General features: G+C 41.9%; 1 long non-coding RNA gene across 18 annotated transcripts; it reads left to right on the top strand.

Annotated features, from left to right (window-relative positions):
* Positions 1-24,984: 24,984 nt before the first annotated feature.
* Positions 24,985-85,213, top strand: LOC121677036. Of its 18 annotated transcripts, none has more exons than XR_006020704.1 (12): positions 24,985-25,083; positions 25,195-25,362; positions 29,301-29,405; positions 41,513-41,669; positions 45,147-45,293; positions 59,748-59,890; positions 62,035-62,179; positions 65,436-65,582; positions 70,863-71,039; positions 74,488-74,634; positions 75,303-75,457; positions 75,589-76,171. It is a non-coding gene; the product is annotated as an uncharacterized LOC121677036 (long non-coding RNA). The 18 variants fall into 18 exon arrangements; XR_006020703.1 differs by having other exon boundaries at positions 24,987-25,088; XR_006020696.1 differs by adding an exon at positions 53,266-53,400 and having other exon boundaries at positions 24,992-25,362.
* The last annotated feature ends 30,223 nt before the right edge of the window (positions 85,214-115,436 follow it).

Genomic DNA, 115,436 nt, shown 5'->3' with positions numbered 1-115,436 from the left:
GTGAACACCAGGAACATTATGTCTCCACAGTTTCGTGCTGGGATTCCACAACTGGACTTTCATGTAGATTCTGGGGATTGCAAAGCAATCTCCTTACTAACTGAGCTATGCCCTCAAACCCTACGATGGAGTTTTTAATTGGGATACAAGATAAATCAGTTAGAAATGTGGTTTTAAAAAAGTAGATGTACTTTTTTTAAAAAGTGGGTGTATTCTGAAAACATTGACTTAGACCGTGAGTGTTAAGTGTTTCCCAAATCAGTTAGGTCTCCAATAGACCAAGGTATTATTCCACCAAAACCCAACTTGGTGTGCCAAAGAGTTCAAAACTTACAGCTAACGGAGGAGGGATTACTTACAGGAGAAAAACAGCAACACCACAGAAAAGTCTGACTGCAGCGTGGGAGAAGGATGCCTTCTCTGTAGCTGGATAGATGGAAGTGCCTGCCCTGTCAGTCGACCTTCCACACCCTCGGTACTCTGGTGTCTCCAGGGGCTACAGAACCACATGTAACTGCAACAGAATCACACACAGCTGAAAAGGAGATGCCTCAATCTCAGGTGAGAGTCTAATGACATCCACCCCAAGCCTTGTATAAAGAAACATCAGCAGGCACAAGAGCATGATGTTAAGTTGGGAGGAATTGGGGAAGGGGGAAATATGTTTAAAAAAATGAAAAATTTAAAAATTAAGAAAATTAAAAGTAAAAGATATTTGTTGAGGCAGGGCTGAGGAGATGGCTCTTCCAGAGGACCTGACCAGTTCCTAGACCCCAAATGGTGGCTCACAACCCATACACATAAAGTTAAAATAAACAAAATGTGAAATAATAAATAGAGATAGCAGTTAGTCTGGATAGTGCTCTTAGCCAGAGGACCTGAGTTCAGGTTGCAGGACCTACTAACAGAAATCTGTAACTGTAAGGCCACCCTGGGCTATTTAGCCCATGTTACATGGCACAACACAAACACACACATATGGAATCTACATAGTCTGTACATTTATATATTTATTTCACCATTATATTGATTCCATATCATATATATTATTGCCATCCACATAGTACACGAGAAATGAAAGGCCCAGAGAGGCTGAATAAGTAGCTCCCAAGTCACAGAGCAACTAAGATGTTACCCATGATTAAGTCATGCCTCCTAGTCATGCTGATCATTGTGAGGTCAGGAGACACCCTGGGCCCTCAGTATGTAACCATGTGAAGGAGACAGTAGATACAGGAAACTGAGAAAGACCCAAGATGGCACATTCACGGCTCATTTCCTAGACTCTGGCCACTGCTTGCTCTCCACTCTATGATTTGGAAAAGGATCAGAAAGTCAAGGCAGGGGATCCCAGGTGGGCCAGATACTGCCTCTCAGACTTTGGTCACTGGAAGGGGTGTATGAAAGAGAGAGAGATGAGTGTGTGAGGGGAAAGAGTGAGAACGCTGGTTTGTCTGCCTCCCTAATTTCCTGCAGTGGACCAGTACAAAGTCTACCTGTGCTTGGAAATGTTGGCCCAGCCTGAAAAGAACAGAAAAGCTTCTCACCAGGATCTCTGTCGACATCTAGTGGTCGAAGATTGGATGACACCTAACAGGGAATGTGCCTGTGGGGCCCAGCAGTGAGGACAGCAAGGACCATGAGCAGAAGGGGAAAAGAGCCAGGGCTGTGAGAAGGAGACAGCCAGTCACTGTGAGGAGCTGCTCTGATGCGTCTCCTGGCAATGGTTGTCACGTTATCCACAGTGGGCGCTATGATGCATGAATCTGATGTCACAAAGCTCCTGAAATCCGGAGATGGAGCCATGAATTCATGTGTTCCCGGTAGAGACCAAATCTCCACACATCTATCCGTGGTCTTGTGAACATAGGAACCACAGGCAGGGCCTTAGCCTTGTGCTCCTTGCTTTCTATTCTGGAGGGCTTCCTGGCGTGAGATGGACACCCCTGGGAGTCAGAGAACCTGACAGGACCTGCTCTGTTGGGACCATCACCTTTCCTTGGCCAGAAGGGACTGGCTGTACACCCTGCCGCTCTTCCCTCTGTTCAGCATCCTGGGCCCCTTCTCAGGCCTGACTAACCCCTCATTCTTGCCGTCCTGGTTTAAGGTCTGAGGATTCTGCCTCCTGCCCGGGCTGAAGCAGTCCATCTACTATTGGAGTCTACTTCAGTGCCCTTTCCGACCACGGCCAGACCAACCCGTTCTGTCCCCATGGTCCCAGGTAGGCTGAGTTGCCCATTGTGCCTTAAACAGCTTTTTGTTGGTCAGGCCTGAAACATTAGCAAGAAAGAAACTTCCAGATGGCTAGACTCACCCTGACTGGTGTAGAGTCTCATCATCTTCTCTTTCAACTCAGCATGATTCTGGGAAGCCTGGGATGGCTGTTGCTGGCTGCGTTTTTCTCTGAGGGGCGGTACACTGCCCCAAATGAGCTGAGGAATATCCATGATCAGAGCCAGTTATCCTGACACCATCCTGTCTCCATTGTGCCGAAGGAGAAAGACTAGAAAAGACCTAGGACTTGGAATATGATGGCAGTTGTCAATAAAGCTATTAGGCATAAGGTGAGCTCTAGGAGGGACCAAAACACCACAAAAGACAGGCCGTAGAACAATGGCTAGGCAGCCTAAGGTCCTGAGATGGCTTAAAGCTAACGGTTCAAGAGAGAAGGAAAATGGCAGTGGGAGATTCTGGATGGGCCAGCTCAGGACCGTCCAAACAGGATGTGAGCAACAATGGGGGATGGCAGTCCATATTAGCTGGATCAGATTAAAACAGCATCAAGATTTCTTCTGCAGGTTGGCTAGTAAACCAGCTTAGCTTGGTCTTTTCTTTCTTTCTTTCTTTCTTTCTTTCTTTCTTTCTTTCTTTCTCTTTCTTTCTTGCTTCCTTCCTTCCTTTCTTGATTTTTCTTTCTTTCTTCCTTCTTTCTTTTCTTGAGTTTCTTTGTATAGCCCTGGATATTCTTGAACTTTCTCTATATACAGGACTGGCCTCAAACTCAGAGATTCATCTGTCTCTGCCCCAAGAGTGCTGGGATAAAGACGTGCACCACCATGCCTCACAAACTTCATCTGTTTCTTAAACTTCTTTACATATTCTTGCATCTTATACACTTACAAATTTATAACAGAGTGAATTCTAGGTAAGCTGGGCTTTTGAGAAAAGCACACCATTTTCCTACAAGTATCCATCCTAGGGGGAGCACAAAGAAGAGATGGACAGTGAGAAGAGATATTTAGGCCCTGTGCTCACTAGAATCTAGGTTGCTACATCTCGACTTGCCCAGTTTGCTTTGCCTCCGTGATTGCTCTGCTTACACTCTTGACTACTTGTTCAACTACTGCATCCTACCTGGATTCTTCTCTTTCAAGAACAAGAAGGATCATATGAAGAATGGAATGAAAGAAAGACAGAAGAAAGGAAGGAAGGAAGGAAGGAAGGAAGGAAGAAAGGAAGGCAGGCAGGAAGGAAGAAAGGAAGGAAGGAAGGAAGGAAGGAAGGAAGGAAGGATGGAAGGGAAGAAGGAAACTGCTGCTAAGGTCAAGACCAGAGAAAAACAGAGATCCTCTCCACATAATAAGAAAAACCAGTGAGGTAACTGGATTTAGGGGACAGGAGGCAGGAATTAGGTTGGGTAGTATCACCTGATTTCTTACCACTGGTACCTGAACCTCCTTTAAGGCTAATCAAATTAGCCTTTGGGCCTAAGATCCAGAATTCACTCATTCTATGGCTCCCTCCCTCTGTGTGTGTCTGTGGGGGGGGGTAGGTTGGTTGTGAGATTGTAGTGGTGTGTGTGGTATGTAAGCTCCTAGTATGCTTTCGTGGGGTATCCAGGGAGGAGAACCTCCACACCAGGTATCATATGTATGTGGCGGGGTGAGTGTGCGAGTGAGCTTGCGTGTTTGCATCATGCACACGTGCAGGCATCTGTACACATTGTTGTGGGTGCCTAAGGACAGCTTTGGGTGTGTTTTCTGAGGTGCTGTCCAATTTTTTTCTGAGACAGAGTCTTTCATTGGCCTGAAGCTCACACAATGGGGTAAGCTGTCTGAGCGGTGAACACCAGGAACATTATGTCTCCACAGTTTCGTGCTGGGATTCCACAACTGGACTTTCATGTAGATTCTGGGGATTGCAAAGCAATCACCTTGCTAACTGAGCTATCCCCTCAAATCCTACGATGGAGTTTTTAATTGGGATACAAGATAAATCAGTTAGAAATGTGGTTTTAAATAAGTGGATGTACTTTTTTAAAAAAAGTGGGTGTATTCTGAAAACATTGATTTAGACCCTTAGTGTTAAGTGTTTCCCAAATCAGTTAGGTCTCCAACAGACCAAGGTATTATTCCACCAAAACCCAACTTGGTGTGCCAAAGAGTTCAAAACTTACAGCTAACGGATGAGGGATTACTGACAGGAGCAAAGCAGCAACACCACAGAAAAGTCTGACTGCAGCGTGGGAGAAGGATGCCTTCTCTGTAGCTGGATAGATGGAAGTGCCTGCCCTGTCAGTCGACCTTCCACACCCTCGGTACTCTGGTGTCTCCAGGGGCTACAGAACCACATGTAACTGCAACAGAATCACACACAGCTGAAAAGGAGATGCCTCAATCTCAGGTGAGAGTTTAATGACATCCACCCCAAGCCTTGTATAAAGAAACATCAGCAGGCACAAGAGCATGATGTTAAGTTGGGAGGAATTGGGGAAGGGGGAAATATGTTTAAAAAATGAAAAATTTTAAAATTAAGAAAATTAAAAGTACAAGATTTATGTTGAGGCGGGGCTGAGGAGATGGCTCTTCCAGAGGATCCCTAGACCGACAAATGGTGGCTCACAACCCATACACATAAAGTTAAAATAAACAAAACCTGAAATAATAAATAGAGATAACAGTTGGTCTTGAGAGTGCTCTGAGCCAGAGGACCTGAGTTCACTTTGCAGGACCTACTAAAAGTCATCTATAACTGTGAGGCCACCCTGGGCTATTTAGCCCATGTTTATTTAGCCCATGTTACATACCAACACACCACACACACACAAAGACACGTATGTTCTCCACATAGTCTTTACATTTATATATTTATTTCACCATTATAGTGATTCCATATCATATGTATTATTGCCATCCACATTGTACACAAGAAATGAAAGGCCCAGAGAGGCTGAATAAGTAGCTCCCAAGTCACAGAGCAACTAAGATGTTACCCATGATTAAGTCATGCCTCCTAGTCATCCTGATCATTGTGAGGTCAGGAGACACCCTGGGCCCTCAGTATGTAACCATGTGAAGGAGACAGTAGATACAGGAAACTGAGAAAGACCCAAGATGGCACATTCACGGCTCATTTCCTAGACTCTGGCCACTTCTTGCTCTCCACTCTATGATTTGGAAAAGGATCAGAAAGTCAAGGCAGGGGATCCCAGGTGGGCCAGATACTGCCTCTCAGACTTTGGTCACTGGAAGGGGTGTATGAAAGAGAGAGAGATGAGTGTGTGAGGGGAAAGAGTGAGAACGCTGGTTTGTCTGCCTCCCTAATTTCCTGCAGTGGACCAGTACAAAGTCTACCTGTGCTTGGAAATGTTGGCCCAGCCTGAAAAGAACAGAAAAGCTTCTCACCAGGATCTCTGCCGACATCTAGTGGTCGAAGATTGGATGACACCTAACAGGGAATGTGCCTGTGGGGCCCAGCAGTGAGGACAGCAAGGACCATGAGCAGAAGGGGAGAAGAGCCAGGACTGTGAGAAGTAGACAGCCAGTCACTGTGAGGAGCTGCTCTGATGCGTCTCCTGGCAATGGTTGTCACGTTATCCACAGTGAGCGCTATGATGCATGAATCTGATGTCACAAAGCTCCTGAAATCCGGAGATGGAGCCATGAATTCATGTGTTCCCGGTAGAGACCAAATCTCCACACATCTATCCGTGGTCTTGTGAAGATAGGAACCACAGGCAGGGCCTTAGCCTTGTGCTCCTTGCTTTCTATTCTGGAGGGCTTCCTGGCGTGAGATGGACACCCCTGGGAGTCAGAGAATCTGACAGGACCTGCTCCGTTGGGACCATATCCTTTCCTTGGCCACAAGGGACTGGCTGTACACCCTGTAGCTCTCCCCTCTGTTCAGCATCCTGGGCCCCTTCTCAGGCCTGACTAACCCCTCATTCTTGCCATCCAGGTTTAAGGTCTGAGGATTCTGCCTCCTGCCCGGGCTGAAGCCGTCCATCTACTATTGGAGTCTACTTCAGTGCCCTTTCCGACCACGGCCAGACCAACCCGTTCTGTCCCCACGGTCCCAGATAGGCTGAGTTGCCCATTGTGCCTTAAACAGCTTTTTGTTGGTCAGGCCTGAAATATTAGTAAGAAAGATACTTCCAGATTGCTAGACTCACCCTGACTGGTGTACAGTCTCATTATCTTCTCTTTCCACTCAGCATGATTCTGGGAAACCTGGGCAGACTGTTGCTGGCTGCGGTTTTCTCTCAGGGGTGGTGCACTGCCCCAAATGAGCTAAGGAATATCCATGATCTGAGCCAGATATCCCGACACCATCCTGTCTCCATTGTGCCGAAGGAGAAAGACTAGAAAAGACCTAGGACTTGGAATATGATGGCAGTTGTCAATGAAGCTATTAGGCATAAGGTGAGCTCTGGGTTGGGACCAACATACCACAAAAGACAGGCCATAGAATGGGTAGGCTACCTAAGGTCCTAAAGTGCCATAAATATAATTTGGTGGCCTACCTAGGCTCAAGAGAGAAGGAGAATGGCAGTGGGAGACTCTGGATGGGCCAGCTCAGGACCTTCCAAACAGGATGTGACCAACAATGGGGGATGGTGGTCCATATTAGCTGGATCAGATTAAAACAGCCTCAAGACTTCCTCTGCAGGGTTGCATACAGAGTGTTCTAAACCTTTCCCCTAGTAAACTTTCAACTTAGCTTTTTCCTTCCTTCCTCCCTTCCTTCCTTCCTTCCTTCTCTTTCTTTCTTTCTCTTTCTTTATTTCTTTTTCTTCCTTCCTTCCTTTACTTCCTCTTTCCTTCCTTCCTTCTTGTTTATCTGACTTTCTCTGTGACGTCCTGGCTGTCCTGGAACTTTCTCTAAAAGCCAGACCGGACAAGACCTCAGAGATTCACCTGTCTCTGACTCCAGAGTACTGGGATTAAAGGCTTGCACCACCATGCCTGGCAAACTTCATCTGTTTCTTAAATTTCTTTACATATTCTTGCATCTTATACACTTATGTATTCATAACAGTGAATTCAAGGTAAGCTGGGCTTCTGAGAAAAGCACCCCGTTTTCCTACAAGTATCCATCCTAGGGGGAGCACAAAGGAGAGATGGACAGTGAGAAGAGATATTTAGGCCCCGTGCTCACGAGAATCAAGGCTGCTACATCTCGACTTGCCCAGTTTGCTTTGCCTCCTTGATTGATCTGCTTACACTCTTGACTACTTGATCAAGTACTGCATCCTATCTGGATTCTTCCCTTTTGAGAACAAGAAGGGTCTAATGAAGAAAGGAATGAAAGAAAGACAGAAAGGAAGGAAGGAAGGAAGGAAGGGACAAAGGAAACTGCTGCTAAGGTCAAGACCAGAGAAAAACAGAGATCCTCTCCACATAATAAGAAAAACCAGTGAGGTAACTGGATTTAGGGGACAGGAGGCAGGAATTAGGTTGGGTAGTATCACCTGATTTCTTACCACTGGTACCTGAACCTCCTTTAAGGCTAATCAAATTAGCCTTTGGGCATAAGGTCCAGAATTCACTCATTCTATGGCTCCCTCCCTCTGTGTGTGTGGGGCGGGGGGGTAGGTTGGTTGTGAGATTGTAGTGGTGTGTGTGGTATGTAAGCTCCTAGTATGCTTTCGTGGGGTATCCAGGGAGGAGAACCTCCACACCAGGTGATCAAATGTATGTGGGGGGGGTGAGTGTGCGAGTGAGCTTGTGTGTTTGCATCATGCACACGTGCAGGCATCTGTACACATTGTTGTGGGTGCCTAAGGACAGCTTTGGGTGTGTTTTCTGAGGTGCTGTCCAATTTTTTTCTGAGACAGAGTCTTTCATTGGCCTGAAGCTCACACAATGGGGTAAGCTGTCTGAGCGGTGAACACCAGGAACATTATGTCTCCACAGTTTCGTGCTGGGATTCCACAACTGGACTTTCATGTAGATTCTGGGGATTGCAAAGCAATCACCTTGCTAACTGAGCTATCCCCTCAAATCCTACGATGGAGTTTTTAATTGGGATACAAGATAAATCAGTTAGAAATGTGGTTTTAAATAAGTGGATGTACTTTTTTAAAAAAAAGTGGGTGTATTCTGAAAACATTGATTTAGACCCTTAGTGTTAAGTGTTTCCCAAATCAGTTAGGTCTCCAACAGACCAAGGTATTATTCCACCAAAACCCAACTTGGTGTGCCAAAGAGTTCAAAACTTACAGCTAACGGAGGAGGGATTACTGACAGGAGCAAAGCAGCAACACCACAGAAAAGTCTGACTGCAGCGTGGGAGAAGGATGCCTTCTCTGTAGCTGGATAGATGGAAGTGCTTGCCCCGTCAGTCGACCTTCCACACCCTCGGTACTCTGGTGTCTCCAGGGGCTACAGAACCACATGTAACTGCGACAGAATCACACACAGCTGAAAAGGAGATGCATCAAGGAGAGGCTGGAATCTCAGGTGAGTCTAATGACACCCGCCCCAAGCCCAATGCCCTTATATAAAGAAACTTCAGCACCGGTTGGTGTTAGGGTGTATAACAAGGAAGGTGAGTAAGCCATGGAAAGCAAGCCAGTAAGCAGCATTCCTTCCATGGCCTCTGTATACTGGTGTACTTGTATTTAAATGAATAAAGCTTGCCTGAAGATCAGCGGACAAAAGCAGCCACACTTGTCAGGTATACAGAACAGGGAAGTGGTGGCACACCTTTAATCCTAGGACGCAGGAGAGAGAGGCACGCAAATCTCTGTGAATTCAAGACTACCTTGGGCTACACAAGATTGATGCAGAAACAGATCAGGTTGCGGTGGTTCACACCGTTAATCTCAGTGTTTTGGAGTCACACAGTTTGAATCCCAGCACTAAGGTGGTGGAGACAAGAGCAGTATGATGGGCAGAAAGAGGAATGTAAAGGGGAAGAGACAGGAACTCACGGGAGTGTGGAGTCTGAGGATTCGTGGAGACAGGATCGAGCCCTTTCGGTCTGAAGACTTGGTAGAGCGAAAAGGTCTCTCTAGTGGTTGCCTGCTTTGCTTTTCTGATCTTCAGCTTGAACCCCAGTAACTGTCTCTGGGTTTGTATTATTCTGCTATACCTCTGCTTTGATTCCTGCTTCGAGATTCCTTCCTGAGTTCCTTTCACGATGGACTACAACTGCAAACTTAAACTTTTTCAACTTGCTTTTGAGCATAGTGATTACAATTTAAAACTAAGACAGCATATTCCCAAGTGGGGGATAAACAAGACACCCTTAAAGCACACATTTGAGACATCCATACCCTTCAGCGTGACACATACCCTGCATTCAGGGTCCCTAACCACCATAAGGCCACTTGCTTTGAAGAAAAATTTTTTAATTTTAGAGATGTATATTTTAGAGATAAGTTGCAAAAATAGTACAGAATATTCCCAAATGTCCTGCACCTGGTTGATGCTTTTATTACTACTTTGAGTGGATGTGTCACAATTGTTGACCCAATCAAGGCATTGCTAATTACTAAATCCATGCTTTATTCAGGTTTCCTTACCTTTTACCATTGTCCATTACAAAATCCCATCAAGGAGCCTAATTCATACATCAGTGGTTCCCATTGCTTTCCAGTAAGGCTATGTATGTATATGTGTGTGTGTGTGTGTGTGTGTGTGTGTGTGTGTGTGTGTGTGTGTGTGCGTGCGCACGCGTGTGTGTGTGTGTTTGTGTGTGTGTCTGTGTGTGTGAGTGTGGTTTGTGCTGGGGAAGCATTTATTATACTTCTAGGGTATAATGACACGTTAGTGTGTCGCATCCTTCCCTCCTGTCTTTATCTCAATGGAGTCAACGTTGGGAAGAGCATGTACTCATTAGAGCATGGTGAGGCTTCCATAGGAAGTTCTTTTCTGAAGTAGATCACCTCCATCAAGGTGGCAGACAACATCAAGTTTTTTGTGTTGTATATTGTTCATTTTATAAAAGCTCCCTCCAGAAATGGAAGCCTCACAGACATGGTGGCTGTCCTAGTTTTATTGTCGCCCTGACACAGTGTCAACTGAGAGGGAAGCCTCTACATCAGATTAAGAGGTTTGTAGTGTGAAGCGGCGGGGCTGTTCCCGCCACCCGGCAGCCGGCTAGCTTTACAGCGGGCTGTGTCCCGCCACCCGGCTAGCTTTACCCAAAATAATTACACGGAAACTGTATTCTTTTAAACACTGCCTGGCCCATAGTTTCAGCCTCTTATTGGTTAATTCTCACATCTTCCTTTAACCCATATTTAGTAATCTGGGTAGCACCACGAGGTGTGGCTTACCAGGAGAGATCTTAACCTGCGTCCATCTCGGAGAGGAGCAGCATGGAGACTCACCACGCGACTGCCTGAAGCGTCTCCCCAACTCTACTTCCTTGTTCCCACAATTCTGTTCTGTCTACTCCACCTACCTAATTTTCTGTTCTTAAAGGGCCAAGGCAGTTTTCTTTATTAATTAACCAATGAAAGAAACATAGACAGATAACTCTCCTCCATCAGAGGTTGGTCTTTGGACACATGTGTGTGTGGTTTCCTTGATTATTAACTCATATAAGAGGTCCCGGTCTGCTGTAGGCAATACTGTTCCTAGGCAGACGGCTCTGGTTTACTTAAATTACCAGCGAAGCATGATCCTTTGAGCAAGCCAGAGAAGGGAGGAGCAAACAGCGCTCTGCCTTCCAGGCTTCCTTCCTCCAGGTTCTTGCCTTGAGTTCCTGCCCTGATTTCCCCATTGAGGAACTGTGACTTGGAAGCCTGGGCCAAATAAACCCTTATTCTCTAAGCTGCTTTTGTGCCAGAGTGTTTTATAGCAGTGCCAGAAACTGCTACTGTGGCACACACTTCTGGCAGGCATAGGCAAGGGAAAGCACATTCCAGACTAGTCTGGGCTACATAATCAAAAACTAAAACCCAAACCATAGTGAGAACCACAAAATGAAAGTGTAAATCCACCCTTTGCAATACATGTCACTGACCAACAGAATTCTGCTGTGTCATGGTATGCCAATGCCTGTCTCTGATGTTCATTTTCTCCTCTCAAAGCCACCGAAGTCCTCCTGTCTCTTGGGTTTTCTCTAATACTAGTGCAGGTATGAGAAGAATTGATCTACCATGACTTCCTTTAACGGGACCATGGAATTGATTTGTCGTGTGTGTGGATAGAGTGAGACAGGAGGAAAGCCTCATTTGTATACATGGATAGCAGGAAATCCCAAGACCACATATTGAAAACATGGCCAATCCCCTCCATACACTTGAGGTGCTAGCATATCACGCATTGCATGTTTTATTCAAAAAGCTATGACTTTCTCAGTAGTGACTTGGAGACTTGAATAGAGCAACTTCCTCTAAAAGGTAGTGGCTGAAGAAAGGTTACCTCAGTCTGTTATCCATGGAAAACATTCTTCATGCCTGAAGGTGACATAAATATTTTCAGAAAGAAAGAGAAGTGGGAGTCCTGGGAACAAGCAGAAATGCACAAATATAAGCAATCCGAAATTCTTCAGGTTGAAGAAAAAGACCAGAAATAACAACATCCTTTGCTGCAAATAAAGACCATCAGAAGGCTTGAATGTCATCTTAATGCCAAGTTCCCTGTTTCCACTTTTTTCCTTTAAAATACGTACAGGGCCTGGCAAGATGGCCCAGTGCCTACAGATGCTTGTGCCGAGTTTGCCTCCCTGGGTACAGAGAAAAGAGAGAAGTGACTCCTAAAAGTTCCCCGCTTCCTCCACGTGTACATTGTGACACACATGCATAAACACATGCACACAAAAAGTAAAATATATGTGAATGCTTAAAAGCAAATGATGATATTTTACGTATGTTTAACACATATGCACATGGATTCACTCTAGCATATTGTAGAATAAAGAGCACTAGAAAATGGCAAGTGAATTTCTATTGTTAAAATATTTTACTTTTGAAATATGATCTCACCCTGTAACCCCTACTGGCCTGAACCTCACTATGTGGCCCTGGCAGGTCTCAAGCTCATGGCAATCCCTTTGCTTCCACTTCTTGAGTCCTGGAATTACAGGTGTGAAGCATCACACCTACCATCAGGATTTACTTTCTGGATAAAGTGGTCAAAAAGCAATGCTGTATAGACTATAAAATAGTAAGAACATATAATATATAATCATTAAGACATATCAGAAAGGCTGATGAGAAATTATAGAGTTCTAAAAGCTACAACATCAAAAATAAGAATCAGGGATACAAAATATGAGGGGATAAGAATGCAAATGATAGAGTAGAACGGAACAACGGATGCATTGGCTGTTAATGGATCAAACACTACAGATAAAGGATAAACATTTTCTGAACAGATACATAAGCAAGAACCATACCTTATCTGTAAGATAGGGAGTTTAAGAAGTGTGTTTGAGGGCTGGGAGGATGGCTCAGCAGTTAGCATCACTGACTGCTCTTCCAGAGGACACGGGTTCAATTCCCAGCACCCACATGGCAGCTCGCAGCTGGCTGTCACTACAGTACCAGGAGACCCGGCACCCTCACACAGGCCTATATCATGCAGGCCAAACACTACCACACGTAAAATAAAAATAAGTAATTCTCTCTAAAGTAGAAGATAAAGGACTGGTAACAGTTGTTAACAGTTTTTAAAAAGGAAGTGTGTTAGAAAGCAAAGTCTAGAGGTGCCCAGCCTCAATCCCGGCTACTTTGGAGCCTGAAGCAGGAGCATCAAAATTTCAAGATTAGCCTGAGCTATAGAATGAATTCGAGGGCATCCTGGCAATTTAGTGAGATCATCTCTCAAAAGAAGAAGGAGAAACAGGAGCAGCAGGAAGTAGTGGTGAAGTAAAAAGAGAGTCTGGATATAGCTCAGAGATAGAGCACTTGCTTAGCGTATAGAAGGTCCTAGATTCCAATGACCAGTACTAAAAATAAGTGCACTTCGAAAAAGATTTTATTTTTATTTTATGTTTAATTGTGTGTGAATATATGTGTGTGATACACATGAGTACAGTGCCTTGCATGGCAGAAGAGGGCTATGGATCTCTAGGAACTTAAGCTATAGATGGCTTTGAGCCACTTCACATTTTTACCGTGAAGTAATCTTAGGTTCTCTGATAGAGCAGAACCTCTTAACCCTTGTGTGCTTTTTCATATGGTTGAACAGTAGCCCATCCTATAGATAGACTATATTGAATGTGTATTCTCATCCGTTGATGGACATTGCCGTTGTTTCTACCTTTTTATTATTGTGATTCATGTTGCTATCAACATTTGTATGCAGTTTTAGTGTAATTACGTTTTCATTTCTCAGAGGTAGATACCTAGCAATCAAATGGGTCATGAGATCACAAAATCTTTAAATGGCTGAGGAACTGACAAGTTGTTTCTAAAGTCAGTGTTGTGTTCTATTCCCCCTGGTACATGAAGTTTCCAATTTAATCACTTCTTTATAGGGTTACTAATGTTGTAAAGAGACACCATGACCATGGCAACTCTTATAAGGAAAGCATTTCCCTGGGGTGGCTGCTTACAGTTTCGGAGATTTATTCCATTGTCATCATGATGAGGAGCATGGTGGTGTGCAGGCAGCTGTGATGTTGGCTACATCTTGACCAGAAGGAGGCAGGAAGTTGACTGACAGTCACACTGAGGGACTCTTGAGCACAAGAGACCTCAAAACCCGCCCCCACAGTGGCACAGTTCCTCCAACAAGGCCACAACTTCTAATAGTGCCACCCGTTTGGGGGCCCCTTGATGATGGAAGTCACAGAATAACCCCACACCAGTTCAGAATTATGAATAATAAAAGGGTTATTTATTTAAGGGGAAACTTACAGATCACTGTCCTAGATAATAGTCCTCTACACAAACAGGAACAGAGTCTAGCAGCCAGAAGCGGAAGCCAGTGGCAGCAAGACAGTGGCCACATGCCTTACAACTGCTTTTAGAGTATCAGAGATCATGCCCAAGTGGATTGGTATCTTAAAGGCTATTGGCTGAAGGAGTAGAATGTGCTCCCACAACATCCATTTTATTTCAAGTCACGACAATATGTCTTTTCTAAGTATAGTCACCTTAATGGGTAGGAAGTAGCATCTCACTGAGGCTGGTGCTTTTCTAATGCCTAATGGTGTCATGTGCTTGCTGGCCATATTTATATATTCTTTGCAGAACTGTTTCTTTGAAATATTTTCCCTTAAAAATATTGTGAGATAGGATTTCACTATTTAGTTCTGGCTGGCCTGGAACTCAGTATGTAGACCAGGCCGGTCTTGAACTCACAGAGATCTGCCTGTTTGTGCCTTGATAGGGTTGGGATTAAAAGCATGGAGTGTCCATAAACAGATACATTCATTAATGGAATCAAATTGAAGAACAATACATAAATCCAAACATCTATGGATACCTGATTTAATAAAAATGCCATAAATACACACTGGAAAGAAGACAGTATCTTCAACAAATGGTGCGGGTCAAATGGGATAGCTACATGTAGAATTCAAATAGATACATATTTGTCACCTTGCACAAAACTCAACTATAAATGGATCAAAGATATTAACATAAAATTAAATACACTGAGCCCAATTGGCACAGAAGAAAACTTTCTGAACAGAACACTGATAGCTCAGGCACTAGGATCAACAATTAGTAAATGGGACTTCACAAAACTGCAAAGCTTCTGTAAGGCAAATAACTGTCAATAGGTCAAAATGACAGCCTGTCTAATGGGAAAATATTTTTGCCTACTATTGCAGTAGGTGGGGTACCGGGAATATTGGCGTCAGACAGCCCTGGCAGTTCGGTGGATGAATAAACCAAACTATGTCTCTTACTATAACCAAGGGTGTCCAAATTCCTTTCTCACTGATAAGTTCTGTGACCAAGTCTGCAACATCTTGTCCTGTGGGTTTGATGCTGGTGACTGTGGACAAGATCATTTTTATGAACTGTATAAAGAAACTCTTTTCCCAAACCAGAGGCACTATGTCACCCTCAAAGATGATTCTTTTAGCTTTCCAATAATAGCCAGGGGAGGAGTTGAAGGCACCTACGGCGACAATCCAATAATCCGACAGGGATCCATTGCAAACAAGTGGCGATCCATACACCTCATACAGCACAGTGGGATGAATGCAACTGTGGTCCACTTTAATCTCACACTCCAAAACTCCAATGATGAGGAGTTCAAAATCCAGATAACAGTGGAGGTGGACAAAAGGGAGGTGCCAGAACTGAATGCTGCAACCCAGAAACCCTATGAAAATCTGGTTAGCCCAGTGACACCTCTTCCTCAGGCTGGCCTCGAACTCATGGAGATCTGCCTGACACCAACTCCATAACCAATAGAGGACTAATATCCAAAATATATAAAGAAGTCAAGAAACTAGATATCAAGAAAACAAATATCACAATTAAAAAATGGGTATAGATATAAGCAGAGACTTCCCTTTAGAGGAAACTCAGATGGCTAAGGAACACTTAAAGAAATGTTTAACATTCTTAGCCATCAGGGAAATGCAAACCAAAACTACTTTGAGGTTTCATCTTACACCTGTCAGAATGGCCATGATCAATAAAACAAGTGACAGCTCATGCTGCTGAGGATGTGGAGTAAGAGGAACACTCCTCTGTTACTGGTGGGAGTGCAAACTTGTGCAGCCACTGTGGAAATCAATGTAGTGGTCCCTTAGGAAGCTGGGAATCCATCTACTTCAAGACCCAGTTATACCACTCTTGGGCATATACCCAAAGGCTTCATCCCACCACAGAGCCACTTGCTCAACCGTAATATCCAGAAATGGGGGACAACCGGGATGTCCCTCAACAGAAGAAGGGATGAAGAAAATGTGGTACATTGACACAATGGAGTATTACTCAGCTGCTAAGAAAATGACATCATGAAATTTTCAGGAAAATGGATGGAACTAGAAAAAATTCAACCCGAGTGAGGTAACCCAGACCCAGAAAAACAAATATGGTGTGTGTTCGCTTATATGTGGATATTAGCCATAAGTCAATGATAATCAAGCTACAATCCATAGAATCACAAAAGGTGGGTGTAGAGAAAAAGACTAAAGGGAACAGATAGATCTCATTAGAAAAGAAATTGAACAATATATATGGATAGAAAGAAAAGCTGGAATGGGGGGACCGAGTGAGGAGTGGGAAGAGAGGGGATTTTGGGAAGGAATATGAGGAGAACAGGTAAAATTAAGGGGCATTCATTTCAGGGGTAGTATGGAAAAGATAATACAGTAGAAACTAAAATATATACATATATGAAGGCAATTTAAATGAAATTTGACATAGTCACCAAATGAAGCTTCCAGTATCAGGATTGGGTTATCCAATTGAGTTGTTGGCCAAGGGGTCCCATGAGAAATGCCAAACAACTCAGGCTATTGCCAAGATTGTAGGTTTCTCTCTGCAAACTGAGAGCAAAGCCCCATTGATGAAGATAACACCCACACCATTCAATAAACGTGTCTATCTGGTGCCTACATAAAGCCTTCACCCCCATGTTCCAGCGTCTTCGATACAGTATGGTATTCTGCATGCTATCAGAAGAGAAACGTAACCATCGAGTGAGCTACAAACCGTTCATCTACAGTGGTCTGCTCCCTGCAAGATATACTAGGGCAGTGGTGGCACAGAGCTTGTGGGAGTAACCAAACAAGAACTGATTTGACATAAGGTTCATTCCATGAGATGGAACCCATACTCACACTGCGTGGGTGAACAAAAAGCTGAGATTAGAAAGCCAAGAGACCTAGGGCAAAATCAAATACTTCTGATCTTGAAGAAGAAAAGAACATAGTGATGACACCTAATGATATTCTGCTATACTCATCACCAGAGAAGCTTCCTCCTGCAACAGATGAGAACGAACAGGTTCACTTTCTGCTTTCAGGACACATGTGGTCCATTGTGCTCTGTTTTCTTCCTCTCCATCCTCAAGACGTCTTCCTCTCCTCTAAAGTTCCCCTTTCTATTTTCATGCCCTACATATGTATGTGAATATGCTCACGCATATAGGCACATTTAACTCTAAAATGTATACATGAGAAAAATGAGATATTTTGTTTATCTTAATATTTAGATATTTGTAGATATGTCTGTGTGTACATCACATGTGTGTGGGTGCCCTAGGAAGGCAGAAAAGAATTTTGGGTCTACCGGGGCTGATGTTACAGATACTTGTGAGTGGCCTAATGTGGGTGTTAGACACTGAACTCTAATCCTCTGAAAGAACAGTAAGTGGTCTTAACTGCTGAGCCATCTCTCCGGTCTCCTTTGCTCATTAAATACATTTATCATCATCATCACCATCATCACCATCATCATCATCATCATCATCATCATCATCATTATTGGTGGTGGTGGTGGTGTGTGTGTGTGTATGTGGTATGTGCCATGACCCATGTGTAAAAGTCAGAGGGCAGACAACTTTTTAGGCGTTGTTTCTTTCCTTCCACTGTGTTTGGAAGTAAGTTCTCCCTTGAAGTTTATCATACTGAGTTCACCAAACTAATTGAGCCACTACATTTATCCGCTTATAAAAGACCTAGAAAGAAAAACATTGTGTGTTCTAGAAAGACAAACATTGTGTGTTCTCTCTCCTGTGCAGTTCCTAGGTGAAATTTTCACATGTGGGTGTATAATCTAAAGTAACTGCAGAAACCAAGAAAGCAAAAAGGGATCACAGTGGAGAGATCAGTAAAGAGGGGAATAGCAGGGTGCAAGTGATTTGAAGGAGAAAATGGGGAAATGAGGGGCTTTAATTAAGGAACAAGAAAAGAGATAAATATAAAAGTAGAGAGGAGAGTAAACAGCAGTAGGTATGTCTGGAAAAGGCATAATGGGTCATAATATTAACTATCTACTTATAATTACATCTAATATATATATAAGCATGTATATAGTACATATATATGTGTATATATGTATAATTTAAGTGGAAATTTCACATCTGTGATGACAAGTATCCCCCTAAGAAATATAGATTATCTAACAAAACCCCAACACTAGACATAAGAAGACCCCTTTTGAATTGTTGGTCAGGGTCGTACAAGAGACTCCCAAAACATTACAGGCTATTGCTCTTGCCTTTGGTTACTGCCCAAAGGTGGAAGATAAGTCCTTATCGCTAAATACAGTACGCACTTCAGATACAGAGCCTAGAAGCCTCTGAATTGGTCCTGACCTGAAAGTTTCCTCCATGTGTACTAGCTTTAATGTTATCAGAAAGCACCATGAAAGTATCTAAAGGAGGAACACAATCAACAGTCCTACTAGCAATGAAGTCTACTGATCACACCAATGACCAGCAGGGCACAATAACCCTAAGGGTAAAATAGTGGCACACATACCATGGTGGTAGCCAACAGCTCTTTAATTGAACTTAAGACCTATTCAAAAAGAGGGAAATCATGCTTGGTACTGGAACCTAGCCAACTACTCAGGGCTAGTGGTTCTGGATCTGGGAGGAGAACCTACAAGTACCACTTTACTAAACCAGATATCAATTTATATATACATATATATGCTGGGATAATTGTATTTTAATGGCTGCAGAAAAAACTTTTTGGCAAATAATTACATAATATAAAGTCTAGTCTTCTTAGGCACATTTAGTGACATTAAAGCGACTTTTCAAAATAAAAGATCAAAGAAAGGGAAAACTTTCAAAAAGGAAATTCTCATATGCAAATTATGACATTTGAAATTCATGTCCCCAAATCCCTGCACAAAGACAACATACACACAGAGAGAGACAGGGACACAGAGAGAACGCATATAAACAAGTGGTAGAACACCATAGATTGAAATATCAGCTGAGTTAATATGATAAGGAGTAACTTAAGAAGTAACTTCTGTCTTATAATTACCCAGCTTATCATTTGTTTTCTCCATGTGTATATTATCCTCAGGAATTGGTCAACAAGTGGATTGTAGACGGTAGAAGAAATAAGCTTCAGGGTGGGCATGGTGGTGCAGATCTTGGGACGAGGGAGCCTAAGCCATCCGGTCTTGAGTTGAAGGGTAGCCTGGGCTACAAAGAGAGAACCTGAATTTAAAAAAAAAAAGTTATAAAATTAAAACAAGCCAATGAATATTTATTCTGTTAGAAAGTATTCATTTTGCAATGCTAGATAAATAAACAATGGCAGAAAACACGACCATTAGAACTGGGATGTAACTGAAGAAAATAAATAATGATAAATAATGATGTGTTTATGTGTGAGTGAAGGCGCTTCGGGCATCTTGTAAGCAAACAGGAGTTTATTGACGTGCAGGTGGTGATACGCATTTGGTTAAACAATGTCGGTTCTCATGAGTAGCTGTACATCTTGTTTACAACATTTGAACACAAGTACCCATTAAGCTGCCAATAGGAGCTCCCCCGGGACAGGCTGATTTTAGATAAAGTGCTTCCATATGGCTTTTACAGACTTGTGTATGCAACAAGAATTTTCATAATGCTTATACATGTGATTCAATAACAAATCGAGAACAAATCTGTGCAGAAGTAATTATTGTGCTGTCCACATGCAAGAGGCATAAGTATATATGCACATATATTTTAAATTTTTAAAGATTTTTTTCATTTTACATACCAACCACAGTTCCCTTCCCTCCTCTCCTGCTGCTCCGTCTCCCCCACCTTTCCCTCACCCAACCCCCCATCCACTCTTCAGAAAGGGTGAGGTCTCTCGTGGGGAGTCAACAATGTCTGGGATACCAAGTTGAGGCAGGACTAAGCCCCTCCTGCCTGTATCTAAGCTGAGCAAGGCATCCCTCCATAGGGAATGGTCTTTAAAAAGCCAGTTCATGCACCAGGGATAGATCCTGGTCCCACTGCCAGTGGCCTCACAGACTGCCCAAGCCACACAACTGTCACCCACATTCAGAAGGGCCTAGTTCGGTTCTGTGCAGGATTCCCCAGCACAGGGGATGTAATGTCATGGTCCTTCTTTAATAAATGGGTGTTGTATGGTGACTCACAACCATCTGTAATGAGGTCTGGTGCCCTCTTCTGGCCTGCAGACATATACACAGACAGAATATTGTATACATAATAAATAAATAAATAAAATAAAATAAAAATAAATAAATGGATTGAAATTTCACATCGGGGCTGACAAGTATCCCCCTAAGAAATATAGATTATATATCTATCTATCTCTATCTATCTCTATCTATCTATCTATCTATCTATCTATCTATCTATCTATCTATCTATCTATATCTTTCTGTCAGAGAATGTGTGTGTGTGGTGGGGGAGAAGCCTTATTCACTGTTGGTGGGCTTGTGAACTGGTGGAGACACTGTAGAATCAGAGAAGAGTTTTCTTCACAAACCAAAGATGTAACATGAACAATAAACACCCAGAGACAGATATTGGGGTTCAACCTGAAGATCAGAAAGTAAGTAAAGCAGCCAGCCGCTGACGTTCATCTCTACCTCAGACGGAAAATGGGCGAGATCCTGTCTCCACGAATCTCGAAGACTCCACTCCCCACACTCTGCACTCCACTGAGTTCCTGTCTCTTCCCTTTATCTTCCTCTCTCCGCCCAGTCATATCGTTCCTGTCTCCACATCCCTAGTGCTGGGATTAGAGGCGTGGGATCCCAAGTTCTGGGATCACCTTTGTGTGAGATATGTTTCTCTTTTAGACTGGATCAATCTTGTGTAGTGCAGGGTGGCTTGAACTAAGAGATCGGTCTGCCTCTGTCTCCGGAGTCCTGGGTTTAAAGGTGTGTGCCACTACTCCCTGGCCTGTTCGGCTGACAATATGGCTGCTTTGCTTTTTTGATCTTCAGGTTGAAGCCATTGGCTTGTCTCTGGATTTTTATTCTTCATGTTACAGAAGATAGTACTATAAGAACCAGCTACACCATTCCTGAACATATACCCAAAGGACTCTAAATTCTACTACAGAGATACCCTACTACAACCACATTTTCTGTTTCTCTATTAAAATAGCAAAGAAATGAAATCAGTCTAGATTGCCATCAACATATGACTGGATAGTAAAATTATTTTAAAAATTAGTGCATATGTATAAATAAGGAATAAAAATGATATTTGAAAAATCTTTGTCTTTCATATGGTTCATAAGCCATTATTAATTTTTGGCTTTATGCTTCCCCCAAATTTGACATGTGCTGTAAGTGTTGTTTTAATTTTTTTAGATAATTAAAATCTTTCCAGATTAGAATAAAGAAATGGCAGAACATCTGTTTCACTATTACTCCCTTGCAAAAGCACAGAAGCCATCACGGAAAGGTTGGTGGAAAGACTGTAAGAGCCAGAGGTCCAGGAACTGAAGAGACTGCACAGGACAGGACCACTGTACTCGCAAGCTCACAGATGAAGCAATCCAACATCCCCGCATGGAGCAGGCAGGAGCTCACTAGTCTCTGCTCCTAGCTAAGTTAGCTTTTGACAGTTGATGACTTTTGAAGGAGGGAGGGTAAGTGGCTCCTGGTAGGTCAGTCATGTTCCCATGGATAGCCCCATTCCCAAGAGTATATAGACAGCACAAATTGGAATTGATTAATTGTTTGCCAGGTGGATCTGGGACAAATTAGGGGCTTAAGTGGGGGAATGAAAACACCAGAACCCAGCTATCCTATAGCAGCAATACCTGACCATTCCAACACAGCTGAAACACAAGAACACAACCCAAACAGTAACTTTAGGGAGATGACAGAGGTCCTTAAGAAAGAAATAAAAAAATCCCTTAAAGAAATGGAGGAAAAGACAGACAAAAAATTGAAATAAATCAATAAGTCTCTTAAAGAATGCCAAGAAAACCAAGAAAAAAACAATCAACTGACAGAAACAAATAAACTGTTCAAGACCTGAAAATGGAAATGAAAGCAATAAAAAAACTAAAGGAATTCTGGAAATGGAAAACCTGGGAAAGCAAACAGTAACTACAGAAGCAAGCATCACCAACAGAATAAAAGAGATAGAAAAGAGAATCTCGGGTGTTGAAGATACTACAGAGTTAATAAAACCATCAGTCAAAGAAAATGTTAAATCTAAACAATTCTTAGCATAAAACATCCAGGAAATCTGGGACACTATAGAAAGACCAAACCTGAGAATAATAGGAATAGAAGGAGAAGAATCCCAGCTCAAAGGCCCAGAAAGTATATTCAAAAAAAATCATAGACCCTGGCTGCAGTAAGGCCACACAGACATGGCCCTTGGCAACAACCCAAGCATGGATGATACCATGGCCCCAAATGACAGTGCTGACCCCTCAGATTGACTTGGCCCCAATGGTGGCACAGCCCTTGGACACCAACATGGTCACAGTTTGTGGCCTAGTCCCTGGGCATCTGTGTGGACTTTGCTGGCAACATGGGCTAGGGGCATCAACACAGACCCTAGCTGTGGTTGGACCATGGACCCAGACGTGGTCCTTGGCAGCAGTTCAGGCCGGGATGTCACCATGGTCCCAGGTGTCAGGGCAGACTATTCAGATTGCCATGGCCGCTGTGGCAGCAGGCCCTTGGATACTAACATGTCCCCAGATCACTGCACAGGCCTCTGCATAGCCCTCAGTGGCAACAGGAGCCACAGACATCAACACAGGTCCCCTCAGCTGCCTCAGGGCCTTGGACCAAGACCTGGTCCCCAGCAATAGAATAGCCCAGGCTCAGAGAGCACCTTGGATTCAGGTGGCTACCAGGCTACCATTTACGTCAGTTTGTTCACCACCCTCACCTCCAGATCTGCCTCTCTTCCCAGCCCATGAACTGCTTGGTCTCTCTCTCCCTTCTACTTCCCCACTCTGTACCCGCTCACCATAGACCTCCCAGTACCAGGGCTCCTAGTGGAGTCACTGGTAGTGCTTGATTGTGTCCTGCCCATCCCAGCCACAAGGCATGGCACAGAGCTGTTGCTTTTCTTCTCCCACATGCCAAGGCATAGAAACCACCGATGGTGCTTGGTATGATGGTGCCTGACCTCCCAGCGCCGGATGCTTGTGGTTGATTTTAACCCACCCAGACCTCAGTCTAGTGGGGTGAGGCATCTCTGTCCTCCTCCGGCTCAGGCCTTAAAAGTGGCTGGATTTTAATTCTTACATATGTGTGTATATTATGTGTGTTTGTAAGGAGATACAGTTCATGAAACTAAGTAGGGCATCACGAAAGGTAAAAAAGAGGTCTTAAAGTTGGTGTGTAGCTAGAGAGGGGAACCAAAGGAAGGGAGGAGAGGAGGGTAAGAAAGTAGGTGTGACTGGAATGAAGAAGAGGGTTGAACTGACGAAGAATGGGGCACAGAAGGAAGGAGGAACAGGTTTGGGGGAGGCAAGTAGAAGAAGAGGATCAACAAAAACTAAGTCTTAAACAATAGCAACAACAAAAGCAGCTTTTGCCAGGGTTTCATTTTATGATGGGGAAGGACTCAGTTATCTTTAAGGGTCTGGCCACTGTGATTATTTTCCGAATTCTTAGCAGATACCATGCTAAAACAACCAGATAAAAAACATACTCTGCAGGGTGGTGGTGGCGCACAGTGAGGTCGTGGGCAGTGATATGAAGCCGTGAGAAAGAAGTGCCTCTGGGAAAGCAAGCACAAGGCTAAGGTTTTCACATCCGGTATTTGTCCATATTTGAATATGTGTATCACCCCAAACGACACTCTGCAAGAAGACTTCCTTTTTCTTCTAGTTTTAATGAATCAAATAATTATCAAAACCTTGCTCTCGATACAGAGCCTGTTGTATTATATGTGCTCCTAGTCTACTAGACACATAATGTGGAGTTGTGCGGTTTTCTCCCAATATACAGGTTTGATCCTCTGGCTAGGGATTGTGGGAAGGGGACCAGTGAAGAAACACTGGTCATGCTTCCTGGAGTGACTGCTCTCCAACCCCTTAGCTGGAACCATTTTCTTTTCCCACGAGACTCGGGTCCCTGGAGTTTATCCCAGATGAAACTGAATGAAACTTATGCCCTGGCAATGCTGATGCATGCACGGGCAGGCCGTCTATGGCGGTTCTGTTGAACTTGTCCCTGTTGGGTTTCATGGTCTAAGTTGATGAGGACGACTAACCAGGTCTCTTCCTCAAGAGGGCACCAGATTTCATTACAGATGGTTTGTGGGTCACCATGTGATTGTTGGGAATTGAACTCGGGACCCTTGGGCAAGCAGGCAGTGATCTTAACTGCTGAGCCATCTCGCCAGCCCAGAAACTCCAAGACAATTTGGTTCCATGAGAAAATGCTGAGTGAATCCCAGGGTGGTGCGGTGGGGATGGAGGTGAGTGTGTGAGTGGGTGGGGTTGGGATGGGTGGGAGAGTCGTAAAGACTGGGCAGGTGCAAACTGAATTCTTGAGCTAGGCCTCTGTTTGATTTTAAAGGAAAACCATGAGGAAGCAGATTTTCTCAAACTTGGCAAGGACAACGCCGGCAGTTTCTGGTGTTTTTGGCTTCTTGGTCACGCTTCACCCCCACACTGGATGGGAGGGAGAAGAACTCGTGGAGGAGATAGGGTCTTTTAGATGGAGTTTTGAGTGCGACTCCGCCACCGTGAGGACTTTTCTGGAAAATTTCTCAAACCTTTCCCCAACAGAGCAATCCCCACAGGGCAAATAGTATCTTCGGTTCTCAAGACCTCCCTCTGGGCGGATAGCAACTTCGGTTCTCAAGACCTCCCTCTGGGGTCCACGTGTGGTGAGCTGGCCTATGGGAAAAGCGCAGGTAGGGGAGGTGCTGGGAAGCAGCGGGAGGCTCTCGGAGAGTAGGCGGGACTAGGGAGGCCACCTGCGGACCTACTCCCCTTCTAGTTGTTCGACTTTCCGCCTTTTCCCCTTGGACCTCCGAGGAGACCAACACGTGGCATCTCCGAGGTGTAGGGTAGTTTTAGTAGCAGAATCTGACTGCAGAGAACAGGACAATACCCGGTGGCTGGGGACACAACTTTATGTCAGCTAAAGTCTCAGGTGCATCCATTTTGTTTCAGAGACTTGGAAAAAGGAGTGGAAGAAGGCGAAGAGAAATCAGGACGTGGAGGAATCCGACCACGCCAAACTTACTGAGACCACAGAGGAGACCAGAGGACCGAAGACGAGCAGCCAGAAGGTCATCTGCTAGAAGTAACTTACCTTCGCTTTTTCAAACATGTTATATGGTAGGTCGTAATTTGGAAACATGATTGTTTCTAGGAAATACAAAAGCAGGAGATTTTTTTAAAGCATCAGTATTCTAAAGATTACTAATATTTTAAAAGCAGTAAAGCTACAAATGAGGAAATCTAATGATTTAATGCTCTAAGTACAAGGGAATGTGTTCATTTTTTTTTTTAAAGTATATTCCACACGGAGAGCGAAGCAATGAGAATGTGTGGCAAGGCCGATTTGGTTGTTTTTGTGATTTTAAGGTACCGTTTGTTTTACTGTAATTTCTCAAAATCGAATACTTTGCCAGGAGCAGGTAAACTTTTCACCATTTTTTGAGGTAGAAAGGGCTTCCGGGGTAAAATACAAGTCCTCAGAAGTCTACAGTGATTTCTTGGGCAGAGAATGTGTGGCAAGGCCGTTTTGGTTGTTTTTGTGATTAAGGTACCGTTTGTTTTACTGTAATTTCTCAAAATTGAATACTTTGCCAGGAGCAGGTAAACTTTTTACCACTTTTTGAGGTAGAAAGGGCTTCCGGGGTAAAATACAAGCCCTCAGAAGTCTACAGTGATTTGTTGGGCAGAGAATGTGTGGCAATGCCGTTTTGGTTGTTTTTGTGATTAAGGTACCGTTTGTTTTACTGTAATTTCTCAAAATTGAATACTTTGCCAGGAGCAGGTAAACTTTTACCATTTTTTGAGGTAGAAAGGGCTTCCGGGGTAAAATACAAGCCCTCAGAAGTCTACAGTGATTTGTTGGGCAGCGAATGATTTAGCATCGAGCACTTTGCGGCAAAGCTATACCCGACATGCGTCCGGGTATGTTTAAGGAGAAGCGAGCACCGAGTCATTGTTATATGCAACCATTTCCTTGTAGACATTGTTTAAAGGTTTATACTTTCAATCCTGCTCGGAGTTAAGCCGGAATGATTGTGCTATTCAACTTGAACATCTCAGCCAGTGTTGGGTAATCCTATCTATATGGTATTTACACGTCTATACTATACAAAGACATACCTGAAAGATTACTGCCACGTACGAAGGCTGCGAATTGCATCTGCTGGCCAGTTTTCTTAGAATATACACGTGTGACTGAATTTCGGAAATACCTGTTTTGTTTTTAAAAAGAAACCTGCTTTTAAGATACAAATAACTGCTGAGCTCTGTATAGTGACTACGTTCTAAACTGATAGCTTTTTTCTGCCTTTACTAAAATATTAACACATGAAAAGTGGGTGGGTATATTAAGGTATACAACATGTTTATATATTACATGTATTCTGAAATGATGAGCCCAATCAAGCTGAATGCCATGAGTTACTGATTTCCATGTGTGGTGAGAATGTTTGAAATCTTCTGTGTTGGGAATTTTCAAGAGAAATGCCGATTCCAACCATTAGTTGTTAAATTCTGTTTGGTTTACAGTGTTTAAAGACATTTTTTGAGATGAAGATTTGGCTAGAGTTCCTACGTTTCTTAAGCTTTATTGTGTAGTACCTGTTTTATTATCGCATGGCAGGTTAGGTAAGGAAGGCTTCTCTAAGAAATTCCAAATTCTTTGAATGGTAATATTACAGTTATTTTATATGCTATGTAGATTTTTTAATATTAAAGGAGAAATTAATATTCTTTAATGAACAAGATCAATGAAGAAACACTTTGGAAATCTTTTATTTATCTAAAATCCAGGCCTTTCAAATAATTCAGGTTATTTTATTTTTACTCTACCCAGAAATCAGAAATACAGGTTTGAAATTTAAAATGTGAATGTGTGTCAGTCCAATTTTGTGATGAATTGGTTGCAGTTCATCGACCTTACCTGTGCTGAAAAAAAAATGGGTAAACTTGAAAAAAATCAGGGTTTAGATACTGCTTCCATTCCTGATCAAGACAGGGCAACTTTCTAAATTCTTTGCAAACACTGGATCTTATGAGAAAAGACTGTAAGGCTGACTCCTAAGCCTTAATGAATGCACAATAAAGTCATAGGAAGCATTAATGGTTCATGTGTGAAGGAAATGTGTTTGTGCTCCAACATCGAATGAACCTATGAGATAAACTCATGTCCCTTTGGCAGGAATGATAAAGTCACTCCAGGAGAGACAATACTATGGAGTTGGGCTGTGCAGTTCCTTTGCCCCTCCATTTAGACTTGCAGCCACGTTGCCTCCTACTGAACACAAAAGGCCAAAGACCTTTGGTGAGAAAATGGAGGACTCCTTAGGAATCTGATCCCGAGACCTACTAAGTCACCTGAAATGGTGCCGAAATGTGCACTTCTCTGGGAGCTAAATTCCAGAGTCCTCTTTTGGAATTCATGAAAACAAAGTACAGTTAATGAAACTAGGTGCTAGAGGCCTGCGTGATGTCCCCCATGGGAGCAAATGGATCTTTCCTCAAACAGGTTTTGGTTTGTAGTTTTTTTTCAGCCAGTGAAAGGGAGTAGAAGCCGCCAGGGCTAAGCAGGTTTTCCAGAACAGTATTACTGCCCAGAGGATGTTATTTGCCAATATTCTGGGGTGTGAGTGAGATCTCCAGTAAGTCTAGCAGTTAAGAAAGGTTGCCTCTTTGGTTTAGTTGAGTGGGTCCAGGCCCTGAGCAGACCTCCTTCAATTTCAAAGTAGGAGTCTGATGGGCCCCAAGGGAAGAAACTAACGGAGCTGACAGTGGCTGCAGAACTGAGGCTAACTACCAGGTAGATCAGGTACAGGAAGTCAGATGGCTCCTATCTGTTGATATCAGAACCGAAACAAAAGTACTCAGGGCCTTCAGGGAGGAGGGGTGGCTCTGGGCCTTTGTCTTCTGGCTCTGCTACTTGACCAATGAGGTAGTGAGTTGGTCCAAGGTGTCCCAGCTGAGGTAGCTGGTGTGCTTTCCAGGGTCTCAAAAGACACTCAGGATTGCTACTCCATTGTCCAGAGCAAGGAGAGCCTAACGGAAAAAAAAAGTGCGTGCCATTTGCCACGCCAGTTAGTTCCATCATCAGGGACACAGATTTACACCTGAAGATTCAAAAGTCTTCTCTATGGCTGAAGCAAAAGGAGTGGATGGGGGTGGGGAGGTTGTGGGGAGGGACTGGGAAGAGAGGAGGGAGGGAGGGGAAACTGATCAGGCTGGAAAAATTAATTAAAAAAAAAGACAGGAATTTGGGAAGGAGAAGGAGGTAAGGGCTGAGGCTAGGAGGAGTTAAGGGGAGGACATGGGTATGAATTGACGAAAATGCAATTGCATGAAACTCTCAGAAGTACTAAAAATATTGTATCAAAACAAAAGTCCTCTCTAGGCTCAAGAGTCGACAGCTACGGTGGCGATGCAGCTGTTCCCCAGGGCCTAGTGGAAAGGCTACTCTAGAGCAGGTGGCCCCCAACCATAAAATTATTTGGTTGCTCCTTCCTGACTGTCATTTTGCTACTGTTATGCATCTTAATGTGAATATCTGTTTCCCGGTGGTCTTAGGCAGCCCCTGTGAAAGGGTTGTTCAACCCCCAAGGTAGTCCTGACCCACAGGTTGACGGACTCCAGGGGGACATGCTCATACCTCAGTTTTCATAACGGGGTGAGACTTTCCCTGCTTAAACCTGTTGTCATTCTGGTAATAAAATGAAACTCGTGATACTTGGGACCTAACTTGATTCATGTTTGCGGGTATTATTCAACTGCCTGCTTCTGAGCATTTTTCTAATGAGGATTTATTATAGGCCTACTGAGATAAACTCTTATTGGAATTTTTATTGATTTTTTTTATTGATTTCTACATTTCTCTTATGGGAAATTGAAGCACACCAGGAACCCTAGGTCACTTGGTCAAGCAAAGTCAGAAATATCGAATATTTCATAGGATTCGCTGAAATGAACATTTCTTTGTGCCAGTGATAGTGTACAAGGGAGGACGGAATTGTATTCTGGTATACTGTTGTAATGCTTGCTCACCACTTGAACACTGTTTACCCAAGGTGTTTCACCTCTATGAAACCTTCATCCACGTCTATAAGAACAAGAAAGTTCCCCGGGGAAATTGGTGATGGGCCTGGCTGGCCTTGAGGATGCTCTTGAGTGAGGTAAGCTACACAGTGAATGGTGATGTTCAATGAAACAGCATGTTTTCATCTTGGGTGATAGATGAAAGTCCTAAAGTGACCCATACCTTCTTCAGAGCATTGCAGATCAGCTCGTGGGCATGAGGTGCCGTGCAGGCTAGGTTAAGCTGCGTGCATTGAAGTAATAGTTTCCCCACCACCTAGACTAAGGAGGCTGCACCTGTGGTGATGGTGCGTTGTTTCGGAAGTCAGACTTTTGGATCACAGATAAGCTAGCCGAAGTCCTAGAAATCTTCAGGTGTGTGAACTCCCTACTTGCCTGGCTGTAGTGGCGCACACCTTTAATTCCAGCACTTGGGAGGCGGTGGCAAGCGGAGCTCTGAGTTCAGGGACTTCCTGGTCTACAGAGCGAGGTTGAGTTCTGGGACAGACAAGACTACACACACACACACACACACACACACACACACACACACACACAAAACAAAACAAAAAACCACAACAACAACAACAAAAAACCAACCCTATCTTAGAAAACCAAACCAAGTTTGTATTCACATACATTTTAGTTTAGAGGAAGAGATTATATCTAGCCAGTCCTTTTCAGGGCACAGATATATATATATGCCTTTGTCTTAGGAATGGAAAACAAACTTTAGTTCTTTCTGGTTGTTGTTGGAACTTTAGGATGAAGCTATTTTAGTTAGGGAATACAAGAGAAACAATGTGTCTTTCTCCACTTATTACATACATGTTTTAAGCCAAGTAGACCACAGAAACATGGATTCAAAAAGTGAGTAGGTACAAAGGAAATATATGGAAACTTTCAAGGGAAAGAACTAATTGTGTAACTGCCAGTTGTTTAATTGCCTTAAAAGTTTAAAGTTGTGTGTGTGCGTGTGTGCGTGTGCTTTTTTATGTTCTGCGAATGGGTATTTTGTCTGCATGAGTCTGTACACCGCACATATGAATGGTGCCCATAGAGGCCAGAAGAGAGCATTATTATCCCCTGGAACTGGAGATACAGCTGTTGTGAGCCACCATATGGGAGTTGGGGACAGAACTCAGGTCCTCTGGAAGAGCAACAAGTGTGCTTAATTACTTAGTCACCTCTTCAGCCACAGCCTTGACTCTTGAACTTAGTCTCGTGTTTAGGCTTAAAATGTTGAAATGAGAAAACATGTAATAGTTGAAGTAATTGGTAGTAATAATTACCAATAAAAATAAAAGGTAAACCTCGGTGCCATTCAAAAATATAATTGGAAAATAGCTTTGTCTTTTTCTCTAGAAATAAGCATACTTCTATCCAAGATTTAAATACCTCATGTTTTACTGGCCTGTGTTACAAAAATGTAGTGGGTTTCACTTTGGAATTTTTCTATTTTGTGGGGAGAGGGCCAGGGCTTGAGACTCTCAAATTCAGACTCTGCTGGAAACCATGATATAGTCCAGATTGCTCTCAAATTGGTGACCATCCTCCTGCCACTCTGGAATTAGGCATGCGCCATCATACAGATGTGGAACAAACTTTGATAATATATATTCCTGCTGATACCTTGTACCTTGTAACACACTTTTTCCCCATTTCATATCCCCCTTATCCCCAGTAGTCCCTAAAGGCCCCACTCTTGAATGAAAGATCTCACTCTTCACTCTTCATTTTTATGCATGTGTAATGCTATCTTTAATTTTTATATCTAATGACACATGACAAGGTTTGTGATATGGGAAAATTATAATAGAAGCAACTGAAGAGGCAAAGATATTACTTACATATCATACAAGTCAAAGTCCATGCCAGTAAATCCTTTGGCCTATATACATAAATGTGCCCACTCATGTCTAATAAACATAACAGCAGAATGTAAGGGATCAAAGATTACATAGCTATAACATATTTTAAGAGTATTTGCTCCAGTTGCTGTTATTTTGTTTGTGTTTTGGGGCTTTTTGTTTGTTTGTTTTTGCCACAATGCATTTTGTCTTTGTATTTGCTAACTGCAAGATAATACTTTGAGGGGCCTGGAGAGATGGCTCAGCGGTTAAGAGTACTGGCTGCTCTTGCAGAGAATCTGAGTTCAATTCCCAGCACCCAGATTGTAGTTTATAGCCTCTATAATGCCAGTTCCAGGGGATATGATGCGCTTTCCTAATTTCTATGAGGACAAGGCACATATGGGAGACATGCAAACAAAGCATTCCTACAATAAAAGTAAATAAAATTTTTTTTAAAGAAATGCTATCTTTCCCCCAAAAGCTCCTGTTAATAGTTAATGCTTACTGTCCTGTATTAAGTGAAGGACTCATGCACCAAACTGTATGTATAATAAAAAAGGAAAAAATAGAAATGTTTTGTGGGGCTGGAGAGATGGCTCAGAGGTTAAGAGCATTGCCTGCTCTTCCAAAGGCCCTGAGTTCAATTCCCAGCAACCACATGGTGGCTCACAACCATCTGTAATGGGGTCTGGTGCCCTCTTCTGGCCTACAGGCATACACACAGGAAGAATACTAATAAATAAACAAATAAAAATAAATAAATAAATAAATAAATAAAATAGAAATGTTTTTTGGAATAACTGGGCTTAGCACTTGAAAGGTGCATCAAGAGTTCAAGACCAGTGTCATAACAGGTTGGAGGACAGCCTGGGCTGAGACCCTGTTTCTCATACAAAAGAATGTAGGCTGTCTAAATAATGAGGAAACGAAAACTGATTTAGTTAAATAACACCAATCCTCTTACAGAGTTTCCTATCACTGGAAACTGGGGCTAGGAGTACAGCTTAGTGCTAGAGCATCTACCTAGCATTGCAAGGCCGTGGCTTACATCCACCGTGATGCACCTAAAGAAATAGGTAGCTGAAAAACTTCTAGGGTTTTCGAGACAGGGTTTCTCTGTAGCTTTGGAGCCTGTCCTGGAACTTGCTCTGCAGACCAGGCTAGTCTCAAACTCAGAGATCCACTTGTCTCTGCTTCCCGAGTTCTGGGATTAAAAGTGCGCACCACTACCGCCTGGCAATAGATGAGAAATTTAAAGATGTACTGCTGTCAGCTCTTAATAGTCTTTCCAGAAAATTGAATTTGTGTTAGATAAGTTGTGATATCCAGAGATTCTTTAAGAATTGTGAATCAATTCAGAACAAATTATGTGCAGAAAAAATTGCTCATAAAATGTGATTCATTGGCCATTTGTGATTTAATATATTTATATCTCCAGTTGTTCTTAGTAAACAGAACTAAAGACACTTTATAAAATCCTTTGTGTGCTTGAATTTGTGGTGCTGGTAACCTCTGCACTTTTTATCCATGACTAGTTCGTAACTCGAGGAAATGTTTAATTCTAAAACTACTGGAGTTAAGAAATATTAAAAATATTACATACTCCAGGGCTGGGTGTGGTGGCACTGCCTTTAATCTGAGCAGTCAGCAGTCACAGGCAGGTGGGTGGATGTCTTTGAGTTCAAGGTCAGCCTGGGCTACAGAAGTGAGATTCAAGGGGAAAAAGTTTGTATTTCAAAGAAGAGTTAGCATGCGTGTAAGACTTCAAATTATAAAAAGCTGAAATAGGTGGTGGGTCATGTATCTGAACCCTTCAGGTGCAAAGTAACTAGGTTTTAGGTTAAAAGTGTGTGTGTAGTTGAATTTTCTTTTTACTCTTTGGGGGCCTGCCACCCAGCTCCCATATGTAATGTATCTTTAGCTAATATTCCACATGCATGTATGTATGTATGTATGTAATGTGTGGATAGAGGCAATATGAGAATGTATAAAGAAGTTGTCCTAACTTTGATTAGATGTTTAACAATCTTTTGACTTTGTAATTCTCAAAATGAGAGCACATTACCAGCAATGGTGCTGTTTTTGTAATTTGGAAGAAGAACTACTTTCAAGAATAAAGATAAAAAGATTTCCATCTAGGGAAAATGTATTAATATGGAAGTAATGGAAGCATGCGGAGTATATCATTGACACAGAAGACAGGAGAAAATCCTACTCTGTATGAGTCATTATCATTAAGGTTTCCGCCTTAATGTGCATTTATATACATATGGGTACTATGTAGCACATGTGGATGAATATATCAAATGAAATGACAAGCATCTTTATAATGATTTACTTTCTAAAAATGAGAACTTGATAATTTATATGTAATTTTTTCAGGCTGCTTTAGGAATCAGGAATATTTTTGTTGTTTGGTTTATTGGCCTTTTTTCCTTTCTTTTTATTTTGTTTTTTAAGCTTCTTTATTGAATCTTTGGGAGTTTCAGATCATGTACCCCAATTATGTTCACCTCCTGGTTCCCCCATATTCCACTCTCATCCCTGTTGCATTTCCTCCCCCCCCCCCCCCCACGAAAGAAAATAAGCAAGCAAGCAAGCGAGCCATTGGGATGGATGAAGAGGTGATGGAGAGGCAGGGGAGAGGAAAGGCAGAGATCTTACTATTTCAGTTGTGGTTATTTTTTTTGTTTTTTAGGCAAGGTCACACTTTAGCACAGCTATTGCCTGGTCACACTTGTAATCTAGGCTGGCCTCAAACTTGTGCTAATTCTCCTGCCTCGGCCTGTAGAACATTAGGATTACTGAGCTGAATCACCACACTGCAGTTGGTCTTAATTAATCAAAACCCAGAGATAGATAAAGGGGTTAAAGCTGAAGATCAGAGAAGCAGAGCAGTAAACCATTAGAGAGACCTTTGACCTCTACCAATGCTCAGACCTAAGGGTCGAATCTCAGACTGCCTAGACTGCACTGTGACTCCACCAAACCTCAGACTCCAATAAGCTCTTGTCTCCTCCTCCTCCTTATATTCCTCTCTCTGCCCAGCCATACCACTCCTGTCTCCACCTCCCTAGTGCTGGGATTAAAGTGCTGGGATCGTGTTTGTGTGAGTTCTATTTCTCTTTTTAGACAGTTCAATCGTCTCACGTAGCTCAGGGTGGCCTTGAGTTCTGGGATTTTTAGGTGTGAGCCGCCACTCCCTGGCCTCTAGTGACTTAGCTCTGCTCTCTGGTCTTCAGGCAAGTTTTATTTATTAAAACACAAAATATCACTACACTACAGTGGAAATTTCTTTGCACACCACAATGTACAAACATCTAATTTCAATGCAAATTTATTGTGTGTGAAAGAAAATTTTGGACTGGATATTGAAAGGGACTAAAGGAAACAATCCAAAATATGGTTTTAACAGGCTTTGTGGGAGTATTTCTTTTCTGATACTCTGACTTGGCCTATGTGATAGATAGATCCTAATGAAAACATAGCTTTAATATGTTTTTCTCTGGAAGACAAATGGTAGCGCATACACACCCACAGAAGACACAGAAAGCAGTTGAAGTCTATTTAATGACAAGGCAGAGTGCTGTGTTCAAATGGCAAATGAAAGCGTCCATGTAAAAAGCACAGGTCTCACTTCAAAGGGAATAAGAGATGATGGTTTATTTTGGAGCCAGTGTGACCGAGACCCAGGAACACAAATAACATGTTCCACAGTCGAAGTAGTTACATGATATTTGTGTTTTGGTAGGGGTCACAGGTGTGTGAGTTATAGCCAAGGGAAGAGCTCTGGTGTAGGTTGCAAAACAGATAACGTTTGGATTGATGAAAGCCATTGGATACATTTAAGAATACATTTTAAGGTTTTGATAGTCACTGGGGTGTTAGGTCAGGCACTAGCAGGCAGTGAATGACTTTCAGAGGGACCGAAAATAGCCCAAGATAGTTTGGCTCTGGTCTGCAATACCTCTTGACTTGATACTTAATTTAACTAGCATTAAAGTTCAGCGTATTGGCCTTGTAGACTCTTTAACCACAGGGACAGCTCTGTTCTTTCTTCTCAGAGCTTTAGTTAATGAAAGCCTAAGAAAACACTTGAGTAATTTCTGGCTGGCATATAATGCGCACCTACACAGGAATCCTGCCATGTGGTGCATATAGTGAGAAGAACCCCCTGGGCACTCCCAAAACTTAAGGGTTTTGGCCAAAAGGCTGCCAGCAATTCAACACACAAACTCTATGGCCTAGGTCTTTTTTTTTAGAAAATGGGAAATTACTTTGGAGATGCAAAGATGAACCAAAAAAGGACATGGTTTGTTACCTGGAGAGGTACTCCTGGTTTTGAGGTCCCATGTTTTTCTTTTTCCTTTTTTTAAACTTAATATAAAATTTTCTTAGATTTAGATCTTTTTTGATAAGTTGGGAAAATACCAGAGATGTGATGCCCAGAGAGTGAGCGGAGTGGGAGATGCTTGATTTATTGTGTTGTTTTGCTTGTTTCATCAGTAGGCTGGCAAAGAGATCAGTAGAAATTCTGCATCGGGTGAGACTACAGTTCTATAGGAAACAAAATTACTAGTTTTTTTTTTTTGTTTGTTTGTTTGTTGAGATACCTTTTCTCTCAGTTGTTTTGGTGCTTGGCCTGGCTATAGCTTTGAAGCCTGTCCTGGGAACTAGCTCTTGTAGACCAGGCTGGCCTCGAACTCAGAAATTCCCCGGCCTCTGCCTCCCGAGTGCTGGGATTAAAGGTGTGCGCCGCTATCGCCTGGCTTATTAATTAGTTTTTGAGATATGGTCTCTCAATATAGCCCTGCCTGTAATTTTGGAGGCCAAAATTAGTTCAGGCAGGCCTGGAACTCACAGCGATTTGCGTGCCTCCGCTTCCCAGGTGCTGGTATTAAAGGCTTGTGCCAGGAGAAGCGACCCAAAATTACTTAAAAAAAAAAAAAAAATACTTGATAGGCATAATGATATCCAGCCTATGTTTTGTTTTAGGTGGAAAACAAAAAAATTAGAGATTTCTTTGATTTTTTTTTTTCTAATGACCTATTAGCGATGTTTTCAGGAGCTTGAACTGATTCATGAACCCCCCCCCCTTTTTTTTTTGGTCGCGAAGGGCGGGAGGAGGACGGCTTGCTGAGGTTGCTGAAACACTAAGGAGCGCTACTGCCATCATGCGGACGTAGTGTTAAACCAAATAGCGCAATTACTGCATTATCGTGAGGACTTCCGGTTTATACAAGTTCACTCCGTATAGAAGGCCAGCCGGCCCCAACTTTAAACTGGTCCACCCTTTTTCTTCTCTGTTAGTCCAGTAGTTTTGGGCAAAAGCTTGATGTTGACCTGAAAACAGATTTATCCATGGTGAAAAAGGCCGGAGCAGCCCGCAACTTTCCGGAAGTTATGGTGCGGGACTTTGGTGGCGGAAGCCTTGAGCCTACCGGGCCTTACTTAAGCTGTGTATTATTCCTTTATTTTACCTTTTCCTTATGCAGTGTTACTGCATAAGAAACTGATTAAGTGAAAGTGTTACCCGCCAACTCCCCAACTCCGTGGATTTGTTTGTTTTGGCAGCTTTCACTGAGTCCAGGCTGCCCAGGAACTTAATGTAGCCAAGCTCTTAATCCTGCTGTTTCTGCTTCCACCTCCCAGCTTCCAGGAACTTAGCACTTAGTGCCTGTTTGGAGGTGCTATTTTAAAGCAGCATATGTGCTTGCTCAGGTATATGGACACAGCAAAAGTCTATCTCATTGCCTTGAACAAGGAGAGCAATTGGAGAAGGGTTAAAGGCTAAGTTGGCCTCAGGATCTGAGTTCATTCATTTCCTCGGCCCCAAAATTGAAAATTTGGTTTGGGGCCAATAAATAGAAGATTACAAGGAAAGAAGCAGTGCTAATATTAACATCAAAATAACACACTTGACGTTTTTCTTTCATGGAAATTTGCAATGGTAGAGTAGCATCAACTAGATAAGTGAAGTAAAATTCATATCTTTAGTATCTTTGATCAAGCCATTTCGCCATAGTCGATCCTGATACTTTTTTTACGAGGTCCTAACTAAAATAAGTATTGGCAGTATTGTACATGTTTTTAATAATACTAATGATTTTTATTTCATTTTTCTACTTTCGTTATCTTCGGGACTCCACTCAGGAGAATTTTGAGAACTGAAGACTTCTGTTGTGTGTGGTCTTAGGAATCCTTTCGCTAGTTTCCCACTGATCATTACGATAAATGAAGATTTTTTTAAATGTAAATTTATTGTACAGGATAATAAGTTTCCTGTGACATTTTCATTTACCTTTAGCGTGCTTCGAGTTTATGCATCCGCAGTACCCTAACTTCCCTCCTCTTAGCCTTTTTCTGTTCCTAGTAAACCCCCATCTACTTTCGTGGCCCTTGTTCCCCTCAGATTGCACATGACAGAAAATGAGTGGTACTTTTCTTCCTAGATATTACATCTTGTCTTCAGTAGCTGGAAGACTAAGTGATCCAGCGTTCTGGCCAACCATAAACAACAACAGAAAAGTGTATTAGATCTCAATCTGCTTTCCTAATGTAGACATGACTAGCTGGTACGGCCTGTCTGTTATCCCTTTCGATATCTATGAGGAAGTAGTTGTGTTAAAATCATGACAAAAAGTGTGATCAACTCCTGCTTGTGATTTCTATATATTTGAGAAATTTACTGCTCAGAGTGACATGGCGCCCAAGAAAGATATCTGAGAATGCCTTCTAGGAATCCAAAGCAAATCGGGACTTTCTGATAAGCCTCTTATTTTTTTAAAAAATAATTCTCTGGTTTTTTTTTTTTTTTCTTTTGTTGTTGTTTGAGACAGGAGTGCCTCATCTCCTGTCTTTACCTTGTCCTGGGGTTACAGGGATGTGCCACCATGCTTGGTTTGCTATGCTGGGGATGGTGTCCAGGGTCTCCCTGCTTACATATTTAATCCTCCCTGGGGTTCCCCCCCCACCCCGTATTATTTTCCGTGCACATCTCTCCCTCCCTCCTTTAGCTCCTTGACTTTAAATCCCCAGCTGCCTTTGCTGAATTCAGGATTGAGCCTGATTTATTTCTTCCCCCGTTGAGAAATTCCTGTAGCTATACTCTTGGTTGCTTTAACGATGATCAAAGTAATTCTGTCATTAATATTAGTAAGTCAAGTCATGATGCTTACAGATGGCCTATTTCTGGCACTGATTTTTCTGAATTTCTTTATTTCCTTTAGGCCAGGCTTACGAAGATTTGCTCATAAAGCAATCATATATAATCCCAAGAAATCAAGATTATTGCTGAGACTGTAGTGAGGTAGACCTCGATTTGGTTTCAAACAGAAACTAAGAATTTACTGTGAACTTATCCAAACAAATCAAATGTAAAGCAGCCTCCATGTTTCTTGGTGCCTTTGTCTCTGATTAGGTTTTTTTTTTTTTTTTTTTTTTTTGAGATGGGATAAGCAGGGGAGGAGTAGGCATATGCACAAATACCCGGAGCGCTTCTGCAAACTTGCTAGTTTCTTTAAGAAAGAAAAGCTGCCTAGTCTGGTGGCACAGCTAATGGCAGCGAGATTTAATTCCAGCTCTTGAGTGGCTGGATCTGGCAGATTTTGGTGAGTTCTAGGCTGCTGGTTAGGTCTACGTAGTGAGTCGCAGTGGCCAATTTACTGGACAGGTACCGCGGTGGAAATTTATCTTGAGAAAAGGCGAAAGTCCGAACTGAGTGGTTTTAGTCCTTAATTTGGCCGAGAAGGAAAACAAAAGTAAAATGGCTGCTCTAGTAGCGGGCTCCACTGATTTCGACAAGATGGAGGACGGTCTAATTTCTTGGCTTTTTTTTTTTTTTTTTATCTCAGAGTGGCGGTTTTATTTTTTCAGACTACGAAGGGCGGGAGAGGATGCGGCTGACATGGAGGTGCTGGCGCTCTCTGGAGCACTACTGCCATCATGCGTCCAGAGTTTCAGGGACACAACAAACAGCTTCTTGACTATTCAATGCCGAGCTCGCTCCAGGCATTCTTGGTTAGGCATGGGCATATTCTATTCTGTGTTAGCGATAGTTCGCTAGGCACAGGCGTATTTCTAAGGCCCCAAGTACAATCCGAACCCAAGAACTATTTGTGTAGAACCTGGACCGCGAGATGCCTGCATACAGGGACTCGTCACAGGAAGTCCTGGGGCGGGACTTCTGTTTTGAGAACAATCAATCAGCATTTGTTAATTGCGTCCTAGAGAGGATTTACAGGCCTCAGGGTTGTCTTTTCTCTGCCGACATCCACCAAGTTTAGCCCCTGAAGCACAAAGGGAAGTAAAACAGGTCCGATTGAACAATGTTCAGTGGAAAATTACCAGTTACAAAATGCTAACCATCCAAGTTCCTAGGCCTTTGTCTCTAGATTCTGATTCTGATTCGTATTAGAATCACTATTGGGCTTGGAGGGCGGGAGTAAGCAGTCAAGGGGGCCCTTGTGACTGTCTGTGGAGCACTATTGCCATCATGCAGGAATAATTACAGTACACACAGCACCATTACAGCTTCATTCCCATGAGTCTAGCAGTGGGGAAAGAATCCTGGAAGGATACTCCTGGCTTAGACTTTGGGGCCCAATGCCTTTCCCCTGAGGCAAGAGGAGAAACTTGGACAGCAGTATACTCTTAGTGTTAAAAATGAAGTGTAAGGGGCCAACAGAGGACCTGCAGGTGCTTAGGCTAGCAGACAGGAAGTTGCGGGTTGGCGTTTTGGTCCTTTTATCTGGGGCATGAACTTTGGACTCTTGGTGGGGATGCCTGTCTCCTGCTCCTTGTAGTATGAGTCAGCAGGATTGTCAGTAGTGTCCTAACAGGCAACATCTCACACTCTAGCCCAATATACCCAGGAACACATTATGCAACCCAAGCTCCTCTCAGAGCTCCATGTCTGCATTGCTAAGGGAAAGTGGAAGGCTGCAAGTACAGGACGCAATGAGGTGTGAGAACGCTAGCATGCGAACGCAGTTAAACTATGGGAAGTAGCGGTAGGCCGCTAATGTAGGAAATGCTTGTGGCTTGTGTCCATGCCCTAGTGTGACATGGTGAAACCCTGAGGATCAGTCATCTCTCCAGTTGGAATTCGTAGTCATTTCAGTACATGGGTTGGCTATCTCATGGCATTGGTGTGAGAACAGCAAGACCAGGCCGGGGCCCAGTCCTCAGTGAGGCAGGAGCAGACCTCAGGAGCAGCCAGTTGTTTAGAGGCTTGGAGGGCCTGAGGAGAATTGAAGCCTCTTGGTGGTTTTACATGCACAAGAAAGATGAGGACCAAGGAGTTTAGGGGTTGGCAGGAGGACAGTGCATTGGGGCCTAGCCTTAGACACATGCTGTTAGCATGTCCATGGAAGGAAAGAGAGGAGAATGAACAAAGCAGTGTTTTTAAAACATAACATCAATGTCAATGATATACTTAGGGCAATACTTAACTAAAGATATGACAGGGTAATAACAATGAACATGATTGAATATTGCTGAAAGATTTGAAGGTGACAGACATGACCAAGAGATACATTCCATGTTTGTGGGGTAGAAAGCTAACTATAGTTAATTTGGCCATATTACCAGAAGGGATTTTCAGTGATGTGGCAGACCTCATTGTCCTAATGACCATTGTGCAGTATGTCTGACCCTAAAGGTCATATGGAATTTTGATAGACCGAGGAATCCAAAATGATCTTAAAATAACCAATATACAGCATCGAGATCTCATAACTTAGTGTCACAGGGGCATTAAGCTAAGAAGTACATTACGTACATTAATCTAACAAGTATATTTGTGGCATGTAGACAGGTTGGTGAACTCTATTGCAAATCCAGAACCACTGAGGCAGAATCTCAGCATTGAGCTTAAGCGACCCTGGAACACATTGTGTAGGCCAAGCGCCTCTCAAAGTTCCATGTCTTTCTTGCCAAGGGAAAGCGTTAAGACTAAAGTATGATAAACAATACAGTCTAAAAACAACAGTATAAAAACAACAACATGTGTGCACTTAAGCTATAGGAAAGAGCAGTGGGCCGCCTGTGTTCCCTTGGGATAGGAAGGAGCCCTGAGAGAAACTCTGTGATATATCCTGTTGGAAATCAGAGACATTGCAATATACACGTGTTTCTCCTTGTAGGGATTTGTCCAGCATTCAGGATTGACGGGTACCTGTGCCACTAATGTCAGCCTCTCACTGGGCACACAGGCCCATTTTCTAGATCTCTTGTGCAGATCTGCAGTGGTGTATGACAGCCAGGGGTGCTGCGGTGTCAAGGTAGATAATAACAATTAGATTTGCTTTCCTTTAAGCACTGTGGTGACAACATTTTTTTCCCCTACCTAGAACTGGATGCCTAGTTCTGCAAGTCGAGACCAGAAAGCAGTCAGCCACTCTGAGCAAGCACTGGATGGAGAAGCTGCTGGGTGCAGACCAGGAGAAATGCAAGATTGGACCATTGACAGAAGACTGGCTTCTTCCAAAGAGAAAGTGAAAGAGGAAGGTGGTGCCTCAGATCTCACTTCCATCTCTTGCTCCTTCTTCCTTGCATTGTTTTGAGATGGATTTATCTGCCCATCTACTTATGTATCTATCTATGGGCTTGTTTTTGTCTTTTGCTACTGGAGGTCCAAAGCAGGTGCAGACCCATTAGATACGGCATTGATTTGATATGAATGAAAAATAGAAGCTAAGTTCTCAGAGTGCAGCATGCACCCAAACAGGGAACAAAAAAAGCAAGGCTCATTCAGTTACTGGACTGACTTTGCAAGTTTTTTTTTTTTTTTTTTTCCGGTCTTGAAAGGCGGGAGAAGAGATGCATATAGGGTGCCTTCTCTATTCTGGGGCAACACTGCCCTCTTGTGGAAATCGTTTCATACATACCCTGCCGTGTGCAGACACAGCTTTGTAAATCGGCTTCTACCCATTTGGAAGGTGAGGGTCAGGGGATTTTTAAATAACCAAGTTTGCCTGGCCTCATGCCATTTTTTTGTTTTTCTGTAGGCAAACTGGAATGAGGAGCCCTTTTAGAGTCTTAATATAAACCCTGTTGACTGAAGGCCCCGTGACCAGTGCACAGCTGTCGTGAGGTCCAAAAACAGAAAGTGGAGGGGCTGGGTTTGCACGGCAGATCGCAAATTGAATCTACTAGCTCATATCTTGGGGCAGGAAGGTGCCTCCTTCTCCAGGTTCTGGTGAGCAAACTGAACGGAGTCGAGGAAGCCCATGTAGGCTTCTAGTTGTCTTGTAATCGCCATCTTCCGCCATGATTAAGAATCATGGGAATGAAGCTTAGCTGAGTGGCGCTGTGAGTTGTGAAACTCCATCCTCCTGATGGCAGTAGAGCTCCATGAAGGATCTGGTGAGCGCTGGTCTCCCGCCCTTCCTGTCTGAAAAAACGCCACCCAGAACAAAAAGCCCATAGAAGATGGCTGCTCAGAGTCTTACCCAGCTCTGAGCAATCTGAAAGCCAAATTTTTTGTGTTTTGTTTTCCACTTTCATCAAAAGTGACACCTAAACTTAGCAGATTAGCAGGATTCTTTTTGTTATGTGGAGCATGTTTCATTCTTTATAACTCTTCTTACCCATGCAAGATACCTAAGCTGTTCTTAAAATTTTGGTCCCATATATTTGTTGTAGGTTTTACACAGTGAAGTTTTGCTAGGAGATGGAGGAGGAAAGAATTATGTTACCCCATGCTGTGCAACGGCTGTACATGAGGGGTTCCTTGCTTACTTAGCATGCCCTAGGCACCTGACATTCATTTAGTACTACTGATTTCTGTGACTATACTTTGTATTTAGCCACTTTGCTTAAAGTGTTTATCAGGTTTAGGCGTTTCCTAGTGGAATTTTCAGGATGACTTCTGTCTACTGTCATCTTCTACAAGTAAAGATACCTTGACGTCTCCTATCCAGTGTATCCTTTGCTCTCCTTCAGTTGTCTGATCCCTCAAGGGAAGACTTCCTAAGGAGAGACAGGCCCCACCTAAGAGGCTGGGACAGGGAATTGGATGCGATGTGGCATGCTCAGTGGTAGGAAACAAACCCACTTACTACTTTGAGGGGGGCGACTTAACTTAAGATAAAAGATTCAGAGATGCCTGCACCAACATACCTGGCTTTCAACTAAAGGCCTTTCAAACTTTGTATGGCTTTGAAGAAAATTGCTTAGAAATCCACAATCAAAAGTACCAGGTTTTTTTTTTTTTTTTATTAACCTCTTTTGAGCTTCTACTTAAATCTTGGAGAGCACAGTTTTCTTTTGCTATGTTTTTCTTCCTACTTCCCTTGAGAGCAATGCTTGCATTGACATTAAAACTGTGTGTCAACTCCAAAGTTTCCTCAAAAAATAGAGGTATCATGGTGCAGTTTAGATGCATTTTTTTCCTAGTATTTAGTTTTATTTATGAGACAAAAGTTTTATAGGTACTGCCCTGTGATCTCTCTGGGTGGAATTTATACGTTCCATCTTCCCTTCATAAAATTTTTCTCTTTTGTGCTTTTATGGTGGCTTCCTGTGAAGGTCTAGACCTACCAATTGTGACATTGACAGAAAATTAGAAAATTAAAATGCAAGCTAAGCTCTCATTAAATCTCTTCTCCCTTCTCAACAAGTTCTGGCTGTTACAGTTTTGCACTCTGCTTTTGTACTGTACGTTTTTTTTTCATACTGGAAAGGCGGGAGCAGAGCAATGCACGACCGTTGCCCTCTTTGCGATGTGGCCACAGTGCCATCATGTGGAATGTGTTTCGTTTATGCTTGCGCATGCACACACTGCTTCCTCAAGTCTTTCTCTGGCCATTCTCTAAAGCCAGGGACAGCATGATTTTTCAGTTGCTGAGCCTGGCCTCTTTCGTGTAGGCAGGCTGGAATCATGGGATCCTAGAGACCTTAGTGTCCTAGGGCTCACTGACTAGGGCACAGCTGTCCCGAGATCCATGAACTGGAAGTGGGGGGTGGGGTTTGCACTGCTCCCCTTGCAATAGGAATCTACTAGCTGGTGTCCTAGGGCCGGAACGCACCCTATTCTCCAGATTCTGGTGAGAAAATTCTGCAGTCCATCTATCTGTTGGGGCCTGGATAGAAGGCACGGAACTGAGTTGGCATGTACAGTTGTAGTTGTCTGCAACCGCCATCTTCCGCCATGGCTAAGAATAATGGGAAGGAAGCTCAGTGGCGCTGTGAACAGTTGTGGAGCTCCATCCTGATGATGGCAGTAGAGCTCCATGTCGAGGAGCTGGTGAGCATTTGTCTCCCGCCCTTCCTGTCTGAAAAAACGCCACCCAGAGACAAAAGACCAAAGAAGTTGGCTGCCCTGAGTTTTGTCTAGTTCTAAGAACTTCTTATGTCCTATTTTCCTTGTTCAGTCAAAGTGAGACCTAAATTTAGCAAAAGAGGATATTTCTTTTTTTATAACATTTCATTTTTACCCTTGCCTGATACTTAAGGTGTTCTTACACTTTTGGTCCCGTTAATTAGTTGTTGGTTTTGTACAATAAAGTTATGCTGAGAGATTGGGAAGCAAAGAATTATTGTGTTACCTGCTGCAGTGCAATGGGCACAGATGAGGGGATCATTGCTTACACAGCATGTCCTAGGCATTAGAGTTGGGTTTTTGGTTTATTTATTTATTTTTTTCTAGACAGGTTTTCTCTGTAGTCAAATTTGGATGGAAATTTATTAGATATTTAGTGTTATTTATAGGACAAGTTCATAGATCCAACTCTGTGATCTCTCTGAGTGGAACTTATCATCCTTTCAATATATGCATTATTCCAATACTATGGAGCATTAAACCTTGAGACCTAGCTAGGTCATCACAGCGGGTGGTCAACCTCCAGCTGCACACCCAAGTCCTGCTTCCTGGATTAGGATGTGGGTTGGGTCCCTGGGAATCTGTGAAGTGAATCTGGCAGAGAACCAGGTTTGCTGGTTTCTAGATTGGATTGACTGGCTGCATTTTCTTATTCTATCTAGAACCGGAGCCTAAGATTTAACCTCGAGCCTAAGACAATCCTATACCAGCATAGGCACTGGAGGTAGAATGCGGCTGGAGAGGAGGAAACTCAAGGCTTGATCACTGACTGACCACTGACTGCTTCAAAACACAGGAGGCCACAGAAGGTTGGCGCCTCAGCTCTCCATCTCCTTCCCTTTCCCTCCTGCTTCGATAAGTTTCCATGTACTTCCCTTCTTCCCTCCTTTGGGTTTTTGTCTTTAGTGTTTTGGTGGTGGATTCAGATGAAGGAACAGAGCTACTATTTGTGGCACTTAGATAAAATTAAAAGGGAGGCTAACCTGTCAGTGAATCACTTTTGCTCTCTCTGAAGGAAGAAGACAGAATTGCTGCAGTTGCTGAACTCTGCTTTTTTTTTTTTTTTTTTTTTTTTTTGCATTGCAGTTTTTTTCAAATCGGGAAGGCGGGGACGGAGAGAGGTATGCCTGGTACCTTCCTTACAAAGGGGCAACACTGCCATCATGTGGAAAGTGTTTCAAACATTCTCTTGTGCATGCACACATTGCTAACTCAATGCTACTTCTAGGCATTTTGAAGGTGAGGTTCAGGGAGAGGGGACTCTTATTTTTGGCCTCATACCATTTCCTTTTTCTGTATGCAGGCTGAAATCATGATTCATTTTAGAGCCTTAATGTAAACTTGATTGAGGGCCCAGTTACTAGTGCACAGCTGTCATGAGATCAGGAACAGGATGTGGAGGGGCGGGGTTTGCACTGCTCAGTTTGCAATAGGAATCTATTAGCTTGTGTCCTAGGGCAGGAAGCCAACTCCCTCTCCAGGTTCTGGTGAGAAAACTCTACAGTCCATGTTTCTGTTGGGGACTGAATAGAAGTCACGGAACCCGAGTTGTTGTAGTTGTCTGCAACTGCCATCTTCCGCCATGGCTAAGAATCATGGGAAGGAAGCACAGCTCAGTGGCGCTCTGAGTTGTTAAACTCCATCCTGATGATGGCAGTAGAGCTCCGTGGAGGAGCTGGTGAGCATTTGTCTCCCGCCCTTCCTGTCTGAAAAAACGCCACTCAGAGACAAAGTCCTTAAAGAAAATGGTTGCCAGTATCTTTGCATAGCTCAGTAGTGTGAAAAGGGGTTCTGTTACTAAACAGTGCACTGAGCTCCTGACATCTAGTTGGAGAGAGAGAGAGAGAGAGAGAGAGAGAGAGAGAGAGAGAGAGAGAGAGAGAGAGAGAGAGAGAGAGAGAAACGCAATATTATTAGTAAATGGGTTAAGACCATGATGGATAAACCCACAGGAACAGCTGATCATAGCTAGGTAGTGACAGCTCACTGAGTCTGAACTGACAGCTGGAAAACCTGCATAGTACTCAAATAGGCCCTCTGAATGTGGGACAGTTGTGTGGCTTTGGCAGTTAGTGACTGGTCGGTAACCAGTATGAACTGGCTTTCTTATGTCAGTTCTCTATGGAAGGTGAACTTGCTCAACATGGATACAGTGGGGAGGGCCTTAGTCCACCCTCAACTGAAGGTGCCAGGCTTTGCTGACTCCCCATGTGAGGCCTAACCCTCTCTGAGGAATGGATGTGGAATGGGGTGGGGGGTAAGGTGGGCCAAGTAGGAGGAGGGAGGTCTTTCACATCTACCCAAAATGAAGTTTCTGTTTCAGGGATATTTCCCATTTTGTTCATTTTTTCCCCTCTTTTTCCTTTGCCTAGCGGTTTTTAAATATCTGGTATTCTTTTTGTAATTTTTATTCAGTCAAGGTGCTCTCTGAGATTTAGAAAGAAATTCATATGAAGTTAAGACTGCAGTTCAATGGATTTAGCTGCTGGATACAATGCTTGGGTTACTTACTCTAGGCCCTCTTTTGAGTCTCAATTCTGTGGTTGCTAAGCAAATTCATGTAGTAGTTATGTGCCTGGGGAAACGTCCCAATTCCTAAAATTGTGAGAAGTATCTATGCAGCAAATCTTACTAATAGTACGGTTAGAATGGAAAATTAGAAAATAGTTGATGAGATTCATAATCATATCTAATTATTATGCTGAGATGATTTTTTAATTTTCATTATTAAGTTATTGCTTGTTTTCCAGTCTGGGTTTCTTTATATTTCCTTGGGAACATCCTCTGTTGTCCAGGCTGGTCTCGAACTCAGAGATCCACCCGTTTCTCCCTCTGTCAAGGTGTGTGTCACCACCTCCTGGCTTATTAATCATTTTTACAGAATTATTTTCTACATGACGCCACCACTGCCCAGCATGTGTGTGTATTCTGGAAGCTAAGAAAATTCACTGAATATATATGTATTGCCCATGGACATCAGATTCCACAATTTCTGAGAGAATAGTTGGCCTTTCTGAAGCCTGCATTCACTAATCTGTACTATACACTTCATATTGCTTTTAAGTATTATACCTCATTCAACTGTATATACCTCTATCTCTTCAACTTATGCCATAGACACATAAGCACAAGAAAGGCATACACAGAATTTAAAAAATGCTTCAGTTGCTTCCTCTTGCTGTTGACGGAAACTAATGCTGAGTCCTGCAGTATGCACAGAAGCAGATTTGTGGACCACTAGATCATGAATGGGATGTCTCCACATCCTTCCCATCAGGGCCAAGGGAAATGTGCAGAATAGAAGGGAAATAGGTTCTAAGAGCCAGAGGGCATGGATGATACCAGCAGAGCTGACACACATGCACTCAAAGACTGGCAGCCCATACAGGGTCTGCGTAGCATGCACATGGTCCCAGCACTGTGACTGGAGAGTGTACACTGAGTTCCCCAAACACTCCAATTCATGCCCGCAGGGAAGGAAATTTGAGATTTCTCTGATGGAGTCTCATTGGTTATATAAAGTATACTTATGGTAGGTCTTTCCTTTGCGCACTGGTCTTGTTTGTCCGTTATGATTTCTGATTGTGTTTTTATGGATTTTGGTTTCTACATGTGTTTTATCTGTACATGACACTTGTTCTTTTTCTTTTTAAAAATTCTTTTTCTTTTCTTTCTTTTTTTGAGATAGAATCTGTATAGTTCTGACTGTCCTAGACCTCACTATGTTGACCAGGCTGACCTAGAACTCACAAAAAGCTTCCTACTCTGATTCTTGAATGCTCGGATTAAAGGAGTGAGTCACCATATAGGCTCTTGCTTTTTTTTTAAAGAGAGAAAGAATGGAGGCCTGACATGAGATGGGTGGGGAGTAGGGAGGGAATCTGGTAGATGGGGAAAGGGAAACCATCATCAAAATATATTATTGTACAAAGAAATCAATTTTCTATTGAAAAGAAACTACTTCGTAACAAAGGAATGTGCTTTCTTTCCATTATAAATGGAGAACTGAAGGATGAGCAAGACTTCCTCTGTTTCCCGCTGGAAATTCATAGCAAGTGCAGGGACTACAGTTTACAAAGCTGGGACAAAGATGGGAGTTGTCTTTGATGCTTCTTAGGTCTTTAGACAAAGAGTTGCCAACAGTTTGATTCAGTAAGGAATCAAGGCAAGCTACAAGGTAGAATGAGAGCACAGCTAGCTATGTAGTTACTTGGTAGCTCAATCTGGTTTGCTTTTTAAATTATTTGTCTTACATCCTGACCAGATTTCCCTCCATCCTTTCCTGCCATTCTGTCCCTCCACTGCCCTCCCCATCCTTCCAATGCACTCCTCTGGTTCTATTCAGAAAGGGACAGGCATCCTATATCCATAGGACAAGGCATGGCACGTGCTCTACAGTAAGACTGTACACTTCCCTTTGTAATAAGGCTGGGCAAGGGAACCCAGTATGAGGAATGGATTCCTAAGAGCCTCCAAAGCCTTAGGGACAGCCTCTGCTCCCACAGTCATACATGTAGAGGGCCTAGGTCAAGTCCATGCAGGCTCCCTGGTTTTTGGTTTAGACACTGAGTGGCCATGACTCGGGCTAATTGTTTCTATGGGTTTTCTTGTAACTCTTCCAGCTCCTACAATCCTTCCTCCTCTCCTTAGCAGGATTTCACAAACTCTGCCTAATGTTTGGCAGTGGATCTCTGCATTTATTTCCATCAGTTACGGGATATAGGCTCTCTGGTAATTGGGGTGGCCACCAATCTGATCACAGGAGATGGCCAGTTCAGGCTATGTATCCACTATTGCTAGAAGTCTTAGCTGAGGTCATCCTTAGATTCCTTGGCATTTCTAGCTGACCCCAAAGTGCACCCTCTTCCCAGTCATCTTTTTCAGTAATCTCACCTCCATCCACCCCTAAACAGGTCCCACAAGTTCTCATCCCCACCTACACCCAGTCCACCCAGGAGATATCTTCTATTTCCCCTTCCCAGGGAGAGCCATTTGTCCCCCCCCCCCCCCTTGAGCCCTCCTTGGTACCTAACCTCTCTGGGTCTGTGGATTATAGATAGCATGGGCTATCTTTTACTTTACAGCTAATATTCACTTATGAGTGAATACATACTGTCTTTGTCTTTCTAGGTCCAGTTCACTTCACTCTGGAGTTTTTTCTAGTTCCATCCATTTGCCTTCAAATTTCCTGATGTCATTTTTTTAAGCAGCCGAGTAATATTCCATTGTGTAAATGTACCACATTTTCTTTATCCATTCTTCAGTTGAGGGGTATCTACATTGTTTCCAGGTTCTGGATATTACCAGTCAAGCTCCTATGAACATAGTTGAGCAAGTGTCCTTGTGATAGGATGGAGCATCCTTTGGTTACATGCCCAAGAGTGGGAATGCTGAGTCTTGAGGTAGATCGATTCCCAATTTTCTGAGAAACCTCTATTTCGACTGTATAAGTTTGTACTCCCACCACCATAGGATGAGTGTTCCCCTTGCTCTACACTCTCTCCATCATAAGCTGTCATTTGTGGTTTTGATCTTAGCCATTCTAACAGGTGTAAGGTGGAATCTCAGAATTGTTTTGATGCACTTTACCTTGATGGCTAAGGATGATCAACCTTTCTTTGTGTATTGGCCATTTGAGATTCTTGTATTGAGAAGTTCTGTTTTTGTCAGTATCCCTTTTTTTAATTGGGTTATTTTTTTTTTCGTTTTTTTTTAATGTCTAGTTTCTTGAGTTTTTATATAGTTTGGAGACCAACTCTGTGGAATGTGGGGGGGGGGTGAATATGTTTTCCCATTTTGTAGACTGCCATTTTTTTCTTATCGAAACTTAAAGAAACTTTTCAGTTTCATGAGGCCCTATTTTTCAATTGTCGATTGTATTGCCTAAGCTATTGGTGACTGGTTCAGAACGTTGTCTTCTGCCCCAATACGTTCAAGGTTACTTCCCACTTTCTTTTTTTTCAGCTTCAGTGGAACTGGATTTATGTTGAGTTCTTTGCTCTATTTGGTCTTCAGTTTTGTGGATCTATTTGCATTTTTCAGTTTGCCCACATCCAGTTATGCCAGCATCATTGGTTGAAGATGTTTAGTCAAATATCGGTGTGCACAGGTGTGTGGATGTATGTTTGGATCTTCAATTCGATTCCATTGATCCACCTGTCTGTTTTTCTGCCATGCTGTTTTATAACTCTGCAGTGCAGCTTGAGATCAACGATGGCGATGCCTCTGGGCGTTCTTTTACTTACAGAATTGTTTGGCTATCCTGGATTTTTTTTGTTTCTTCATATGAAGTTGTGTATTGTCCTTTCAGGTTTGTAAAGAATTGTTTTGAAGTTTTGATGGGGATTGTGTTGAATCTGTAGATTGCTTTTGGTCAGATGGCCATTTTTACTATGTTGATCTTACAGATCCATGAACATGGGAGGTCTTTTCTTTCCATCTTCTGATATCTTCTGCAATTTCTTTCTTTTTTTCTTTTTTTGGTTTTTCGAGACAGAGTTTCTCTGTGGCTTTGGAGCCTGTCCTGGAACTAGCTCTTGTAGCCCAGGCTGGCCTCGAACTCACAGAGATCCGTCTGCCTCTGCCTCCCGAGTGCTGGGATTAAAGGCGTGCGCCACCACCGCCCGGCCTGCAATTTCTTTCTTCAAAGACTTGAAGTTCTTATCTTATAGATCGTTCACTTGCTCGGTTTGAGTTATCCCAAAATATGAATCTGTTCCCTTAAGGCCCAAACTTCTTAACCTTTCATTTCAGGCAGGATCCACCTAACTGTCTAGAGGAGAGGATTCTATGTGATTTGAAGTGCTTGGTGATAGATAGGAAACACACCTATGTACAACCCGGAGGGAAGAAATTAATTTATTATGAAAACAGTAAGTGTGGAGGTTGTAGATTGAGGCCACAGTGTGATTTCACAAAGAACACTAGACCGAGATCACAGCCCTGTGAGCTTGTAGCTTTCAATTGGGCAAAATGCTAGGCAGCCCTATTTCTGATTGTTTTTTTTTTCTTTTTTTTCAAACAAAAAGGGTGGGAGAAAACGTCTCAAAATGGCGCTTTCATGGGCACATAGAACAACACTGCCCCCACGAGGAAAGAGTTTCAATACAGACAGTGCCGGTCTAGCTTCCTGCCTCCTGAGAGTAAGGTCTGTCTGTAGAGGTAGGGAGAAGTTGGTATTCAATACTGAACTTCTCTGAATTCCTCTAAGACCCTAGAACCTGCATGCTCATTCACACTAGGTGTTATAATTAATGGAGTGGTTATGTTTGCTGTTAGAATACTTTGGTGCTGTTTTTTAGATGAGCCATTTTATTGGTCCTGGGTGCATCAAAATGAATAGTAGTAGATACCTTGAGATTACTCATTTTGATATGATTCCTTCATTTTTGTATTTTTTCATTACAATGATCAGTTCAACAAGTAATGAGGGTGTAAATTTGGGATTGTGACGTGAAATGTGTTCTTGGAACACTAGTAACATGCCTGAGGTCTTGTATTTGCTCCTATATGCTTCATAAACAGTGGAGCCAACCGTAATCCCAGCAATAGAAGGTGGAGGAAGGAAGATCAGGAGTTCAAGGTCATGCTAGGCTATATGGGGTTTTTAGTCCACCAGGTTAAAGACCCTTTCTCATAAAATGAAACAAAACCTACCCTGATAGAGTCTGTAGAAAATAGTTCAATAATGTTGAAATCTTCGTGGGTTAATTTTTTCTTGCTGTTTTTGTCAATAAATGTACATTGTTTATATAGAGTATATATAGAAATCTATTAGTTTATGAGAATTACTGATCTTAAGCGATCCCTTGCAAACCACCCATATCTGCCATAAGACAGAACAAAGGAGAATCTGTTGTAGAGTCTCAGAGGTACGATCTGCTATTACAGAGGCCTTTGTCTCTAGTCACTGAATTTAACTTCCAGAACATTCTTCTCCCTCTTTATGTGGAATAATATCTCTTTTGTCTCTTGAGATTTGATGGTGTGGAAAAATAAGCGACAAGAGTGCTGGGAAGAAATGTCCAGACGAGTGAAAACCGCTCTCTAGAGCAAGCAAGGGCGCACTTAATTCATGAGAAATGAATGCTCTTTCTGAAAGTGGTATGTTTAGGACACAGTTTGGTTTCAGGTGGAAAAAAAAAAAATAAGATCCTTCAGCAGTTCTCACCACAAGGCGAAATGGTTGTTTCCTGGTACCTTTTCTCTGGTGATGCTTTCAGGTAGGAAGGGTAGGAGGAGAGCATTAAGGTATTTCTTTTGACCACAGCTGGTGCATTACTGAAAACACATGGGATTCTTGAGCATTCCTTCCTTCTCAGTACCCACTTCCTCTTCGCAGACCGCTTCCCACTGCATACACAAGGCCTGTTGCATCCATCCCAATGTGGAGCATGAACAAGTGAGTTGGGCTAAGAAGCAAGTTCCCTGATGCCTAATTTTTCTCTCATCCAAGCACTGAGTTAGCAACACTTTCATTTCCCACCTACAACTGGAGGCTGTGATTTGCCCCCAGGACCACAAGAGCATCAAGTATCATGAGAAAGGCCTGGAGATAGAAGTCTGCTGGATGAAGAGGGAGAGAAATGCAGGACTCCCATCACTGACTGCACTCTTCTTTAAAAGAGGAGATGCATGAACAAGGTGGTGCCCCAGATGTGGCATCAGTAGAAAATGCTCATAGAGGCTGAAGTCGCAGAATAGATCACTTTTCCTCACTTTGAAGAAGTCCCGGCGCTGCTGGACTCTGCCTTTATAATGGAGTTTTTTTTTTTTTTCCAGACCAGAAAGGTGGGAGCAGAGAGCTACAGTGAGGTTTTCTTGCTCCTCTGGGGCATCAGTGCCATCATGTGGAAAACATTTCATAAAGACTGCATACACACTGCTTTCTCAATACTGCTTCTGGCCATGTTGAAGGTGAGCGTCAGGGGGATTCTTAAATGACCAAGCCTGGCTTCTACCACATTTTTTCCCCCTTGTGCACAAGACTGAAATCATGGGACCTTTCCCATGATTAAATATTTAATTTTATTTATAGAGCAGGTTTATAGACACAAATCTCTGATCTCTCTGACTGGAATTTATCGTCCTTTCCATGTATGTGGCACTCCAATACCATGGCCTGAGAAGGTGGGCCCCTCAGCTCTCCATCTCCTTCCCTTTTCCTCCTGCTTCCAGCAGTTTCCATGGACTTTTCTTCTTCCCTTTGGTTTTTGTGTGTGTGTGTGTGTGTGTGTGTGTGTGTGTCTTTTGTGTTTTAATGGTGGATTCTGATGAGGGAACAGATCTACTAGCTGTGGCACTCAGATAAAATTAAAATGGAAGCCAAGCCTTCAGTAAATAAGTTTTTCTCCCTGTGAAGGAAGAAGGCAGGGCTGCCACAGCTGCAGGACTCTGCCTCTGTATTGTAGGTTTTTTTCAGACAGGAAAGGCGGGAGTAGAGAGGATGTATGAATGGTGCCTTTTTTTTGCAATGGGGCGACAGTGCCATCGTGTGGCAATTGTTTCATATATCCTTGGGCATGCATACACTGCTTTCTCAATGCTGGCGTTTTTTGACGTGAGGTTTAAGGTGATTGTCAAATGGAGGTGCTTGGCCTTCTTTCCATTTTCTATCGCTCTTTTCGTGAAGGCAGACTGGAGTCATGGGATCCTTCAGAATCTTAATGTAAACCCTAGAGACTCAGGGCCCAGTTATTAGTACACAGCTCTTATGTGGTTCAGGAACAGCATGTGGGGAGTGGCGGGGTTTGCACTGCTCCCATTACAATAGGAATTTACTAGCTGGTCTCCTAGGGTTGGAAGGTGCTTCCTTCTCCAGGCTCTGGTGAGAAAAACGAACAGTCTATTGGTGTTGGGGCCTGAGAAGTCAAGGAGGTCCAAGCGGGGCACCCACAGTTGTATGCAGTCGCCATCTTCTGCCATGGCTAAGAATCATGGTAAGGAAACTCAGTGGCGCTGGGATTTTTGAAACTCTATCCGGATGATGGCAGTAGAGGTCCATGAAGTAGCTAGTAGGCACTTAACTCCCGCCCTTCTTGTCTGAAAAAAACATGATCCAGAGACAAAAGCCCCAAAGAAGATGGCTGCCCTGAGTTTCGCCCAGCTCTGAGTACTTTATTATTTCATATTGCCTTTGGACATCAGATTCCACTACGTTGTAGAGAAAAATCGGCCCTTAAAAGCCCACATCTAGCAACCTATAAAACCAACTCATACATTGCCTTCCCGAAACACAAGGCTGACTTACAGACGCAGACACCTGAGTGTGTGCGCCCACACACATGCAACTTTCAGTCTAGTTCCTGCATGTGAGGAAGAACATTTGGTGTTTCTCTGAGTCTGGCACTTTGCTTCGAGTTTTGACTTGTTCTCTACATTTTCATTTCCCATATTTTAGCCATCATGCATTGTGCAGCACTAAATATGCCAACATCTTTGTAGCAGAGTACCCATGAGTAAGTTTGACTATGGCCTGGTGCCTGATTCTGTCATTCGCTTTCACCTGAAGATATTACTATTGTCCTCAAATCTATTAGAAAAGTAGGTAACATTTAATGAAAGTAGAGGAATATTTTAAAAATTCAGCCTTGGGTGCCTACAGAGATCTCAGTGGTCAAGTGCCCTTTTTACTTTTGCAGAGATTTTAGTCCCAGCACCCACATGGCAGCTCATACTCGTCTGTCAATCCAGTTCCAGGGGCTAAGATCCCCTTTTCTGCCTTCATGGAGTGATGGCACTCAAGTTGTAGGCTTACATTCCCGAGGGAAACTGCTGAAACACACAAACCTTTAACTAACTCAGTATCCGTTGATGCTGTGTTTAGCTTAGTTGGTAGAGTGTTTTCCTGGCATAGAGGAAGACATAGATTCCATCCCCAGCACATTGTAAATGGAATTGGAACCAGTCCTTGGCCTCGAGACTATGTCAGAATATCTGAGAAAGATCCTTAAGAATGTCTAATAAATGTATGATTTAACATTTTATAGGATAATCAGAGTCATTTATTGGCATGTTTATGTAAAGACAAATACTGGGGCTGATAAGTTTTAATGGTGCTTCCCAGCCTGAGCACATAAATCCCATACCTGGAAATCTAACGGTAGAAGCGAAGAGTTCCTCCGGTTATCCTTTCACATCTATACACCGTTCAAACACGTCAAATCAACACACAGTATACATCAATTTTTAAAAGGCAAGTAGATTTTTTTTTTTTGACTCAGGGTTTCTCTGTAGCTTTGGAAGCTGTCCTGGAACTAGCTCTTGTAGACCAGGCTAGCCTCGAACTCACAGAGATCTGCCTGCCTCTGCCTCCTGAGTGCTGGGATTAAAGGCGTGTGCCACTGCCTGGCAATGTATTGTTTAAATATATTTACTTAAAAATGTTCTAAAACACTCAGTGGCAATCAAATTACAGCATACACATTATTCTGCAGGATGTTTTCAGAGAACCTATGTATCAAAGTACATGTACTTGCATGTACATGTAAAGGAACTGAAACAAACTTCCCAAAAGTTACTAGTTATCTAACAAGGGGTATGGAGTAGTGATAGCAAAGAAAAACTCTTTCTAAACACACACACACACACACACACACACACACGAAAATTAAAGAAGTTGAAAGCTGCTTTCTCAGTTTCCTCTTGCAGTAAATGGGAACTGATACAGAGACCCATGTGTGGCCAATGTGCAGAAAGTGAGAGACTTTGGAAAACATAGTCCCAAGGCTCAGGGATCTTTGCAGAAGAGGAGACAGAAAGGGCGTAAGAGTCAGGGAAAGTGAGACAAGGGAAAGTGTCTATCAGACACAACAGGTGTGACGTATGTTAGAATTCACACAGACTAGAGTGACAGTGTACACAAGGCCTACACGGGTTTAAGCTAGAGATGCTCGCAACCTTGAGAGTGGAAAGTGGACCCAGATCTGCATCCCTAAGCAAGAAGCTGTCTTCAGTTGACACCCACGTGCAAGGGGAAATTTTCATGTGCTCCAGTGGAGTCATGGTGGGCACATAAATGACATTTAAGGGTAGGCCTCATATCCAGCAGGCAATGGCCATCTCAGAAAAAACTCAATGAGATTGCTGTAGGGTTTTTTTTTTTTTTTTCCCTCATATTGCTTTCTTTGGGCATTTTTTTTTTTTTAAAAAAACTTACTCCTATTTTACTTGTATGTTATGGTTTCTGAGTTTTTAGGATTTGTGTGTATGTCATTTTCTTCTGGTTTGTGCTTAAGTTCTAAGAGGAAATGGAGGGTATGATCAAAATATATTGTATGGAAAAATTATTTTCAATTAAATAGAAAAAATATTTTCTAGCAAAGGAACTCCATTCCATGGGATGAGAGGGGTGTCTATCTCTAGTTGAAATTCATAGCATGTGCAGGGACCAAAGATGTGAGCTGCTTGCCTCTTTTCGGTCTTTAGATAAAGAGTTGCCAACAATTCAACTAGAGGAGCAAAAATGGAGGCCCCCTATGTGGCAAAAGGTGAGCACAGTCTGCCTAATAGGCTAGATCACAGAGTTCGATGTTATTTGACATGCTTGGTGAGAAGTAGCAGAGAGGCGACAATTTAGTGTAAGATAGTATTCACAGTGGAGATGGTAGGTTAAGGCCACAGTTTGATTTCACAGGGAACAACAGCCCAAAAGCAGAACACTTTGAGCTCGTCTCTTCCAAATGGATAAAATGTAAGGCAGCCATATTTCTTTATGTTTTTTTTTTTTTTCATAGCAGAAGGGCGGTAGAAAATGTCTCAAAATGGCCCTTTCATGGGCACCTAGAACAACACTGCCACCATGTGGAAATAGTTTCAACACAGACAGTGCCATTCCCGCTTCCTCCCTTCTCCTTGGAATAAGGTCTGTAGAGGCATGGAGAAGCTGGTGTTCAATACTGGACTTCCCTGGGTTCCTCTAAGACCCTAGAACCTGTATTCTCATTCACTCTAGGTGTTATCTTTAATGGAGTGGTTACCTGTGCTGTTACAATACTTTGGTGCTGTTTTCTCTAAGAATCTTTTAATTGGTCCTGGGTGCATCAAAATGGATAGTAGTAGGTGCCATGAGATTGCTTATTTTGAAATGATTCCTGAATCTTTGTATGTTCTCTTTTAAAAAACTTATTTTCTGAATCCATCTCAAAGAAATATTTAAAATGATCATTTCAACAGATAATGAAATTCTAGGCCAAGTAGAGGTGACACAGGCCTTTAATCTGATGAAGATCTCTGTGAGTTTTGAAGCCAGCCTGGTCTACAGAGCAGGAACCAGAACAGTCAGAACTACACAGAGAAACCATGCATATGGTGGTAGAGTGGGGGCATATAATCTGAGGCCACACAGTGAAAGAAATTGCTTGCTAGAGTAGTTGCTCTCAGCTACTGTTGCAGCAATGTGCTTGCTGCTATGCTTCCCGCCATGATGGTCATAGATTTACCCTTCAAAATCATAAGCACCCAGGTAAATGCTTCCTTGTGGCTCTTCATAACAATAGAAGAATAAATAAGAGACTGTTATCTGATTGGCATTTATAGGCAGTACTGTTATGGTTTAATTAAAATGCTGCAGGTCCCTGAGTGGCTGAAGTGGGCAGCAGGCTGTGTAGTGGCTGAGAGACTGAGATTGATAGGCATTCCATGCAGAGTGACGTTGGATATTTTGTGGGTTATGGAAGGGAAGGAAAAGGGGATAAGGGGGAAGAGCACACACACACACACACACACACACACACACACACAGAGAGAGAGAGAGAGAGAGAGAGAGAGAGAGAGAGAGAGAGAGAGAGAGAGAGAGAGAGAGAGAGAGAGAGAGAGAGAGGCAGGGTTGAAGTTATGGGCTATTGAATCTCAGTGGACACCCTAGGGGTTAACTGAGGGCTCAGGAACAGGGAGCAGAGGGGTGGAGCTTCACAATGCTTAGCTTGTAATAGTCCATTAGCTGATGTCCTAAGGTACAAAGTCGCACTCTAGATTCTAATGAGAAAACACTGTTAAGACCTGAGGGAAACTTAAGGACGCACAACTAGAAACCCATGGTTCCAGTTGGCTTTAAGCGCCACCCCCAACTTCTGGTGTCTCTGTGTTCAGGAATCTGCCACTGCACTCTGGGCACATCATTACCTAGGTTCTGATGAGGAAGCTCTATAGTCCTTGTTTCAGCTACCCCCTAGGGTGAAGGCAAGAAAGCAGTTTCACTATGTGCTGGCAGCTGTTGATCTTCTCTGAGTGCTAAACTCTCCAGCTGCTAATAAGAAAGCTCTATTTACTGAGAAACTAGTATCAAGTGCACAGCTGACCTGAGGTCCAGGAACAGGAAGTGGAGGGGCGGGGTTTGCACTGCTCAGCTTGCAATAGGAATCTACTAGCTGGTGTCCTAGGGCTCGAAGGCGCCCCAGTCTCCAGGTTCTTGAAATAGGTGAGAAAGTTCTACAGTCCATGATTCTGTTGGGGCCTGAATAGAAGTCACAGAAACCCAAGTGAGCACCCACAGTTTTAGCTTCTGCAATCACCATTTTCTGCCATTGCTGAGAATCATGGGAAGGAAGCTCAGTGGCCCTGTGAGTTGTGAAACTCCATCCGGATGATGGCAGTAGAGGTCCATGAAGGAGCTAGTGCGTGCCCGTCTCCCTCCCTTCCTCTCTGAAAAAATATATATAAAATGCCACCGAGGGACAAAGGCCCATAAAACAGGGCTGCCAGGAGTTTTGCCCATCTCTAAGTACTCTGAAATCCCTTTGTGTGTGTTTGTGTGTGGCTTGTTTGGAAAATATCACTTAATTTTGTTTTTGAGAATGTTCTACTTAAAGTAGTGCAAAATTTCATTTTACAGTTTTTCTCCCTACTGCCCTTGATATCCATGCTTACAGTGAGATTAAAACTGCGTGTTACTCTCACCTCCAAAGTTTTCCCAAAAATAAAGGTATGGGGAGTTATGTATAACATAGTCCAATTTAGATGGAAATTTATTGGATATTTAGTGTTATTTATACGACAAAAGTTTATAGATCCAACTCTGATCTCTCTGAGTGGAACTTATCATCCTTTCAATATATGCATCACTCCAATACTATGGAGCATTAAACCTTGAGGCCTAGCTAGGTCATCACAGCAGCTGGTCAACCTCCAGCTGCACACCCAAGTCCTGTTGCCTGGATCAGGATGTGGGTTGGGTCCCTGGGAATCTGTGAAGTGAATCTGCCAGAGAGCCAGCCTTCCTGGTTTCTAGATTGGATTGACTGGCTGCATTTTCTTATTCTATCTAGAACCGGAGCCTAAGATTTATCCTCAAGCACAAGACAATCCTACACCAGCACAGGCACTGGACGTAAAATGCGGCTGGAGAAGAACTCAAGGCTTGACCACGGACTGGCAACTGACTGCTTCAAAACCGAGGAGGCCTGAGAAGGTGGGTGCCTCAGCTCTTCATCTCCTTCCCTTTCCCTCCTTCTTTGATCAGTTCCATGTACTTTCCTTCTTCCCTTCTTTGGATTTTTGTCTTTAGTGTTTAATGGTGGTTTCTGATGAATGAACAGCGCTACTAGCTGTGGCAGTCAGATACAATTAAAGTAGAAGCTAAGCTGCCAGTAAATCACTTTAGCTCTCTCCGAAGTAAGAAGTCAGGGCTGACACAGTTACTGGACTATGCTTTATTTTTTGTATTGTAGTTTTTTTCAAATCGGGAAGGCAGGGACAGAGATGTATGCCTGGTACCTTCCTTGCAATGGGGCAACACTGCCATCATGTGGAAAATGTTTCAAACATTCCCTTGTGCATGCGCACATTGCTAACTCAATGCTACTTCTAGGTATTTTGAAGGTGAGGGTCAGGGGGAGGGGACTCTAATTCTTAGCCTCATACCATTTTCTTCCTTTTTCTGTAGGCAGGCTGAAATCATGATTCATTTTAGAGCCTTAATGTAAACTTTATTGACTGAGGGCCCAGTTACTAGTGCACAGCTTCCCAAGGTTCAGGAACCCTAATTGGATTGGTGGGAATATGCACTGGACTACTAGTCCGTGCCCTAGGGCAGGAAGCTCTTCCTTCTTTAGGGTCTGGTGAGAACCTCTACAGTCCATGTGTCTGTTGGTGTCTGAACAGAACTCACGGAACCCGAGTCTGCATCTACAGTTGTTGTAGATGTCTGTAGTCACCATCTTCCGCCATGGCTAAGAATCATGGGAAGGAAGGTTAGCTCAGTGGCACTGTGAGTTGTGAAACTCCATCCTCCTGATGGCAGTAGAACTCCATGAAGGATCTGGTGAGCGCTGGTCTCCCGCCCTTCCTGTCTGAAAAAACGCCACCCAGAACAAAAAGCCCATAGAAGATGGCTGCTTAGAGTCTTGCCCAGCCCCGAGCAATCTGAAAGCCAATTTTTTTGTGTCTTGTTTTCCACTTTCATCAAAAGTGACACCTAAACTTAGCAGAGGTCTTAGGATTCTTTTTGTTATGTGGAGCGTGTTTCATTCTTTATAACTCTTAATTTTACTCTTGCCGGATGCCCAAGGTGTTCTTAAAAATTTGGTCACATTAATTTGTTACTGGTTTTGCTAGGAGATTGAGGAGGAAAGAATTATGTTACCCCATGCTGTGCAACGGCTGTACATGAGGGGTTCCTTGCTTACTTAGCATGCCCTAGGCACCTGACATTCATTTAGTACTACTGATTTCTGTGACTATACTTTGTATTTAGCCACTTTGCTTAAAGTGTTTATCAGGTTTAGGCGTTTCCTAGTGGAATTTTCAGGATGACTTCTGTCTACTGTCATCTTCTACAAGTAAAGATACCTTGACGTCTCCTATCCAGTGTATCCTTTGCTCTCCTTCAGTTGTCTGATCCCTCAAGGAAAGACTTCCTAAGGAGAGACAGGCCCCACCTAAGAGGCTGGGACAGGGAATTGGATGTGATGTGGCATGCTCAGTGGTAGGAAACAAACCCACTTACTACTTTGAGGGGGTGACTTAACATAAAAGATTCAGAGATGCCTGCACCAACATACCTGGCTTCCAACTAAAGGCCTTTGAAACGTTGTATGGCTTTGAAGAAAACTTCTCACAAATCCATATTGAAAAATATCAGTTAAAAAATGTCTTTTGAGAATGTTTTACATGAAGTAGTGCACATTTTCATTTTGCAGTTTTCCTCCCTACTTTCCTTGATATCCATGTTTACTGTGTGTAACCTCCAAGTTTTCCCCAAAAAGAAAGCTTTGAGGAGCTATGCATATAATAGTCCAATTTAGATGGAAATTTATTAGATATTTAGTGTTATTTATAGGACAGAAGTTTATAGATCCAACTCTGTGATCTCTCTGAGTGGAACTTATTGTTCTTTCAATATATGCATCACTTCAATACTATGGAGCATTAAACCTTGAGACCTAGCTAGGTCATCACAGCAGCTGGTCAACCTCCAGCTGCACACCCAAGTCCTATTTCCTAGATCAGGATGTGGGTTGGTTCCCTGGGAATCTGTGAAGTGAATCTGGCAGAGAGCCAGCCTTCCTGGTTTCTAGATTGGATTGACTGGCTGCATTTTCTTATTCTATCTAGAACCGGAGCCTAAGATTTCTCCTTGATCACAAGACAATCCTACACCAGCATAGGCACTGGAGGTAGAATGCGGCTGGAGAGGAGGAAACTCAAGGTTTGATCACTGACTGGCTACTGACTGCTTCAAAACAGGAGGCCTGAGAAGGTTGGCCCCTCAGCACTCCATAACCCGCCCCCCACACCCCGTCCCCCCCCCCCCCCCCCCCCCCCCCCCCCCCGCCTCAGTTTCCATGGACTTTCCTTCTTCCCTCCTCTGGGTTTGTGTCTTTAGTGTTTTGATGGTAGTTTCTGATGAAGGAACAGATCTGCTAGCTGTGGCACTCAATTAAATTAAAATGGAATCTAAGATGTCAGTAAATCACTTTTGGTCTTTCTGAAGGAAGAAGGCAGGGCTGACATATTGCTGGACTCTGCTTTGGTTTTATTTGTTTGTATCGTAGTTGTTTTTCAAATAGGAAAGGCTGAACAGAGCGATGCATGTTCTTTACAGTGGAGCAACAGTGCCATCATGTGGATTGTGTTTCGTTTATCCTTGCGCATGCATGCCCTGCATCCTCAAGCCTATTTCTAGCCATATTTTAAAGTGAGGGTCAAATTGATTCTCAAATGGCCCAGCCTTGCTTTCTTCCGTTTTCTACTTTTGTTGTGTAGTAGACTGGAGTCTTGTGATCCTTCAGAGTCTTAATGTAGACCTTAGTGTCCTAGAGCCCAGTTAGTAGTGCTCCAGGAAGTGGAGGGGCGGGGTTTGCACTGCTCAGCTTGAAATAGGAATCTATTAGCTTGTGTCCTAGGGCTGGAAGCCAACTCCCTCTGCAGGTTCAGGTGAGAAAACTCTACAGTCCATGGTTCTGTTGGTGTCTGTATGGAAGTCACGGGACCCGAGTTGGCATCTACAGTTGTTGTAGTTGTCTGCAGTCGCCATCTTCCGCCATGGCTAAGAATCATGGGAAGGAAGCGCTGCTCAGTGGCTCTGTGAGTTGTGAAGCTCCATCCTGATGATGGCAGTAGAGCTCCATGAGTGAGACTGGTGAGCATTTGTCTCCCGCCCTTCCGGTCTGAAAAAACGCCACCCAGAGACAAAAGGCCCAAAGAAGATTGCCGGGTGGAATTTTGTCTACTTCTAAGAACTAGTGTCTTGTTTTTCTTGTTCAGTCAAATTGAGACCTACATTTAGCAGAAGATATTTCTTTCATTTATGACATTTCGTTTTTACCCTTGCCTGACACTGAAGGTTTTCTTACACTTTTGCTCCTGTTAATTTCTTGTTGGTTTTGCATAATAAAGTTATGCTGAGAGATTGGCAAGGGAAGAATTATTGTGTTAACTCCTGCAGTGCCATGGATACAGATGAGGGGATCATTGCTTACACAGCATGCCCTAGACATTTGAGTTGGTTTTTTGTTTGTTTTGTTTTGCTTTTCCCAAGAAAGGGTTTCTCTGTAGCTTTGGAGCCTATCCTGGAACTAGCTCTTGTAGACAAGGCTGCCCTCGAACTCACAGCGATCTGCCTGCCTCTGCCTCCAGAGTGCTGGGATTAAAGGCCTTTGCCACCACCACCCGGCTGGCATTTGAGTTTTATGTCCTGCTACGAGTGACTGTGTGGGCAAACTAATAGACACACAGTTTATGCCTAATATTGGAAGAAACATCCATGGCAGTAAATCTTACCTATCGGGATAGAAATGCGGAAAAGGATACTTAACAGGGAGACCTGTTTACATTGCTGTAATAGTTTTATTAATCATTTTACTGAATGTTTTCCATGCATTTGAATCAGTTGTAATATCAAATGTTTTCAGTGATTTGATGTTGCCGGCGTACAGATTCCACCATTTATTAGAGAAAAAATGAACTTTCTAAGCCTGCTCCTAGTACCTGTACAAAATCTCTGTTGTGTTCACATGTTATGTGCTAATCAACTTTTAGACTTCTATAATTCCAAAGTGAGGTAGTTTTATATATTACATGACATTTAAATAATAATAATAAATTAAACCCAAACAAATTGGATTCTGACCAAACAACCAAAGACAAAAAGGAACTAGCTGGTTGGGGTGGTGCTCATCTTTAATTCCTGCACTCTGGAGGCAGAGTCAGGCAAATTTCTGTGAGTTCAAGGTCAGCCTGTTCTAAAATGAAAGTTCCAGAGAAATCCTGTCTCAAAAGAAGCAACAAAACAAAACTGAACTAAAAGAAAACAAAAAAGGGAGCTAAAGAAACACTTACACACAGAGACACACGTTTGTACACACAGGAATACCACAAAACAAAACTGAAAACCAGTGTGTGTGTCTGTCTGTCTGTCTGTCTGTCTGTCTGTATGTTATATGTATATACACACACACATATATACATATATATCTGTAAGCTTTTCTGTTTTTGTTTTATAAATGCTCTGAGATCATTATGAGAAAGAAACTCCAAATGTCATTAAATTTACTTTTTGGTGGCCTCCCACTACTAAATATGAGGCCTGGCTTCAAGAGTAGTTTGATTCCTCAGTGTGCTTCCCTTGAGGAAAGCGAATTTTGTATTTCCAACTGGCTGTCAGTGGGAAATAGTTTTTGGTTTAGGGTTGGAATTGTGTGTCAACTTCTCCTTTCAGCTCCAGGGCCCCATCTTGAGGAGTCCCATGAAGGCCTTGTGCATGCTGCCTCAGCGTCTGGGTTGATATGTGTTGTAGCCATGTTGTGTCCAGAAGGCCTTAGCGGTGTCCTCCATCCCCTCTGACTCTTAAACCACTCTATCGATCTTCTCTTCTGAGAGTTCCTGAGCCCTGTTGGGGGGGGGGGCATGAAGACTTTGTTCTTTTTCTCCTTCCTTCCTTCCTTCCTTCCTTCCTTCCTTCCTTCCTTCCTTCCTTCCTTCCTTCTTTCCTTCCTTCCTTCTTTCTTACATTCTTTCTTTCTTTGGGTTGAGTATTTTAAAGTATGTCACTTTCTGCATATTGTGTGACTGTTGGTCTCTGGTTTTGTTCACTTATGCTTCAGGAAGAAGCTTCAGATTCCACCATTTAGTAGATAAAAAAAATGAACCTTTTAAAGTCTGCTTCTAGATCCAAAGACAAAAAGGAACTAGCTAGGCTGTGGTGGTGCTCATCACCAAAACCAAACTGAACTAAAACCAAACAAATCAAAAAAGGAAGCTAAAGAAACACTTACACACAGAGACACATAGTTTGTACACACCGGAATACCACAAAAACTAAAACCAGTGTATGTGTATGTCTGTGTACATGTGTGTGTATGTATGTATGTATGTTATATATATTTGTATATACATATATATCTGTAATATTTTCTGTTTTTGTTTTTTAAATGTTCTGAGTTCATTATGAGACTGATCCAGCTTTCCTGGTTTCTAGATTTGATTGACTGGCTGCATTTTCTTATTCTACGTAGAACCGGAGCCTAAGATTTAACCTCCAGCACAAGACAGTCCTACACCAGCATAGGCACTGGAGGTAGAATGCAGATGGAGAGGAGGAAACACAAGGTTTCATCACTGACTGGCTACTGACTGCTTCAAAACAGAGGAGGCCTGAGAAGGTGGGCCCCTCAGCTCTCCATGTCCTTCTCCTTTAGGTCCTGCTTCAATCAGTTCCATGTACTTTCTTTCTTCCCTTCTTTTGATTTGTCTTTACTGTTTAATGGTGGTTTCTCTTGAAGGAACAGAGCTACTAGCTGTGGCACTCAGATAAAATTAAAATCACTTTTGCTCTCTCTGAAGTAGAAGATAGGGCTGCCACAGTTGCTGGACTCTGCTTTTCTTTTTTGTATTTTAATTTTTTTCAAATCTTTCCTTGCCATGGGGCAACACTGCCATCATGTGGAAAGTGTTTCAAACATTTCCTTGTGCATGTGCACATTGCTTACTCAGTGCTACTTCTTGGCATTTTGAAGGTGAGGGTCAGGGAGAGGGGACTCTTATTTTTGGCCTCATACCATTTCCTTTTTCTGTATGCAGGCTGAAATCATGATTCATTTTAGAGCCTTAATGTAAACTTGATTGACTGAGGGCCCAGTTACTAGTGCACAGCTGTCATGAGATCAGGAACAGGATGTGGAGGGGCGGGGTTTGCACTGCTCAGTTTGCAATAGGAATCTATTAGCTTGTGTCCTAGGGCAGGAAGCCAACTCCCTCTCCAGGTTCTGGTGAGAAAACTCTACAGTCCATGTTTCTGTTGGGGCCTGAATAGAAGTCACGGAACCCGAGTTGTTGTAGTTGTCTGCAACTGCCATCTTCTGCCATGGCTAAGAATCATGGGAAGGAAGCTTAGTGGTGCTGTGTCTTATGAAACTCCATCCTCATGATGGCAGTAGAGCTCCATGAAGGACCTGGTGAGCATTTGTCTCCCGCCCTTCCTGTCTGAAAAAACGCCACCCAGAGAGACAAAGGACCCAGAAAAGTGGGTGCTTTGAGGTTTGCCTAGATGTGAGTCATTGGCAAAGTATTTTGTTTTGATTTTCAGATGAAGCCAAACTGAGGCCTTAATCTAGCAAAGGTAATGGAACTGTTCAACCTCAGTTCTGTAGCATATTTACCCTGTCTTTATAATTGTTTTATAACAATTTTTTTAGTTTTGTTTAGTCCAGGCATCTAGCGCTATTTAAAGTTTTGGTAGTATTTATTTTCTGTAATTTTTGTGCAGTGAGGATGTTCTATGAGGTTTAGGAGCAAAGTTCCTTGAAGTTGGCATGTGCAGGGCAGTGGCTATCAATGATGTGTTGAATGCTTGGTTGGGTTCCATGTCCTAGACTAGGGGTGGGGTGGGCTGAGGAGCTACTTTCTGTATAGGCCTTGCAACAGAACATTACTGATTTCTAATATTATAAGAAATATCCATGGTTGCTGTTTTCACAAATAATATGATTAAAATGGTATTGTAGAAAACAATGGGATATAATTATTATAGTTTAATAATGTTATTAATGTTTTCCTGAGTGTTTTTCATGTGTGTGTGAATCTATATTGGAGGCCAAGACAGTTCATTGGAAAATAAAATGGTTTTAGTGATTTGATGTTGGTAATGGACATCTGATTCCTCTAGTCATTAGAGAAGTAAAATTAGTCTTTCTAATGACTTTATTGAGTTATCTGCAGGTAAAATCTCATTGTATTAAAGTATAATATCTTAATAAAACTGTCTTTTCTTCTATAACTCTTAACTTGAAGCTGGATTATAAACTTTACAGCAATTATAACGAAATAGGAATTGTGCACACAAATTTAAGTCTAGTTTCCCCATATGAGAAAGATAATACGGTTTTTGTCTTTCTGAGCTTACCTTATTTTATTTGACATTTTGTCTCTATTTTCCTTCAGTTCACGATTTTGTTTACTTTCGTGGCTGATTAAAATTTCACTCATCGTGTAGACTATATTTTCTTTCATCTGTTGATGAGTATTTATGGTTGTTCCATTTCTTAGCTGTAGGCCATGATGCAGCAGTAGCATGGATGTGCAAATATCTTTTATAGCAGAGCGTATAGTCCTTTGAGGATATAAGGACAAGTAAGATCAAGTCATCCTTTACTATGGTTTTTTGCCTGGTGCTGATGTTATTATGACCTAACTTCATTGTAACTGTACCAGAGATATAAGGTGAGCTTCAAGGGTCTAGTTAGCTAGTTAGCAATTAAGAGCATGTAGAGACCTCAGGATCAAGACCCATCATGTACATGGTAGCTCACACCTATCTGTAACTCCATTTCCGCAGCATGAGATTTCCTCTTCTGAGTTCTTGGAATAAAAATACTCATTTGGTGTACATACATTCCTAGAAGGGAAACAATGATACATAGAAATTTCAGAATGAGGGCTGGAGAGATGTCTCAGAGGTTAAGAGCACTGGCTGCTCTTCCAGAGGTCCTGAGTTCAATTCCTAGCAACCACATGGTGGCTCACAACCATCTGTAATGAGATCTGGCCCCTCTTCTGGGCACTCCTCCGGCGTGTGGGCATACATTGAGGCTGTGTTGTATACATAATAAATAAATAAATAAATCTTAAAATAAATAAATAATAAAGTCCCCTACACTGCACTCAAGTACTTTAAAGAAAAGAAATTTTAAAATGAAATCAACTCGCATTGTTTCTGATTTGTGGCTTAGTAGATTGCTTCCCCTGCCTATCACATAGGCCACTGTGTTGTACTGTTAGTCCTCAGCCACCCTTACTATCAAGTCAGTGAATATCTAGGAGCAATCCTAAGGAATGTCTAAGAATATATGAACTTCTTAAGTTATAAGAAATTCAAAATTTAAATGGTAGATGTATGGATGATTGAAAAGTTTTAAAAAGATATATGTCTCATAGCTTATTTTAAATATATCTTTAATATCTTATAGTTTATCTTAAGATATATGTCTATTATTTTTATGTATATTGAAACTGAAATAATACAGAAATTTCTCTTCTCCACTGTCTTCAGTGTGTACTGAGTTACAGTGCAAGAAAACATTTACATTAAGGTATTGTCCTGCATGTGTGCTACATTATTAACTATGTTCATGATATAGGATAGTCAGTGTCATATATTTGTGTTTATTTATATAAATATGGATACTGGGCTGTTGAGATGGTAGACGTACTTGCTTCCAAGCCTGAGTACATGAATCTTATATCTGGAAATCAAATAGTAGAAGAAAGCAGATTCCTGCATGTGTTCACATGCATAAAATAGATAAATGTAGGTCAACTTTCAAAAGGGAAGGAGATAGTAAATATTTACACATGTTAAGGTGTGATTATAGTTACTTCACGTGTTGCTACAACAGATACCTGGTGTTTTTCAAACTACAGCATATACCTTAATTTGCAGTTTATTTTCAGAAAACTTTACAAAGAAGCAAATATATGTCTGATGTGGGAAAGTCTTCTGTCTGTGTGTTACTTTCATTGGTTAATAAAGAAACTGTCTTGGCCTTTTGATACACCTGCCAAAAGAACTGTGCCAATATTCCCAAATATTGTTTAGAAATGTTCTTTTACATTTAAAGGGGGACTTGATGTAGGTATAAATAATTTACATTGGTATAAATCTTATTAATACAAGTTTCAGGTCAATTTTGTTATATATACGTATTTCTGATCTTGATTAAGGTATTGTGATTATGTAGCTCATTTAAAAATGTAATGTATAATTAAAAATATAGGTTAATGGATAATCATCAATAATAGTCAAGCTTGTAGTCATGTTTGATTTCCTAGGTATGTAGAGATATATTTCAGTTAGATAGACATTCTTCATATCTTTCTAAGACTATAAAATATGGCATTTAAATATTTTAATAACTTAGGGCTTTTCTTGACAATGAGACATGTCTGCTCCTGGCAGCACCAATCTACTTCAAGAGGACGATGGGCATCAAAGAGTCTACTTATGGGGTTTGATAGCCATTTGGGTAAGAAAATGCTCTTGCCTGTACTGTTGCATAAACTGGACACAGAGAGAGGACTACTGAACTTGCCTAAATGTGAGATGGTCTTTTGGGGTTCCTGATTCATAAAAGAGTCTGTGAGACATTGTACAGGATACATAAAAAAGTCACTAAACTGTTTTAAAATTTCCTGATTCATGGAAATGTCTGCTAGATACTATGGGCCTGAAGGCTAAAGATGGATGCCGAAATGGTACAGAGGAACTTTGGGTGACTGTCGAGGCAGCGAGATGTCTCTGTCATTTCTAGAGTTTGCATGTTGCTTATTTCTTATTTACTTATGTAATATTATATCCTTCTGGAGTCTTTGATAGAATTAAAAATGGTTATAGTTATAGTTTTCCTTTGTTATGGCAAAAAATAAAACATATCTAAATATTGTAATTATAATTCTTGCTTATTAAATGTTTTGTTATATGTAATTTTACTATGTTAAATTTGAAGCCTTTCTTTTTTGTTTATGCAGAAAAAGGGGAAATGATATGGGAGGGTCTGCTGTCTATTTGTTACTTTTATTGGTTAATAAAGAAACTGCCTTGGACTTTTGATAGGACAGCAGCTTAGATAGGTGGAGTAGACCGAACAGAATGCTGGGAGAGAGAAAACAGAGTCAGGCAGACGCCATGAAGCTCTGGCCCGAGATGAACGTAGGTAAGAATCTTCCTGGTAAGCCACAGTCTTGTGGTGCTACACAGATTATTAGATATGGGTTAATCAAGATGTGAGAAGTAGCCCATAAGAGGCTAGAAATAATGGGCCAGGCAGTGTTTAAACGAACACAATTTGTGTGTTGTTATATGGGGTATAAATCAAGCCAGGTGGCCAGGCAGGACAAAAAGCAGGCCCGCCACACCTTCTACATTTGTCTATTTAAAACACTGAAAGATAATCATGCAAAGGGCTTTCAGTTGATTATCAGGCTGATATTTAAGCAAACAGTATTTCTTAAACACTGGGTAGGTCTGATACTTCAGGGATAAACTAACACACACATGCATACACCATAAGCAAATGAAGATAATTAAAAGTAGTTGAACAGGGGCTGAGAGATGGCTCAGGGGTTAAGAGCACTGACTGTTTTCTCAGAGGTCCTGAGCTTAGTTCCCAGCAACCACCTGGTGGCTCACAACCATCTGTAATGAGATCTGGTGCCCTCTTCTGGCCTGCAGGGCTACATGTAGGCAGATGCTGTGTACACAATTTAAAAAAAATAAAAGTAATTGAACAATGCTTCATAGCAAAGGAATGTGTTTTGTTGTCGTTTTTATTTTCAATGACGAACTGACAGATGAGTGAGGTGTCTCTCCTGGTGGAAATTCATACCATATGCGTGGCCCACAGGTTGTAATGCATTGACTCATGTGAGCTGTCTCTTTTTCTTCTTAGATCCTTTGACAAAGTTGCCAGCAATTCAACACAGATCATGAAAAGTAGTTGTGGTCTAGAGTGTGGCCTGTGAAGATAACCTGGTAAAAGAGGAGGTGGTGATGCCAACTCGTGGCTAAATCTGATCTTTCAGGACCGAAAGTTCCCTCTTCAATTTAGACAGGATCCAAGAATTTGGTGAGCTTGAACTACTCAGTGGAAAGTACATACCCATATATTAACAGGGTGGGGGATGATTTAAGAACGCATGCATAGTGGGGAAGTGGTAGGGTAAGCTCAAGGTTTGTGTTTATGTAGAACATCCAGGGAGCCAGTTCACAGTAAGGTAAGCTGGTCCTTCAAGTTGGGCAAAATGCATGGCAGCTGTATTTCCTGGCGACTTTCTCCTTGGTTGGCATTTTTTTCACACAAGAAGGGTAGAAGTACTCTCCAGCAGTGGCTCTGTGCACCTAGCTAGGACTCTACACCGCCATGAAATAATAGTTTCCACGCTCACAGCACCATTCCAGGTTCCTGCCTATTCTTAGGGCAAGGCCTCTCTGAACTGGCCTGGAAGAGGCCTTTTGGGCCTCGGAGAACCTGTGTATGTTAGTATTCTCTAGATAGTCTGATTACTGAAGCAGTTACATGTCCTGATTTTATAGTCTGGGGCTATTTTCTATTAAAATCTTAGACTTTGTCATGACTACAACAATAGACATGGAAGTAGAGAGTTCTTGAGTGCTTATTTTCATATGGCCCTTTGCATTTTAGTATTTCCCTTTGACAAGCACTGCTTTGTTTTTACAAATCTGTGTACAAGTGTGACAAATGATGACTGAACTGTTGAAGCTAATGGGTAGAGACTTGCCTCACATCCATGCGGCCCTGTGTTTGATACTAAGGCACTTCAACAGTGGAGCTAGTCAGTAACTCAGCACTAGAAGGCCCGGGAAGGAACACCAGAAGTTTCAGGTCATGCTAAGGCTACATGGAGTCAGCCTGGGCTGAGAAACTCTTTTATAATAAAATAAAAAAGGAGAAAAAGAATTTAATGGGATTGAAGATTTCAGTTTGTATTTTTGACAATAAGTTCACGTTGATTTCTATGAAGAGTATAAATGGAAATATATCAGCCCATGTTAGCTATGGTAAGGATTACTGAGTCTAGAAAAGGCATCCCTTGCAAATATATCTGTAGGAACAGAGATGCCTTCCTCTTGCCACTGAATTTAGAAGTCTCAGAGCATTCTTTTCCTGCTGTGCTTGGAATGTCTCCCAGTTTTCACAACAACAAAGCCTAGAACCTAAACTTCTGGGCAGAAATACACAGATGAATAACAAAAAGCCATCTGGCGAGGGCCAGGGGCATTGAATGAAACCTTTTGTTTAGGTGGATTGCAAGGACAGGGAGCTAGGGCAGGAGGAGCCTGACTTCTGTGTTAGACTTAGGTAGAGAATGTACTATGGTCTGACTTGCAGGTAGGTCTGGGTCGTCAGGGAGATTCTTTATACAAACGGAGGAAGAAAACGAAAACGCAAACTAGACTATTTCACAGCAATCCCTTTTGTATTTTTCAGACATGAAGCAGGGCAGCAGAGCAATGCATAAATGTAGCCCTCTTTGCAATGGGGCAACACTGCCATCATGTGGAAGGTCTTTCTTTTATCCTTGCACATGCACGCACCTCTTCCTCAAGCCTGTTTCTAGCCATTTTTGACAGTGAGGGGCACCATGATTCTTCAATGGCCTCCCCTAGCCTCGCCTCCTTTGTGTAGGCAGACTGGAATCATGGGATCCTTCAGAGACTTAATACAGACCTTAGTGTCCTAGGGCCCACTTACTAGTGCACAGCTGTCCTGAGGTCCAGGAACAGGAAGTGGAGGGGCGAGGTTTGCACTGCTCAGCTTGAAATAGGAATCTATTAGCTTGTGTCCTAGGGCTGGAAGCCAACTCCCTCTGCAGGTTCAGGTGAGAAAACTCTACAGTCCATGGTTCTGTTGGTGTCTGTATGGAAGTCACGGGACCCGAGTTGGCATCTACAGTTGTTGTAGTTGTCTGCAGTCGCCATCTTCCGCCATGGCTAAGAATCATGGGAAGGAAGCGCTGCTCAGTGGCTCTGTGAGTTGTGAAGCTCCATCCTGATGATGGCAGTAGAGCTCCATGAGTGAGACTGGTGAGCATTTGTCTCCCGCCCTTCCAGTCTGAAAAAACGCCACCCAGAGACAAAAGGCCCAAAGAAGATTGCCCTGTGGAATTTTGTCTACTTCTAAGAACTAGTGTCTTGTTTTTCTTGTTCAGTCAAATTGAGACCTACATTTAGCAGAAGATATTTCTTTCATTATGACATTTCGTTTTTACCCTTGCCTGACACTGAAGGTTTTCTTACACTTTTGGTCCCGTTAATTTCTTGTTGGTTTTGCATAATAAAGTTATGCTGAGAGATTGGCAAGCGAAGGATTATTCTGTTAACTCCTGCAGTGCCATGGATACAGATGAGGGGATCATTGCTTACACAGCATGTCCTAGACATTTGAGTTGGTTTTTTGTTTATTTTGTTTTGCTTTTCCCAAGAAAGGGTTTCTCTGTAGCTTTGGAGCCTGTCTTGGAACTAGCTCTTGTAGACAAGGCTGCCCTCGAACTCACAGCGATCTGCCTGCCTCTGCCTCCAGAGTGCTGGGATTAAAGGCCTTTGCCACCACCACCCGGCTGGCATTTAAGTTTTATGTCCTGCTACGAGTGACTGTGTGGACAAACTAATAGACACACAGTTTATGCCTAATATTGGAAGAAACATCCATGGCAGTAAATCTTACCTATCGGGATAGAAATGCGGAGAAAGATACTTAACAGGGAGACCTGTTTACATTGCTGTAATAGTTTTATTAATCATTTTACTGAATGATTTTAATGCATGCGAATCAATGTTTTCAATGCATTCGAATCAATCGTAAATATCAAATGTTTCAGTGATTTGATGTAGCCTGCGTACTTCAGATTCCACCATTTATTAGAGAAAAAATGAACTTTCTAAAGCCTTCTTCTAGAACCTGTACAAAATCTCTATGTTGTGTTCCCATGTTATGTGCTAATCAACTTTATATAACTCCAAAGTGAGATACTTTTAAATATTATGTCATCTTAATAATAATAGAAATTAAACCCAAACAAATTGGATTCTGACCAAACAACCGAAGAGAAAAAGGAGTTAACTAGGCTGAGGTGGTGCTCAACTTTAATTCCTGCACTCTGGAGGCAGAGTCAGGCAAATTTCTGTGAGTTCAAGGTCAGCCTGTTCTAAAATGCAAGTTCCAGGGCAACTAGGACTGTTACACAGAAAAATCCTGTCTCAAAAGAAGCAACAAAACCAAACTGAACTAAAACAAAACAAAAAAGAGAGCTAAAGAAACACTTACACACAGAGACACAGTTTGTACAAAGCGGAATACCACAAAAAAGAAAACTGAAAAGCAGTGTATGTGAATGTCTGTGTGTATGTATGTATGTTGTATATATGTGTATAAACATACATATCTGTAAGATTTTCTGTTTTTGTTTTTAAATCTTCTGAGATCATTATGAGACAGATCCAGCTTGCTGGTTTCTAGATTTGATTGACTGGCTGCATTTTCTTATTCTACATAGAACCGGAGCCTAATATTTATCCTCGAGCACAAGACAATCCTACACTAGCATAGGCACTGGAGGTAGAATGCAGATGGAGAGGAGGAAACTCAAGGCTTGATCACTGACTGACCACTGATTGCTTCAAAACAGAGGAGCCCTGAGAAGGTGGGCGCCTCAGCTCTGCATCTCCTTCCCCTTTAGGTCCTGCTTCAAACAGTCCCATGTCCTTTCCTTCTTCCCTTCTTTTGATTTGTCTTTAGTATTTTGATTGTGGTTTTTCATAAAGGAATAGATTTAGTGGCTGTGGTACTCAGCTAAAATTAAAATGGAGGCTAAGCTGACAGTAAATCACTTTTGCTCTCTCTGAAGTAGAAGATAGGGCTGCCACAGTTGCTGGACTCTGCTTTTCTTTTTTGTATTTTAATTTTTTTCAAATCTTTCCTTGCAATGGGTCAACACTGCCATCATGTGGAAAGTGTTTCAAACATTTCCTTGTGCATGTGCACATTGCTTACTCAGTGCTACTTCTTGGCATTTTGAAGGTGAGGGTCAGTGAGAGGGGACTCTTATTTTTGGCCTCATACCATTTCCTTTTTCTGTATGCAGGCTGAAATCATGATTCATTTTAGAGCCTTAATGTAAACTTGATTGAGGGCCCAGTTACTAGTGCACAGCTGTCATGAGATCAGGAACAGGATGTGAAGGGGCGGGGTTTGCACTGCTCAGCATGCAAAGGGAATCGATTAGCTTGTGTCCTAGGGCAGGAAGCCAACTCCCTCTCCAGGTTCTGGTGAGAAAACTCTACATCCATGTTTCTGTTGGGGCCTGAACAGAAGTCACGGAACCCGAGTCTGCCCCTACAGTTGTTGTAGTTGTCTGTAGTCACCATCTTCCGCCATGGCTAAGAATCATGGGAAGGAAGCTCAGTGGTGCTGTGTCTTATGAAACTCCATCCTCATGATGGCAGTAGAGCTCCATGAAGGACCTGGTGAGCATTTGTCTCCCGCCCTTCCTGTCTGAAAAAACGCCACCCAGAGGGACAAAGGACCCAGAAAAGTGGGTGCTTTGAGGTTTGCCTAGATGTGAGTCATTGGCAAAGCATTTTGTTTTGATTTTCAGATGAAGGCAAACTGAGGCCTTAATCTAGCAAAGGTAATGGAACTGTTCAACCTTACTTCTGTAGCATATTTACCCTGTCTTTATAATTGTTTTATAACAATTTTTTTAGTTTTGTTTAGTCCAGGCATCTAGCGCTATTTAAAGTTTTGGTAGTATTTATTTTCTGTAATTTTTGTGCAATGAGGATGTTCTATGAGGTTTAGGAGCAAAGTTCCTTGAAGTTGGCATGTGCAGGGCAGTGGCTATCAATGATGTGTTGAATGCTTGGGTTCCATGTCCTAGACTAGGGGTGGGGTGGGCTGAGGAGCTACTTTCTGTATAGGCCTTGCAACAGAACATTACTGATTTCTAATATTATAAGAAATATCCATGATTGCTGTTTTCACAAATAATATGATTAAAATGGTATTGTAGAAAACAATGGGATATAATTATTATAGTTTAATAATGTTATTAATGTTTTCCTGAGTGTTTTTCATGTGTGTGTGAATCTATATTGGAGGCCAAGACAGTTCATTGGAAAATAAAATGGTTTTAGTGATTTGATGTTGGTAATGGACATCTGATTCCTCTAGTCATTAGAGAAGTAAAATTAGTCTTTCTAATGACTTTATTAGTCATCTGCAGGTAAAATCTCATTGTATTAAAGTATTATATCTTAATAAAACTGTCTTTTCTTCTATAACTCTTAACTTGAAGCTGGATTATAAACTTTACAGCAATTATAACGAAATAGGAATTGTGCACACAAATTTAAATCTAGTTTCCCCATATGAGAAAGATAATACGGTTTTTGTCTTTCTGAGCTTACCTTATTTTATTTGACATTTTTGTCTCTATTTTCCTTCAGTTCACGATTTTGTTTACTTTCGTGGCTGATTAAAATTTCACTCATCGTGTAGACTATATTTTCTTTCATCTGTTGATGAGTATTTATGGTTGTTCCATTTCTTAGCTGTAGGCCATGATGCAGCAGTAGCATGGATGTGCAAATATCTTTTATAGCAGAGCGTATAGTCCTTTGAGGATATAAGGACAAGTAAGATCAAGTCATCCTTTACTTTGGTTTTTTGCCTGATGCTGATGTTATTATGACCTAACTTCATTGTAACTGTACCAGAGATATAAGGTGAGCTTCAAGGGTCTAGTTAGCTAGTTAGCAATTAAGAGCATGTAGAGACCTCAGGATCAAGACCCATCATGTACATGGTAGCTCACACCTATCTGTAACTCCATTTCCGCAGCATGAGATTCCCTCTTCTGAGTTCTTGTAATAAAAATACTCATTTGGTGTACATACATTCTTAGAAGCGAAACAATGATACATAGAAATTTTAAAATGAAATCAACATGCATTGTTTCTCATTTGTGGCTTAGTAGATTGCTTCCCCTGCCTATCACATAGGCCACTGTGTTGTACTGTCAGTCCTCAGCCACCCATACTATCAAGTCAGTGAATATCTAGGAGCAATCCTGAGGAATGTCTAAATGGTAGAGGTATGCATGATTGAAAAGTTTTAAAAAGATATATGTCTCATAGCTTATTTTAAAAATGTTTAATATCTTATAGTTTATCTTAAGATATGTCTATTATTTTTATGTACATTGAAACTGAAATAATACAGAGATTTCTCTTATCCAGTGTCTTCAGCATGTACTGAGTTACAGTGAATGAAAGCATTTACATTAAGGTATTGTGGATGTGTGCTACATTATTAACTATGTTTATCGTGATATAGGATAGTCAGTGAAGAATCATGGGAAGGAAGCGCTGCTCAGTGGCGCTCTGAGTTGTGAAGCTCCATCCTGATGATGGCAGTAGAGGTCCATGAAGGAGCCTGGTGAGCATTTGTCTCCCGCCCTTCCTGTCTGAAAAAACGCCACCCAAAGGCAAAGGCCCCAGAAAAGATGACTGCCCTGAGTATTGCCCAGCTCTGAATACTTTGAGAAGTATTTGCAAGTGTATCTTGTTTTCTGCATTTAGCCAAACTGAGACATAAATTTAGCAAAGAAGTTAGAACTCATTTTGTTATGGAGAATATTTCCCATTTCCATCTCTATTACCCCCCGATTTTACCCGTTCTAGATACTTGTGGTGTTCTTACAATTCTGGTCCCATTAATTTTTTCAGGATTTACATACTACGATTATGCTAGGAGAATTGGAATCAAGGGATTATGTTACCCTGTTAGTGCAATGGAAATAGCTGAGGGGTTCATTCCTTGCACAGCACGCCCTAGGCCACTGACTTTCAATCATTCCCTCTCGGCATAGGGTAATGCATATATAGTTTACTATTGGAAATTTCCCTGTTCATAATATTTAGAGTTTTACATTCATGGAAGTAAATCTTATTTATGAGGATGGACTTGTAGAAAAGAATCAATGGTAATAATGAGATCTTTCAGCAGGTGGCATGTGCCTGGTACTAGTGACACAAAACTTTAATATCGGCACTGGGGAGGCAGAGGCAGGAGGATATGTGAGCCCTAGGCCAGCCTTTTCTACAGAATGAGATCTGAGATAGCCAGGACTATACACAGAAGCCCTGTCTAAAGCAAAACAACACCAACAAAAATGAAATCTATTTATTTTGCTGGAATTATTTTATTAATCATTTTACTGAATATTTTCTGTCTTTGCAAATGTTCTATAATAATAATAATAATAATAATAATAGTTGTTGTCATTATTATTTGGGTTTTGTTTTGAAGCAGGGTTAGTTTATATAAACATCCTAAGTGTCCTGGAACTCACCTAGCAGACCAGGCTGCTTTCAAAGTCACAGAGATCCCCTGGCCTCGGCCTCCCTGGTGCTGGAATTAACGGCCTGCACCAACAGCAACACCACCTATTGCTGGCTCGAGAATCCATTCTTGAGGCCAAGAAAATTAACGGTAAACATCACTTGTTTTCAATGGTTTGATGTGGCCCGTGTAGTTCAGATTCCAGTGTTCAGAGAAAATTGCCATTTCTGAAGCCTGATTCGAGTACCTGTACTCAAGTCTTCATATTGCATCCACATATTATTTATTAATGAACTACAAATACTCCTATAACTCCAACATCAGGTAGTTTTATACATTATAGGATCTTATTAGGAAATAAACATCTAATGAATAGTAATAAAGTAAATAACTAAGCAATGGACTAAGACAAAACAAATGAAAAAGAAAAGGAGCTAAAAGAGACACAGAGACACACAAGTGCACACACAAGAAGTTCACAAAATCCCAAAACAGGAAGCCATAGTATATAAAACAGAATATGTAATTTTTTTGGGGGGGGGGGTGTATGTGTGTTTGGTTTTTTGAGACAGGTTTCTCTGTAGCTTTGGAGCCTGTCCTAGAACTAGCTTTAGTAGACTAGTCTGGCCTCGAACTCACAGAGATCCGCCTGTCTCTGCCTCCCGAGTGCTGGGATTAAAGGCGTGCGCCACCACCGCTCAGCTTGTGTGTGTGTTTTAAATGCCCTGAGATTATTATGAGAGAAAGAACCTCCAAATCTGTCATTGAGTTCATTTTGTATTGGCCATCTACTGTTAGGCATGGGGCCCAGGCCTTAAAGTTTGTTTCACCAGTGTGCTTCCCTTGAGGAAAGCGAATTTTGCATTTCCAACTGGTTGTCAATGGGAAATAGTTTTTGGTTTAGGTTTGGAATTGTGTGTCAACTTCTCCCCATCTTGAGCAGTCCCATGAAGGCCTTGTGCATGCTGCCTCAGCGTCTGGGTTGATATGTGTTGTAGCCGTGTTGTGTCCAGAAGGCCTTAGCGGTGTCCTCCATCCCCTCTGACTCTTAAACCACTCTATCGATCTTCTCTTCTGAGAGTTCCTGAGCCCTGGTGGTAGTGGTGGGGGAAGGATTTCATGGAGACTGTTTTTTTTTCTCTTGCTTGCCTTTCCTTCCTTCCTTCCTTCCTTCCTTCCTTCCTTCCTTCCTTCCTTCCTTCCTTCCTTCCTTCCTTCTTAGGGTTGAGTATTTTAAAGTTTGTCACTTTCTGCATATTGTATGACTGTTGGTCTCTGTTTTTGTTCGCATATGCTTCAGAAAGAAGTTTCTCTGATGTTGACTGAGTAAGGTCCTGATCCCTTAAGGGAAGACTTTCTAAGGAGAGACAGGCAGCACCTTAGAGGCTGGGACAGGACCCACTTATTTTGAGGCCTGAGAAGGTGGGTGCCTTAGCTCTCCATCTCCTTCCCTTTCCCTCCTGCTTCGATCAGTTTCCATGTACTTTCCTTCTTCTCTCCTTTGGATTTTTGTCTTTAGTGTTTTGATGGTGGTTTCTGATGAGGGAACAGAGCTACTAGCTGTGGCATTCAGATAAATTTATTTATTTATTTTTCATTCAGATAAATTTAAAATGGAGGCTAAGCTGTCAGTAAATCACTTTTGCTCTCTTGAAGGAAGGAGGCAGGGCTGCCAGTTAGTTGCTGGACTCTACTTCTCTCTTGTAGTTTTTTTCATACAGGAAAGGCGGGAGCAGTGCAGTCCATGACTCTTGCCGTCTTTGCATTGGCCAACACTGCCACCATGTGGAATGTGTTTCGTTTATCCTTGTGCATGCATGCACTGCTACCTCAAGTCTTTTTCTGACCGTTTTTGAAAGTTGGGGTCAAAATGATTCTCAAATGGCCGCCTCCTTCCTTGTCCCACTTTTTCTTTGTGAAGGCTGACTGGAATCATGGGATCCTTCAGAGTCTTAATGTAGACCTTAGTGACTGAGGGCCCAGTTAGTAGTGTAAGTCATGTGGTCCAGAAATATGAAGCGGAGGGGCAGGGTTTGCACTGCTTCCTTCTTCAGGTTCTGGTGAGAAAATGAACAGTGTATTTCTGTTGGAGCCTGAGAAGTTGAGAAAGGTCAAGGAGGAATCCACAGTTGTTTTAGCTGGCTTGTAATCTCCATCTCCCGCCATGACTAGGAATTATGGGAAGGAAGCTCAGTGGTGCTGTGAGTTGTGAAACTCCATCCTGATGATGGCAGTAGAGCTCCATGAAGGACCTAGTGAGCGCTTTTTCTCCCGCCCTTTCTTTTTGGAAAAAACGCCACCCAGAGACAAAGGCCCCAGAAAAGATGGCTGCCTGGAGTTTTGCCCAGCTGAGTACTTTGGAAATTTAGCCAAGGCTGTAGGAATGTTTTTCATCTTTTATGGAAGATGTTTCCCATTTCACTCTTTTTCACTTTTTTAGCTTCTTAGCATAATTAAAATTTTCTGGTACTGTTTTTCTTGTTATTTTTATGCCGTAAAGTTTTTCTCTGAGATTCAGAAGGAAAGTAATATGAAGTGAATTCATGCAGGTCAGTGGCTCTTCCTGAGTGATCCAATAATTGGGTTTTATGCCCTAGGGCCTGGTTTTGAGCCTCAATTTTGACTGCCCTTAGTTTTCCTATGTTGCAATTGTTTTAGTAGTATTTTATTTTTGTCTCGTGAAATCAATCTAAGGCATAACTGTAGTCATTCTCTTCCAACTCATTTTCTTGTGTTATGTAGAATATTCCTATTTCCTTGTTTTAACCGTTCATTTTCACCCGTTTTAGGTACTTAATGACGTCCTTAAAGGTTATGCAATATTTATTTGCTTTAATTTTCAAACAATAAAGACGGGTTTAGAAACAAAGTTAACTTCTCCCTTCCTCTCGCCTTTCTGTTGACCTTCTGTCATGTTGATATCCAGTTATGCCAGCACCATTTGTTAAACATTCTTCTTTCCATTTTATGTATGGTTAATATGTGGATTAATACCCGGGTCTTCTATTTGGTCCCATTGGTCCTCCTGTCTGTTTATGCCAATACAAGGCTGTTTTCAGTACTGTAGCTCTGAAGTAGACTTTGAAGTTGGGTTGTGATGCCTCCAGAAGTTTCTTTATCATACAGGATTATTTTGACTATCTGGGTTTTTCTGTTTTTCTACATGAAGCTGAGTACTGTTCTTTCGAGGTCTGTGAAGAATTTTGGTAGAATTTTGATGGCTTTTGCATTGTATTGGTAAGATTATCACTTTTTACTATGTTAACTCTATCTACCCAAGAGCATGCTAGATCTTGGCATTTCTTCAATTTCTTTCTTCGAAGTTTTAAAGTTCTTGTCATAGCGGTCTTTCTCTTGTTTGGTTATTGTTAGCCCAAGGTATTTTTTTTTTTTTTTGTTTTTAGTTAATCTTGTATCCTGCTACATTACTGAAGCTGTTTATGAGTTGTAGAAGTTCCTTGGTAGAATTTTTGGGATCACTTAAATATACTATCATATCGACTGTGAATAGTGAGTTTGACTTCTTTTCTGATTTGTAACCCCTTGATCTCCTTTTGTTGTCTTATTGCTCTATCTACGACCTCAAAAACTCAAAAACTATATTGAACAACCTTGAACAACCTTGTCTTGTTCCTGATTTCAGTGGGATCACTGTGAGTTTCCATTTAGTTTGATGTTGGCTGTTAGCTTGTTGTATATTGCCTTTATTATGTTTAGGTATGTTTCTTGTATCCCTGCTCTTTCCAAGACCTTTATCATGAAGGGATGTTGTATTTTGTTGAAGGCTTTTTCAGTTTCTAATGAGATGATAATGAGGTTTTTATTTTTCAGGTTCTTTATATGGTGGATTACACTGACAGATTTTCGTATGTTGAACCATCCTGGCATCTCTGAGATGATGCCAACTTGATCATGGTGGATGATGTGTTCTTGGATTCTGTTTGCCAGTGTTTTACTGAGTATTTTTCCATCAATTTTCATCAGTTTTATTGGTCTGTAATTCTTTCTTAGTAATATTTTTATGTGGCTTGTTTATCAGGGTAATTATAGTGTCATAAAAAGTTTGGCAATGTTCCTTCTGTTTCTATATTGTAGAATAATTTGAGGAGTATTGGTATTATTTCTTTTGATAATTTTGTAGAATTCTACACTGAAACCATTTGGTCCTCTTTTTTTTTTTTTTGGTTGCGAGACTGTTAACGACTGTATTACTGTAGCAGTTATAGTTCTTTAATTTATCTGGTTTTGATTTAATTATGGTACTTGATATTTATCTAGAAAGATGTCCATTTCCTTTAAATTTTCCAATTTTGTGAAGTACAGGTTTTTGAATGACCTAATGATTCTCTCTCTGGATTTATGCCATGTCTGTTGTTATGACCCTCTTTTCATTTCTGATTTCGTTAATTTTGACATTCTCTCTCTGGAACCCTGCCAATCTTAATAATTTAAAGAACTCTGCTCACTCAAGAGCCTGCATCTAATAATCTGTACCACAAACTCATGTATTGCATTCATGTATAATAGGGTAATAAAACAGTCTATGCACCTATAATTTCAACTTGTGTTGGGCTTTAAAACTTCAATTTGTTTTAATCTGTGGTGTTTATTCACTGACTTTTCTGTGTAGTATTAGGGTTTGTAATTTATTGTTTCTCGTCATAGGTCATGGCATCTCTGTGTGTCCTTAATTAGTTGTCAGTCTGTTACATTGTCCCTTCAGGTCAGCAAACCTATGATTATCCTCCTCGAACACTTTTCTGGTGGGAATCACTGGGAAGTGCTTGCATGCACAGCTCTAAATATAAAATTTTCTGGTAAGAATTTAAGAGAAGTACATGAGAAAAAAAGGCTCCAGGGGTGGCTCAGCAGTTAAGAAAAAGCACATGAGTTTGGTTTGGTGTACTGGCTTGTTGTATCTGCCAACTTGACACAAGGTAGAGTCATCAGAAGAAGGAGCCTCAGTTGACGAAATGCCTCCATCAGATCCAGCTGAAAGGCATTTTCTCAATGAGTGATCAATTAGGGGAGGGCCTAGTCCATTAAGGATGGTGCCATCTCTGGGCTGGTGGTTCATAGTTCTATAAGAAAGCAGGTTTAGCAAGCCAGTAAGCAGCACTTCTCCATGGTCTCTGTATCAGCTCCTGCCTACTGGTTTCTGTCCTTAATTCCTTCGGTGATGGACAGCAATGCTGGAGTGTAAGCCTAAGAGGCCCTTTCCTCCCCGACTTGCTTTTTGGTCATGATGTTTCATCATAGCAGTAGAAAATCTTAACTAAGACAGATTGTATTTGTTATTTATTGGATGTTAGATCTAAGAGACAGATGGCCAATGTGTGGCTATTTTGGGCACAAACCAGTCTGAGGTAAATTGTTATTGGGCCCTGGGCCTTCAACATTCCAGCTTCTTCCCATTACTGTAGTTCTTATCAGCTTTAGTAGACACAATTTTTTTTTATTTTACAAATTCTTGTTTAGCTCATGTAAACCCTGTCTCCTCAAATCTTTAAGAACTATAGGTGTGAAGTATAAAACCTCTTAGAAGCTATTAACTTACAGGCCCAAGATGCTCTCCCCATCTTGTTGTTCCCACCTCTCTGGTGTACCCACCAATGTATTTCATACTTGCCTTGATTTATGATTTTTTGCTGTAAAGCTATAAAAATCCTGTGAAACTGCTTCCACGTTGGAACACAGAATCTGGAACAAACTCAATTTATGTTCACAGGCCACTGTCACTCAGAATGACTCCAGAATAAACTATTTCTTGTTCTCTTTAAGATGGGAGTTGTGTGTCAGAGCTGGGCAGTGGTGGTCACACCTCAAATCACAGCACTTGGGTGGTAGAGCCAGGCTGATCTCTGTGAATTCGAGGCTAGCCTGGTCTACAAGAGCTAGTTCCAGGACAGGCTCCAAAGCTACAGAGAAACCCTGTCTTGGGGAAAAAAGAAAAAAGATGGGAGTTGTGTATTTTATGTTGACATGGTGGCATAAACATGTTATCTCAACACTTTGGGAGGTTAAAACAGTTGAATCCTTATAATTTGAGGTTCACCTGAACTACCTAGCTATGTCAAATTAAATAGTAAGTACTATTAGCCTATGTAAGTCCCAGCGCTTGCCTGGGTCTGTCACTCCACCTACTCTTTATATATATCTGCTTCAAAAGAAAAAGGGCTGGGTTCGTATCTCTGTGGTTGAGTACTTGATTGTTTTGTTAGAGGTACTAGGCTCAATCCCCAGTATCAAAACGGGAATAAATATATACATAAATCAAGGGTTGGTGATATAACTCAGTGGTGAAACATATTTTAAGACTGTTTCTTTAAATTAATAAAGGGCCTAGATTAATTGTTTGAGCCTCAGTACTGCAAACTGGCCAGGTGTGTGTTGGGAGGCACAGGATCACTGGAAAACAGTGCTTGAATACACATAAATGAACAAGTAAAAAGCTCTTAGATTTGTGATTGTTTACAGATGTTCCAAGGGTTCAAGTGCTTTCTCTTTACTTTTTCCTTACTTACTGGAGAAATATCACCGAGTTAATTATGCCTGAATGCACAGCAATGCAGAGAGAATTTATCCAGGCAAAAGATGATGAGAGGTGGTTTTTGATCTTTGGCTTGAATTAGGAAAAGCAAAAGCAAAAGCAAAATGGTGGCCCTGTAAGCTAACTCACTAATTCTGGACAAAATGGTTGACAGGCATTTCTCTATCTCTTTGTTCTTTTTTTTTTTTTCAGACCAAATGGGCGGGAGAAAAGGATGCAAGATGGCGCCACTGAGCTTACCTAGAGCACTACTGCCCCCCGGAGGAATTAGTTTTAACAGATGCAGCACAGTCAAAGTTTCTTTCCCATAAGCCCCAGCCTGGAAGAGGACTGAAGAGACAGCAGAAAACAGGTATACCCTGGAAGCTGGTGCAACTCCTCATAGAACCTGGAGATCGAGGGACCTGAACTCCGGGTTGGGATACTGAAAGTGTTCTATCAAGTTTGGACTTGAGAATTGGAAAAATACCTCAAAGACAAATGCAAACTCTCCACAGTCTAGATGGCTCCTGGGATAGAGAGTGAGACTGTGTGAGACAGGGTGGGTGGTGGTGGTTTTTGCCTTTAATCCCAGTACTCATGAGGCAAAGGCAAACAGATCTGTGTGTTTTCGAGGCCAGCCTGGTCTATAAGAGCTAGTTTCAGTACAGGCTCCAAAGCTACAAGAGAATCCCTGTCTCAAAAAAACTTAAGGCAGCCTTGTGGGGTATGGTCATGGTGGATGTGGAAGGGTATGTTTGCGTGTAGGAAGGGAGTGTGTGGAGGGCATAGGTGTGTGTGTGTGTGTGTGTAGGAATGAGGTAGAAGGGATGTCCTAGGGTGTGGGAGACATCAGTTTGAGCCTTAAAATCCCAATGAACATTTTTTTTTGTAACAGAAATAGAATAGGTAATCCTAAATTTCATTTGGAATTTGAAGATGAGTAATTGATACTGATTTTCACATATGAAAATCAAGCAAGCCCCATACTTTATTACTCTTTCAACTATCTTTTCAACTAAAATACAGAAATGTTAATATAAATCTATGCCCACAGTTAAGGAGATGCCTGAGTTTGGGTAAAGCTATGCCCTTAGGCTGTCTGTCAGTGTTGAAGATTGTTTGTTCGAATGTATTTCTGGGCAACATGCATATCCATTTTAAGAACTAAACAGATGTTAATAAATAGTGATTGTATAAGAATGGAGTTGATATATGTACTGAAAGCTCTCAAGGCACACACATCTGGGTGACTGAATTAAATTGCCACTTTTAACCATTCGATGCTTTTTAAAAATTTTTTTGGACGATACAGTTTGCTCTTTCTATGTTTGAACAGACACTTGGTAGACGTTTGAGTGGACCCTTTGTAGTCCAGCTCTCACCATCTTGAACCTGAAGGGTCCACGAATAAGAATATAAAAATGTAGATTCCAGAAATAAGAATGTAAAAGTAAAGAAATATAAAGTTGTAAGCCTAGGAAAATGAAAGTGGGCTGTTAGCAGCTCAAGGATTAACAATTAACAGTCGGTTGCTAGGCTTTGCAACTGGCTGCTCTGTTAAGAGTGAAGCATCCCTCTACAAACTGAGGGTCAGCTTGGCAAACTGAGTGTTAGAATGCAGACCCTCAGACCCTGAACTTTCTATGACCCCTTGCCTGCCTGAGAAAACAACTTGTCCTCCTATGCTGCAGCTGTTCTGAGTACAAGAACATCACGAGTTCCTGATTTCAGGGGAGTAGTTTCTGGTGGGCTTGCAGCTGAAAAATGCAGAAAGCTAGGGCATGGCCATTAGTCAAGGAGAGCACTATATAAGCTGTCCTGGAATACAATAAAACTAGCATTCTTGTTTCAAGAGTGACTCATGTCTCTGTGTTTTTTAATCCCCAGCCCCTTGCCTGATCACAGTTCCAGGTGGTGCAGGTGCCACTTATGACTAGAAATTGATGTGAGCTAACTTTTAAATGATGGGATGTATGTGACTTTTGACTTATTGGTTTTACATTGTCCCATACCCTTCCCTGCTTTGTGAAACTGTCAGTGTCAGGGGAGGTGCAGAGCCTTGGTAAACACTATAAGGGGATACCAGGGAAGACAATAGATTAAGTACAAACACTAGTTTAATTGAAAAACTGTTAATGGAAATTGCAAAGAAGGGCAATTTATGTTCGAGACCAGCCTGGTCTACAATAGCTAACTCCAGGACAGGCTCTAAAGCTGCAGAGAAACCCTGTCTCGAAAAAAAACCCCAAAAACCAAAAAAAAGGGCAATTTGTATCTGAGTTTTACCTTGAGTTTGTAAAAATTCTTTTTATTTCCTAATGCTTGCTATAAAAGGAGTTAAAAAAACAGCCCTCTGCAACAAACCTTAAAATCTCTGGCTGTTGTCTTGGCTAGCTGATAAGCTTTTGTGCCCTAGGGAGATTTTTTTATTTTATTATTATTATTTTTTTTAACTGGAATCTGGTTTCTGGAATAAAGTTTTCTTCTTGTTTATTAGACTTTGCTGGTCTGTCCCCATTTTTTTGTGAACCCTGTGGACCCAACAAACCCACTTCTCTGATGCATCCAACATATTTGAAAGTTGTCTTGATTATGACTTTCTTTGTTCTCTAAAAATGTTTAAAAAGCCCCAATTAAACTGGGTTGTGGTCACTTAGAATGGCTCAAGATTAAAAATAAAAATATATCTTATTCCCTTTAAGATGAGAGCTGCGATTTTTACATCAACAATAGAAGCTGTCCAGAAATTAGAACTTTTTAGGGGTAAAATACAATGTAATTAAGTTTTTAAAAAAAGGAAGCATGCCAGCCTAATTCCTGGGTGCCAAAGGACTAGGTCAGAATATGGAGACTACTTGGAAGTAAATCTGGATGAGAACCATGACTTGTTCTTTAATCCTGTGGTTAAGCATTTCCTCTTCCTTCCTAGGTCTGGATCCTCTAGGTTTGCCCCCAGAACCACCAGAAAATTAGTTACTATGTAGAAGCCCTCGGGATAGAAGGCTGCTGGGCAGAAATCAGAAGACTTGGTCATGTGGATACTAACTTCTTCGATAAGATGGTTCTAGATTAGTGGGTGCCTTAGGCCTCAATTCTTTTTTTTTTTCATAGTTTTGGTACTGGGATAAAATTCTAGCCTTTACTAATGTATCTAATTTGCTAATATATCCTAATTTGCTATTGATAGCAAATGGAAACCAAACGGTAAATTCTTAGATAAACTCACTCTTTTTCAGATTGAGGAAAAAAAGGTTCTTTTGGGATTTTTTTTTTTTGTTCGTTTCTCTCAGCTTGGCAGGGCTGGAGCAGAGTCAACTCCTTGAAGCTTATGGACCAATCCTGCCATCCTGCAGACAAGTTTCACAACCCTCCCTCGGATACATTATTCCATGCAAGTCTCTACAAGTCCCTAGGAAGGCTGAAGCTGTGGGAACTGATCCCAGACTATCTTCCTCTATGAGTAGCATGGAGCCGTATGCACTAGTGCAGTCAGTCTTGACGTGTAACCTAGTGACAGCATGACCAGAACCAAGTGCACAGTTGCCCAGACATGCAGGCAGAGGTGGTGCAGGGGTGGAGACTCCTTTTTTTTTTTTAGATGTATTTAAATAATAATAATTAATGTATTTAATAATAGTACATTATTAAATCAACTCAGACAGACCCTCCACAGGAGCAGTGCATAAATCAACCATTCCTCCAGCCCCAAGCTTGAGTCTCTATAAAAATTAATTTCTCTGAAGTGTGTGTTAGCAAGCTCACCATGACCATTAAATTTCCATTGGGAACAACTGGTTGATTTATCAAGACTGAGGAATGCAGAAGGAACACACACCTCTGAGGGCATGGCAATTTCATGAGAAAACTTACATGCGTCTCCAAGGGAACTGAGTAGTCAACAAGGGCCCCAGGAACATCGTTTATATCTAGGAGGGGCGCTTTGTTTTTTCTAAACTTGAGGATACCAGTTGGTGGTCCTAATGCCTTCCTGTATCAGTATTTTTGTCCAAGGGTCATCTTTGTAGGTTCCTCCTCTTTAAGTGCCATTAGCATCTAGGCCTCTTCTAAATTCTTTGGAAACGATATGAAAGACCTTTTAAGGCCTTTAGGCCAGGTAAGCTGCACAGAAAAGAACTTGGTGTATTATGTATTCTCTCATGTTAGTATAGATCTGGACAATTCCTGAATCTTTCCTCATCTTAAGCAAGAAAATGAAGCTAGGACAAGTAGTTACAGTTCACTTTAGCCTTGGTGGTATGATTTACTTTAGTCAACTAATTGGCTAGAATATTATCTTGACTCCACCATAGGATTGATTTGGTGAATAAAGGCAGAAAAGGGGGCAAGCACTTAAAGTCCATAGAACACCTTTGTCTTGTTTTTATTTTGAAAGACAAAATCTAGCTATGTATCCCACAGTAGTTTTGCCTCAGCATCGGGCTTGGGGTTGTTTTCGTGTTTTAAGGTATTTCTAACAAAGCTAAGTAACAATGTGAACCCTAAGTGGTGTGGGAGAATTGTCTGTATTCTGTCAATCATGTTTTAAATAAACACTGATGGGCCAGGCAGGAAGTATAGGCGGGTCAACCAGACAGGAAGTAGAGGTGGGGCAGTGAGAACAGAAGAATTCAGGGAAGGAGAAAGCCCATTCTCAGTCCTGCCCTGATCACGGAAGAAGCAAGATGTAATCTGCCCAGCTGAGAAAAGTACCAATGCCACGTGGCTAACGTATATAAGAACAATGGGTCACTATAAGCCACAAGAGTTAACAAGAAGCCTGAGCTAATGGGCCAATCAGTTTTATAACTTTTGGTGATGTCTGTGTGATTTTCTTTGGGGCTTGCCAGCTGTGGGGTATAGGGTGGTACAGAAACTTCAACAAGTAGTCCCTTCATGATACACCTACCCCTGGGAAGAAGAAATAAACAAGATTTCCTGACGAAATCAGGAGCATGGGTTCGGGTGGGGAAGAGAGGGCAGAAGGGAGGGTGAGAGGGCAGGTCTTAAGGGAATAGGATAGTTGAGATGGAGGAAGGACAGAAACATTTTAATTGAGGGAACCGTCATGGGGCAAGGAAGAAGCCTGGCACTAGAGTAATTCCAGGACTATACAAGGATGACCATTAGCAATAGAGGAGAGGGGGCCTGATCTTGACTTGCCCTGTAGTCAGACTGATGAATATCTTAAATGTTGCCATAGCACCATGATCCAGTAACTGATGGAAAGAGGCAGAGACCCGCAGCAGAGCACTAGACTGAGCTCCCAAAGTCCAGTTAAAGAGTGGGAGGAGTAGTCATATGAGCAGAGGTCAAGATCATGATGGGGGACACCCACTGAAACAGTTTATCTGAGCTATGGGTGCTCATCAACTCTAGCTAGACTGGGAAGGAACCAGTATAGGACCAGCTGGACCCTCTGAATGTGGGTGAAAGTTGTATGGCTGGGGTAGACTGCGGGGGCCATTGGAAGTGGGACCAGGATTTATCCCTACTGCTTGTACTGGCTTTTTGGGAACCCATTCTCTGGATAAATACCTTGCTCAGCCTAGATATAGTAGGGAGGGCATTGAACCTTCCTCAAAGCAAAGTGCCTTACCCTTTCTGAGGAAGGGATGGGGTGTTGGAAGGGAGGAAGGAATGGGAAAAGGGGAAGGAGTGGGAACTGGGATTGGTATGTAAAATGCTAAAAGATACCAAAAACTTCAGTATTCCAAATGTTCCTTTTTATTACTGTTTAATAATTTCAGTGTCTCCTTCAAAAGGAGAAAATATTTCTTGTCCATCCCCAGTTCTAAAGCAAGACTCATCAGAAATCTATACTGGTTATGAGAACAGGCACTTTCGGCTCATCATACACCACTGCATTCTTTCTCTGATACTTTGAAAAGCAACCATTTTATAGGGGAACAAATACGTTCCCTGTATACAGTATCTTATGCTGTTTGAGCTCACGGAGAAGCTAGCTCTGGAAGTGGGACTTGGCCTTCCTACTTAAGATCCAAGCATGTTTTCTGAAAGTATGCTCCTAAACTGCCTATCCTTGGTCACTCTAGGCATTTAGTTCTGGGAAGAGAGAGTAACAGAATAGCCCAAGAGTAAAGGCACTGTATCCTTAAGGAAGAGCTCAGAGTAAACTTATTTCCAACAGAGGTTTCTATTGTTTAATCTCTAACAGGAAGATGTCTGTGAAGAACACAGGTAATGGGGTACTCATCCCCAAAAGGACTTTATCTGCAAACCCCCAGTAACACCAGCACCACAGTTCTAACAGGCCTTCTTCAGTTGATTTCTGAAGGATGTTAGAAACATTGATTTGATGATGGTTTGCTATCTACCTTTTGTCCTGTTTCTATATGGTACCTACACTCACAGAAAAACCAAAAGCACAGAAATGGTAGATCGTTCTTTGGACCATACAGCGTCTAAAAGAGATCTCTGAGTCTCTTGTCTTTTCTATGAGATTTGCCTGGGAATTTACAAAGCCGTGTCAACAATTCTATTGATTTAAATAGGATTGGCTGGACTTTGACATTAGAAATTTTAATCTTACATATACCATTGCTATCCCTCATCTTTCCTATATTTTATATTAACCTAACCAGACCTTTCCCGTGTTGGAAACATCCAATGATCTTCATTTAGGACTAAGCTTCCACATCCTTTTAATATTTCATATCTCTTCTACTTAAGAGTTCCCTTTTATTTCTTTAATATCACAGCAATATCTTATTGATTAAATGATAGTTGGATCTAAACTATATGCATAGAATAACATAATAAATTAAGATTAGCTTTGAAAAGTTAAAAAAGATACAAGAATGGTGTAACTGACCTGGGTTTTTAATAACCATAATTAGAAGCCTATACTAATGTGGACAGAGTGATTAAATGGGACTGTATTTTGGCCCTTTCACTCAAAGGGCTTACAACTCTGGTAAGTTACCTGTCTTCCTGATCAGAGAAGCTATGGAGACCCTACAAGGTGGACTCTAGCCAGTGTATATTAGCATTCATACAGTCTATGAACAGAAGAGTCCATACAAAAGAAAATCCCCTCAATGCTTCAAAAGAATGTTGTCAGCAATGCCTTTTGACTTGTGTGCAACAGGTGGCACAAGTGGTCAAAATAAAGAAAAAGGAAAACGGAGAGTCTGAGGGTCTCCAAAGGAAGACCAGATACTCAACATGTTTTAACAGTAAAAGGAAAGTTATTTTGGGTCATATGTATAGTCTTAAACAAGTAGTAAAGTATAATTAAAGATTAAAAATTGTATATAAATATATACATATATTTAATAATTATACACAAAATTATTAATATGTATAATTATGTATAGGATATATTTGGATCATACTCACTAGACATTAGGCTTATATCTATGGGAGATGTTTTTAGAAAACCATTTCTGACTAATGCTTTTGATGAGGAAAATGCTGGGTAGACAGAAGACTTTAAACTTTAGGTCAATTTTAACACTGTAGCACGTACATGGGAACCTAGAGTTGAGAGAGACAGATATACTGTTCTAACCTCCAAATCATATGCTACTTAAATATATTTTATTATTTATATGGGTGTTTTATCTCTGATGTGGGACAATGTTATTTTAACCTGTCACTTGTATTATTTTTAGTTAAATGCTGATTTGCCAGTAGCCAGGCAGGAAATATAGGGAAGGTGGCCAGGCAGGAGGTAGAGGCTGGGTAATGAGAATGCTGGGAAGAGGAAAGTGCAGTCTGTGGTCGTGACCCAGCCTCAGAGGAAGCAAGATGTGACTACCTCACCATAAAAGGTACTAAGCCATGTGGCTAATTCAGACAATTAATATGGGCTAATATAAGTTATAAGAATCAGTAAATAAGAAGCCTAAGCTAATGGGCCAATCAGTTTATAACCAATGTAGACCTCTGTGTGATTCTTTGGTCAACATGTCTTTGTGTGTTTGATACCTGCAGCCAGAAGAGGGTGTCAGATTCCCTGATGATGTAGGTGGGTCTTCTATCTATCTGTTGGTTTCATTGGTTAATTAATAAAGAAAACTGCTTGGCCTGATAGGTCAGAACGTAGGTAGGTGGGGAAGACAGAACAGAATGCTGGGAGGAAGAAGGCAGTGAGACAGACGCCATGAAGCCAGCCACCAGGTCAGACATGTTGAATCTTTCCTGGTAAGCCACCACCTTGTGGTGCTACACAGATTATTAGAAATGGATTAAACAAGATGTGAGAGCTAGGCTAGAGTAAGAGGCTAGAGCTAATGGGCCAGGCAGTGTTTAAATGAATACAATTTGTGTGTTGTTATTTCGCGTGTAAAGCTAGCCATGTGGGATCTGGGCAGGATGAAAAGCAGGCCTGCAAGCCTCATCACTACACCCTGAGACCGGAGTTATAGGCAGTTGTGAACTACTATGGAGGTGCTGGGAATCAAATGCTCCAGAAGAACAGCTAATGTTCTTAAACACTAAAGCATCTCTCCATACCCCTACACCCAACTCCTCCTTTGCCTTTAATCCTTGCCTCCCATCTCCAGTGGAGGACTTCCTCACTATACATAGCTATTATAGAAATAAATTCATTTATACACTTTTGAGGTCTCTTACTTGAGGTAGGCCCATTGAAAGGGTACTCGACAACCACACCCAAAGCCCTGAAATGATGTCAAAATTCTTTAAGTGTCAGTTCGAATTAACTCTTAGAAATGGTGAGATCAGGAGATGGGAGTTGGCTAGGTAATTTAGGGGCAAGGACCTTCAAAGGAACAATTCTAGGAATGTCTTTGGTTCCCGCGAAAATGTTTTGTTATCTTGAGCTGGAATTACAGGTGTCTGTGAGCCACCTGACATGCCTGCTGGGAACCTAACTTGTGTCTTGTTCAAGAGCAGCAAGCATATTCAGTCCCCATTATGAGTTGCTTTTTTTGCTGCTTTTCTGCATGATTAGTGCACTGACTGTCCTGGGTAGTTTTATGTCAACTTGACACAAGCTAAAGTCATCTAGAGGAGGGAACTGAAAGGCATTTTCTTAATGACTGATAGTGCCTAGCCCACTGTGTGGAGCCACCTCTGGGCTGGGGGTACTGGGTTCTATAAGACAGCAGGCTAACAAGCAAGTAAGCAGCACCCCTCTACACCCTCTGTATCAGTTCCTGCTTCCAGGCTCCTACCCTGACTTCTTTTATGTATGGAGTATGATGTGGAAGTGTAAGCCAAATAAACCACTTTTTCTTGCTTTTGGTCATGGTGTTTCATCATAGCAATAGAAACCAACACTTTCTGAATCCTAGACCAATACTATTCTTTAATGTGCTATTGAAAATGTGTTAAGTATCATACCAAAGAGATGAAACACACAAGTATATACAGAACCTATGATATTGCAGGTAGTGAAGAATGTTGCATGGCATTGAGAATGTTCTCATGTTAAATGAGCAAATGAGACAGAACTCGAGTAACCTGTAATAGGAATTCTGACAGCTGTGGGGCACTTCCCTCCAACAGTTTAATACAAAGGAGGGAATTGCGCTTGTTATGGAGGAGGTGCCAGGTCAGAGATCGTCTGAGCCCAACATGGAGGCAGAGGCCTCTAATCCCAGAATTTGGGATGTTGAAATGGGAGTTGAAGGCAGGTATGGGAAACAAAGCAGTCTAGCTTGATGGCAGATGTTTATGATCCCATGTCTTGAGCTGGCATAAGAGCTGAGGGAGCCTATCGGAGAGGGAGGGGCATTCAAAGGGATGGAGTGGAGCCAATAAAAAATTGTTTCAAAAGTTCATAACAAAACCTAATTCTGTCTATACTAATTGGAAAAGGCATTTGCCTGGGCCAGGCAAAATGATATGGCAGTTACAGCGCTTGCCATACAAGTCTAACAATCTGAGTTTGAGAACCAAACCCTTACAAGGGTAGAAGGAGAAAACTAACTCTGGAGAATAGTTCTGACCACACAAATACCATGCTGTGTGCACAAACACACCACACCATGCTCATACAATCCTAATAAGTACAATTTAAAATTAAAAAAATGCGAATTAAAAAGAAAAAGGTGTCTTTGGATTATATGATGCTCTCCAGGTTTCAAGCAACTGCTTCCTTTACTGGTCTTCACTGAATGAATGAAGTTGACTACTATGGAAAACAAAAGCAAAGTCCCCTATAAATATATTTCACGTCTGGTAAGAAGAGACCTGAATTATGATGAATTTAGGCCTCGGTTCCATCTGGGGATGGGGATTAAAAATGAAATACTGTTGAACTCTGAGTTATTGGACAAAACTTGACCACAGTCATATTTCCTGGTGCCTCTGTCTCCAGGTGGCACTTCCACCACCCCCCCCAGATATGAAAGGCTGGAGACAAGCGCTCACAATGCACACATTCCTAGAACACTACTGCCATCATGGGGGAAAAATTCAAAATTCCTGACACCTTTCAGCTGCTTTCCCATTGGTGCGGGAGAATTGTCTATATTCTGTCAATCATGTTTTAAATAAACGCTGATTGACCAGGCAGGAAGTATATGTGGGAAAACCAGACAGGAAGTAGAAATGATGTAATGAGAACAGGAGAACTCTGGGAAGGAGGAAGCTGATTCCTCCCACTCCTGCCCAGACCACTGAAGCAGCAGAATGTGATCTGCCCCACTGAAAAAAGGTACTGAGCCACATGGCTAACATAGATCAGAAAAATGGGTTAATCAAGATCTGAGAGTTAGCCAGTAAGAGTCTAGAGCTAATGGCCCAATCAGTTTTGTAACTTATAGAGATCTATGTGTTATTTTTGGGGGGCTTGCCGGCTATGGGGTACTGGGCGGGACAGAAACCCAAACAAGCAGCCCTGGCCCCATGGCCCAGTTCATTGTTACATCCCATGATTCCTAGCAATAGTAGAGGAACTACTGGAGCTTACCTGGGCTTTTTGACTTCTAAGGTCCTATGAGAGATACAGATTGCTGTGTTTCAGACCTAGAGAGTGAGGTTCCTAGAGTGGATTGGCTGCTGCAGAGACATAGTGGCACAGGAAGCTGTGTGGCAGGACCTGCGGTCTTCCCATTGTGAACAAATCCAGAGGAACCCCGTTCAACACTAGGGCAGGTGCTCTGAGGCCCTTGTTTCCTGTTCCAGTCCCTTAGAACAAGGAATAGAGGACTTTGGGTTGATTGTCACTATCCTAAGCACTTTAATCTGTCCATGTCTTCTTGTGAGTGCAATGCACAGAGCTGCTGCTAAAGAAATTTCATACGTTTGCTTGTTAGATCTGAAATTAGCAACCCACTCATGAAGCAGTTTGAGAACACAGATCTAGAGCAGACAAACAGCCACCAGAAGAGAAGGCACAGATCTTGTTCTTCACCTTTCCATAGGAAAGCTTTTTAGAAAAATTCAACTCATTGCTTTTTTATTTGAGGTATGCATGTGTGTCAGGGTGTTTATTATGTGCACACATGTGGCTATGTGCAGGTGTGTGCAAGTGCCCACAGAAGCCAGAACAGGGCACTGGATCCTCTGGAGCTAGAGTAAGAGGCAGTTGTGCCGAAAACTGAATTCAGGGTCATGCCCTCTGAAAGAGCAGTACACATTCTTAATGGCTCTCCAGTTCCCTTCCCCCTTTAAGCTTCCCTTTCTTTTGACACCTGCTAGTAGCTAGATACTCTGGGAAGGTTACTGTCACCACTATCCTTCCATTTCCTACTCCTGAAATCAGGAGAGCTGTGCACTTGGTCTGGCCCCTGGGTCACTTAACATCAAGACCCTTTGGTGGTACTTGACTGAAGATGGGCATGTGCCAGCTAAATCCATATTTCTGCTCTTTGAAATTTCCTGCTTTATGAAAAGTCTGCCAGATACTATGGGCCAGGAGGCTGAATATGGGTGCCCCAATGTTACAGAAGAGCTTTGGGTGACTGTCCAGGCAGTGAGAGGTCTCTGTGAATTCTACAGTTTTGGGAGTTGCTTACAATGCACTTCCTGATTACTTAGGTAATACTATATCCTTCTGGATTCTTTGATGGAGTTGAAGAATAGACAGTTATAGTTTTCCTTATTTATGATAAAAGATAAAGTAGATATAAATATTGTAACTATAATTCTTGCTTGTTACCTGTTTTATTATATGTAATTTTACTATGTTAAAGTTAAAACCTTCCTTTTCATTTAAACAGAAAAGGGGAAATGGTGTGGGAAGTCCTTCTGTATATGTGTTGCTTTTATTGGTTAATGAATAAAGCTGTTTTGGCCAGCGGTTTAGCAGAATAGAAGGAGAGAATAGGTGGAATAAGGAGAAGCCATGTGGAGAAAGATGCAAGCTGCCAGCTGGAACCTTGCCAGTAGGCCACAAGCCTCATGGTAAAATATAAAATAATGGAAATGGGTTAATTTAAGATTTAAGAGCTAGCCATTGAGAAGCTAGAACTATAGCATCCTCTGCTAACACTTGACTCCAGTCCGTTGGCAGAGAAAAGAATGGGGAGTCCAGACTTGGTTCTGGGCCTATTTGATCCCATCCAGACCCAGACTTCCCCTAAGCTGCTATGGCCAGCAGGAAGAAAAATAGTTGGCTAAGGAAATTACTACTATTATTATTTCATATATTACATCCTGATTACAGTTTCTCCTTCCTTCACTTCTCCCAGTTCTGTCCCTTACCTCCCTCTCCCCTCTATGTATGCTTCCCTTTCTCCCTCTGTTTCCCTTCAGAAAAGAACAGATCTTCCAGGGATATCAAACAAACATGGCATAACAAGTTACAGTAAGACTAGGCACAAGGAATTTATAAAATTATCTCCACATAATGCAGTGTTGTCTGAGAAAAGCCAAGGGGCTTTATGCGTAGGCATTTTGTTCCCACCCTTCCAATTTAAAAACAAATAAACAAACACAAACAAACAAAATCAAACTGCCATTGGTAGTTACCCAGACTCCAGTAACTGGCTACCTTGTCTCTTCACTTCCACTCTTAGGATTTAGGTTTTGGTTTCTGTTTGACAGTTATGGCAGATATCCTGGACAAGGGCACCACAGGAAAAGCAAAGCAAAGCCAAGGCATGTGAGTTTTTAAGCACTCACCTCCATCAGGTGCCTTACTGTTTTGAAGAAATCAAGAGCTCCTTCATTCACTCCCTTCTTTAGCCAGCAGCATTCTCTCTCCAGAGCTTTCTTGTGATACCTCCTTGTCTTCTGAATGCAGGCCTAGAAAGGAAAAGAAAATGCTCACAGCTCAGGGCATGGAGAACAGGGAATCACGGGCAACTTGATTCTCATCTGGGTTCAGTTTGCTAGTTCCTTGGGCATCATATTCTGTATCTGACCTTGACACTAGGCCTTGTCTGCCTGGCGGGAGCTGACTTCCAACGCAACTGAAAGCTACACAACGCCCTGCTTTGAGTGCTACATGTTTTGGGGAAATCACACAATTTTAACTTATGGTATTATAATTTAACATTGAAGCACATTTAAATATTTTCTTCCATATTACATAATCTCTGTTTCCTATGGCTTTTGCTTATGACTTTGCCATTGTTTCTCTTTGGTACTTAAGACTATTCTGCAAAGGATTCACAAACTAGCCATGTGCTGATCAAGAGGAAAGAACTTTCAAGAAACTTTGTATGAAATAGTCTTTTGCATATTTCTTCTCACTCTTTGATGGCCTTAATCCAGAATTCTCTGTAAACAGGGAAGCACCACAGTAAATTTGCATTGAAACTGGACTTTTTTTTCATGTGCTTGTCACATTTTCTGCTCTGATTTCTGAGAAATTTTTGGCAATGTAAAAGACATGCAAGATCTGAATGTCAGAAAATAAAATACTTGCAATTATCTAACTGATTAGCCCCATTTTTGACAAAAATTTCAGTTCTCAAAATATTCTTACTACAACCTCTATTAATTGGAATGGCAAGATGGTTCAGTGGGTAAAGTCACTGGGCACCATCCTTGACAATCTGAGTTCAAGCCCCAGGAACCACATGGTGGAAGGAAAGAACCAACATCTTACCTCCATATTTGAGCTGTGGGACTCCCACAAACATAAACATTCAGTAAGTAAACATAGGGAGCTAGGGAGGTGATTCAGTGGTTACGAGCATTTGCTGCTCTTCCAAAGGAACCAAGTTTGGGTCTCAGCACCCACCCCACTGTTACTCCAGTTTTAGGACATCTGATATTCTCTTCTGACTTCCACAGGTACCAGGCATGCACATGGTGCAGACAGATAGATATACAGGCAAAACATCGATATACGAAAAAAATTTTAAAAGTTCAAAAACTTTAAGTAAATGTAAAAAAAAGTGGGAAAATTCTATTTATCTATAGAAAAACATACTTACATAAATACTTTCACACTTGTATATAAAACACAAATTATTTTCAACATCCTTAGTCATCAGAGAAATGCAAATCAAAACAACTCTGAGATTCCATCTTACACCTGCAAGAATGGCCAAGATCAAAAACACTGATGACAACTTATGCTGGAGAGGATGTGGGGAAAAGGGAACACTTCTGCATTGCTGGTGGGAATGCAAGCTGGTACAACCACTTTGGATGTCAGTGTGGTGATTTCGCAGAAAATTAGGAAGCAACCTTCCTCAAGACCCAGTAATACCTCCTTGGGGTATATATCCAAAGGATGCTCAATTGTGCCACTAGAACATGTGCTCAACTATGTTCAAAGCAGCATTGTTTGTCATAGCCAGCACCTGGAAACAACCTAAATGCCCCTCCACCCAAGAATGGATAAGAAACATGTGGTACATTTACACAATGGAATACTACACAGCAGAAAAAAATATAACAATATCTTGAATTTTGCAGGAAAATGGATGGAGCTAGAAAACATTGAGTGAGGTAACCCAGACACAGAAAGACAATTATCACATGTACTCACTCATAGGTAGTTTTTAAACATAAAGCAAAGAAAACCAACCTACAAATCACAATCCCAGAGAACCTAAACAATGAGGACCCTAAGAGAGACATACATAGATCTAATCTACATGGGAAGTAGAAAAAGACAAGATCTCCTGAGTAAATTGGGAGGATGGGGACCTTGGGGGAGGGTTGAAGGGAGGAGCAGAGAGGCAGGGAGGGGAGCAGCGAAATATGTAGAGCTCAGTAAATATCAATTAAAAAAAGTATGACCAGAATAAAGCTATATATGACCTAAAAAATCCACAAATTATTATATAATGTAGAATGTAAATTCACATGCAATACATATTTATACTATAGAAAATCAAGACTTTTTAATTCTTAAATCTGGATTATAAGTTTTGTTTTAGTTGGGCAATGGTGGCACGTGCCTTTAAACCCAGTACTCGGGAGGTAGAGGCAGGCAGATCTATATGAATTCAAGACCAGACTGATCTACAGAGTGAGTTTCAGGATAGCCGAGGCTACACAGGGAAACCCTGCCACAACAAAACAAAACAAAACAAAACAAAAAAACCAAAAAATGTTTGTCTCAATATTATACTTTTAGACATGTCATAGTACTTGTGAATAATTTTAAGGCAGGAGAATCAGATTTCTAGCAAGTTCAAGTTCAGCTAGAGCTATGAACAGGAGACCATGCCCCATCTACCTCTCAAAGGAGGAAAATCTATCTTCAAAAACAAAATTTAAAAACTAATGGTTGAGTCAGGCAGTGGTGGTGCACGCCTCTAATCCCAGCACTCAGGAGGCAGAGGCAGGCCGATCTGTGAGTTTGAGGCAAGCCTGGTCTATAAGAGCTAGTTCCAGGACAGGCTCCAAAGCTACATAGAAACCCTGTCTTGAAAAAGCCAAAACAACAACAACAATAATAATGGTTGAAACTGTCATCTCCCAATTCAGTCACCCAACTGTGTACCCTGGGAAAGCTTTAATAAGATCGATGTATTCACAGTATTCCCATGCACGTATAGCTTTCCAGGAACATCTATCTCTATTTAAATAGAAATCAACACAAACATAAATATGTAGCCAAGTATAGTGCCTCAGTTTAATAGTTCCAGCCTGAGGAGGCAGAAACAGGACTGCAGCAAACTTAAGGCCAGCCAGATCTCCATAGACACTTTCAGGTCAGCTAGAGCTACATAGTGAGACTTTGTCTCAAACAAATATAAATATGTTTACTAGAAATGTCCCCTTTAACATACATACACTAATAGAGACAATGATAAAAAAAAAAAAACCCAAAAAAACCACATTTTGACCTGCACCTATGGAAGCTCATAGACTCTGGATCAACAGTTAGGAAGCCTCCATGGGACCATGTTAGGCCCTTTGCATCTGTGTGAGTTGTATAGCTTGGTCTCTTTGTAAGGGACATAGCAGTGAGATCAGGACCTGTTCTTGGCGCTTAGCTGGCTTTTGAAGACCTGTTCCCCATGCTGGATTACCTTGCCCAGCCTTGAGGCAAGGGGAGAGCTTGGTCCTGCCTCAGCTTGATGTCCCATGCTTTGCCAAAGCCCACGGGAGGCCTGTCCCTTTCTGTATGGAGATGGAGGAGAGAAAACAGGGGGACTTGAATAAGAAGAGGGAGGGGAAACTGTGGTTGGTATGTAAAATAAATGAAAAAATACTATTTAAATAGAAAAACAGCTTGATAAATGCAAACATGCATATAGATGCATACATCTACACACATTTCTTATTAAAACTGACTGCACGCAATCATCACCTTAGTCTTCATCAGTACCTTACACAACTGGCATATATTCATATCAGGAATATATTTTCCTGTGGTTGAAATTTTACTTCTTAAGACTCTTAAGAAAATGGTAAGGCATGCGGTAAGCGAAGCCCAGTGAGAAGAAATACCAATTTAAAACATCATGTACCATGTATCATAATCTTTTCCTTATACACATATATTTCATTTATATGAATGTTTTCTTTCCATTTCCAGATGAACAACATACATTATTCATTTTGATGCCATTCTAAATAGACTTTGTTTCTCTACTCCTCTATCATGACGAGGGATGCGAAGTCACGATTCTTTTCTTCAAACCACAGAGTGCTGGGATTACAATTTGGCTTTTAGTACTGGTTTTTAGACACATCTACTCCACTAGACGACATATCCAGGCTCCAGACCTCTGGGTGTACTTGAGACCCCAAACCGCGTTGTAATGGTTCACCTTGGATTTTCCAGACACAATGACATTACATAAAGACTTTCTAACTCTTGGCGCAAGGGGCAGGAGTAGGAAATAAGAATTCTTAAAAATGTGTACTTATCTGAGTATTTTCCCCAGATAATGTTCACACAGGTATCACCTAATGGTCACACACCAGGACTTCCAGCCCGCGAGGGTCCACTCTAAATTCCTCTTAGAGTTGCATTCTAGGATAGAATCAAATGTTTAGATCAAAACGTAGCTAAAGAAATTTAAAACGCAAATCAGTGGGCATTTAGGTGTGAGAAGACTCCCAAAGATATAGACCGCTAGCAAGCTGAGCTCCCACGCGGATGGAGTTGTGGGTGTGGCCAAAATCTAGGGATCGCCTTCCCTCAAGGTAACATCCCAAGATGCCCGGGAAGCCGTACAGCACAAAAGTATAGCCGTAAGACATGCCGATAATCGCAAAACTGTCGTACTGTAAAGCGCGGAAAGTTCTTGTAACAGGACTCAGATGCACATGGACGACAGAATCAACGAATCCAGCCTGCAGGAAATTAAAAGGTTCTGGTTCCGTTTATTTAATGTAAGAGCTTCCCTGTGGGATTTTTTTTTTCTTGTTTTCGGCTAGTCGGCAAGGGTTCCCTCTAAGTCCCTCCTTCTTTAGGTGGTGGTACTCGACAATAGAATCAGTTTCTAGGTTCTTAGGGCCCGGGTCTTTGGAGAATGCTAGGAGACCCACCTTAGAGCATCTTATAATTCTCTACTTTTCTAATTCTCCCCAACCTCCAGGTCTCATGAAAAGGAATTTCAATGGGCTATATGGTACAGAACCCATTTCCGCACGACGGCACTAGAATTCTTTCTTCACCTGCTGGAGCACTCCACCCTCCCTTCGCGTCTGAAAAAAAAAATCTCATTTGAATACAAGCATGACACGAACGATTTGATTTCTGCCTGGATATTATCGTTCTTCACGTGGTGGTACTCGACAGTAGAATCAATTTCCAGGTTCTTAGGGCCCGGGTCTTTGGGGAATGCTAGGAGACCCACCTTAGAGCGTCTTATAATTCTCTACTTTTCCTATTCTCCCCAACCTCCAGGTCTCATGAAAAGGAATTTCAATGGGCTATATGGTACAGAACCCATTTCCGCACGACGGCAGTAGAGTTCTTTCTTCACCTGCTGGAGCACTCCACCCTCCCTTCGCGTCTGAAAAAAAAAAGAAAACAAAACAAAACAAAAGCACAGTTGAATACAAGAGTGCCTGGAGCAATTTCTGTCTGTATGCCATTCTTCAGGTGGTAGTACAGGAAAATAGAATCCATTTCCCGGTCTTTGGAGAATGCAAGTAGTTCCAACTTAAAGCTTCTTAAAATTCTCTACTTTTCTGATTCTCCCCCACCCCTAGGTCTCATAGGAAAGAAATTTCCACTGCACAGGATGTACGGAACCCATTCCCACATGATGGCGGTAGAGATCTTTCTATCCCTGCTGGAGCACTGCACCTGCCCTTCCTGTCTGGGGGAAAAAAAAAAACTGACCTGAATACAAGAGTGCCAGGTACAATTTCTGCATCCATATAACAACTCACAGCTTTGCATTCTTTTCTCTTGGCTACTTGTTATTCCTTGTACACGTTTTTTTTTGTTTTGTTTTTTGTTTTTTGTTTTTTTTGGTTCCATTCTGTGCTGTTCAGAGGGTTAGAGTGTTAGAGTCCATGGTGGATCAAAAGCATGGATACAAGCACAGCTAAGAGCATATATCTGGGTTCAAAAACAAGACAGAGTACACAACGGGAATGGCAGGAACCTTTCCAAACCTCTAGTGACACACCTCCTGGCTCTGTTGGCACTGCATTTGTCTTCTGGTGTCATGCAGAGTACCTTCCTGTAACAAAGAGGATAGAAGGATGAAGGCTGTGCAGGATTTCCCCATGTTCAATGAGTTGCTTTTGTATTGTCATCGGCAATGGGCCTTGCTGTCAGTTTGTGTGAAAAGCAGCCTGTTGTCTTGGCAACAGACATGGTGGTTTGGGTATTCCCATGGGATCCCTTTGGCCAACAACTCATTTAGATGTAACCCAAGCCAGTACTGAAAGTTTCATTTGGTGACAGGAGATGGCCACTTGGGACTCTGTCGCACCCATTATCCTCTAGAACAACAGAGACAATTAGAGCTCTTAGCCATAAAGAATTGTTTGGCCCAAGCCTGCCATTCTGCCTCCACTTGCAGAAATAATATGCCCGAGCATCAAAAACAACTCACACTGCTCCCCGTTAAACCACACACCCACAGATAGCTCTAACTTCCCAGTAGCTACCCACATATATGTAGATACACCTTTTCCTCCTGCTCCTCTAAATACACTCACCCTTCATCACGCTGTAGTTTGAGGCCCCTCCCCTGTATAGCAAAGCATCCTCAGCCTGTTCATATCTAGTCTGTCTGCTCATTTTTTTACACTTTGAACGTTCCTAAAACAAACAAAATACATAAAACAAGCTAAATAGTCAAAATCCAAACTACCTTCAGAGACCTGAAAGCACGCAAACAAAGAATACCAAAAATGTGGCTAAAGAAATTTAAAACACAAACCAGTGGGCATTTAGAGGTGGGAATGACCCCCCCACACACAAAAAAAAGACGTACAGACCTTTAACAAGCTCTTGTCGCAAGCGGTGGGCTGTGGCCAATATCTAGGAATTACCTTTGTCCTGGGAATAGACCAAGATGCCTAGGAAGCCGTACGGCACAAAGTTGTAGCCGTAACGCAAGCCGGTTAATCGCGAAACTGTCGTACCGCAAAGCGCGCGAGCGAAGTTCGGGTACCGAAAAAGTAAACCGCTCCAGAGCCCGATGGTTTCAGCGCAGAATTCTACCAGAACTTGAAATAAGAGCGAATGCCAATACTCCTGAAATTGTTCTACACAATAGAAACAGAAGGTACATTGCCAAACTCTTTACGGGGCAACAGTTACCCTGGTACCCAACCACAGAAAGATGCAACTAAGAAAGATAATTACAGACCTATCTCCCTCATGAACATTGATGCAAAAATACTCAGTAAAATACTGGCGGTTCCCAGGAGTCCACGGGGATGACCCTAGCTAGGACCCTGGGCAGTGGAGGAGAGGGTGCCTGAAATGGCTCTGTCCCGTAGTCAGACTGATGACTATCTTGAATATCACCATAGAACCTTCGTCCGGCGACGGATGGAGATACAGACAGAGACCCACATTGGAGCACTGGAGTGAGCTCCCAAGGTCCAGTTGAAGAGTGGAAGGAGGGAGAATATGTGTAGAAGGAACGGAGGGCTGCGTCCCGCCACCCGGCCAGCTTTACACCCGAAATAATTACACAGAAACTGTATTCTTTTAAACACTGTCTGGCCCATTAGTTTCAGCCTCTTATTGGCTAATTCTCACATCCTGCTTTAACCCATATTTAGTAATATGTGTATCACCACGAGGTGGTCGCTTACCAGAAGAGATCTTAACCTGCATCTGTCTTGGAGAGGAGAAGCAAGGCGACTGCCTATGGCGACTGCCTGAAGCTTCTGCCTGACTCGGCTTTCTTTGTCCCACAATTCTGTTCTGTCTACTCCAATTCTAGTCATCTTTTGTTGTAATCTTTCCCTTTATGCCTACGAATTTCATCCCTCCTGTTCCCATGCCCTCAGCCCCATGCAAAATCTATTTTCCCTTCCCTTTCCATACAGGTGTATGTCTCTCTTAGAGTCTTCCTTGTTACCTAACCTCTCTGGGTCTGTGAACTGTAGCATGGTTATCTTTTACTTTACAGTTATATCCACTTATGAGTGAGTACATACCATTCTTGTCCTTCTGGGTCTGTCTGGGTTACTTTACTCAGGATAATTTTTTCTAGTTCTGTCCATTTGCCTTCAAATTTCAGGATGTCATTGTTTTTAATAGCTAGTAACACTTCATTGTGTACATGTACCACATTTTCTTTATCCATTCTTTAGTTGAGGGGCATCTAGGCTATTTCCAGGTTTTGGATATTATGAATGATGCGGCTATGAATATAGTTGAGCAAATATCCTTGTGGCATCATTGAGCATCCTTTGGATATATGCTCAGGAGTGGTGTTACTGGGTCTTGAGATAGATTGACTCCCAATTTTCTGAGAAACCACCATATTGGTTTCCAAAGTGATTGTACAAGTTTGCACCCCTGGTGTGAGAATATTGTCTATATTCTGATAATTATATTTTAAATAAACACTGATTGGCCAGTAGCTCAGTAGGAAGTATGGGCAGGACAACCAGACAGGAAGTAGAGGCAGGTCAATGAGAATAGGAGAATTCTGGGAAGAAGAAAGTCCTAGTCTGCAGTCCCGACCCAGAAACAGAGCAAGCAAGATGTGACTGCCTCACTGAAAAAGGTATCGAGCCATGTGGCTAATAGAGACAAGAATAATGGGCTAATATAAGTTGTAAGAGTTAATAAGAAGCCTGTGATACTGGGCCAGTTTATAATTAATGTAGACCTCTTTGTGATTTCTTTGGGACTTAACAACTGCGGGGACCAGGCAGGATAGAAACCTCAGACAACACAATCCCACCAGCAAAGGAGGAATGTTCCCCTTGATCCATATCCTTGCCAGTATGAGCCGTCATGAGTGGTTTTGATCTTAGCCAATCTGACAGGTATAAGATGGAATCTCAAAGTAGTTTTAGTTTTTATTTCCTTGATGGCTAAGGATGTTGAACATTTCTTTAACCATTTCTCAGTCATCTGAGAATCCTCTGTAGAGAGTTCTCTGTTTATATCTGTATTCCATTTTTAATTGGATTTTTTGTTGATACCTGGTTTCTTGAGTTCTTTATATATTTTGGAGATTAGCCCTATTTGAGATGTAGAGTTGGTGAAAATCTTTTCCCATTCTGTGGTGTGCATTTTGTTCTATTGATAGTGTCCTTTATATTACAGAAGCTTTTCAGTTTCATGATGTTGCATTTATTAATTATTGATTTTAGTGCCTACATTATTGGTGTTTTTTTTTTCAGGAATTTGTCTTCATGCCAATGTGTTCAAGGCTCTTCCCTACTTCCTCTTCTCTCAGGGTCAGTGTATCTGTTTTTATGCTGAGATCTGTGATCCTGTTGTACTTGTGTTTTGTGGATGGGGATAGAAATGGTACTATTTGCATTCTTCTACATGCTGACATCCAGTTAGACCAGCACCATTTGTTGAAGATGTTTTCTTTTATCCATTGTGCATTTCTGGCTTCTTTATCAAAAATCAGGTGTCCATAGGTGTGTGAATTTGTGTCTGTGTCTTCCAATCGGTTCCATTAATCAACCTCTGTTTTTATGCCAATACTATGTAGCTTTTATTACTGTAACTCTGTAGTACATCTTGAATTTGGGGATGGTGATACCTGTGGGAGTTCTTTTATTGTCCAGGATTGCTTTAGCTATCCTGATTTTTTTGTTGTCCATATTAAGTTGAGCATTGCCTTTTCAAGGTCTATAAAAATTGTGTTGGAATTTTAATGGGGATTTTATTGAATCTGTAGATTGTGTTTGCTAAGATGGCCATTTTCACTATATTAATCCTACTGATTCATGAGCAAGGGTCATCTTTCCATCTTCTGATATCTTCTTCAGTTTCTTTCTTCAAAGATGTTGGGAGCAGTGAGACCCCAGATCCTGAATTTCTTGTAATCCCCTGATCTGAGTGCCTACAGCTGCTCTGAGCATGAGACCTTCAGGAGTTCCTGATGTCAGGAGAGGGGTTTCTGGTGGGTTTGGCTGGGGTGTGGCTATCTCTATATAATCTGCCCCTGAACACAATAAAGGGGGCATTCTTGGGGAATTCAAGGTTGACCCGTGTCGCTGTCTCTCGGTCTGTGTATTTTAACATCCAGCCCCCTTGCTCGATGCTCGGTAACTGTTTAATAGCGCACCAAGTGCAGACAAGGGGGCACAGTGCACGGCAATTGGAGGTCCCAGCCGAGATATCTGGTACTAGGGAACGCTGAGAGGTTGCCCTCAGAAGGTGAGGGTGGATTGGGGTATATGTGTTAATCCTGACATCCTTTGCTTGGTTTGGCAGCAAGTGGAACTCCAACCGAGAAAGAGGAGTAAACGAACAGGGTTGTCCCCGGCCAGAGGGGACATATATATTTGGAAAAGCTAGAATGTATATAGCTTAAAAAAGATAAATGTGTACAGATGTATGATATGTTGATTGTGTTGTCTTTTGTGTTCTGGACTGGAGAAAGACATTTGATTCTAGGAACCGCTAAGAAAGATATCTTGACTTTAAAATATGGGCTTAAGAATTTGATGCGTTGGAAAAGAGGTTCTGTTTTTGTCTCCACAGACAATGAGAACCTGAGGATTTATTCGAGATTCATGTGGTTTGAATCACTGAGACCTCCTGAAATGTTGCAGTAAATACCCCCAAGAATGCAGCGTCCCAGCTCAGCAGGAAGTAGCCAGACAGATTGACAAAGCCCAAGTTCCCTAAAAGATTGTTTAAGTGGGGCCCTTTCAGTGGTTGCAGAGCAGCAAGCCTGCTTCCCTGAGTTCTGCTCCACTTCATGCACCAGTTTGGACCCAGAACAAATGCAGCTGGGGCTAGAAGGCACCTGGAGCAGAGCTTTGCAAGGTGGCTGTGGTGGAAGGCACATTGCCTCAGCCCAGTCGGTGCCTAGCCTGGCGGATGCCAGAAGTATCAGCAAACGCAACAACAAGCGCTGGAGCTGAGACAAGCTGGAGCACAGACCGCACTGGGCTGCCCGAGAATGCAGCAGCGGGGTAAGGAAAAGGCAGTGGCAGTTCTAGGATATGCACGCCGAAGAGTCTGTGACAGAGCAAATTTAAATCAAGAGACTGCCCTATTGTAGGAGCAGGTGGACTTATGGCTAGTACAACAAATGTCTTGTTGATTATTCCATTTGTGTGACATCTGTTAATATTGCTAATGCCTCTTATGTGGTAAACAACTCAATGGTTACTTGAATAACTGTTGAAATGTTACAATTAGCACACCAGATTGTACTGTTTAGCCAAAAGGATGGTTGAATACCATAGCTCAAATGGGAGGCTGGGTCCAGTGGTGACTGGGGACCCTACTGCTGGCAATCTTAATGCCTGTTGCCATGGGCATTCATCTTTAAATCCTGTGTAAGATCAGACAACCCATGAGAATGCAGTATATGGTCACTTAGCAGAAGTAGGATCAGCAGGGCTGCTAGGGAAGCCAAAGAGGTGCACGAGGGAGAAGGTGTCTAACATACACTCAGCTGACAAGAATGAATGTGCCACGGGGGTATGGCAGCCGGGGTGTGTTATTTAGGGGACTGCTGAAGGAGCAGTGGTTTCTGACTGCTCCTGGGGTCATGACAAAGCCACTCCTAAAAGTCCCGAGTCTGATATGGTCACACATCTCTGTTCACTTGAGGGGAAGAGGGTGTGTGGGAAATAGTATGAGGAACCAACAGTCTCTGGGATACTTGACTCTACCTGTCTTACAGGCTTAAGTTGCTCTCTTGTGTTCTCTAAAAGCCAGTATTCTCCTGAGGAGATGCTGTCACTCTCTCCTGAGTACAGGTTCAATCAAAGTGACCAAAAGGCTGTGTGGTCAAGAGGGTCTTCTGTTTTATAAAAAATTAAGGGGGGATATGTTGAGAGCAGTGAGACCCCAAATCCTGAATTTCTTGCAATCCCCTGATCTGAGTGCCTACAGCTGCTCTGATCAGGAGACCTTCAGGAGTTCCTGATGGCAGGAGAGTGGTTTCTGATGGGTTTGGCTATCTCTATATAATCTGCCCCTGAACACAGTAAAGGGGGCATTCTTGGGGAATTCAAGGTTGACCCGTATCGCTGTCTGTCTGTCTGTCTGTCTGTCTGTCTGTGTATTTTAACCTCCAGCACCTTGCCCAAATTTCGCGAACTGGGTGCCAGCGCACTGAATGCAGAAACGGGGGCACGGTCCTCGGCAAAAGACTTGAAGTTCTTGCCATACAGATCTTTCACTTGCTTGGTTAGAGTTACCCCCAAGATATTTATATTTAGTGGCTATTGTAAAGGGTGTTGTTCACCTGATTTTTTTCAGTCTGTTTATCATTTGTATATAGGAGGGCTACTGAATATTATTTTTGTTTTGTTAATCTTGTATCCAGTCACTTGGCTGAAGGTGTTTACCAGCTGTAAAAGTTCCCTGGTAGATTTTTTTTGGGTCACTCATGTATATTATCATATAATTTGCAAATAATAATATTTTGACATCTTTACAGTTTGTATCCCCTTGGTCTCATTCAGTTGCCTTACTATTTTAGCTAGAACGTCAGGAACTATATTAAATATATATATATGGGGAAAGTGGACAGCCTTATCTTGTTCCTGTTTTTAATGGGATTGCTTTGAGTTTCTCTTCATTTAATTTGATGTTGGCTATAAGCTTGCTATAAATTGCCTTTATTATGTTTAGGTGTGTTCCTTGTATTCCTGATCTTTCCAAGACTTTTATCATGAAGGGGTACTGGATTTTGTCAGTCTTTTCAGCATCTAATGAGATGGTATTGTTACTTTTTCTTTCCGTTTGTTTTTATGGTGGGTTATATATTACCAGCTTTTCTTTGGGAGCCTACAGAAGTGGATCTTTTCCACCTTGACGAAAGGTCAGAGACTTCGAGACCTATTCCTTCACACTTAGTTCTATGACAGGAGGTTTAATCTAAGTTGTGGCTACCAACAGGTTGTTTTGACCTAGCATGCGGTTACTTGATATTTTGGGTATTGAGAAGATAATTGCTTTGTTCTTTCTATCCTGGGAAAGAAGTCTTTTGTCTTTCCCCCTCCTTTATGGGCTGGGGTATATAAAGGTTACGAGAAATAGACACGAGGCGAATCCCAGTATTTACTAGATGCCCTCCCAACTCTATCAGTTATCTCTTGTCTATTTCTTTCTTAATCCTCATGTTTCCCTCTAAGTATGGATGAAAAAGCCGGACAGGACCCCATAGTTGTTGTCTGGACTTGTGATATGACAAATGACCCTCAATGTGGGGTTTACGACAATTTTCGTATGTTTAGTTATCCCTGCATCTCTGCAGTGAAGCCCACTTGGTTATTATGGATGATCTTTCTGATGTTTCTGATGTGTTCTTACGTTTGGTTGCCAAGTATTTCATTTAGTATTTGTGCATATTTGTTCATAAGGAAAATTGGTCTGTAATTATCTTTCTTTGTTGAGTATTTGTGTGGTTTGAGTATCAGGGTGACTGTGGCCTCATAAAATGAATTTGATGATGTTCATTCTGTTTCTATTTTGTGAAATAATTTGAGGAGTGTAGGCATTAGTGCCTGTCGTATTGCATTGGTTTGACTATCTTGTTGATTTTCTCGAAGAACCAACTTTTTGTTTCACTGATTTCTTATTATTATTAAAATTTTCCGCCTCTTCCCCACCTCCCATTTCCTCCCCCTCCCTTTCCAGTCCAAGGAGCAGTCAGGGTTCCCTGCCCTGTGGGAAGTCCACAGTCCCCCCCCCCCCACATCCAGGTCCAGGAAGGTGCGCATCTAAACAGACTAGGCTCCCCCAAAGCCAGTACATGCAGTAGGATCAAAACCCAGTGCCAGTGCTCTTGGCTTCTCAGTCAGCCCCCATTGGGTTTCACTGATTTTTTTTGTATTTTTTTTTGTTTCTGCCTTATTGAATTCAGCCCTCAGTTTATTTCCTGCTGTCTACTTCTCTTGGATGTGCTTGCTTCTTTTTGTTCTAGAGCTGCCAGGCATGGTATTAAATTGCTAGTGTGAGATCTCTCCAGTTTCTTTATGAGGGCACTTAACACTATGAACTTTCTTCTTAGCACCGCTTTCATGTGTGTCCCATAAGTTTGGGTATGTTGTGTATTCATACTCATTGTATTTAAGAAGTGTGTGTGCTGGAAACCAAATCCAGGTACTCTGGAAGAGTAGAGCATGCTCTTAACTGCTGAGCCCCGTCTGCAGCATCTTCACGGCCTCTTTTTATATTCAGCAGGACACCCTAGCCAGTATAATGAGGGGAGATGCAAGGCCAATTAAAAGTCAGTGGAGTGCTCTATGTGGAGTGAAAGGGCATGCTGGCATGGAGGTCAGATGAGACGTGCTCTCCACGTTCAGAGTGGATCACCCCACCTTCATTCAGCCATAGTAGAAACTGCTTCACACACATCGCCAGGGGTTCATCTCCTATGTAATTCTAGGTTTGATTGAACTGTCAATCAAGAGTCATCATCACAAACATATGTTGACCAAGGAATTGTAAAGTTCCCTTTCTATAGTGAGCATCAGGTGGGGCTGAGACAATATAGTTAGGTGAGCCCTCACTCCCCAAGTACCTGGGGACTTGAACTGCCTGCCCCATTCCTCGGGCTGTGGCCAATCTCCTGCTTAGCTTTTCTGATTTATCACAGAGTTTACTTGGCTTTTCGGCTCTCAGTCTTTTCACTTGATTTCTGTATTGGGACTGCTGTTTTCTTTCAAATCAGCGAAGGCTTGGCTGCTTCAAAGATGGAGACATGCTCGTTGGCCTTTTCTCTGACCTCGACTATTGTGTAGCACTGGTGAATCGTACTGTGTGTACTTTCCTGAAAGTGGAGTGGAATTGGTCATAGAAACAGCTCTGACACACTCCCTAGACACAGTCATGTGCAAGACCTATGCTGGCTTCCCTGCAACCATCTCCATGGAAACCGTAAAGGCTATGCATTTTGAGAAGTATAAGGTCAAGTCCCTGTGGCCTATTATTTTTTCCACACTGAACAACACAGGTGAAAATGAGTCATAGAAAGTGATACAGGCTAAGTTCTGGAAGGGAACACTTCTCCCCAGCCAACAATCAAAGGAGATCCTGAGCTGTTTCAGCTTACCATGCTATTACCAATTGACAGAGCTGTCCAAACTTTCCTTGCCTTGTTGCCTGTTTCAGACTGTTTCATGCTGATATAATGGAATACCACAGACTGGGTAATGTTTGATGAGTAGAGGTTCATTTCTTACATTTCTGGAAGCTGGAAAGTTCGAGTTAAGGGCAACATCTGGTGAAGTTGTTCTGGACACACTATAGCATGGCAAAGGGCGTCATGTTTGTTGCATAACACTGTTCTCTAGATATAAAATGAGCACCGTTGTCTTGAAATGAGAGAAGTTGCGATTACACACATGAGACCCTCAAAAAATGTACCCATTAACATGCCCCCACAGAGGGAAGAGAGAACACAGGAAGCCGTGCAAGTCACTAGCAATTCTTGAGGTGGCCCATGGCTTACAATGAGACTCTGATGCCATGGATAGAAAAGCTTTATTTTCTATTTTTTTTTCCTCACAGCATAATATTGGCACAAAAGCAGATACGGGGATCAGTGGAATAGAAAGAAGGTCCCAGATAGAAGATGGCACAACTTCCGTCGCCTGATTTTTGACAGTGTTGCCAAAAGTACTCATCGAAGAACAGACAGCATCTTCAGCACTGAGAAAACCGGATATGTACATGCAGACGATTGAAATTAGATTCTCACCTTCCACCCCGCACTAGAATCATCTTAAGACGAATCAAAGATCTCAGTGTTAGACACGAAATTCTGCAGCTACTAGAAGAAAAAGCAGTGATTACACTTCAACATAGAGGCAACAGGCAAAAAGGATCGCTGAATAAGACTCCTGTTGTCCATGATGCAAGGTCCATAACTGACAGATGAGACTGCAGGAGTTGGTTTCATTTGTAAAGAAACATTGAAGCTCTCTTCAGGCTGACTCTACCATTTGCATCCCCTGGTGAAGATGTATGAGAAATCTGCCCTTTCCTTACATGTTTATTGGCTTTTGATCATGGAATTACTTTTTGTTTTGTGTGTTTTGACTGTTAGTGATCTCTCACTTGGGTTTTGATTTGTGCATCCTTCATGATTTTTATCCTTTCACGGGCTTACTTGCCATTGCTTGTCCTCTTTTTTATCTATTTTTTTTTTCATTTTACATGCCAACCCCAGTTCTTCCTCCCTCCTTTTCTCCTGTCCCCTACATCCCCCATCCCATCCTATATCCACTCCTCAGAGTGGCTAAAGCCTCTCTTGGGGACTTAACAAAGTCTGGTATACCATGTGAGGCAGGACCAAATCACTCCCCACTGTGTCAAGGCTGAGCAAGGTTTCCCTCCATAGGGAATGGACTCCCAAAAGTCAGTTCATGCAGTAGGGATAAAGCCTGATTCCACTGCCAGGGTTTCCCAAACAGATCAAGTCACATTACTGCCACCCACATTCAGAGGGCTTATTTCGGTTCCATGAAGGTTCCCCAGCTGTCAGTCCAGAGTCTGGGAGCTCTGGACTGCTTTGATCAGTTGTCTCTGTGGGTTTCCCAGTCATGATCTTGAGCCCCCCGACTTGTTCATATAATCTCTCCTTCCTCTCTTCGATGGGACTCCCAGAGCTCGGCCTGGTGCTTGGCTGTGGATCACTTCATCTGCTTCCATCCGTTACTGGATGTAGGTTTTCTGATGGTTTGTCCTCTTTTGCGAACTGTCTGCTCAGGTGTATCTTCTAATCAGATTGTGTATGTTTTGGAATTATATATGTCTTTTCACTACTGAGTTTGTAAGTTTGTTGTATATTATAGTTATTAAATTTTATCAGATAAACCATTTACAAGTATTTTCTCCCCCTCTGTGAACTAATTGTATTTATACTTATTAAATGGACTCTTTCACAAAACAAGTTATTTTAATATTGAAAAATGTAATTTATCATTTTTTTGTTTTGTATCAAGTAAATCTGAGAACTCTGTGTAACCATACATCTTGAATATTTTTCTTACATGTTTCTCTCTAAAAGTTATAACATTTTATGTATATGTTTTGATACACTTGGGGTGCATGTGTGCATACATTGTCAATCATTGGTCAAAGTTCATTTTTTATGAATTTCCAATTGTTCTATTTTTGAAAGTGATGTTTTTCCTCTGCTAAATTGATTTTGCACCTTTGCCCTCAGCAAATCAATGAGCAGATTTCTGTGTGTCTTTTTCCGGGTTTTGTGTTATGTTCTATTGATCCATATGTCTATCACTCTGCCAGTATCGCACACTTTTGATTACTGTGCTGTAGTTAGATAATAAAACTTGAAATTAGGTAGATTGATTCTTCTTACCTTGTGCTTTTCCAGACTGCGTGTAGGTCTTCTATTTCCTTTGACTTTTCATATAACTTTAAAGTAACAGCTCTCGAATTCTGGGCACAATTTTTCTATATCATATTTATATCTTTTAAAATTTACTTATATCTGTTTATTTTACAGATAGATGTTGCATATAGTATGCACTACATATTGTATTAATTATAATGCATTGCATATATTATTTAGACATTGTATTAAGTATGTATATTTATTCGAGTAAACTTAACCTCTTAACTATTGAGAATTCAAATTTTTGCCAGATGTATCATTTGCCAA

This window comes from Arvicola amphibius, chromosome X, assembly GCF_903992535.2.
Source record: "Arvicola amphibius chromosome X, mArvAmp1.2, whole genome shotgun sequence".
Lineage (NCBI taxonomy): Eukaryota > Metazoa > Chordata > Mammalia > Rodentia > Cricetidae > Arvicola > Arvicola amphibius.
The sequence above is the reverse complement of the archived record's forward strand: the minus strand, read 5'-3'. Positions and strand labels throughout refer to the sequence as shown.